Source organism: Macaca fascicularis, chromosome 5, assembly GCF_037993035.2.
Source record: "Macaca fascicularis isolate 582-1 chromosome 5, T2T-MFA8v1.1".
Classification (NCBI taxonomy): Eukaryota; Metazoa; Chordata; class Mammalia; order Primates; family Cercopithecidae; genus Macaca; species Macaca fascicularis.
In genome coordinates this window covers 178,954,260-179,098,438 of record NC_088379.1, presented here as the reverse complement: position 1 = coordinate 179,098,438, position 144,179 = coordinate 178,954,260, and the positions used below count along the sequence as shown (strand labels likewise).

The 144,179-nt window shown below is 35.4% G+C and overlaps 2 protein-coding genes across 22 annotated transcripts; one reads left to right on the top strand and one right to left on the bottom strand.

Annotated features, from left to right (window-relative positions):
- Positions 1-28,955: 28,955 nt before the first annotated feature.
- Positions 28,956-71,869, bottom strand: CEP44 (centrosomal protein 44). 14 transcript variants are annotated; one of them, XM_065545690.2, is made up of 12 exons: positions 71,830-71,869; positions 59,530-59,623; positions 58,715-58,853; positions 55,702-55,849; positions 54,048-54,194; positions 53,529-53,651; positions 49,016-49,186; positions 36,237-36,443; positions 35,426-35,501; positions 30,221-30,345; positions 29,945-29,982; positions 28,956-29,177 (listed from the first exon to the last, which is right to left on the bottom strand). In XM_065545690.2, exons 3-12 carry the CDS (start codon positions 58,801-58,803, stop codon positions 29,129-29,131), a joined length of 1,173 nt encoding a protein of 390 aa, XP_065401762.1. In that variant the 5' UTR covers positions 58,804-58,853; positions 59,530-59,623; positions 71,830-71,869; the 3' UTR covers positions 28,956-29,128. The 14 variants fall into 14 exon arrangements, with proteins under 14 accessions (XP_065401762.1, XP_065401758.1, XP_065401760.1 ...); XM_065545686.2 differs by having other exon boundaries at positions 71,534-71,862; XM_065545688.2 differs by having other exon boundaries at positions 59,530-59,640; positions 71,633-71,862.
- Positions 71,870-72,109: 240 nt separating this feature from the next.
- FBXO8 (F-box protein 8) lies at positions 72,110-127,348 on the top strand. 8 transcript variants are annotated; one of them, XM_074040775.1, is made up of 8 exons: positions 72,110-72,367; positions 87,503-87,616; positions 99,374-99,710; positions 102,650-102,776; positions 106,305-106,423; positions 122,502-122,620; positions 124,564-124,760; positions 126,718-127,348. In XM_074040775.1, exons 5-8 carry the CDS (start codon positions 106,340-106,342, stop codon positions 126,903-126,905), a joined length of 588 nt encoding a protein of 195 aa, XP_073896876.1. In that variant the 5' UTR covers positions 72,110-72,367; positions 87,503-87,616; positions 99,374-99,710; positions 102,650-102,776; positions 106,305-106,339; the 3' UTR covers positions 126,906-127,348. The 8 variants fall into 8 exon arrangements, with proteins under 8 accessions (XP_073896876.1, XP_045249004.1, XP_045249006.1 ...); XM_045393069.2 differs by lacking the exon at positions 106,305-106,423 and adding an exon at positions 86,375-86,427; XM_045393071.2 differs by lacking the exon at positions 106,305-106,423 and adding an exon at positions 81,708-81,751.
- The last annotated feature ends 16,831 nt before the right edge of the window (positions 127,349-144,179 follow it).

Sequence of the window (144,179 nt, the reverse complement as noted above, 5' to 3'; positions counted from 1 at the left end):
TGCCAAGGGGTTTGGGGAAGGAGGGATGAATAAGTGGAGCACAGAGGATTTCTAGGACAGTGAAAATACTCTGTATGATACTATAATAATGGATACATGTTATTTAATACATTTGTCCAAACTCATAGAATGTCAGTACCAAAAACAAAACAAAAAATCACCCCAATGTAAAGTATTGACTCTGAGTGACAATGACGTATCAATGCAGTTCCATCAGTTGTAATAAATGTACTACTTTGGTGGAGGACTTTGATAATGAGGGAGCTATCATGTGTGGGGGCAGGAGGTATATGGGATATCTCTGTACCTTCATCTCAATTTTGCTGTGAAGCTTAAACTGCTCTAAAAATGGTCTATAATTTTAAAAAAATTAAAAAAATAAAAATTTATTCCCTTTGATTCAGCTATTCTATTTCTGAGAATTTAACTGTGATTGTCTTTTGACGTGTTAACCTGGCTAGACTACAGTTCCCACGGACTCACAAACACTTAGGTAGGTGATGCTATGAAGATATTTTTTAGCTGTGATAAAGGTTTATAATCAATCGGCTCTAGTAAGGGAAATTATTGAATATCATAGGTAATATGTGTGAGTCTTATTCAATCAGTTAAAATGGCTTAAATGCAGAGTTAGGCTTCTTTGAAGAAGCATTTCTGCCTTTAGGTACCAGTTTCCTTCCTTCTTTTCCTTCCTTTTCCTTCCTTTCCTTCCCTCCCTCCCTCCCTCCCTCCTTCCCTCCTTCCTTCCCTCCCTCCCTCCCTCCTTCCCTTCCTTCCCTCCTTCCTTCCCTCCCTCCCTCCCTCCCTCCCTCCCTCCCTCCCTCCCTTCCTTCCTTCCTTCCTTCCTTCCTTCCTTCCTTCCTTCCTTCCTTCCTTCCTTCCTTCCTTCTTTTTTCTGTACAGAGTTTGGCTTTGTTGACCAAATTGGCCTGGAACTCCTGGCTTCAAGCAATCCTCCTGACATGGCTCCCAAAGTGCTGGGATTACAGGCATGAGCCACCTCACCTGGCCTTAGCCAGTAGTTTCAGCCTATACATGAGAATTCCAGACTGCCCTTTCTGACATCCTCCCTGTGGATTTCACGCTTGCCCAGCTAGCCTCAACAATCATGTAAGCCAGTTCCTCGCAATAAATCTCCTAATATATATCTCTAGCCACTAAGGTAGTGAACCTAATACTCTAACTAAATGAAATAATCTGAAATTTGGGAAACAGCTTCATGTAGTAAGAGATTTGCTGGAGTAGTTTTATAATAGCAAACTTAAGGTGCAATATTACAGGATTAACTGAAGTAATTATGGCACAGTCACTTGTATTTTTGAATTATATGTATGGAATTTTTATAGTATTATAGGAAAAATATGTTTAATTCTAAGTTTAAAATGCAGGATAGAAACTGTGCAGAGTCACGCCTATGTAAACATGCCTCCTAAAATAAAGGCCTAGAAGAAAATATCTGTTAAGAGTGGTCATCTTTAGGGAATGGAACTATTTATTACATTTTAGAGCAGAAAAAAAAATAGAGCAAATTTTACTCTTTAAAAAAAGCCAGCAGCTTTTCTTAATACAGCACATTTGTTCAGAATTGAGGGTGCTTCCAAATATACATAATTTTAAAACTAATGCTTTTGAATATACTGATAATTTTTTAAAGAAACTTGTGCTTTAAGAGTTTATGCAATCATAATATATTCTTACATAATGCATAAACTTAAGTAACTTTATTGCAAATGTATTGAACTACTCCAGATGCAATGGCATAAATGAGATGAAGTCAGATATTATAAAGGAAAAGATAAGCACTCTGAATTTTCAAATACTTTTTGGTACTAAGGTCTAATAACTTGCCTTTACTCAAGTTACAGTTTGTGAAACATTATATAGAGTGACTGGTAAATGCTTACCATAACTAGCACAATCAGTCAGCAAAATAAATACAAAGAAAGCACCGATTAGATAGTTACTATGATTCTGCTTGGTGAACAATTGCCTGAAATTAGATTTTCAGCAGAATTTTTTTCTATCAAAATGAACCATAATTTTAGTGGTTATAATAGGCATATATTTTAATGCTTGTATATCTAACTTCTATGCAAAACAAATTATCAGTGCTTCTCACTACCCCATTACTCCTTCATCACTCCGCCATTTGTGAGTGTTCTGGTAAGTCTTTGCATATGCATCTGAACATATCTTCCTTCTCTCCTAAGCTATCAGAGAAGTCAGGGAAAAAAAAGGTATAGATGAAATAACAGCTATATACTTATGAGATTATTTAAGTAGTTAAATCAATATGGAGTATGTACAGAGAAAGGTATGAAATGAATTCCCCACTTTCTTCTATGATTTGTTCAATGAAGACAAAAACTTGGTAATACACCTTAGTCCTAGCTGCCACATTCAGTTGCTTAATATCTAACCTATTATTACTTCTTAAAACATATTTTATAATGCCATTTATAGACACATCAAATCTAAAGCAAATAACAGCAGAAACCATTGTTTTATGTTTTGTAAGAATTATACTACCCTTCTTTATTAAAGATTTACTGTGCAAATATGTGTATATGCATAGGAATATTGATATATCTCAATAGGTGAAATCCACAAGTATGTAATTTAAAGGCACAAGAATCTTGATACCAAAGATTCACAACACAACATCAGTGTTTGGTATCCAGATACCAAATTCTGCTTGCCTTGTGTCTCTGGATCATGGAGTGACTACAGATTTTCAGATTTGGAAGGAGTAAAAGTCTGGAAGATTCTGAGATCATAAAGCAGGGTTTAGGCTAACAATGTCATGCAATGCATCTGTATGCCTCCCTCCCCCAGTGCTCCTGGGGGCACCAGCTCCTTTGAAAGGGCATCATCCTGGTGAGGTATGCTCTTTGGTAAGCAATCCTGAACTCTGTGAGATCATAATCATAATTTTATACAAAAATTCTGGAAGAAGTCAATAAACTTTGGCAATGTACTGTGGGCATATGAGCTTATTAGACAGAATGTAGTGATTGTGAAGGGCTGATGACAATTCTGAATCCTCTTCTTTAAGGCCATCTGTTTTCGTTTATATTCAGTTGTTCATCTGTTATTCATTCAAGAAGGTTTATTAGTAGCCTAGACATATTTAAGTAGTTGAGTCATTGAATCTACATAGAAAGTTAATAATATATTCAATGATCAGTGATATGGTTTGGCTATGTCCCCACCTAAATTTCATCTTAAATTGTAGTTTCCATAATTCCCACATGTTGTGGGAGGAATGTGGTGGGAGGTAATTGAATCATGGGGACGGTTACCTCCATATTGTTCTTGTGATAGTGAGTTCTTACAAGAGCTGTTGGTTTTATAATGGGCTTTTCCCCTCCTTCACTTTGCACTTCTCCTTGCTACTACCATGTGAAGAAGGACATGCCTGCTTTCCCTTCTGCCATGATTGTTAAGTTTCCTGAGGCCTTCCTAGCCATGCTGAACTGTGAGCGAATTAACCTCTTTGGTTTATAAATTACTCAGTCTTTATTATGTCTTTATTAGCTGCATGAGACAAGACTAATAGAGTCAGAAAAGATTAAAGCTAAAAGCTAAAAGATTTTATATATATATATATATATATATTATTCTTATTATATATTCTGCATATATATATGTGTGTGTACTAGAACTGGAACATTTTGTTATAGTATCATAAATGGATAAAGACAGCGAGGATATGGAACAATTAGACTCTCACATGCTGCTGATAGGAATTATATGACTACTTTCAGAAACAGCTTGGCAGTTTCTTTGAGAATTGAGTATACACTTACCTCCTGGAAATTTACTCAAGAGACACCAAAACCTATGTCCACACAGAAATTTGCAAACTTCAAACCAAAAATAAAATTCCAAGCCCCCCAACCATTCTGAATGGACCTCTCCTCTCAGCCAAGGGCATTCCAAAGGTAACCTGTAAAATTAGTTCAGGCCATGATGGGAAGGAGAAGTCAGACATGCCTCATTACCATTAACATCAACACAGACCTTAAGACTGATAGAAAAGGCTCTTTAAGTCTGACAAGAAACATTTACAATCTAATCTCTCTGAAGCCTGCTACCTGGAGGCTTCACCTGCATGACAAAACCTTCGTCTCCACAACTGTTTATTGTAACCCAGACATTTCTTTCTACTGATTTCAGGTCTTCATTTTAATTTTACTTTTCTTAAAACTCCCATGACAGATTAGAATCCAGGTCTTTATATAATAACTCAACCAACTGCCAATCAGAAAAATCTTTGAATCTGCCTATGAGCTGGAAACCTCCACATCCTGTTGTCCTACCTTTTGGGACCAAACCAATGCACATCTTACATGTACTGATTGATGTTTTTGTTTCCCAGAAATGTGTAAAATCCAGTTGTAGCCTATCACTTTGGGCACATGTCATCAGGACTTTCTGAGGCTGTGTCATGGGCATGTCCTTAACCTTGGCAAAATAAACTTCTAAATTGATTACGAATTATCTCAGATACTTTTTGGTTTACAATAGCAATGTTCACAGCAGCTTTATTTCTAAAAATCAAAAATTGGAAACAATCCAAATGTCATCAACAAGTGTATGGATAAACAAATTATGGTACATCCATGTGTGATGTACTATTTGGCAATAAAAAGAAAAAGATATTAATGCAATCAACAATGTGGATAAATCTCCACATCATTATGCTGAGTACACATTGTATGATTTCATTTATACAAAACTCAAGAAAATGAAAAGTAATTTATAGTGACAGAAATTAGGTCAGCATTTGCCTCAGGATGCAGCTAGAGAGAGAAATCAATTTAAAAGGAGCTTGAAGATACTTTTGGGATGATAGAATTGATTATCTTGATGGTTGCAATGGTTCTAAAACAGACCAAACTTTATACATTCAATATGTAAAGTTTGATTACATCTCAAATAAGCCATTTTTTAAAAAAGACTCCAAGTTTAAGCCCTGCTGACTGGAAGCACTGTAGTGCTATATGTAGAAATAAGAGGTTAGTATAACAGGAGAAAATGTTGACTTGGTGGTAAATTTGCTTTCCATTTCAAACATTTTGAATTTGAAGTGGCCATCTGCAGCAAGGAGAAATGTAAATCTAGAGAATGGGAAAGAGTTCAAAGCTCAAAGAAAAGATGTACTAGCAATACTCATAGAAGCACACAAGCTTAGGGTTGGCTGGGCACTGTGGCTCACGCCTGTAATCCCAGAACTTTGGGAGCTGAGATGGGCGGATCACGAGGTAAGGAGATGGAGACCATCCTGGGCAATATGGTGAAACCCCGTCTCTACTAAAAATACAAAAATTAGCTGGGCATGGAGGCGTGTGCCTGTAATCCTAGCTACTTGGGAGGCTGAGGCAGGAGAATCGCTTGAACCAGGGAGTTGGAGGTTTTGGTGAGCTGAGATTGCAACACTGCACTCAAGCCTGGTGACAGCTAGATGCCATCTCAAAACAAAACAAAACAAACAAACAAACAAAAAAACTTAGGGTTGGCCGGGCACAGTGGCTCATGCCTGTAATCCCAGCACTTTGGGAGGCCAAGGCGGGCAGATCACAAGGTCAGGAGATCAAGACCATCCTGGCTAACACAGTGAAACCCCGTCTCTACTAAAAATACAAAATATTAGCCAGGCGTGCCAGGCGCCGGTAGTACCAGCTACTCGGAAGGCTAAGGCAGGAGAATCACTTGAACCCAGGAGGCGGAGGTTACAGTGAACCAACATGGTGCTACTGCACTCCAGCCTGGGCAGCAGAGTGAGACTCAGTTTCAAATAAATAAATAAAAATTTTAAAAAAGGCGGCTTAGGGATGAGGGAGATAAGAACTGAAAAAGAGATTGAATTCCAAATATTAGGACCATCAAGTTAGAAAAGTACAAGGAAAAACAAACCTTTAGGAAACTGAGAAAGGTGTTAGGCCAGTGGCAAAATCAGGAAACCACTATTTCACGAAAGCCATGGGAGAAGAGGGATGCAACAAGGAAGACGAGGTGGCCGACATCAGGCAAGCAGTGCAAACAACATGAAGATGAGGACTGACAAACAGCAGTGGGTTTGGTGATTAGAAAGCCACTAACAATTCCCTTGGGAAATATTTTTTTTTAAAACAGACAAAAAGTTATCAAAAAGTATGTTAATCTCACTATTTTTTATAAAATCAAAAATTAAAAACAACTGAAAAGTCTAATAAGAGAGGAAACAAATTATGTCACATTTGTACCAAGAAATATTTTGTAGCAATTAAAATATTTATGAAGAATTTTTTGTGATATGGAATTAATGATAAGGTAAAATTTAGGAATCAAAATTGTGTATGTATGTGTTTGTATATGTGTAGGTGTGCATTTGCACATATAATGATATATGGAAAAGAATGAGGGTAATATGAGAAAATGATAACAGTACTTCATAGTAGTGAGATTATAAATGATTGTTTCACATATATTTTTATTTTTTCTGTATTTTCTGCAAATGTTATAATTATCTTTTTTAATAAACTATTTTATCATTATAATACAAACGTTTGATATATCAAAAAATATCTCTGAATTTGGCTGGGTGCAGTGGCTCAGACCTGTAATCCCAGCACTTTGGGAGGCCGAGGAGGGCAGATCACCTGAGGTCAGAAGTTCAAGACCAGCCTGACCAACGTGGTGAAACCCCCTGTGTACTAAAATACAAAAATTAGCTGGGCATGGTGGTGGTCGACTGTAATCCCAGCTAGTTGGGAGGGTGAAGCAGGAGAATCGCTTGAATCTGGGAGGCAGAGGTTGCAGTGGGCCAAGATTGCACCACTGCACTCCAGCCTGGGCAACAGAGCAAGACTCCATCTCAAACAAACATATATACATATATATATGTATATATGTGTGTATATATATATTTTTGAATTATCTGAAACAAATTCAGTATATAATTTTTGTTCAGTAAAATATTAAAGAAAAGTGGGTTAATTTTAGAAAACAGAAAAATATGTAAATATTTAAAAGAAAAAGAAACTCATATTCTCATGTCCCAGAATAACATGTTGGTATATGTCTGTAGGCTTTTAACATGTTATTCTATATTCTATATAAAGTATTCAAGTCTAGCTTTTGCCTTACTACTGTAGCAATTATCCTTTATACACATGGTTTGAGTGACTGCAGTTCCCTTGTTGCTTAATAGAATGTTTTCTTTATTCCTCTGTTATCAATAGGTCTGCAGTGCATACCTAAGTATATCTAGTTATGTCCTTTATTCAGAATATTTCCTATGCCAGGATATCAGGTTTTAATAATATGAACATTTTTAAGCCAGCAGTGTATATTGCAGCACATTATTATATGAATAAGTTAAATAAATTAAGTATTGAGAAGACACTTAAATGATGCTTGACCTTTAATAAGTGACACATACACATTTGGTAGAAATCTACAAGATATACACAGCCAGACATGGTGACTTAATCCTGTAATTCCAACACTTTGGGTCGCTGAGATGGGAGGATTTCTAGAGATCAGGATCGAGACCAGTCTGGATAACAGAGTGAGACACTGTCTCTAAAAAAAAAATAAAAAATGAGCGGGGCATGGTGGCATTCCTGTAGTCCCAGCTACTCCAGAGGCTGAGACAGGAGGATTGCTGTAGCCCATGAGTTCAAGGCTGCAGAGAGCTATGATCACTCCACTGTGCTACAGCTTGGGTGACAAAGCAAGGCTCTGTCTCAAAAAAAAAAAAAAAAAAAAAAAAATTAAAAAAAGATATACACAACAATAAATAATAAATAAGGTACCTATTTGTGCAAATACAAAGAACCAGGGGTTAAAGAACAGGTTTCTAGACAGATTGACGAATTGAAAAATCCAATCTGCAGTCATTCCCTATTTTTACCAAATGGCTCTGGAAAGACTGAATTTTTTTTTTTTTTTTTGAGACTGTTCTTCCATTCTGACTGCTAACATCAAGAAGTAGGGAATCAAAAGCAAAAGCACGTGGACTCGGAGAAAATAGTTGTTGTGTTGGTAGCTTTTATCATTGCCTAAGATCCAGTGCCGACTCCTGAGGTCCGTAACTCTCCAAAATACACAGTACAGGAACCACTAAAGGGCATGGCAATGAATAAAAGAAGAAAGAAGAATTCTACTTCAGCTCATTTTTTTTTTCTTAATCAAAAAGAAAAGTAGAAGTCCAAGATGAAAAAAAAAAAAAAAAATGCTCACTAGGACCAAGGTATAGGGAAAGGAAATTTGAGGTAAGAAGCAGCTAACCATATTTCCAATTTTAAAAGCCTGGGTCCTAGAAGTATTTCATGTCAATGCCCCAGGCTCACAGATTTAGGGAATGTGGAGATATTAAAAGCTAACTTACTGAGCATGAATAAGACTTGACTTAAATGTGCGGTTAAATAATCGAGGGAAAAACCATAGTCATCTGGGATCCAAACTGAAAACCAATACCTATAAGGCAATCCTGATGATTCCAGAGCCATTGATGTCAGTAAATAAAACTGCACCTGGACTAAACAGACTCAGCGTTGGTTAAAATGATGGGAAGGGAACTGAATGTATGAAAGGGTATTTGATAACTCATTTCGTTTATTTGGTTTCCATTGCCTGGCCCAAATGCTACTCTCAGTCTCCACATTTAGCTTCCAATGCTAGAGACCATTCTGAAGAGATGAGTTAGTAAGTGAGTAAGTCATTAGTTGGAGTCTCAGATCTGACATCCTTCCTTGTCCAAGAGACTTGATGAACTCTTGAGACTCGTGGAGAGTCTACAAGATTCTGGTCTAGACCCATTAGATTTTGCAGAGATTATTTAACAATTTGCAGTTTGCACATTCAAAGTTACTAATACCATTTTAAAGAGAATTTACAATTAGAAATTGGTATGGTTCCTTAGCATTAAGGGGAGGAAGAGGTTGAGGGTTAACATTGACATTTGAAACATGATGCTGAATTATGCAGTGTAATGGCCTCAAACTGCATGGATTTGAATTCAATTCGTTTATTTATTAACTGTGTGATCTTTGGCAAGTCATGACACATCTCCTAGAATCAGAAACAAATGTGAAAATACTCACAATGACACTCCTCTCGAAAAGTGGAGTCTTTTTCCCCATACTTTGAACCTGGTAGGAGTCATGACTTGCTTTGACCAACAGAATGCATCAAAAATGAGGTTATGCTAGTGCCATGCCTGGGCCTCAAGAGGTCTTGTAGTTTCCATTTGAGAGCTTTTGGAACTGTGAGACTACCACATGAACAAGCCAGGGCTAGTGGGCTAGCGAATGAGAAACTGTGTGGGGAGAGGCCCTGCTGGAGTAGGACCTAGCTAAGGTTTTTATAGACCAGTCAGGCCCCAACTGGCTCACCAGCTGATCACAGGTTCATAGAGCTCAGCCAAGATCACCTATTCCTGGCTAACTAAGACCAAGAACAAGCCAGCTAAGCCCCACCCAAGCCATCAACCCACAGAATCTTGAGTTAAATGATGGGTTGATATTTTAAGCCACTAATTTTAGAGGTAGTGCATTAATCACAAGAGAATTGACAGATATCTCATCCATAAAATGAGATAACAAAAGTACCTACCTAATAGGAATGTTGGGAGATTCAAATGAGATAATATATGTAAACCACTTTGTGCCTGGCCAGAGTAATTAAAGTACTCAAACATGTTAGCAATGACTATTATTATTTATTATTGATAAAGATGACCTTGTGAAGGGACTTTTTTCAAAAGTATGACAGGCTACGTAGCTAACATGTTATCTAGTAGGCTATAAAATTTCCACTCTGATAACATATTTACATCATGAGCTACAGTGCTGCTTGCTCTCCTACTACACTGTCTCAAAATCGCTCTTTTTGACAGGGAAGCTGGAGGTGCTCCTCTAGATAACTGCTGTTAAATGTAAACATATTACCCAAGAAGAGAGGAGGAAACCTTATCGTTCTTCTCCGTACTAATCTATCAGCTTTCATTCTTCTATCAAATAAGCTTTTACTCTTGTGTGGCATCAAGTTGGACCAAACAGATGTAAGGAAGGGAGGAAGGAGAGCATGAGAACAGTGTCATTAAAAAGACAGAGGTAACAGGAGGACCACATAGAGCTTGAGGAGAATATTTTGTTCATTTTTGTTTCACCATTAGATAGGACTCTTAGCCACATTCCATTAAGTATTACTATGAACAAAATGCTCATTTACATATAAGATTTAGAATTTTATTCCAGTGAATCTTCTCATTATGCTCCCAAACCCTAAAATTTGAAGGATATATTCCTAAAAATATATTATTAAAAAATACATCCCTAAAACTATAAATGCTGATCAAACACTACCCTTTTTAATCTTCCCTTTATTTTTTGCACAATTTTCTAATTTTTTTACAAGGCTTTTCCAGCAATGCATTAACTTTTACACTAACAAGTATTAATGTAGTTCCTGTCTTTCCCCAAAAGGACTATAAAACTGCAAGGCTTTTAGGATTTAAGGCTGGGACAGAAATATTCAACCCAGGTGTTTCTAGATCACCTTCCACAATCTCAAACGATGCTATACTTGAAGAGCTCTGACAAAATGTCTTAAATTGTATTCTGTGTTTGTACCAAGTTATGTTATATCCAGAATAAATGCATAAAATAAAGCAAAACCTGCTGACATATTTATTTTCAGAATAGTTCTGTCACATGAACTTTATAATCATATTTGAAAATCCAGCTGTGGAAAGGTATGCATACTAGATAAATGACTATTGGGCCTTTGCCAAACCACAAAATTGAATCATATAAAGAAAAATTCTAAACCAATGTTAGAGCAATTCATCCTTTTATGCTCTCTAATTAACCACCTAATTTCTGTCAATATCAATATAACAATCCTTTTTATGCCTATTAAAAATTACAAAAAGTTGACAACATTTTTCTGAAAATGCCCACTAAAAGTGATTTCTGGCTTTTAAAATTCTTCTCTTATCTAAAATGTTTCTATAAATATAAATGTCCTATGTGCCCAATGTAATCAGTTTTCCATTTTCAGTAAATTCCAAAGAACTCTTAAAATGTGGGCTCAACATCCTGGTGGATTGTTTCTATTAGAAAATGTGTTAGTTAGAAAGGAATGTCTCTATGTTTTCTAGCCCTCAAACCCAGGAAGGTTAACAGCCTAAGTTAACCTTCAAGCCTAAGCATCATATCCCCCCAACTAGGAACAAACTTGTGTTTATTACCCCCAAAATATACTGCTTGAGCCAGAGTTTATGGATATGCTTAACTTGAATAATTTTTTCTTTAGCCTAAGGCACACTCTGAGTCTAACCCCATGTACTGAGCAAGTATCTGAACCAGGTCAGTAAGTGGTTGTGGTTAATGTATGCTATGCCTGAGATCTCTGGCAGTTCAGATGTGAAGCCCATAAAACATCTGCCACTTTAAGATATGGACCATTTGGGAAGACATTTTCCACTTTAAATATGTTCATACAAATTGAAGTGAATTTTATGTGATGAAAATTATATGAAAAAAATTATATGTTGTCAATTTAAGGAGTCAATAAATGCAACAAATAAAGCCAAGGCCTATTACATATGGCCTATAGAAATGTGTTTTATAAGATGTAGTTGATACAATTAATAGAATGAGTCTAGAATGCTGTCAGTGTTGCACAGTCAGAGAATGAGCAAATGCTATCCCCATTATTTTCCCTTCTTTCCATTGCCACTGCATATGTAATCAACAGAGAAATAGAGGTCTTAGGTATGAGGGACTTAATTTATTTTTCTTCATATTGCTCTAGCTAATATGGAACACTGTACATTTAGCCTACTGTACCAACTGTACAAAAGATGGCCTTTGCCTTGCCCAGCTCTTTCCCTGTTACTTTCACTGTTGGGCTATATATTAACCTCTACTTCCCTCAGCCACTGTTGGACTCTTTCGCCATTCTGGATTTGTAACAGTTTACCTATGTGTGGTCTTAATAGGCATTGGGAATAAAGGAAGAATGGTCTACCTTAGCACTTCTGTAATCTTTGACTTTCTCTCTACTGATCTCGTACTAACTTTATACATTTTCTAGAGCTGATAAAAATATTTAAGTTAATGAAGGAGAGCTTCTGTTTTAAGAAAGCATGTGTTTTCTCACCTTCCACAGCCCCCATTTGCAATAATAAAGAAATATGAAAACTATAAACCCACATGAAAAATATGAGTGAGGGGCTATCAGCAGACATTTTGAGAAATTTCTGGAAAATAGAAATTAGACGAACAATTAAGTGTTACCCATGTAGCAGGAAGGAAAAAGTCATCGGTTTGGATGTACCCACTAAAAGAGCTGGAGCTGAGGAGGAAGCTGGTTTCCAGGCAGAATTCTGGACTTCGTGGATGAGCTTCACTGAAACATCAGAGTACAGCAGGAAAAGGTAAGCACAGGATCCAAGAAACAGAGATTACATGCAGGAGAGAGGCCAAGCAAAGTGCTGTGATGAAAGGTATGAAGTATGCCCATGGAGCAGCCAGCTGAGACTAGAACAAAAGGATGGAGCACTCCATGCAGGAAAATTCTAGAAAGGAAATACAAAATTATACATTAAAATATGATCTAAATACATTAGCAGAATGGGTAGATAGGAATTAGAGCAGTGTCCGAGTGCTATTAATATTTCCTCCTCTTCCATGATTATTTTCAGGTACTCTGAAAATAATGCCTAAAGAAGACCAAGCAAACAAAGAGAAACGACAATCATATTATTTAGAAATATGTTGTTAGATACCAGAACAAACAGCTAAATGTTCAGAGATTTTTTTTTCCTCAATGGTGAGGAGTGATGGCAATAAGAAATCTATGCAATTGTCTTAGTTTAATTTAAAATTGTAATAAATATAATTATGAGATAACATAATTTATGTACTAATTAAAATTGAAAATACTCCACTGTGATGAGCATACACTTAAACAACAATTCCTATGGAAAAGTATATCTTCTATGGATGTAAAGCCATCAATAGATATCAAGTGCCTTAACCACTGCATATCCTGAAAGCACATCCTAAGAAAATAATAATACATATCATCAAAGATTTACATGTACATATGTTTACCATGGTACTTTTTATATTAAGGAACTTTATAAATCAGCAAAATATGCAATAGGAAAATGATTTAAAAGATTATGGTAAATATTTTTAGTAGATTAATGAAGAGGTTGAGAATGAATACTGAGAATCCCTGACTATTAGATTATTGAGTTGCCTCTAATTCCCTTGATCAAAGAGAAACAGGCTTTCATGTGCATACTTGGCATAATCCCTGGAGAGAAGTATGTTAAGAAAACGTTTTGAAATGTTTCCTTTTAATTTAAAAAACATGTTATAATAAAAAAGATTATGGTGTTATGCCTGGCACATTGAAGATTAAATGTTTGTTGAACTTCTAGGAAAGAATATTTTGTAGTTATTAAAATCCATATTTTGCATTTGAAAATATATTTAATGATATGGAAAATATTCATGATTTCCACGAAAGAATAAAAATTACATGTACCACATAATTTTTTTTTTTGAGATGAAGTCTTGCTCTGTTGCCTAGGCTGGAGTATAGTGGCATGATCTCGACTCACTGCAACCTCCATCTCCCAGGTTCAAGCAATCCTCCTGCCTCAGCCCCGCTAGTAGCTGGGATTACAGGCACGCACCACCATGCCTAGCTAATTTTTGTATTTTTAGTAGAGACAGGGTTTTGCCATGTTGGCCAGGCTGGTCTCGAACTCCTGACCTCAGGTGGTCCACCCACTTTGGCCTCCCAAAGTGCTGGGATTACAGGCCTGAGCCTAGTCAATCGTCATTTTTAATAAACACAAAATCTACATAAATATACATATAGATAGAAAAATAATAAGATACATCAAAATATTAAAGTTTATTTCTGGGTACAACTCAATCTTTCACTTTTAAAGAAAATTTTAATGACAATAAAATGAATGTGTGTTACTTTGAACAATTAAAAAATGAACATGTGTTACAAATTCAGAACATATTCTGACAAAAACATTAAAAATATTGTATTTTCTTATGCAATCGTTTTAATAAGAAGTATGAAAGTTGAAACTGTAATAAGTATTCCTATCTAAAATATTTTGGTTTACATATTCTTTTTGACCTAAGGGTAGAGGATGTTATTTGCAACTCATCCAAACTCATCTTTAAAAATTTGAGAAGACAGTTCAGTAGTCTATTTTTACCATAAATCTATCTTGAGAAAGAATGATGATAGCCTGAAGGTTAACATATATTCATTAATTTTTTTTTTACTAAATTAGAGAACAACATAATCCAAACAGTCTTATCCTTTCTCTAAACCTAAAAAAAAAAGTTATGAAATACCTTTTGAACTTTTCCCCTTTGGTTTCTCAAACCATAACATTTTTAGTTCCCATGAGTAAAGTACATTCTTAAAGCTATAAAGTGTGAGAACATTATCCTGGAAGCAAGATAATGCTAAAGTACCAAATATATTTCAACACTGACAACTTTATAACTTTTATAACTTTGAAGGCATATCAAAACAATTTAAAAACATGTTTCCTTAACATTTACAATGTAAAATCAGCTAAAACTGTACTAAGAGGGTAAGGGCTAACAACTTTTCTAAAAATTCTTATAATTAACTCTTATTAAAATGAGTGTGTATGTGTGTGTGTGTATGTGTCTGTGTGTGTGCCTGTGTTTGAGCAAAGGGCTTTCCCATGATACTTTCCTATTCATCTTGAATAACCTTCCTAATAAAATGGAAAAGCATAGGGCCAGCCTGGTGGCTCATGCCTGTAATCTCAACACTTTCAGAGGATGAGGCAGGAAGACTGCTTGAGGACAGGAGTCTGAGACTAGCCTGGGCAACATAGTGAGATCCCCACTCTGAAAAAAATACCAATAAAAAAAATACAGGTGCAGTGGCACACATCTGTAGTTCTGGCTACTCACGTGGCTGCTATGAGAGGATTGCTTGAGCCAAGGAGTTCTAGGTTGCAATGAACTATGATTGTGTCACTGTACTCCTGCCTGGGTGACAGAGAGAGACTCTGTCTTAAAAGTAAAAAAAAAAAAAAAAAGGAGAAGTATCATTGCCATTACTCTTGTACACACTAATCTTAAATGCTAATGGTTTATCCTAAGTTTTTCTAGGTAACTTCAGAATAGAAACCTATTTTAATTTATATTGTTAAAGGATGATTTAGGCTTGAAAAGTTAAACATAAATTGATACCTTCTATGCAGAATTTAATTAACCTGGGTTGTAAATTAGCAATATCTTTTATGTATGTCAAAGTATTGTGGTTAAAAAATCATATTTATTGAGATTATTTGCCAAGAGGAAAACAAATGAAAGAAATAAGTTTGAGTTGCTCCTAAAACTTACAGACAATTTTCTGGATACACCGTAAGACTGTAATAACAATGCCTCATGCAACTGAAAAGTTCATAGGTAGGCCTGGCTTTGACTGAAGCTTCCTCCAGCATTTCAAACACTGTCTTACAATTATACTGTTCGAAATATTGGCTTCCTCTTGGGTTTCTATGAGGCAGCTTTTCATTCAGGTACAAATCAATGTATCAATTCCAGTCTCTTCTGAGAGTTACTGTGGAAATGGAAAAAAAAAATCTCTTTCTTAGAAAAACTAGCAAAACTTTCTTATCTATATTGAGTTATCTTCTGGACCACTGCCAACATTCTAGGTAACCATCATTTACTCAAAACAAAAATACCCTCTTCCTTTCTTTACCTTATCTAACCAGTCAGCCCTCTGGGATTGGAATGGCCGCATGGCCACAACTTAGCTGTTTTCTCCTTTTCCTACTTCTTGGTGGAATTGTTGGGTTCTGGAATGTCTACAGTTCCCCCTTGGTCATCAGATTAATGAACCAGTCGATCCCCTTTCATGCTTAAGCCAGTTTAAGTTAAGCTTTCTGACACCTATTTGGGACAACTTCTGGGAAAAGGCTATCTTTTAGCTAGTAGTTGAAGTATTCAATTTTAATATGAAATTTATTTTTTCTCTTATGGTTTGTGCATTTTGTGTTTTTTAAAAACTATTTTCCCATCCAAAGTTATAAAGATAAATCTCCTTTACCAGTGTTTTTCCAACTTTAATATTCATATAACCACCTGAAAAGTTTTTAAAATGCAGATGTAGCTTGGTGGGTGGTATTGATATTACTGTTTACAGTCCTCACTTTCATTTTTTTCACATTTTCATCTTTAATCTACCTGAAAATGATTGTGAATGGTATGAAACAAGACTAAATTCATCACACACACACCCCCATATAAATAGCCAGGTATTCCTAGAACTCTTTACTGAATAATCCATAATTTTAAATATAAGACAAATCCCCCACCCTGTTTTTCTTCCTCAAAGTTGTCTTAGCTACCTTTTGTATTTTTCTCTTTTTTAATATGTATAATCTTAGACTCTGGGGGAAAAAAACTGTCAAGACTCTGAGTTTACTTGAATTAAAAGTATAATCTGGGTGAGAATTAATCTGTAATGAGTCTTCCTAACACGAAGATGGTATGTCTATCCATTTATTTAGGTTTCTTTAATGTTTTGTTTTTAATTTATATGTTTCATAATTTTCTACATAAAGTTCATGCACATATTTTATTACATTTGTTTTTAGGTACCATTTAGTATCTATTCTCTCTCTCTCTCTCTATATATATATGTATATATACAAACACAAATTCACACATACTACTTATATATGTAGATATATCTACGTATATATATGTAAATCTCCACTTACGGATCCTATCTAGAAGTAAAATTGGTTTTGATATATTGATCCCATATCTAAAAATGTGCCAAATTCTATTAATTCTAAAAAGCTGTCTGTAGTTTATTTTGTTTTTTCTACATAGCTCTTCTAATTGCTGAAAATCAGTGGTAATGAAAAATCTCAAATGTAGCAAAGCAGACAAAGTAAAAAAAGACAGATTCCATAAAGAAACAAAGATAAAAATAACGTAGATTTCTCAAACAATGCAAACCAAAAGACCATGGAGGGGCATCTTTAAATTACTGAAAATAATGAAAAACAACAAACAAAAAAAACCCAAAAATCCCTATTCACCTAAAATTGTATCCTTCATTTGAAAATGAAGGTAAAATAAAGACTTTTCCAGAAATCATCACCAGCAACTGGCATGACAAGAAAAGTTAAAGGAAACCCTTCAGGCAGAAGGAAAGTTACATCAAGAAGAAATGTGGATCTACATGAAAGAATAAATAGCACTGGAAATGGTAAATTGGGTGGCACATATAAAAGACTTTTTAAAAATTGTTTAAACCTTTTAAAAAGATGATGGGATTGCTCACAGCAAAAGTAATAATAATGTTTTGCAGTTTATAACATATGTAGAAGTCAATGTTTGACAAAAAAGGCTTGGCGGGCGCAGAGAGAAAGAAAAGTATTTTATTGTAAGGCTCTTATACTTAAAATAAGTAGTATAATATTTGGAGGTAGCCTATACTAAGTTAAATATATATACTGAAAAAAGAGTAGTATAATATTTGACAGTAGCTTATAGTAAGTTAAATATATATACTGCAAATCTTGGAGCAAACACACAGACACACACAGACACACACACACACACACACACACACACACAGAGTATACTTCATAAGCCAAGAAAAAAAATAAAGAAATATTTTAAAATACCCAGTGAAAAATAATTCAGGAAAACAGGCAAAAAAGCAGCTAAGAACAAATGATAAAAACAGAAAACAAATATAAGAAGGTGGTAGATCTGAACCCAACCATATCAATAATCAAGTTAAATGTAAATAATCTAAACATTCAAGAGATTTTTAGATTGGATACAAGGGCAGGACAAAATTATGTTATGTTCAGGAAACCCACTTTAAATACACAGACTCAGATACATTAAAAGTAAAAAGACGGGAAATAAATACTGTAGTAACACTTCCTCAAAGAAAGCTGGAATGGCTATGTCAGACAAGATAGATATCAGGAGAGAATATTACCAGAGATAAAGAGGGCCAACTCATAGTAAGAAATAAGTCTCTTTATAATGAAGAAATAGCAGTCCTAAATGTTTATGCATTTAATAACAGGTTTAAAAATACATGACAGAACTGAAAGAAAAAATAAAATTTTGTTTTTTAGTCTTCATCTACAATTCTAGTTGGAGACTTCAACACCTCTCTTTTTCTTTTTTCTTTTTAGAGACAGGGTCTTGCTCTGTCACTCAGACCGGAGTGCAGTGATATATTCATAGCTCACTGAAGCCACAGCCTCCTGGGCTCAAGTTATCTTCCCACCTCAGCTTCTTGAGTAGCTAAGACCACAGGTGCATACCACCACGCTTGGCTAATTACAAAAAAAAAAAAAAAAAAAATTGTAGAGACAGGGTCTTGCTATATTGACCAGGCTGGTCTTGAACTTCTGGTCTCAAATGATTCTCCTACCTCAGCCTCCCAAAGTGCTGGAACTACAGGCATGACTGACTGTACATGGCTATACCCCTCTCTCAGTAATGAATAAATTTATAAAAGGATGTTATAAAAATTTAAAACTTCTGCTCCTTAAAAAACACAGTTAAGGAAATGAATGGGAAACCAGAGAGTGAGGGAAAATCTTCGCAAAACTGTTCAACAGAGGCCCTTTACAACCCGATAGGAAGACAAACAACCTAAATACAATAGGGAATAACTTTGAATAGACTCTTCACCAAAGAATATATACTAATGGCAAATAAATACATTATGCTCAATATTTTAGAGGAATGTAAGCTAAAACTACCATGAGAGACCATTACACACTGTGTTAATCACCCCCTATTCACCATATTGGTGACGGAGGAATTTCCACCTAGGGTTATGGGAAGGCCCAACACAAAACCCAGCACCAGGCAGATGAAACTGAGAACAGCTTATTAGTCACATGTACTCACAGCTTGTAGGAGGGGACACTGCATGCTCAATGGGGGTTGAAATTGGGAACAGAGAACAGCTGAGAGATGTGGGAGGCAGACTTTGTAATATGAAGAGGGTGAGACATCTCCTGGTTCCCATAGGAATATGTGATTGGTTTCTTGGAATAATTTCACAGCTGGCATGGAACTAAAACCCTGCTACTCAGGGGTAAGTGGTCCCTCTGTTAAGGAGTGGTGGTTTGGCTAGGGTACCTTATCCATGGAAGAAGAGTGACGAGGGGATCCTCTGGTTAGGCCATTTGAGACCCTCTCAGTTTTACCAGATGTCAAGACAGTACATAACATTGTACCTTAACTTTTGGCCTTACACCACACACATCCACCAGAAGACTGACAAAATCAAGTGTTGGTAAGGATGCACAGCAACTGAAACTCTCATACATTACTCGCAAGAAAAACAAATGGACCAGTCACTTTGGAAAAGAGTTTGGCAGTTTTTTATAAACTTAAACATAACTTTACTATTTGACCCAGCCATCCCACTCCTAGGTTTTTACCCAAGAGAAGTAAAAACATGTGTCCAGAGACACATGTTCCAGTGTTCATAGCAGCCCTCTCCAAACTGGACATATTACAATGTCCATCAGCTGATGAAATTGTAGTATGTTAGCATACTGAAATATTCATTGGCCATATAAAGGAAAGAACTACTACATACAACAACACGGATGAATCTCAGAAGCATTATGCTACATGGATGAAGCCAGACACAAAAGACTAAATATGGTATGATGATATTAATATAAAACTCTAGCAACAGCAACATTAAAATGATGGAATGCAAATCAGTGGTTGCTGAAGAACGAGGTGAAACCCAGGGCTAACCTAATTAGGCCTGTCAAACTTAGTTTGCCATGTTTGTAGTCACTTGCTTGTAGTTGATTTTAAAATCTACATAGCTAAAAGTCATGCAACTAAGGAATATGTAACTGAACTTCCACTAGTTTCCTTATAGGTAACATCTCTGATGTACAGGTCGCCATAGTAATGGTTGCTTGTTTGTCAGGAAATTAGGATCAGCTCTTGTCCAGTTCAAGCTGACTGACTCCGCTGACCTTCCATTTGACCTGTATCAATGTCCAATGAGTGCCCTTTTGACATCAAAAGGCCAAAAATTCCAACCTCAGATTGTGCCAATGACACCATTTTGCGAACATGCATCCTATGAAAAGCCATGAAGCTTAACTGCACTCGCACAGATCAGCAATTACCTCACTTTTCCTTACCACCAATCACCTTTTTCCATGCCTTGGACTGCCTTGTTCTTTATCCCACAAATATCCCTAATACCCCGACTTCAAGGAGGAGAATTTAAGGGGTGTTCTCCCACCTCCTCACAAGGCTGCCTCATGAATAAAATGTTTTCTCCACTGCAAAACTCATTGTCTCAGTGATTGGCTTACTGCAGGATGGGCAGAACGTGCCTGGTTTGGTATCAGAGGAATGACTGCAAAGAGGCATGTTCTGTATCTTAAATATGGTGGTGGTTACATGAATGTATGACTGAAACTGGTGAATTTTATTGTATGTAAATTATAACACAATAAAGCCTGATGAAAAAACATGAGGGGGGAAACCTCTCAAGGCCTTAGTGTCTAATATCAACAATCTCTCAGGGCAGCTGCTGCTTCAGGCAAGCATAATACTCTGAGTTTCTGCTTCCTCTTCTTTTGGCCTTTAGGGATTTCTTTTAATTTCCTGTGATATCAGTGATAAATATTTATTATATATTTTTTTGATTTGTTGCAGGAGTTTTTTACATTTTTTAATACCTTGTATGCCATATTGCTGCAAACAGAAATCTCATTTTCTCTAAAAACTTGCTGCCTTTTAGTGCTTTAAATGAGACCTGTGTACTTTTTTGAGTAAATTTTCAAAAATATCATAAAATTTCCTCACCTTTTTATTAGAAAAATCTCACATTTAGACTCAAAAATATCACTGCTTAAAGTATGGAGAAACTATTTTAAAAGTTACCAACTTGGGCATTAATGCTACGTACTATATTCTACATTTAAATATATTACCAAATACAGAAATGTAGTATAACAATAAATAGTTGACATTAAATTAAAATGAAATTAATTTCAGATATTGAATTTAGAAATCAGTTAACAGTTGTTTGCAAAATTTGAATTCTATGTAATATGGGGGATGAGAGGACGTCTTGTTTGTCAAGACATCAAATAAAATGAGAATGTCCTATGTACCAAGCATTGTGCTAAGCATGGAGGATACATCAGTAAACAAAATTCAGTATCTCTTTTCACATAACACTCATAGTTTAGCAGGGAGGACAACATTAAGCAACAATTGCATATAGAAGGTTTAATAATGCACAAACTGAAATGAAGAAAAATTACAGGGTGCTTTTCATAGCATAAACAGGGAATGTAATCTATTCCAAGGACCTAGGGGACATTATTTGGAGGGAGTTATGTTTAACCTGAAACCCCTATCATGAGTAGAATTCTACCAGTCAATGTGGTGCAGAGGATAGGAAATGAAGAGTGGAGAACAATGAACATTTTAAGTAATGGAACAGCATTTATAAAGTCATGGAAAGCCCAGCACATTCAGAAAGTGAAAAAGCACAGTATATAAAAAGTGAAGGTGGAAGAGAACAGTGAGTTTTAAAAATGGTGCAAAATTGAGAGGATAATTGGAATACTGAAATGCTTTTAAACTTTAGATTTTTCCACTTTCTCATGGCAGTGTGAAAAAATAAATACATTTTAAACATTTTGATGTTTGTTACCGATGTTCATTTAAAAGTCCTCAGCTGTAGTGTTGTTTTAAATGTCCTAGTTTGAATATCAACAGACAAACAATGATCAGAATTTAAAAACACTCATCAGATTCTTACCCAGTAAATCAAAGCTTAAACAGAAGCTGGCAAATCTGAAGGAAGACACCTATTGATTGGGTAAAGTTTATGAACTCCTAGCGGTTTCTGTTTTCCTCTCCTCTCACTCTCTTTCACCTAATTCATCTATGGAAACTGCTTTCTAAATATTGTATTTTCTTAAACTTAAGATGCATTTTTTACTCCTTTATTTTAACACTACTCAAATGAGGTTTCCTTGACAAATGATTTTCAGAAAAAGTTTGTAAGACCATATATTACTGAATTTTAAATTAAATGTGAAATACGGATCCCTAATAATTTCTTTCCATATATTCAGGAAAGTCACCCTATGACATAATACAGAAAAACAAATATGTATGTAGAATATCGCCTGTTGTACTTTGGTAACATAATTAAAAGTAAAAAACTAGGAAAATTTTCAGCATAAACACATATTTCAAAGATGGAGGCTAATGGTATGAACTGTGCATGCTTAATAAAGAATCATTATTCATGAGGACTAAAAAAGTTATTTGTACAAAGCTTACACCTAATTTTGAAGAGAGGATGTTTTAATTCTTATTTATATATTATTTGACTGAGGAAAAAAGCCATTTAACTAAATGCACTCAAAACCCTAAAACGCTAACCAAAGGTGCTAAGGAGTCCAAGATACTAAATGTGAATTACAAAAAGCTGTATATATTTAGATGAAAGCAATTCCAGAGAATCTGAATTTGAAGGCTTAGATTCAAATGTTATGATAATAAAACAAGAAGTATGTGAATGTAAACTAGTATTTCTTCAACTCAAGGTACCTATGGATTTCTTTGGGTTCTTTGTATAATGCAGAATCTAATGTAGTAAGTAGGTCAAGAGCAGGGATTGAGATTTGGCACTTCTAACAAGATTCCAGACAGAACCAATTAGGCAAGATATCAGATTAAACACTAGTGTAGTATCTTTCTGCTGTCTCTCAGTCCAAATACTAGATTGAAGATAGTCCTTAAACTGGAAGTACTACATTCGCTCCAAATCCCATTATTTCCCTCCATCTCCACTGTCATCATAATTCAGGTCACTCTTACTATGTTTCTTCAATTACCGTAATAGCCTCCCACTGATTTCTCTGGCTCTAGTTTTGCCCCATTACCCATTCTCCATATTAAAGCAGTAAAACAAATCCTTCAAAAACTCAGATCTGGTTATCATATTCTGCTGCTTAAATGGTTCAGTAAATAAGATACAAGCTGCCCCTTGGGCCTGTGTCACCTGACCTCCCCCCGCCCCCACATACACACACACTGCACACTCAGTATGCTAGCCCTAGTGAATTTCTTTCAAATGCTCTTCAAGTCTTTGTTTATGCTAGTCCTTTTGCATAAAGCATCTTCCCTGGCTATATTCTGTTCACTCTTTAGGGCTTAAGATAAACATCACTTCCTTCCATGCTGATCAGTTTGATGCCTAGCCTTATCACAGTACTACACATTGCTATAGCGTATTTAACTGTCTTTGCTGCTTAGCTGTTAGCTCAGGAAGAACAGGGACCATGTCTATGTTGTTAGCTCTGCCTATATCCAGTGCCTGGCACACTAACTGGCACTAGTAGACACTTCAATCAACTTTCATTCTAAATGTATTCATTAATCTATCAATGAGGTATTCATCTTTGGCTGACTCTTTTCTAGAATTCATGATTATATCTTTCTTCAGTCAATACATTTTTTCCATAGAAAGAATACAGTATGATTGACCAGGCCCTGGCTTTACCTTGATAAAACCTTGCTTATCTGGAAACCTTGATTATAGTGAAACAAACATTAGAAAAAAAGACTGAAAGCTGGAAGACTCATGAGAATTAAAGTCATATGAATAAATAACAGCTATAAAAAGTGGGTATAAAAATCAAAAGTATAAAAAGGCACTAAAGCAGCAAAGAGACAGAAGTAGATAATTTGGCCTCTATGGTAGAAAAAAGCTTTTCCAAGAAAGGTATTGGGTCTTTGAGGATAAGCAGAAACTTGCAGATGAAAGGAAAAGTCATTCTAGACAAAAGAAATGTGTTTGAAAACATACTTTAAGAGAGTTCTGTGTATTTATATTCTCTACAGAATTGTAGATGGTGCTGGAAACAAAGACTTCAAGGAAAAAAGCCTTTGCTGTCCAGCATAAAAAGCTGGGCTCTACTCCTTAGTAACAGGAGAAACACAAACATACATTTTTAGCAGCAACATGGCATAATCAATTTAAAAAAATACACTTTCATAGTGGTGTGGATACACTCAAGGAGGCAAGATCAGTGAATAGTGCAAGCAAAGAATGAGAAACCTTGAATACAGTGGTAATGGGAAAGGAGATAGATGTATGGAATACTATAAGTACAGTATAAATAACAGGACTTAGGCAGGGGATGGACTAGTAGTAGTAGTAGCAGTAGTAGTAGTAGTAGCAGTAGTAGTAGTAATAGTAGTAGTAGTAGTAGTAGTAGTAGTAGTAGTAATCTTTGAGTGAGAGTCTATGTACTGTTTTTGATAGTGAAGTGTGGCAGAATATGCCACCACAAAATATGCCATTTTGGCATAAGATTATTTTGAGCTAAAGGCACTTGAAAATCAGCGGATGCAAAAGAGACACTGCCCTCCCTGCACCAGGAAGAAAGTAGTATCACTGAAGGGAGAAGACTTCCACGTGAAAGATGCCCTCCCTGTACAAGCAGAGAAGAAACATTCTTGCTACCAGAGATGAGTGAAGGTGGAGAAAAACCTGTACAAATGGTCCCTGTTAAAATAACTTACCTTCCTTTATTCTCTTCATACATTTTACTTTTCCACAATTGCTACTTTTCGTTCAACCTACTATACAAGCATTTAGGTTTTGCCACATCTTTGGATCTTCATTTTCCTATGGGGGCTCCCATGTACATGGGAAAATCCGTTTGTCTCCTGCTAATTTATCTTATGTCAATTCAATTCTCAGGCCTAGCCAGAGACGTTAAGATGGTAAAGTTTTGCCTCCCATACAATAGCAAAAGGCACGCAGACAAAACGTCCTCCACCTTACGAGGACTTATAGAAGGTAATGCTTTCCCATCAAAGTGGGGAATGGGAAAAATGAAAAAAAAAAAAAAAAAAGCGAGCCAGTCATGAGTCTGAAAATGATCAATCTTTACTATAGTTCAACTTAATAGTTTTACAATTGTAATTACAAATAACTATTCCATAGCTTATTTTTAAACATTTTTTCATAAATATCCTAACAGAGATACAGTCTTCGAAAAGCTCAAAAGTTTCAGAGACAAGAAAACAAACACAGAAATACTGTTGATGGGGAGCCTGGAAAGGAGATCTACCTGGGGCAAACATTACTGGGAAACTGCAAAAGTAAATCTATAGGGATGGCCAAGAGACATACGAAACATGTACAGAATTCTGTTGCATTATCACAAGTGCCTCTCAGGGTTTCAACAAATGAAGAGCTACATCTCATGATTTCTTAAGTTGATTTGCACTCCAAGAACATAACACCTTAAGTGAACTGAAGTTCTAAAACGAAGTAGAACTACTCCAAAATATTCAGCCTTCTCATCACTCAAATTCCCTGACTGTTCAACTTTCCCGTGATTCTCTACTTTTCTTACCACCCATCGCCCCAACATAAAATTAAAATAATTTATACATTTGGGATAGTTACTAATTCCCACGTTTTAAATTTTTTAATGCTGAGTTTAAGATTTTACATTTAAATAATTAAAAAGCAAAATCAAATTAAATTTTTACTAGTGATTTAGTGGACTTCACTGAGGAAAAAAAAACAAACCATATATATACAGTCCTAATTCCCACAAGTATTAGGAATAAATATGTCATAATAAAATTAATATGAATTTTTAGAAATTTCCTCTTCAAAAATACATTTGCATGTTCTGAGTGTGCTACTGCTGTCAGTGCTGTACTGACTTTCCAGCTTTCTTCTCTGAGTGGGATAAGAAACCTGCCATTTTCACTAGGAACATTAAAACTCAAGAGACACAACAATTAAAGCTTTAATTTTGTAGTTTAATGTTTCACACTACCTCTACTTCACTTTCTTTGTCATTCCATTTCAAAGAAAGAAGGCAAACCTGGGGACTGTTAAAAAGTAAAAATCAAAGCTACAATGTTATTTGAGCTCAAAAAGTGCTGTAGTTTATAAAATTGAGAAGGTTTTTTTTTTTAATTAATTTTTATGCTTCCCAAAGTGTGTATCAATTATATAGTTATGAGTAATGAATGGCATGAAACAAGGTCCCAACGTTTTCAAATTTTGTTTTTAAAATATATTACAACATCACATTAAAAACAGTAGAGGAAAACAAGCAACCAGGATAGAACTACTTTTTTCCAACTCAACAGTACTTAGCTTTACCTAGAATTTTCGTATAGTTGATGTTAACTTCTTCTGAACGCTTTCTGACTAGTATTTTACCTTATGTATTCTTTATAGTATTTCCATATAATTTTTACCTAGACCTATTCAGAGCATAGCACAGACAGGGCAGCACAAGCAACTGACACCTTTGTTGGCAGCACAATGTTTTCTCATCCAGTTTATGAGAGAACGAAAAGAATGAAAGTGAAAATTTTACTTAGAGTTAATTACTGTAGCTCCAGGTAATCTCTTCAGAAGTCCCCTGCTTCACCATCTCAAGTTAATCAATAATGGCTGGTTTATGACTGGAAACCACTTACCAAATTGCCTAAACAAGAAAACTTTTTAAAATAACAATTTGCAGATCTGTCCAACAACTTCAATAAAGTCGAATTTGCTTTATTTTTCCAAAAATTATGTTGTCAAGATAGAGACTCTTTGTAAGTGTAAATGTATGATGTATTATGAATTGATTTTTAGTTCCTGTTACAGAGTTGTTAGACAAGTTATTAAAGTTTAAGAAAATTTGAATTCTAAATTTCCACCTGATAACATATATGAAATATTTTATATTTTCAATATATACTTATATTTTGCACACTATATATAAACTAGATTAGAAATGTTTTAAGTCATTTCACTGTGTGTATATCTGCACTATATAAAGAAAAAAAGAAAGGCAGAAAGACACTTTCCTTCTATCTTCCATAAGAAAACTTCAAAAATGTTTCTTTTTAAAATTGAATTTTTCAAAAGGGAAAAAATATCCTCTGATGGGAAATCACTTGTTTTAATAAAAGGTAAAACACTGCCATGTCAACCACAAGGTGGTGCTATAGTTCCATGCTGGCACTGATATTTTAGGAGTTAATCGATACAGTAGTTTTTTCCATTATAACTATAACCTCTTAATTTTTATAAATGTACTTCTCTCACAATCAAAAAAAATTAAAGCTAACATGCTTCATTAATTCTGGAAACATTTACTGAAACTCTGTTAAATTCAAAATTGTATGTTTCTGTAGGCTATCATTTTAAAGTTCTGACAACCAAATATTTATTAGAATATTAAAAATGCGGCCAAGCATGGTGACTCACCCATGTAATCTTAGCACTTTGGGAGTTCCAGGTGGGCAGGTAGCTTTAGCTCACGAGTTCGAGAACAGACTGGGCAACATGGAGAAACCCTGTCTCTACAAAAATAAAAACATTAGCCGGGCATGATGGTACAGGCCTATGGTCTCAGCTACTCAGGAGGCTGAGGCGCGAGAATCCACTTGAACTTGGGAGGCGGTGGGTGCAATGAGCCGAGATCACGCCACTGCACTCCAGCCTGGGCAACAGAGTGAGACCCTGTTTCAAAAAGGAAAAAAAAAAAAAAAAAAAAGGAACACTAAAAATGTTTTCTTAAAAGTGATTTCTTACGCTGTTTCAAATTCACACACACACAAAAAATTTAAGTGATTTCTACTCATATAACAATATTTTATATTTGACAGTGTAATACCAAATTATACATATATACCATAAATAGATGAATAAATAAAATATAATCAGATGGTCCATATAATAATAAAAAAATACACTTTTTCCTTCCAAATAATGAAGTCAATTTTCTTGAGGAATTTCCGGGATTACTGCTACACTTTTATCTCTAAGTTTTAAAAAAGATAATTCATATAGTAATATTAAAAATAAATTTCATTTTTCCATTGATTTAACTTCAGCAAAGATTTCTCTCTCCAAAAAATGTGTAACTTTTCATCATTAAAAAAACAAAACACGACACCTCACTGTATCTTTTAATGTTGGCTAGAATGGCTATATTCTCTGTCTGTTATACTGGTCTTAAAAAGTGCTACACCGCTAGGAGTGGTGGCTCACGCCTGTAATCCCAGCATTTTGGGAGGCCAAGGCGGGTGGATCACCTGAGGTCAGGAGTTCGAGACCTGCCTGACCAACATGGAGGAACTCCGTCTCTACTAAAAATATAAAATATAAAATTAGCTGGGCATGGTGGTGCATGCCTGTAATCCCAGCTACTCGGGAGACTGAGGCACAAGAATCGCTTGAACCTGGGAGGCAGAGGTTGCAGTGAGCCGAGATCACGCCATTGCACTACAGCCTGGGCAACAAGAGCAAAACTGCATCTCAAAAGAAAAAAAAAAAAAATTCATACAATAGAGCACACTAAAATGTTCAACACATTTCTCACGGTGAGCCTTGAGACCACCGTCCTCTTAGTCTAAACTTGAGGACCACAGTCCTCAAGCCCATTTCCCAGTACAAAAGGGGAATCTTAACCTTAATTTCTCAATGTTAACTGGAAAGGTATTGCTGTTTTTGACCAAGCATGAAATAGCTGTCTTTATATTTAATTTTCAATGAGTATTTTTAACTGTTTATTATAATTTATTCATCAGTACAGATGCGAAGATGGCATATATGAAAGCCTCCTGGGTATAATACACAAGTCCCATTTGGAATGTTTCCAACAGGATGTAAACCATAGTCCTCAAGCCTGTGCTTTAAAAAACATTACTTAGCACACTGCCAACAAATGTCAACACAGAAATACAGTGCTGTAATGACTTCACTCTGTAAGAGAAATAGACTGGAACATGAGTTTTTCCTTAAAAAAAAAAAAAGTGACACAAGGTAAAGCAGTATAATCATTGCTCAAAAATATTAAAAGATTTATTCAATAATGAATGCAAAAATTCATATACCAAATGGAATCCAAATTGTCAAAAATTGCAGTATATTAAAATTGTATAAAGAATTCTTAAAATATACAATATGTATAGTAACCGAAGTCCTAGAAAAGTTCATGTAGAAAATCCTACAAGTAGTGATTTGGACATTTCAATAACTCTGCAGTTTCTTCAAACCTGAAATATAATAAATAATATATTAAGTAAATCAATAATTCATAATAAAGCATAGCATTTTAGTTGTTGAAATTATGCTTTTTAGCCTAAAATAAATTTGAATATTTTTCTTATCTATAAGTACAGTTACTATGAATAAACTTAAGTATGCTCAGAGGGAGGAAAAAAAGAGTCAATTATGAGTCTTGTATTCTTGGAGTGTAAGTTAAGTACTTTTTGCATTTCAAAATAATATTATAATTTTCTATAGTAGTAGGTTGCATAATCATCTTATATGCAATTTCATTTTATATTTCCTTTGAACTACTCTTTAGAAAAATCACATCATTTGTACTAGACAAAAACAACATTTTTATATCTTATCAATAACTCGCTGAAAAACACCAGTGATATTTTCACAATACTGAAAATGTCTCCAAACCATCCATCTACATATATTATTTAATATTTTGATAAATCAGTTATCAAAAATAGATAATACTCTTGATTAGTTACCAACCAAAAATATCTTTGTACTCTATCTGCAGTTAATTCCATTAACAATTCCAACAAGTTTTACATCACTTGTTGGAAACTAAAACAGTGACTCATCTCACAAACACATAACTGTAGGTGGATTTATTATCCAATGGAGTCCTGAAGGAAATTCCACACCTGACTGAGAGACCTTTAAGGTTTGAAACACACATGCACATTCTATATATACTGTAATCCAATACAATTCCCTATGGAGAAATGAATTTCTGTTGCCCCTTTCTGTTACTTACATTTTTTTCATCCTTTCCATTTTCTGGATTGTTGTTTCCTTTAATTTAAAAAGCAACAAATTTAGATGACTTCTCAAAGTAAACCATCATCAAAGATGGACCGAGAATGTACAAAATACAGTTTGAAACATTGCATTAAGTACTGTTTACTTATGAAAGAATTTTGAGAGACTAAGATTCAGTTTTGCTATTTTTCTTGCCAGCAATATTTACAACTAAAACTAATGCTTGCTCATTTTCCTAATTTAGAAAGGAAATAATCAAGCATTTTCTTACCTCTGAAATCTCATTCAAACCACAGTAATTAATGGTAGAGGCTCTGGGAGTTGAATCTGATGATGCCGTACTATAGCGAGAGGACAGAGGAATACTTGCTGGCCTCCCTACTTTGTTTTTTCTGTCTGTGAAGAAATTAAGTTTTAGATTACCTTTTCCTTTCACAGTAGAGTCAAATATCTAAAAATGTTATTTATAGATGGAAGAAAAACATACTATTTTAATTAAACATGGCTATTGGTATAGATCAAAGAGTTTTTAGTACTATTTTAAGGTAAAAGCTTTCATATGGAGATCTAGATGTTAAAAATTGCCCAATAAAAATTACAAAAGGCAGTATTATTATCATGGTAGCAATCAGTTTGAAAAACAGGCAAGTTAATTATTTATTTTAAAATATAACCTATTGAATCAATCATGTATATTCTTTTCTTAAAATGGTGACATCTACATTAAATAATTCGTATCCATGAATTTGTCATGATGCTTTTATTCAGCAACATTCAAGCATTTCACAAATTTTTTTACTACTGTTCTGTGGCAAGTGACTATTCCTATAACTGACCATATATATCTTTTAAAAATCAAGAAACATTCTAACTTGATTTAACACATATGAAAGTAAGTAATGCAAAAATTTAAGATCCACAGATTTCTTCTTCTAAAAAACTGAAAAACCTAACATTTCAAATATCCTGATAATATTAATTTGACAAAATGATGGCATCTCCCCTTCAAAAATATCAATTAGAGAAGATTATGGATAATGTAATAAATCCTACAAACCCTGTGTTTTAATCAGAATACATTTGGCTGCAAAAGCAATGCAAAAAAAAAAAAAAAAAAAAAAAAGGACACCCATTTAAACTGGTTCACATAAAGACAGCTTTATTGTAAGTCTACACAGACAACCTTAATTGGGGAACAAACTATTACCATGTGAGAACTGAAACAACTAGAAGACTAATTTTCATCTCTCATAGAATCATAATCTCTTTTGCCTACTTCTGCCATTTGCTCCATTCCTCTGCTCTTCTCTGTAGAATGGCTTTCTCTGCTGACTCATCAGCATAAACTTCCACCACATGGCCAGCCCAGCCCAGGCTCAATATCATTTGACTGACTGACTCGTGGTGTCCTAATTCCAAATTCTAAGAGAGAGAATGAAATTTGACTCAGCACACTTTGAATTCCTATTCTCTGGGTTAAGTGTCTACTCTTAATCCAGTTAGCTAAGCCTGGAGGTCAAGATTACAGGGTACAACTCTGAAGACTACATAAACTCAGATCTTTTAGCAGGATCTGTGGACAAGAGGTTATTTTAAGAAATAATTTGAAATTAGGCAGGAACTATATCTACTACGCACTAAATCTTGGATTACTTTCTGTGGGTACAGATAGTTGTTCTGAATATTTCTTATGTCTTTCCAAAAAGAGGTGGGGGCTAGGAAAAGGAAACAGGTCTGGGAAGACAGATAAAGGGTGAAGGAAGGGCTCTCTTTGTCTTCTACTTTGGGGTGCAGACTTTGAGGTGTCTAAGCTTATTCAAGAGTGTGCCTCATGGTGGGAGAAAGCTGGTATTTGGCAGGCTGGCAAGCTATTCACAGTTATTCCTATAGAGGATTCCAGAGGTTACAGAGTAGACCATTACAGAACACCAGCTCTATTTAATAGCCAGATCAGTTAAGTGCATATTTCTGTAATTTTTATTATTGCTTTCTTGAACCTTTAGTAAAGCCTTACTTGTTTAAACATTAATAGTTTCTTAGCTATGCTATAGGGGATTGAGAAAAGAATTGGTAACTGAGTTCAGGTTGGAAAGGAATGGGCAAAGGCAATGGCCACTGACACAAGGACCCTGACACCAGTTGTTATGTACTTCAGTACTGACTGCTAAGAAGCCTCTGTAAAGAAAGGGATTCTTCTACTTCTAAGGGTATGGGACATGAGATCTTCTAGCCAACTCTTACCACGTAATAATCTTTCATTGCCATCTTTGGAGGCTCATCACCTATTCACTAAGGAAATAGTAGGGTTCTTTACCATTTAATAATTTGTAAGCCAATATTTCTAAATCAAGGACCAATGTATGTATCCAACTTATTTGTAGATATTTTGTCTTAAGGGTTTCATACATAATTTATTATATTCAAAAGTGAACTCATTATTTCTCCCAAACCTTCTCCTCCTCCTGAACTTTTTATTTTATTAAAGAGTAACAATCATCTACCCAATCACATGAGCTAAACACAAGTAGTCAGTCTTAACTTCCTTACTCTCCTTCACTTTTTGTATCTATCAGGAATCAAGGCATATCAATTTTAACATCTAAATTTCTCCCAAATAAATTACCTGCTCTTTATCCTCACTATCATTGCCTTAGTAGAGACCCTCATTATTATTCTGAAATAATGACTACTAAAATACTCTTCAAATTATCCTTGCCTATCTTACTTTCCTAACAAATCACTGTTCTGCTCTGATGATAACCTTTGTGAAACGCAAACCTCAGAATATTAGCCTTGCTGAAAATCTTTCTACGACTCTGGGATAAACCCCATGACTTGATCTTTCTACTCTTCTGCTTCAGCTTCCTTCAGGTGCTCACAGGTACCCTTCCTTCTAGTCACACAGGAACAAACCACACTCTTCTGTGGTGCCACACCTTTCTTAATATCTTTTTCCTCTGGGGAGAAAAAGGCACAAAACAAAGCAAAACAAACAAGCAAAGAAAAAAGGAGCACTAACAGTTGGTGTCCTGTGTGGCAATTAACACCTAAGCTACTGTACCCTCTAGTGAACATAAATAATTTCACAAAAAATAACACCACATGAGGTCACTTCATTGGCGTAATTAAACAACACGCCCAAAACCATTATTCATGTCCAAACATAGACAAAACAAGGGCACCATGTAACCACATAAATGACCGGATATAGCCCCCCCTTGCCTCATAAGAGTACTTATTTTATGCTAAAAATTTCATTCTTACCATCAATCATCAAATTGCTCCTGCTCCCTGACAGCACCCATAGGCTTTGCTACCTCAAACCCTCTCCAAAATTATCCAACACAAGTCCAATCCTTAAAAGCCTCTGCTAATTCACTCTTACGAAGACATTAAGGTGCCTTACAATTCCCCATGGAACACTGTATTCCTGATAAAGTCAAAACAAATCTGGAACCTCACAAAAACTATTCCTGATTTAATACGATTCTAAACCCAGAGTGATAAATTATTGCTCTCTGCATCCAAATGAAATCAAATCCTATTCCCAAGTAGCATGTATAAGGTATAATGTGTAAGTCTTTATAAACTTGGGTCTTTTAATTAATCTAGATCAGATCATAAACTCTATGAGACTAGGTATTTACCCTAATCATAATCTGTAATCCATTTCAGATAGTGGCCTGTTAATTACTTTCAGTCCTGGCACAGTTGCTGAAATTTAGCTATGTGAGCCTGGACATGGTAACTCACACCTGTAATCCCGGTACTTTGAGAAGCAGAGACAGGAGGATTGCTTGAGCCCAGGAGTTCAAGACCAGCCTGAGCAACATAGCAAGACCTCGTTTTACTAAAAACAATAAATAAATAAATAAAAATTATCCAGGTGTAGAGGCACGTGCCTGTAGTCCCAGCCACTCAGGAGGCTGAGGCAGGAGGATCACTTTAGGCCAAAGAGTTAATGTCTAGGAGACTGCAGTAAGCTATGATTGCACCACTGCACTCCAGCCTGAGCAACAGAGTAAGACCACCCTTATCTCAAAAAAAACCTAGCCATGTGTTTTCTAAATAGGTTAAAGGTATATTCTATAATCATGTCATTAAAAAAAAAATAGGCCTGAGCATGCAAAATCAAACTTGCAAAAGGCAATGTTTTGCAAATCACAAGCATTCAATATTTTTTCAGTGAATAAATATTTAAACTCCACTATATGCAAATACTGGTGATAAAAGCACAGATACACTTTCTGTGTGCTAGACAGGCAGACCATAAGATAAACTTTTTGCTCTCAAGGATCTTATACTCAAGTGTTAACATTTGTTGAATAGATATATGAATGGATAAATAAAACAGGCAACATTTTACCAAATCTGAAATCTGCAGTCTATAATAAATTTAGTTGCCTTAAATAGCATCTCAAATAATTATATTTAATAACCTAATCACTGAAATTGTTCTTTGTGCAATGATATTGATATGTGTTCCAAATATGCAGTGGTTAAGAAAAAACTTCAGATCAGTTGCCTGGATTCAAATTTGATCTACCATTCAATAACTGTGTGACCTTTGTCATAGTTACTTAATTTTGCTGTACTTCAGTTTCCTCAACTGTAAAATATAAAAATAGTACTTATCTTGCATGGTTACTTCAGGAATTAAATGAGTTAATATAGTAGTTAGAATAGTGCCAGGCACACTGTTAGTGCTAGAATATATATTGTTATTTTATTGTTACACATATAGTAAAGCTGAAAAATTTTATAATGTTAACGATCCAGATATTAAAAATTTAACTTGATGAATTCTCAATTGGACAAAACATCTCTTCTATGGATATGATTTAATCATAGACACGGCACAAAATTTAGATCTGTCTTTTAAAAAAATATAAGAATCAAAAAAAACAAAGCTGTCACTGCAAAACAGAAATCTTATCCTTGCTGCTCAGTCACACTGAGCAAAATATCATTAGCCTAGTAAAGTTATGTGACCAGGAAAAGACCTGTTCTAATATCAGATCTTTCCCATTTTATCATTATCAGTGAACCATTCACATGGAAGAGGTTTGCAATACTTTATAGGTTACTGACAAATGTGTTTTCTTCTCTTACATATTATTATTTACATATGAGAAAGCTACTACCTACCTAAGCTTAAATTTAAAAACTTGGAGGTCAATTTTAAAATTCTAGAACACTTGATTATTCTAGAATGATTAAAACAGTAAAATATCTCTAAACAGTTTCAATTTTGTACACTGAAATTTATTTACCCACTGTGTTATGTAAAATAAGTAGGCTGGCTTCATAAGCAATTCTTGGCTTTAGTAGTCTATAGGTTCATTATTTTCTTTGTTTTAGGAGCTTTGCAATTTCTAAACAATGAAGCCTAAGAATATTAAAATTACCAAATACCTATAACAATCATTTTTCTGAAAACTCATCATACCAATTCTCATAATGTTTACAAACTTACGAGGATTCAGAAGGTCCATGTTGCTACAAGAAGCGCAGTCTTCATTAATTTCATTAAACTCTACATATTCATCATTCTGGAATAACACAGTTAAATATTCAGAATGAAATAAAAAGAAAAACCCTCTCATTTTATATTCTTACTACTGAGCATAAAATATAAAGGTAGCATGATAAATGTTTAAATATTTTTAATTTTGTATTAAAGCAATGCATATACTGTATATTCCTACATATAAGAAATGTTTTAAATATGGAAGCAGATAGCAAGCTTCTTGAATCTATCAACTTCACTTTTTAGGAAGGAAAGACAGACCAGAAATCGAAATCCTGAGTAAAAGAAACAAATTTCTCAGATTTGATAAGGCAATGATAAATTTGGTAACTATTCTATGAAATTCACAATGATTGAAGTAAATGAGTGAAAAAAAGACAGGAAGAGTTATCAATATCTTCTGTATCTTTTCCACCCTACGAAAATAGGTCATTTGTACTATTAAAAGATACAAAATAATTCTAAGCTTTTCATAATATCTATCATACTCTTACCTCATTTTAAGTTCTTCAAGCATCATTAACATCTGTAAAAGCTCAACTTACAAGTTTTTCAGATCATCTTATTCAATGAAGAGAGAAACAACAGCCACAACACCATTCAGGCTATATTTAAACAGGACTTCATTCTAACTAGACATTTTCTCATTATTCAAATATTCTCATATTTAGCATTTCCAAAAAAATACACATACAACAATCAAAAAATTACTTTGTTATATCTGAGATATTTTATAAATGTTAAAAGAAGAAAATACCTTTTTAGACAAAAGCATTTCTGTTTCAAGAAGAGTGACACGACTGAGCAGATTAGTCCAGGTGTTTTCATCTACCATCACATTTCCTTTCATTTTTTGTTCTAAACAGTCTAACCTTTTCTCTATCAAAGTCAGCTCCTTAAGCTTTTCTTGGCATTCAGCAAGCATAGTCTGTAGTGCAGTAATCTCAGGATTAACATTTATATCCTAAAAAGATTAGAGAGATTAAAAATAAAATTAAACAAACTAAAATTTCTTTAAAATTGATGTTTCCCACTTCCACAGTGTTATCTCAATAGTTAGGAGAGACGGTCCTGCTTGAGAGTTAAAAGGTTTATCTCTGGAGGGAGACTACTTGGCCACTTAAACTAGTTCTGAGACTTATGATCTTGATGCCTCCATTTCCTCATTAAAAAAAAAAAAGAGAGAGAGATAAAAGAAGTATCTACTTCATATGATTCTTCTGATAATGAGTTAATTTGCATGATTCTTTTGATACCAGCTAGTAAAATAAAACTATTATTAACTAGCTTCTTGAAACAACACCTAGCACAAAGCTAAGAGGAAATGACTAAAAACAACACTTAGTGCACTGAGATTATTCGGTTTGCCATGTAACAGGAAGTACGTCCAATGGCCATCTGGTAGTTTTTGTAAGTGCCAACTGTATATTGATATACTGAGATATATAGAAGTCACAAAACATAGAAACATAGAAAAAGAAGTTTTAGCAGAAACAATAGACATCAGACATATTGGTGTCTGTGGCAATTAAGAGTAATAGAAATGTTTATTATTATTATTATTATTATTATTATTACACTTTAAGTTCTAGGGTACCTGTGCACAATGTGAAGGTTTGTTACATATGTATCCATGTGTCATGTTGGTGTGCTGTACTCATTAACTCCTCATTTACATTAAGTATATCTCCTAATGCTATCCCTCCCCGCTACCGCCACCCCATGACAGGCCCCGGTGTGTGATGTTCCCCTTCCTGTGTCCAAGTGTTCTCATTGTTCAATTCCCACCTATGAGTGAGAACATGCGGTGTTCGGTTTTTGTCCTGCTGATAGTTTGCTGAGAATGATGATTTCCAGCTTCATCCATGTCCCTACAAAGAACATGAGCTCATCTTTTTTCTGGCTGTATAGTATTTCATGGTGTATATGTGCCACATTTTCTTAATCCAGTCTGTCACTGATGGACATTTGGGTTGGTTCCAAGTCTTTGCTATTGTGAATAGTGCCAAAATAAACATATGTGAGCATGCGTCTTTATAGTAGCATGATTTATAATCCTTTGGGTATTTACCCAGTAACGGCATGGCTGGGTCAAATGGTATTTCTAGTACTAGATCCTTGAGGAATCGCCACACTGTCTTTCACAATGGTTGAACTAGTTTACAGTCCCACCAACAATGTAAAAGAGTTCCTATTTCTCCACATCCTCTCCAGCACCTGTTGTTTCCTGACTTTTTAATGACTGCCATCCTAACTGGTGTGAGATGGTATCTCATTGTGGTTTTGATTTGCATTTCTCTGATGGCCAGTGATGATGAGCATTTTTTCATGTGTCTGTTAGCTGCATAAATGTGTTCTTTTGAGAAGTGTCTGTTCATATCCTTTGCCCACTTTCTGATGGGGTTGTTTGATGTTTTCTTGTAAATTTAAGTTCTTTGTAGATTATGGATATTAGCCCTTTGTCAGATAGGTAGATTGTAAAACTTTTCTCCCATTCTGTAGGTTGCCTGTTCACTCTGATGGTAGTTTCTTTTGCTATGCAGAAGCTCTTTAGTTTAATTAGATCCCATTTGTCAATTCTGGCTTTTGTTGCCATTGCTTTTGGTGTTTTAGACATGAAGTCCTTGCCCATGCCTATGTCCTAAATGGTATTGCCTAGGTTTTCTTCTAGGGTTTTTATAGTTTTAGATCTAACATGTAAGTCTTTAATCCATCTTGAATTAATTTTTTATAAAGTATAAGGAAGGGATTCAGTTTCAGCTTTCTACATATGGCTAGCCAGTTTTCCCAGCACCATTTATTAAATAGGGAATCCTTTCCCCATTTCTTATTTTTGTCACGTTTCTCAAAGATCAGATGGTTGTGGATGTGTAGTATTATTTCTCAGAGCTCTGTTCTGTTCCATTGGTCTATATCACTGTTTTGGTACCAGTACCATGCTGTTTTGGTTACTGTAGCCTTGTAGTATAGTTTGAAGTTAGCTAGCATGATGCCTCCAGCTTTCTTTTGGCTTAGGATTGTCTTGGCAATGCGGGCTCTTTTTTGGTTCCATATGAACTTTAGTTTTTTCCAGTTCGGTAAAGAAAGTCATTGGTAGCTTGATGGGGATGGCACTGAATCTATAAATTACCTTGGGCAGTGTGGCCATTTTCACAATATTGATTCTTCCTATCCTTGAGCATGGAATGTCATTCCATTTGTTTGTGTCCTCTTTCATTTCGTTGAGCAGTGGTTTGCAGTTCTCCTTGAAGAGGTCCTTCACATCCCTTGTAAGTTGGATTCCTAAGTATTTTATTCTCTTTGAAGCAATTGTGAATGGGAGTTCACTCATGATTTGGCTCTCTGTTTGTCTGTTATTGGTGTATAGGAATGCTTGTGATTTTTGTACATTAATTTTCTATCCAGAGACTTTGCTGAAGTTTCTTATCAGCTTAAGGAGATTTTGGGCTGAGACAATGGGGTTTTCTAAATATACAATCATGTCATCTGCAAACAGGGACAATTTGAATTCCTCTTTTCCTAACTGAATACCCTTTCTTTCTTTCTCCTGTATGACTGCCCTGGCCAGAACTTCCAACAGCATGTTGACTAGGAGTGGTGAGAGAGGGCATCCCTGTCTTGTGCCAGTTTTCAAAGGGAATGGTTCCAGTTTTTGCCCATTCAGTATATTGGCTGTGGGTTTGTCATAAATAGCCCTTATTATTTTGAGATATGTCCCATCAATACCAAATTTATTGAGAGTTTTTAGCATGAAGGTTGTTGAATTTTGTTGAAGGCTTTTTCTGTATCTATTGAGATAATCATGTGGTTTTTGTCTTTGGTTCTGTTTATAGGATGGATTATGCTTATTGATTTGCATATGTGGAACCAGCTTTGCAGCCCAGGGATGAAGCCCACTTGATCATGGTGGATATAAGCTTTTTGATGGGCTGCTGTATTCGGTTTGCCAGTATTTTATTGAGGATTTTTGCATCAATGTTCATCAGGGATATTGGTCTAAAATTCTCTTTTTTTGTTGTGTCTCTGCCAGGCTTTGGTATTAGGATGATGCTGGCCTCATAAAATGAGTTCGGGAGGATTCCCTCTTTTTCTATTGATTGGAATAGTTTCAGAAGGAATGGTACCAGCTCCTCTTGGTACCTCTGGTAGAATTCGGCTGTGAATCCGTCTGGTCCTGGACTTTTTTTAGTTGGTAGGTTATTAATTATTCCCTCAATTTCAGAGCCTGTTATTGGTCAATTCAGGGATCTGAGACGAAGCTTCCAGAGGAACGATCAGGCAGCAACATTTGCTGTTCTGCAATATTCGTTGTTTTGCAGCCTCCGCTGCTGATACCCAGGCAAACAGGGTCTAGAGTGGACTCCGAGCAAACTCCAACAGACCTGCAGCTGAGGGTCCTGACTGTTAGAAGGAAAACTAACTAATAGAAAGGACATCCAGACCAAAACCCCATCTGTATGTCACCATCATCAAAGACCAAAGGTAGATAAAACCACAAAGACAGGGAGAAATCAGAGGAGAAAAGCTGAAAATTCTAAAAATCAGAGCACCTGTTCTCCTCCAAAGGAACGCAGCTCCTCGCCAGCAATGGAACAAAGCTGGATGGAGAATGACTTTGACAAGTTGAGAGAAGAAGGCTTCAGACGATCAGACTTCTCAGAGCTAAAGGCAGATGTTCAAACCCATCGCAAAGAAGCTAAAAACCTTGAAAAAAGATTTGACAAATGGCTAACTAGAATAACCACTGTAGAGAAGTCCTTAAATGACCTGACGGAGCTGAAAACCACGGCACGAGAACTACGTGATGCATGCACAAGATTCGGTAGCTGATTCGATCAAATGGAAGAAAGGGTATCAGTGGTTGAAGAGCAAATGAATGAAATGAAGTGAGAAGAGAAATTTAGAGAAAAAAGAGTAAAAAGAAACGAACAAAGCCTCCAACAAATATGGGACTATGTGAAAAGACGAAATCTAGGTCTGATTGGTGTACCTGAAAAGTGACGGGGAGAATGGAATCAAGTTGGAAAACACTCTTCAGGATATCATCCAGGAGAACTTGCCCAATCTAGCAAGGCATGCCAATATTCAAATTCAGGAAATAGGGGGCAGAGCAAGATGGCCGAATAGGAACAGCTCCAGTCTCCAACTCCCAGCGCGAGCGACACAGAAGACCGGTGATTTCTGCATTTTCAACTGAGGTACTGGGTTCATCTCACTGGGGAGTGCCGGACGATCGGTGCTGGTCAGCTGCTGCAGCCCGACCAGCGAGAGCTGAAGCAGGGCGAGGCATCGCCTCACCTGGGAAGCGCAAGGGGGAAGGGAGTCCCTTTTCCTAGTCAGGGGAACGGAGACACACAACACCTGGAAAATCGGGTAACTCCCACCCCAATACTGCGCTTTAAGCAAACAGGCACACCAGGAGATCATATCCCACACCTGGCCGGGAGGGTCCCACGCCCACGGAGCCTCCCTCATTGCTAGCACAGCAGTCTGTGATCTACCAGCAAGGCAGCAGCGAGGCTGGGGGAGGGGCGCCCGCCATTGCTGAGGCTTAAGTAGGTAAACAAAGCTGCTGGGAAGCTCGAACTGGGTGGAGCTCACAGCAGCTCAAGGAAACCTGCCTGTCTCTGTAGACTCCACCTCTGGGGACAGGGCACAGTAAAAATAACAAAAACAGCAGAAACCTCTGCAGACGCAAACGACTCTGTCTGACAGCTTTGAAGAGAGCAGTGGATATCCCAACACGGAGGTTGAGATCTGAGAAGGGACAGACTCCCTGCTCAAGTGGGTCCCTGACCCCTGAGTAGCCTAACTGGGAGACATCCCCCACTAGGGGCAGTCTGACACCCCACAACTCACAGGGTGGAATACACCCCTGAGAAGAAGCTTCCAAAGCAAGAATCAGACAGGTACACTCGCTGTTCAGAAATATTCTATCTTCTGCAGCCTCTGCTTCTGATACCCAGGCAAACAGGGTCTGGAGTGGACCTCAAGCAATCTCCAACAGACCTACAGCTGAGGGTCCTGACTGTTAGAAGGAAAACTATCAAACAGGAAGGACACCTACACCAAAACCCCATCAGTACATCACCATCATCAAAGACCAGAGGCAGAAAAAACCACAAAGATGGGGAAAAAGCAGGGCAGAAAAGCTGGAAATTCCAAAAATAAGAGCGCATCTCCCCTGGCAAAGGAGCACAGCTCATCGCCAGCAATGGATCAAAGCTTGACAGAGAATGACTTTGACGAGATGAGAGAAGAATGCTTCAGTCCATCAAACTTCTCAGAGCTAAAGGAGGAATTACGTACCCAGCGCAAAGAAACTAAAAATCTTGAAAAAAAAGTGGAAGAATTGATGGCTAGAGTAATTAATGCAGAGAAGGTCATAAACGAAATGAAAGAGATGAAAACCATGACACGAGAAATATGTGACAAATGCACAAGCTTCAGTAACCGACTCGATCAACTGGAAGAAAGAGTATCAGCGATTGAGGATCAAATGAATGAAATGAAGCGAGAAGAGAAACCAAAAGAAAAAAGAAGAAAAAGAAATGAACAAAGCCTGCAAGAAGTATGGGATTATGTAAAAAGACCAAATCTACGTCTGATTGGGGTGCCTGAAAGTGAGGGGGAAAATGGAACCAAGTTGGAAAACACTCTTCAGGATATCATCCAGGAGAACTTCCCCAACCTAGTAGGGCAGGCCAACATTCAAATCCAGGAAATACAGAGAACGCCACAAAGATACTCCTCGAGAAGAGCAACTCCAAGACACATAATTGCCAGATTCACCAAAGTTGAAATGAAGGAAAAAATCTTAAGGGCAGCCAGAGAGAAAGGTCGGGTTACCCACAAAGGGAAGCCCATCAGACTAACAGCAGATCTCTCAGCAGAAACTCTACAAGCCAGAAGAGAGTTGGGGCCAATATTCAACATTCTTAAAGAAAAGAATTTTAAACCCAGAATTTCATATCCAGCCAAACTAAGTTTCATAAGTGAAGGAGAAATAAAATCCTTTACAGACAAGCAAATGCTTAGAGATTTTGTCACCACTAGGCCTGCCTTACAAGAGACCCTGAAGGAAGCACTAAACATGGAAAGGAACAACCGGTACCAGCCATTGCAAAAACATGCCAAAATGTAAAGACCATCGAGGCTAGGAAGAAACTGCATCAACTAACGAGCAAAATAACCAGTTAATATCATAATGGCAGGATCAAGTTCACACACAACAATATTAACTTTAAATGTAAATGGACTAAATGCTCCAATTAAAAGACATAGACTGGCAAACTGAATAAAGAGTCAAGACCCATCAGTCTGCTGTATTCAGGAGACCCATCTCTCACGCAGAGACATACATGGGCTCAAAATAAAGGGATGGAGGAAGATTTACCAAGCAAATGGAGAACAAAAAAAAGCGGGGGTTGCAATACTAGTCTCTGATAAAACAGACTTTAAACCATCAAAGATCAAAAGAGACAAAGAAGGCCATTACATAATGGTAAAGGGATCAATTCAACAGGAAGAGCTAACTATCCTAAATATATATGCACCAAACACAGGAGCACCCAGATTCATAAAGCAAGTCTTTAGAGACTTACAAAGAGACTTAGACTCCCATACAATAATAATGGGAGACTTCAACACTCCACTGTCAACATTAGACAGATGAACGAGACAGAAAGTTAACAAGGATATCCAGGAATTGAACTCATCTCTGCAGCAAGCAGACCTAATAGACATCTATAGAAATCTCCACACCAAATCAACAGAATATACATTCTTCTCAGCACCACATCGTACTTACTCCAAAATTGACCACGTAATTGGAAGTAAAGCACTCCTCAGCAAATGTACAAGAACAGAAATTATGACAAACTGTCTCTCAGACCACAGTGCAATCAAACTAGAACTCAGGACTATGAAACTCAATCAAAACCGCTCAACTACATGGAAACTGAACAACCTGCTCCTGAATGACTACTGGGTACATAACGAAATGAAGGCAGAAATAAAGATGTTCTTTGAAACCAATGAGAACAAAGATACAACATACCAGAATCTCTGGGACACATTTAAAGCAGTGTGTAGAGGGAAATTTATAGCACTAAATGCCCACAAGAGAAAGCAGGAAAGATCTAAAATTCACACTCTAACATCGCAATTAAAAGAACTAGAGAAGCAAGAGCAAACACATTCGAAAGCTAGCAGAAGGCAAGAAATAACTAAGATCAGAGCAGAACTGAAGGAGATAGAGACACAAAAAACCCTCCAAAAAATCAATGAATCCAGGAGTTGGTTTTTTGAAAAGATCAACAAAATTGACAGACCACTAGCAAGACTAATAAAGAAGAAAAGAGAGAAGAATCAAATCGACGCAATTAAAAATGATAAAGGGGATATCACCACCGACCCCACAGAAATACAACTACCATCAGAGAATACTATAAACACCTCTACGCAAATAAACTGGAAAATCTAGAAGAAATGGATAATTTCCTGGACACGTACACTCTTCCAAGACTAAACCAGGAAGAAGTTGAATCCCTGAATAGACCAATAGCAGGCTCTGAAATTGAGGCAATAATTAATAGCCTACCAACCAAAAAAAGTCCAGGACCAGAAGGATTCACAGCTGAATTCTACCAGAGGTACAAGGAGGAGTTGGTACCATTCCTTCTGAAACTATTCCAATCAATAGAAAAAGAGGGAATCCTACCTAACTCATTTTATGAGGCCAACATCATCCTGATACCAAAGCCTGGCAGAGACACAACAAAAAAAGAGAATTTTAGACCAATATCCCTGATGAACATCGATGCAAAAATCCTCAATAAAATACTGGCAAACCGGATTCAGCAACACATCAAAAAGCTTATCCACCATGATCAAGTGGGCTTCATCCCTGGGATGCAAGGCTGGTTCAACATTCGCAAATCAATAAACATAATCCAGCATATAAACAGAACCAAAGACAAGAACCACATGATTATCTCAATTGATGCAGAAAAGGCTTTTGACAAAATTCAACAGCCCTTCATGCTAAAAATGCTCAATAAATTCGGTATTGATGGAACGTACCTCAAAATAATAACAGCTATTTATGACAAACTCACAGCCAATATCATACTGAATGGGCAAAAACTGGAAAAATTCCCTTTGAAAACTGGCACAAGACAGGGATGCCCTCTCTCACCACTCCTATTCAACATAGTGTTGGAAGTTCTGACTAGGGCAATTAGGCAAGAGAAAGAAATCAAGGGTATTCAGTTAGGAAAAGAAGAAGTCAAATTGTCCCTCTTTGCAGATGACATGATTGTATATTTAGAAAACCCCATTGTCTCAGCCCAAAATCTCCTTAAGCTGATAAGCAACTTCAGCAAAGTCTCAGGATACAAAATTAATGTGCAAAAATCACAAGCATTCTTATACACCAGTAACAGACAAACAGAGAGCCAAATCATGAATGAACTTCCATTCACAATTGCTTCAAAGAGAATAAAATACCTAGGAATCCAACTTACAAGGGATGTAAAGGACCTCTTCAAGGAGAACTACAAACCACTGCTCAGTGAAATAAAAGAGGACACAAACAAATGGAAGAACATACCATGCTCATGGATAGGAAGAATCAATATCGTGAAAATGGCCATACTACCCAAGGTTATTTATAGATTCAATGCCATCCCCATCAAGCTACCAATGAGTTTCTTCACAGAATTGGAAAAAACTGCTTTAAAGTTCATATGGAACCAAAAAGGAGCCCGCATTGCCAAGACAATCCTAAGCCAAAAGAACAAAGCTGGAGGCATCACGCTACCTGACTTCAAACTATACTACAAGGCTACAGTAACCAAAACAGCATGGTACTGGTACCAAAACAGAGATATAGACCAATGGAACAGAACAGAGTCCTCAGAAATAATACCACACATCTACAGCCATCTGATCTTTGACAAACCTGAGAGAAACAAGAAATGGGGAAAGGATTCCCTATTTAATAAATGGTGCTGGGAAAATTGGCTAGCCATAAGTAGAAAGCTGAAACTGGATCCTTTCCTTACTCCTTATACGAAAATTAATTCAAGATGGATTAGAGACTTAAATGTTAGACCTAATACCATAAAAATCCTAGAGGAAAACCTAGGTAGTACCATTCAGGACATAGGCATGGGAAAAGACTTCATGTCTAAAACACCAAAAGCAATGGCAGCAAAAGCCAAAATTGACAAATGGGATCTCATTAAACTAAAGAGCTTCTGCACAGCAAAAGAAACTACCATCAGAGTGAACAGGCAACCTACGGAATGGGAGAAAATTTTTGCAATCTACTCATCTGACAAAGGGCTAATATCCAGAACCTACAAAGAACTCAAACAAATTTACAAGAAAAAAACAAACAACCCCATCAAAAAGTGGGCAAAGGATATGAACAGACATTTCTCAAAAGAAGACATTCATACAGCCAACAGACACATGAAAAAATGCTCATCATCACTGGCCATCAGAGAAATGCAAATCAAAACCACAATGAGATACCATCTCACACCAGTTAGAATGGCCATCATTAAAAAGTCAGGAAACAACAGGTGCTGGAGAGGATGTGGAGAAATAGGAACACTTTTACACTGTTGGTGGGATTGTAAACTAGTTCAACCATTATGGAAAACAGTATGGCGATTCCTCAAGGATCTAGAACTAGATGTACCATATGACCCAGCCATCCCATTACTGGGTATATACCCAAAGGATTATAAATTATGCTGCTATAAAGACACATGCACACGTATGTTTATTGCGGCACTATTCACAATAGCAAAGACTTGGAATCAACCCAAATGTCCATCAGTGACAGACTGGATTAAGAAAATGTGGCACATATACACCATGGAATACTATGCAGCCATCAAAAAGGATGAGTTTGTGTCCTTTGTAGGGACATGGATGCAGCTGGAAACCATCATTCTTAGCAAACTATCACAAGAACAGAAAACCAAACACCGCATGTTCTCACTCATAGGTGGGAACTGAACAATGAGATCACTTGGACTCGGGAAGGGGAACATCACACACCGGGGCCTATCATGGGGAGGGGGGAGGGGGGAGGGATTGCATTGGGAGTTATACCTGATGTAAATGACGAGTTGATGGGTGCTGACGAGTTGATGGGTGCAGCACACCAACATGGCACAAGTATACATATGTAACAAACCTGCACGTTATGCACATGTACCCTAGAACTTAAAGTATAATAATAATAAATAAATTAAAAAAAAAAAAAAAAACAAATTCAGGAAATACAGAGAAAGCCACAAAGATACTCCTTGAGAAGAGCAACTCCAAGACACGTAATTGCCAGATTCACCAAAGTTGAAATGAAGGAAAAAATGTTAAGGGCAGCCAGAGAGAAAGGTCAGTTAACCCACAAAGGGAAACCCATCAGAGTAACAGCGGATATCTCGGCAGAAACTCTACAAGCCAGAAGAGAGTGGAGGCTAATATTCAACATTCTTAAAGAAAAGAATTTTCAACCCAGAATTTCATATCCAGCTAAACTAAGCTTCATACGTGAAGAAGAAATAAAATCCTTTACAGACAAGCAAATGCTGAGAGATTTTGTCACCACCCGGCCTGCCTTAAAAGAGCTCCTGAAGGAAGCACTAAACATGGAAAGGAACAACTGGTAGCAGCCACTGCAAAAACATGCCAAATTGTAAAGACCCTCGATGCTAGGAAGAAACTGCATCAACTAATGAGCAAAATAACCAGCTAACATCATAATGACAGGATCAAATTCACACACAACAATATTAACCTTAAATGTAAACAGGCTAAATGCTCCAATTAAAAGACACAGACTGGCAAACTGGATAAAGAGTCAAGACCCATCAGTTTGCTGTATTCAGGAGACCCATCTCACATGCAGAGACACACATAGGTTCAAAATAAAGGATAGAGGAAGATCTACAAAGCAACTGGAAAACAAAAAGCAGGGGTTGCAATCCTAGTCTCTGATAAAACAGACCTTAAACCAACAAAGATTAAAAGAGACAAAAAAGGCCATTACATAATGGTAAAGGGATCAATTCAACAAGAAGAGCTAACTATCCTAAATATATATGCACCAAATACAGGAGCACCCAGATTCATAAAGCAAGTCCTTAGAGACCTACAAAGAGACTCAGACTCCTACACAATAATAATGGGAGACTTTAACAACCCACTGTCAACATTAGACAGATCAATGAGACAGAAAGTTAACAAGGATATCCAGGAATTGAACTCAACTCTGCACCAAGCGGAACTGATAGAAACCTACAGAACTCTCCACACCAAATCAACAGAATATACATTCTTCTCAGCACCACATCGCACTTATTCCAAAATTGACCACACAGTTGGAAGTAAAGCACTCCTCAGCAAATGTACAAGAACAGAAATTATAACAAACTGTCTCTCAGACCACAGTGCAATCAAACTAGAACTCAGGATTAAGAAACTCACTCAAAACCACTCAACTACATGGAAACTGAACAACCTGCTCCTGAATGACTACTGGGTACATAACGAAATGAAGGCAGAAATAAAGATGTTCTTTGAAACCAATGAGAACAAAGACACACCATACCAGAATCTCTGGGACACATTTAAAGCAGTGTGTAGAGGGAAATTTATAGCACTAAATGCCCACAAGAGAAAGCGGGAAAGATCTAAAATTGACACCTTAACATCACAATTAAAAGAACTAGAGAAGCAAGAGCAAACACATTCAAAGCTAGCAGAAGGCAAGAAATAATTAAGATCAGAGCAGAACTGAAGGAGATAGAGACACAAAAAAGCCTTCAAAAAATCAATGAATCCAGGAGCTGGTTTTTTGAAAAGATCAACAAAATTGATACTAGTCTTGCTAGTGAGCAAGACTAATAAAGAAGAAAAGAGAGAAGAATCAAATAGATGCAATAAAAAATGATAAAGGGAGTACCACCACTGATCCCACAGAAATACAAACTACCATGAGAGAATACTATAAACACCTCTATGCAAATAAAGTAGAAAATCTAGAAGAAATGGATAAATTCCTGGACACATACACCCTCCGAAGACTAAATCTAGAAATGGTTTTTTAAGAGAGACAGAAAATAACAGCAAGGAGCCAGAAAGGAAAATGAATACATGATAAAGTGCCAATCTTTTTCATTCAACAATAAAGAAAATAGGTGGTAGAGAACCTCCACTATGCAAAGTAGTGTATCTCTAAGTCTCACTAAACTGTAGGTTCTTAAAGCCAAGTACCATATCTCATTCTACTTTGCATTATCCCAATACTTAGCCCAGCACCCTACACATACGCAGCAAATATTTGTTGAATTATTTTAGTAAGACTTATTGATACTTAAGTAATCGTAACATAGGTGAAATGTCATGATTAATAATTCAAAAGGCTAGAAATATTCCAAAGTTTAGAGGCTGAAATAATTACATATATTTAAGTAAAAAATACTGGCATCTATTTAAAAAGTCCAAAATTGTTACCTGTTGCTCAGCCTTGATTTCAGGAACCTTTACTTCAGGCATCTTTATTTCAGTAGCATTTAAGTCAGATACATCAACTGCTTCATTAACACCTGTTATTGGACTTAATGTATCCTCAGAAATTTCAACATTATCTTCATTATACAAGTGACGAATCACCACAGCTTTCTTCTGCATAGAGAAAAATATGTAAGAAACACTTCAATGTTTTCCTCCCACAATTATTCGTTTTTAAGTTCAGGGGTACATGTGCAGGTTTGTTACACAAGTAAATGTGTCATGGGAGTTTGATGTGCAGATTATTTCATCACCCAGGTATTAAGCCTAGTACCCACTGGTTATTTTTCCTGAACCTCCTCCTACCCTCCACCCTCTGAAAGGCTCCAATGTGTGTTGTTTCCCTCTATGTGTCCATGGGTTCTCATCATTTAGCTCCCACTTACAAGTGAGAGCAAGTGGTATTTGGTTTTCTGTTTCTGCATTAGTATGCTAAGGATAAGGGCCTCCAGCTCCATCCATGCAAAGGACATGATCCCATTATTTTTTATGGCTACAGAGTATTCCATAGTGTATATGTATCACATCTTCTTTATCTGCTCTATGATTGGTGGGCATTTAGGTTGATTCCATGTCTTTCCTATTGTGAATAGTGCTGCAATGAACATATGTATGCATGTGTCTTTACAACAGAACAATACATATTCCCTTAAGTATATACCAAGTAATGGTACTGTTGGGTCAAAAGGTATTTCTGTCTTTAGGTCTTTGAGGAATTGCACATTGTCTTCCACAGTGGTTGAACTAACTTACACTCCCACCAACAGTGTATAAGCATTCCCTTTTTTTCCACAACCTCATCAGCATCTGTTATTTTTTGACTTTTTAATAATAGTCATTCTGAGAAGCATGAGATGGTATCTCATTGTGGTTATGATTTGCATTTTTCTAATAATCAATGATGTTGTGTTTTTTTCATATGATCATTGGCTGCATGTATGCCTTCTTTTGAAAAGTAGATGTTCATATCCTTTGTCCACTTTTTAATTAGATTGTTTTTTCTTGTAAATTTAAGTTCTTTATATATGCCAGATATTAGGCCTTTGTCAGATATAAGTTTGCAAAAATTTTCTCCCACTCTGGAGGGTGTCTGTTTACTTTGCTGATAGTTTCTTTTGCAGTGTAGAAGCTCTTTAGTTCAATTAGATCCCATTTGGCAATTTTTGCTTTTGTTGGAATTGCCTTTGGCGTCTTTGTCATGAAATCATTGCCCACGCCTATGTCCTGAATGGTATTGCCTGGGTTGTCTTCCAGGGTTTATAGTTTTGGGTTTTACATTTAAGTCTTTAATTCATCTTGAGTTGATTTTTGTATATGGTGTAAGGAAAGGGTCTAGTTTCAATCTTCTGCATATGGCCACCCAGTTATCACAGCACCATTTACTGACTAGGGAATCCTTTCACCATTGCTTCATCAGGTTTGTTGAAGATCAGATAGTTGCAGATGTGTGGTCTTATTTCTGTGTTCTCTATTCTCTTCCATTTGTCTGTGTATCTGTTCTGGTACTAGTACCATGAGGTTTTGGTTACTGTAGCCCTGTAATACAGTTTGAAGTTGGGTAGCATGATCCCTCCACCTTTGTTCTTTCTCCTTAGGACTGCCTTTGCTATTTGGGTCTTTTTTGGTTTCATATAAATTTTAAAGTAGTTTTCTGTAGTTCTCTGAAGAATGTCAACGGTAGTTTAAGGGGAGCAGCATTGAATCTATAAATTGCTTTGGGCAGTACGGTCATTTTAACAATATTGATTCTTCCCATCCGTGAGCATGGAATGTTTTTCCATTTGTTTGTGTCTCTGATTTCTCTGAGCAATAGTTTTCTCTGATTTCCATTTGTTTGTGTCTCTGAAATCTCTGATTTCTCTGAGCAATAGTTTGTAGTTTTTCTTGTAGTGATCTTTCGCCTCCCTTGTTAGCTAGATTCCTAGGTATTTTATTCTTTTTGTGGCAATTTTGAATGGGAGTTTGCTTGTGATTTGGTTCTCAGCTTGACTGTTGTTGGTGTATAAGAATGCTAGCAATTTCTGCACATTGATTTTGTATCTCGAGACTTTGCTGAAGTTGCTTATCAGCTTAAGAAGCTTTTGGGCTGAGAAGATCCTCCTACAATTATTTTAAACATACACACAGTAATTTTCCAAAAGGAACACCAACAGTTAAAGAATAAAAAAAAGTTTAAATTATCACATATAATGTATATATCAAAATATTACCATTACTAGTATTACCAATAATTTATGTGTGATGATAAAATTGGGGTTATGACTATGACTTTTAAAACAATTCTTACATTTTAGGACAAGCACTGAAATATTTATTAAATTATGTCTGAGATTTGTTTTAAAATAAAGACAAAACAAGATGAGCAAAGAGTTGATAAACTGTTGAAACTGGATGATGGGTACGTTTGTAAATGTTTGAAATGTTCCATAATACAAAGTTATTTTTAAAAAAGATTGCCGAATAATTCACTTCAAATAATCAAAATAGAGCCTGGCTCTATGAGTAGGGCTCATTACAATTTTTCTATTAAACAAACTGCAATTTATCAGACCTTTAGCTAACAATTCAAACCTAATAATGACAACGAAAAAGTCCTGACAAAAAAAGCATTAGGTCACGCTATGCATTTACCTAGAAATCCTCTACCTGCTTCCTATTCTACAGTTTGCATACACACTACAAAAACATATGTGATTTCAGAAGCACAAACAGCATACTATATAAGGCACCGGGAGAGGAGACAATTTGCTTTAATATTGACTCAACTTTTGCTTGTAAACAAAGAAATGTACTTGTAGACTCTTTTCTAAATCTGAGAACTTTTAATACTTATTCGAATTTCTGATAAAGATCTGATACAAATTTTAATAGATAAAGAAAACTGTGCTTTAAGAAAATTAAAAATAAGTCTAATGTTTTGAAGTTTACATTTTTCTTGGCTAGGACAATTTAGACTGTCCCCTCAACTCTCATACTGAAATAGAAGATTGAAAAGTACATTATATCAACTAATATTTAATAAGTGCTCACAGTGTACCTAATCCTGTGCTAAGCAAAATGAAGGCACAAAAAATCAGTATTAAAAAAATCCCTGTTTATATATGTTCCTTCTAGTTGGGGAAGAATACAAGATATATCACTTAACAGTTAGAAAATAATAAATAAAACTAACAAGAGTTAGACGAGTTGGAGATGCAAGTGTACAAAAACTATATGCATTTATTCAAAAATCTCAGCTCTGTATCATTCTTTATATTGTCCTCATTACCTAGAGCAAAACAGGCACATTAAAAAGAAGTGGCATAAGAACCTTTTCTTATAATAAAGTTTCAGTTTTTTAAGGTACAAAGGAATAAATATATATATTTTTTGAGATGGAGTCTCGCTCTGTCACCCAGGCTGGACTGCTGTAGTACGATCTTGGCCCACTGGAACCTCCGCCTCCAGGGTTCAAGTGATTCTCCTGCCTCAGCCTCTTGCGTAGCTGGGGTTACAGGCACCTGTCACCACGCCCAGCTAATTTTTGTAATTTTAGTAGAAACGAGGTTTTGCCATGTTGGCCAGGCTGGTCTCGAACTCCTGACCTTAGGTGATCCACCCGCCTTGGCCTCCCAAAGTGCTGGGATTACAGGAGTGAGCTACTGCACCAGGCCCATGTATAAATTTTTAAAATAGATTCTGTTTACATAACTCATCTGTTTTGGATTAGGGCAGAAATAATACTCTAAATTACACTTCAGTCAGAAAGTATTCACATCCTTTACTTAATTACACCATTGATAATTCATCTGATATTCTATCATTCAATCAGAAAGAGTTTTCTCCAGATGGAAAACAGCTGAAAATATAATATAAAACAATATTTTAGCTTAAATCTCCCTTTGTGATAGATACACTGGAGCTCTAAATGCGTTAGATTCAATTTGCCACAGCTGCTCAAAGCAGATAACGGCAGAAAAATTATCTTTCAAGAAAAAGAACATATTCAAAACATTAACTGAAAACCAGTTAATACGTGTAGGGACTACCAATCATTGGATAATGCATACTTGGTTACAGAAATATAATGTACATAAATGAATCATTATAAGCTATCACTACTGCTAATGTAGGCTCTTCATATGTTCCCATGTTTTAGGAAGACCAGAACAAAATTAAGAGCAAATGTAGACAACTGCATAAGATATCTTCCTAAATCACTACTCTTCTGTTTAGGAAATCAGGCAGAATTAGAAATTAGAAATACAAAGAGAACACCTATTTAATTTTATATTTCTATCCTACTGTTATAACTTCAGGAATACTGCCCAAAAACATTTGGCATCCACTGTTAAAAATCCCTACACTCCAATATCTAACTAGAATGTTTCATCAGGTGCCAATCAGAAAAGTGAAAACTGTATATTGGATTAATTAGATAACTCTTAAACAATATATTTTCTTTGTGGTTGCATACCTTTCCTGAAGTCACAAATCTGCCACTGGTATCAACGCCAACAGCCTCTGCAGATATTTTCTCATTGCTCAGAGAAGGTTCTGACTTGCCAGAACTGATTTTCTTTCTTTGTTGTGATGGAATCTAAAAAAAAAGGTGTCAGTCAAAATAACAAATTTTGTGTGAAAGCATAATTATATATTAAAATTCCATTAACATTTAAATTTTCATATATGAAATATAACTGACAAATAATGAGACTATAATGAGACTACATGACTTTTAAAAACTAAGAAATAATGAAAATGCATTATGTTTGAACTATTAGTTTAACACTAGGAGTTTCCAGTCACAGGTGTATAAAACAAGAGAGTACTATTTAAAATAAACATCAAGCTTTATAAGGTTACTCAAATCTTTGAATAATACGGTAATTACACTATGAAATAATCTGCTGTCTAGGGTACTGATTTTATGTGTTAAAATACTGAGCCATCTATTAATATCATACATCAGCATTAAAATCTATTCAAAAGTTACCTTCTGAAGACTACTTAATTCCTTGTGCTTTTTCATCACACAATTCAAAATATCACAAACAATTTGGATTTTCCATTCTGCAAACCCACATTGGATAAACTGCTTTTTTGTCAAAATTGGTTTATAATTAAATTGATCACGAAGGAGCTGCAGAGGAAACAGACTCTTGTAGTAATTGGGAGCAATTTATTTCTAAAATTCCAAATGATAATGCCCACCTGGTCAGGGGAATAATGGCCACCTTTGAGAGGACAAGGAAAACCAAGCCATTAACTAAAGAGTACTAAAGTAATTTATAGGGCTGGTGTAAGTCACGATCCAGTAAGACAGGTATCAGGTGGAAAACAGGTAGCAAAGGATATGCTGGAGAACAGATGGCTGTCCAGAGAGATGGAAAAATATAGTCAATCATCAAAAAGTTTAAATATCTTCATAGACATTAGAAAAACTCCCTAGTTCACCAGAAGACCACACCAGAATCAGAAACTATAGTTCTATTTGTTTATAACTCTTCCACTATGTGATTTCTGGATAAGTCAGTGGGCCTTTTGGTCTCAAGTTTTCATTTGTAAAATGAAAAAAAAAAAAACCCACTAGATCAGTAGTTTCCTAAATCTACTCTGTGGAGCTCTAGAATTTCTTAAAAGTGCCTCTTAGCTTCCATGGATGTTTTCTGGGATGAAAAGCAAGAAAGAGAAAGATTAAACAGAGACTACATATAAAAACTCCCATTTCACTGACTGCAACTCTGCTTTTTTTAAAAGACTATTTGAGGTTGGGTGTGGTGGCTCGCGCCTGTAATCCCAGCACTTTGGGAGGCCACGGTGGGCAGAGCACAAGGTCAGGAGATTGAGACCATCCTGGCCAACATGGTGAAACCCAGTCTTTACTAAAGTACAAAAAATTAGCCAGGTGTGGCAGTGCACACCTGTAGTCCCAGCTACTCAGGAGGCTGAGGCAGGGGAATTGCTTGAACCCAGGAGGCGGAGCTTGCAGTGAGCCTAGATCGTGACACTGTACTCCAGCTTGGCAACAGAGCAAGACTCCATCTCAAAAAGAAAAAAAGACTACATTTGATAAGTGGGTTTTATCATTAAAAACTAACTTTAATACAAACCACAGTACTTAAGCAAAAATTAATGATAAAAGCAGGGTTTTAAAAAAAATCAAATACAAGATGAAATTCAATATACACATAGTACAAGTATAAATACTAGGGTAGATACAATATAAGACATGCTCTCAGACCTCAAAGAATATATTGGTTAAAAAAAAAAGAATATGTCAGTAATAGTTCCCTCTTACAAACAACTAAATTAACATATAATTATAAAAAACTATACACTTTATTGAATATAATTACATTATTCCCTAATTTCTGCCAGTATACCAAATTTTACTAAAATTTGATTAAAAAGGGCAAACAATAGCCAACAACAAATAACTACCAGTTGCTGTATTTATTAGAATAGATAACATTCAAAAAGCAAACATGAATTGCATTTTGATTTCAATAGGGACTACATTTAAATGAGATAAATACAAATGAAAATATCCTGTCAACTGTATATGCTGCACATATTTAAGAAGTTATGACTAAAACATTAATTTTTAAAAATCATTCAGTAATTATTGTTTCATAAACTCAAAATACCTTATAGACAGCATCTATAAAGCGCAAGTCATTTTTTGCTATGAGCTCTACATTGGATTCCATTATAAGTTCTGTTACATAAGGTGAGTATGAGGTAAAAGAATAGCTGATGATGGGTAAAGATGCTGCCGGGTCTCCCTTTATCAAACTGTTAGGAAAAAAGAAAAATATTCTTAATAAGCATTTAATAAGCATAATTTCATAAAGCTGAATAATCAAGAAAATACTAGAAATGTTTATAATAATTTAAAACTTAACACTACAGCTATAATAATTAGGTGATACATGAGACCTTCTAGATTCCATTCCCCATTCTAAACCAGTCTAACCAGACTACTATGAAATACCACTGTTCATCTGCTCAAAAAACTTACTCTAGGTCTCTAGTACCAACTATTTACCATTGATTTTCCATAGCTTAGTCTTATGTGATCTACTCCATTTTCTACTACTAATAAAAGCAATGTACCATCTTACAATATTGAAGTACACTTTATGGTTTTGCAAACACTTGTTCTATTACCTCCTTTGCTCTCTACCACAAACTTCCAAAGGTAAAGATTACGAATTCTAAGTTACAGATGAGGAAGATGGGGTGGGAAAAAGCATGAACTGTGGCTTGGCTGAGCAGTCTATTACTTTTCACTTACTGCTCGTTCTAAATCTTACATTATTACCTATGCTAATTCCTCCAGTCTAGAAAGGTATCCCACTCTTCTTTGCTTATCCAATTGTTATTTATTTTTTATGCATCATTCATCAAATCTCAAGCTTCCCATGAAGCTTTCAACTTTCTGATCTATACTGATCTCTCCGAGAAAGACTCCCAGGCTACTCAGTATTTGCTGTGTCACTATCTGTCTGGTAGTGTTTCCTGTCTTCTTATTTTCTCAATGTGAAGTACCTTCACCGATTTTCCCACAACAAAGCACAGGAGATATTTGTTCAATTTGCCAGTTACATTTCTTCAATTGTAGTATTTTGTACTTATATAAAACATAAATGTTTTCCAAATAATTCAAGATGTTCACATAAATATCCCCATCTCCACCCAAATTTTTAGTAACACAGAGAACAAATACATGATGATAACACTGCATTTTGTGTTTCTGGACAAATATGAGTTGTTTCTTTTATGTTTCTTTAAAATACTATAATATTTCACCTAATCAGAAAACTGCTCTGGCAACCTTGTCTATCTGAAACACAGTCCAAAAACAGGAAGTGAAAAAAAAATACCTTTGAACAGCAAAATCTGTCCATTTTATGCAAACTATACATAGATGACAGCCAGGCCCATAGTTAACACTTCTTATGTTAAACAATTTCAAAAACCTTGGTTGTCTAGTTCCTAAGGACTTAGCATATTAGAAACAGTAAGAAAAACAGATATTAGAAACTGGCATACCAACACAAAAAACAGCAAGTGGCCAGAAAACATTACAAATGTGAAAAAGTAGAAAAAAGAATCAAAATGAGGGGCGTGTTGTGTGTGTACTTACATGTGTGTGGCAGGGAGACTAGCAATCTGAGTGTCTCCGTGGAAGAAGCAAGTAGCATTCCAAATCTCAATAGACCCTGCAGATTTCAGTATGTTATACAATAATCTAAAAATTATTGCTCTTAAGGATGCTTTTGGGTAATAAGAAAATTAAATGTTTAAAACTGTATTTAGAAAACAAGATAATATTGGTATATTTTAGAATTATTCCTGTTTAAAATGTCTTTTAAAATGTTGACGCTTAAAGTGGCAAGGGGAAAACTTGGCTACTCAAACTGGTTAAACCCCTGCAAGTTCTGGATGGTCAGGATTTTTATGTTTTGAGGAATGAAGATGATTCTTACATACGTGGATTACATCTGTTTCATATCTTCTGCCACTCACATATAATGCCTATAGTAACAGCAATTAGATCTAACTTTCTCCTTACTCTCCTCTCTATCCTTTCACTTTCAGTCTTCTCTTGACAGCCCCTACCTCTCCCTAGTGTAACCTCAAGAGTTATTAGAATATCCATTCTTATATGGATATCCATTCTTATATGTAAAGCCCATTACTGAAGGATTCTACTTAGTAGTTGGTTTAACCATGTTTCACTCTACTCTTGAACATCTAACTTGGACTTGTCCCTGGACACTCATTCATTCAATAAATGTCTAATCAACTCCTAATATGTGCCACGCATAATTCTAGATGGGAGGATTCAACAGTGAAAACAAAAACCAAAGTCCAAGACTTCAGCTTACATTCTAGTAAGCTGAAGGGAAACATTTAACCAATCCATCAATTAATCAATGATAAAAGGTTAAGGGTAAGTGTTATGAAGAAACAAAAGTGTGAAGGGATACAGAATGACTGCAGTACCATATTAGATAGGCATGAATATAGGAAAATGTATGTTGCCATATTCTAAAAACGTTAAGTCATAGTTGCAAAATGGGAGCTAAAGTGAAAGGTTCAAAGTGGGGTCTGTTAAATAGGAGAGCTTAAGAGCAATCTTCAGGTTGCCATACAGAAAAAAATCTACTAACTAGAATATTCCGTATGAAAGGAACACTTGCCTTAAATGTATAAAATTTTTCCTCCATAAAAGAATAAACAAATAAATGACAAGAAAAGATTGACAAGAAATGGCAACAATCTCTTCTTATTCTGGATATATTTAACTGTAAGAAATATCATCCAACTGAATGTGAGAGAGTGGTAGATTATACAATTAATGAAACCTATCATACTTCTATGAGTTTAAAAGTTGTACAGAGATTATACCTTACACAGATAAACACTGTGCTTCTAAACAGTTTTAAATCTTTTAAGTTGGAATTCTTCATTTGTTCATACTCAGAAATAAACTCCTATAATTCCCTGTTTTATGAAATATTTTAATCATTTCAAGGTAGATTTAAATAGGATCCAGGTAATATCTGATTTTTCTTAGGTAGTCCCCCATGTTAAATATTATCTCAAATCACTAGCAAGAAAAATACAATTAAGTTTGATATTATAGCTTACCCTACACAGTCCACCTCTTCAGGATAATTTAGCAAGCGGAGCACCTGTTCTAGGTTCCGTAAGCTTCTTTTTAAGTCACCTGTTGCCATTATGTAACATCGGATTCAGCTCTAACTCTTGAAATAGTCTAATTTTTCACCTAAAAACAGAAATCCATTAAATATTGGTTAAGTCTCTGTATTTTTGAAGCTTCTTGATTCTATTTTGTTCATATCTTACCCTACCTCTTTTTCCCCTATCTTCTTCTCTACTATTCAAGGTCTACTTTGTAACTACTGTAAGTTCCTGAAAATAGGGTGTCTCCCCTACCCTCCTACATGTTTTCCTTCCAAAAAAATAAGTGCCTTATATTCCTCTTATTATAAGTATCTTATAAGACACTTGCCCAAATAGCTTTTTTTTTTTAAGCATAAAGCACTGTTTAAGACACATCAACTTGGAATAACATCCATCAGTGACTCTTTTGGATGCTTATAGAGGCTACTTAACACAATCAATAAAAAATGGAGACAAATACATTCAGCACAGATTTAATCAGAGTCACAGAGCTCTGATCTCACACAGTTGCCAAAAAGATACCTTTCCTAAAAACTAAAAATACATTTTAAAAAGGCAGGGTTCACTTGGATAAATATGACAGATTAAATGCATGTTACCTTCCTTTCCATTTTCTAAAGACCACTAAAATGAAAGTAAATAATTTAAATTCACATATACCCACCAGGACAAAAAGAACTTCAGGAGATTTCACATGACAAAACAGGTATCAACAAAATTTTGGAAAATGAAAAGCAAATGAGTAAGAGACAACCAACCTAGCAGAGCAGAGACAGGCCAATCCCATCTGCCTATTTAGGAGGAAACCAACTGAAGCAAGATAGGTTCACAAATCAGGTGCACTTGATGCTTCTGAAAGACAAAGGGGGCTGAAATAAGAATGATTATTTGAAAGTCTACATAAGAAGCAGCCTACCCTAGAATTTATTTTTCCTCCTGTCTCCTATCCCTACACACATAACTTGCTCAGCAAGGCAACTATCTCTCACCTTCCCTGGAAAGAGAAAAGAGCTTTACATTCTAAAGAAATTGAATCAAAGAGGCACCAAATTTGGAAACATCAGGCAAGGCAAACAATATGGAATGAAATGTTCGAAGGGAGAAAGAACTATTAATGAACACACACACACACACACAGTAATAAAGTTTCTTCCTATATCTCGGCCACAAGAAGCTGTGAGACTTATATCCTCCGTGACAACAGACTATCAGGTTCTATGCTAGAGAAGGTGGATGGACCTAGAGAAAAAGTATCATCACATTTCTGACATTTGAAGAAAACCCCCATTGAAAAGGGCAGGGTCTTGCCCAATAAACCTTAGCAAACTCACTCATTGATAAGTCCTAGCCAGGCACCTTTTTTTCTTAGATTCTCACGTTTAAAACTGAATATATGCTCAAAGGTCAATAACTATTAGAGGGAAGCTTTCAGTATGAAAAGTATATATAAATACCTTTAACAAAATAAGCAGAGAAGAAAAATTGGTGGAAATAGAGATAATACCGAGAAAAAAATTCAAAATGAAGCTTTCCATTCTCAATGATGAGATTAGAAAAAAAAATTAAAACCTAAAACAAGAATAGAAGGATATAAAAAATATTAAGCTTGTGAGAATGCAAAATGAGCCAGAGATTGTTAAAGTGGACCAAAAATAAGATCTAACTACATGTTGTCTATAAGAAATCCATTTTGTTTATAAGATTAAAAGTAAATAGATAGGGAAAAATATATCATGTTAATATTAATTAAAAGAAAGCAGGAACAGTTATATTAATCTCAGACAGCAGACTTTATAATAAGGAAAGTTATTAGGGATAAAGGGGCATTACATAAAGATAAACGACTTAATTCTCCCAAAAAATATAACAATCTTTAATATATATGGACCTGACAACACAATGTCAAGATATATGAAACAAAAACTGACAGAACCACAAGGAGAAATATACAAACCCCTATTTTAGTTGGAGACTTCAACACTCCTCTATCAGAGATAGATCCAGCAGGCAAAAAATAAAATAAAATAATAATAATAATAATAAAGTCAGTAAGGACAAACAATATCATCTATCAACTGGATATAACGAATATTTATAGACTACTTCATCAAACAACAATAGAATACATATTCTTCTCAATTTCACATGGAACATCCAAGATAGACTACCTTTGTGGTCATAAGGCATATCTTAACACATTTTTAAAAAGTAGAAGTCATACAATGTCTGCTTTTAGAACACAACGAATTTAAATAGAAATCAACAATAGAATTTAAAATGATGGCAAAAATAAAAATTTAAATAAGACAAGTTTGAGGAGATAATCATAGTTACACATTGGACGAAAAGATACAAAAGTGGAATAGAAATTATAAGAAAAGTAGAGGACCAAACCAAAAGGTTCAACATCTCATGAACAAGAGAAAATGCGGGAGGAAATTGTGAAATAATACAAAAACACCTCTCAAGACAGAATGTCATGATTTTCTAGGTTGAAAGAACACAATGAGTGATCAACACAAGAAGTGAAACAAAACTCACAGCAAGATATGTCACTGTGACATTTCATAACGTAAAAGAAAAGCTTTGTAAAACATCCAACAAGGCAAGAAAAGATGACATACGAAGAATATCAAAATAGCATCAAAATTTCAATAGCAATGTTAGAAGCTAAAGGATAAAGCAACATTATCTTCAAAATCCTGAGAGGAATTACTTATAATCTTGAATTCTACACTCAATCAAGGTATCAAATATCACACCCAGCAATGTACTCTAGGTATGCAGGGCCTTAGGACAACATTCTAAAAATCAATGTAAGCCATATGAGCAGGTCAAAGAAGGCAAATCATGTATTATCAATGGATGTAGAAAAAGTACTTGAAAAAAATCTAACACCCACCCATAATAAAAACTCTCAGCAAACTAGGAATAGAGGGAAACTTTCTCAACTTAATTTGGGAAAATACCTAGAATTCTGAAACAAACAATACAATTAAAAAATAGGCAAAAGATGTTAACAGATATTTCAGTAAAGAGGACATATGGATTGTAAATAATATGAAAAGTGGCTCAAAATCATTTATCATTAGAGATTTGCAAATTAAACCAAAATACCACTACACGCCTATTAGAATGGCCATAAAGTCTACAAAAAAACCAACAGCTAACACCACACTTAAGGCTGAGAAACTGTATACTTCGCCCAAAGACTGCGAATAACACAAAGATGTCCTATCTCACCACTCCTATTCAACAGTGTTCCAGAAGTCCTAGCTAGTGAAATGAGGCAAGCAAAGGAAATCAAATACCTTAGGAAGAAAGGAATAAAGTGGTCTTCATTTGCAAAAGACATGATTGTTTATGTAGGAAACGCTACAGAATCAACAAAATCCCCTAGAACTAAAAAGTGAGTATAGCAAAGTCATATAAGGTTAATACACAAAAGTCAAATGTTTCCCTATATACTGGCAATAAATAATTAGAATGAAATACAAAACTAAAAACACCATTATCATAGCACAAAAAACACTTTTAAGTCTAAAAAAATATGTACATGATCTGTATGTCACAAACTACAATACTATGAAAGAAATCAAAGCAGGTTTTAGCTAGCAGAGGATAGTGGAACAGGACCTCCCCAGCCCCTGTCCTTCACAGAAGCACCAATTTAGCAACCATCTGTGTATAAAAGTGCCCTGAAGGGTCCAAGTAGGAGGGTGTGACATCCTTCTGGAGCCCAAGACTGATAGAAGCCATTTTGAGAAGGCAGAATCGTGCCCCGGTAGCTGGCATGTGACTACAGATCTGGCTCCAGACCCAGCAGCAGCCTTATCAGCATGTGGGCTTCAACCCACCTGTCCAAGGTCTCAAAGGAAGACTTGTTTGTCTGGGAACCCAGAAGGAACCACACCCACCCAAGCCCCAGTAATAGGCCCACAATCTGCAGACCTGATTTTGAACGTGTAAGCAGACCCACAACCTGGCTCCACCTAAGTGACTGTGGTTTAGAAGTCAGTCTCATCAAGGGAGCCAGCAGGAGAAGATCTTTATCTACTGAAATCACTCTGTGAAGTACAGAAGTGGTAACTGCTCCTTCAAATATACAGATACCAGTGAAAGACTCAAAGGATTATGAGTAAATATAACATGCCAAAGGAAACCAATAAGGTTACAGAAACTGACTATAGCAAGATGAAGATCCATGAACTGCTTGACGAAGAATTCAAAATAATCATCTTAAAGCTCAGTGAGCTACAAAAACAAACAAACAAACAAACAAACCCAGATAGAAAATGAAATAAAATCAGGAAAACAATACATGAACAAAATTTTGTTCAATAAAGGAGAAGCATAAAAAAGCACCAAACAGAAATCCTAGAGCTGAATGATACAATGACTGAACTAAAAAATTCAATAGAAGGCTTCAACAACAGACTCAATCAACCAAAAGAAAGAATCAGCAAACTGGAACACCAGTCATATGAAATTATGCAATTAGAGGAAGAAATAAAAAAAGAATAAAAAGTGAAATGAAGTAATACTACAGGACTTATGGTACACCACTAAGTAACTTAATAAAGACATTATAAAAGTTCCAGAAGGCAAAGAGAGAGAGAGAGAGAAAGGGGCAGAAAGCACATTTAGATTATGGCTGAAAACTTCCCAAATCTAGGGATGAAAATGAACATCCAGACTCACGAATCCCAAAAGTTCCCAAATAGGTTGAAGCCAAAGAGGTCTGCACCAATACACACTATAATGAATTTGTCAAAATTCAAAGACAGAAAAAAAATTTTGATAGCAACGACAGAAAAGTAACTTATTTCATATAATGGAGCCCCCATACAGGTATTGGTGAATTTCTCAGCAGAACACTTACAGGCCAGGAGAGAGTGGAATGACATATTCAACATACTGAAAGTAAAAAAAGAAACCTGACAACCAAAAATAAATACCTGAAAAAACTGTCCTTCAGGAATGAAGGAAATAGCCATGAGTGGTGGCTCACACCTGTAATTGCAGCACTTGAGGAGGCTGAGGCAGGCAGATTGCTTGAGCTCAGGAGTTTGAGACCACCCTGGGAAACATGGTGAAATCCTTTCTCTACAAAAAATACAAAAATTAGCCAGTCATGGTGGTGTATGCCTCTAGTCCCAGCTACTTGGGAGGCTGTGGTAGGAGGTTGGCTTGAGCCCAGCAGGTTGAGGTTGCAATGAGCTAAGATTATGTTACTGCACTCCAGCCTGTGCAACAGAGCCAGACCTGAAAAAAAAAAAAAAAAAAAAGGAAAAGGAAAGAAAAAGAAAAAAGAATAAAGAAAACATAAAAACTTTCTCAGATTAAAAAACTCAGGGAGTTTGTCACTTTCAGACATGCTCTAACAAGAAATGCTAACAGGAGTTCTTCAAGTAAACCAAAGATACTAAACCAACAGTATGAAAGCAGATGAAAGTATACATCTCACTGCTAAAAGTAAACATGAAAACAAACACAGAACATTGCAGTACTGAAATGTGTGGCACATAAATCTCATTGAACACTAGTATATAAATTAAAAGACACAAATAGTATGAATAACTATAACAACCACAGAAATTTGTTAATTGAAACAATACAGAAAGAAGTAAAATCTGAAATCAATTACATATATTGGTGAGGAAGAGTGGAGAGGAATGTAGAGATTCTGAATGTGAATGAAGTTAAGTTGTTACTAGTTTTAAAAAGCCTGCTATAACTACATAATATTTGATGCAAACCCCATGGTAACCAAAATAAAAAGTAGTAAATCAACAAAAAAGAGAAAAAAGAAATCAAAGCATTTTACTACAATCATCAAATCACAAAGACAACCAACAAGAGAAGACAAGAGAAACAGAAAGCAAATAGAAAACTGAATAAAATGGAAACAACTAAGTACTTAATTATTAAAAATTATTACTTTAAATTTTTAATAATTAAGGGCTCTCAAAAGACATGGAATGGCTGAAATGGATAATAAAAACAACACGCAACTATACGCTATCTACAAGAGACTCTAACATTTAAGGACACACATAGGCTAAAAGTGAAGGGATTGAGAAAGATACTCCATGCAAACTAAAACCGAAAGAAAGCAGGGTTGCTATCTATATCTATATTAGACAAAATAGACTTTAAGTCGACAACTGTCAAAAGAGACAAAGAAGGCATTATATAATAATAAAAGGGTCAATTCAAAAGAAAGATATAACAACTAAAAATACATATGCACCCAACATCAAAGCACCTTAAAATATACAGCGAACACTGATAAATTTGAAGGAAGAAATAGATATCAATACAGCATAGAAGGAGAATTGGATACATCACTCTCTGTAATGTACAGGTCATCCAGACAGAACACCAACAGCAAACATTGATAGAGTTGAAGGAAGAAATAGATATCAATACAATATAGAAGGAGACTTTGATACGTCACTGTCTATAACATACTGGTCATCCGGACAGAATACCAACAAGTAAATCGCAAACTATACAGCATTTTAGACCAAACAGACCTAACATGCATATACAGAATATGAGACCCAACGAAAGCAAAATAATCATTCTTCTCAAGAGCATATGAAACATTTTCTATAACTGATCACAGCCTAGTCACAAAACAAGTCCTAACAAATTTAAGAAGACTAAAAACATTCTAAGGACTTTGATCACGATGGAATGAAACTAGAAATCAATAATAGAAAGAAAATGGGAAAATTCACAAATACAGGGAAATTAAATAACATACTATTAAATAATACTGGGTCAAAGAAGAAGTCAAAACAGAAATTATAAAATATCTCAAGACAAACAATAATAAAAACACAGTATACCCAAATATATAGGATGCAGTAAAAGTAGAGTAAGAGAAGTGTTTATAGCAATAAATGGATTAAGAAGAAGAAAGAGGGAGGACATGGCGGCTCACGCCTATAATCCTAGCACTTTGGGGGGCTGAGGCAGGCGGATCATGAGTTCAAGAGATAGGGACCATCCTGGCCAACATGGTGAAACCCCGTCTCTACTAAACATACAAAACTTAGCTGAGCATGGTGGTGCACACCTGTAGTTCCATGTACTCGAGAGGCTAAGGCATGAGAATCACTTGAACCTAGAAGGCAGAGGTTGCAGTGAGCCAAGATCATTGTGCCACTGCACTCCAGCCTGGTGACAGAGCCAGACTCTGTCAAAAAAAAAAAGAGAAAGATTTCAATAAACAACCTAACTTTACACCTCAAGGAACTAGAAAAAGAACAAACTAAATTCAAAATTGGCAGAAGGAAGAAAATAATAAACATTAGATCAGAAATAAATGAAATAGAAAATTGAAAAACAATTTTAAAAATTGACAAAACTAAAAGTTCCTCTTTTGAAAAGACAAACTAAATCAGCAAATCTTTGGCTAGACTTTAAAAATAGAAGACTCAAATAAAAGCAGAAATCAAAGAGGAGACAACTAATCCCACAGATACAAAAAGTATCATAAGGGACTATTATGAACAATTACATGCCATCAAACTGGACAATCTAAAAAAAAAAAAAAAAAAAAGGATAAATTCCTAGAAAACTATAACTTACCAAGACTGAATCAAGAAGAAATAGAATGCCTGAATAGACAATAACAAAAAAGGAGATTGAAGGAATAATCAAAAATTCCCACAAAGAAATGCCAAGAGCCAGACACATTCTAGCAAACATTTAAAGAAAAATTAATACAAAACCTTCTTAAATATATCTTTAAAAAAAAAGAAGAGGGAACACTTCCAAGACCTTCTGAGGCTTGCATCACCCTGACACCAAAGCCAGATAAAGAAACTACAAGAAAACTACAGTCTAATATATTTGATGAAGATAGATGCAAAAATCCTCAACAAAATGTTAGCAAACCAAACACAACAGCACACTAAAAGAATCATAGACCATGACCAAGTAGGATTTTTCTTTGTGATACAAGGATGGTTCAACACATGACAACCAACCAATGTGATATACTGCATTAATAGAATGAAGGATAAAACTCACATGGGCATCTCCACAGATGCAGAAAAAGCACTTGACAAAATTAGATACTCTCTCATGATAAAAACTTTCAATAAATTCGGTATGGAAGAACCTTATAGCAAATTAGGTAAAGAAAGAACAAAATAAAGTCCATTTATGAGAGGCCCACAGCTAACATACTTAAAGGTAAAAAACTGAAAGCTTTCCCCATAAGATCAGGAACAAGGCAAGGAGAGGCTACTTTAGCCTCTCCTATTCAGTGTAGTATTTTAAGTCCTAGCCAGAATAACTAGGTAACAAAAAGAAATTAAAAACATCCAAATCAAAAGAGAAGAAGTAAAATGATTTACATGTTTGCAGATGACATGATCTTGTATGTAGAAAACCTTAGGGACCCCAACAAAAATGTGAGAATAAACAAATTTGGCTTTAAAAAAGAAGGAAATCCTTCCATTTGCAACAACATGGATGAACGTGAAGGACATTGTGCTAAGTGAAATAAGCTAAACACAAAAAGACAAATATTGTATTATCTCAATATATGTGAAATCTAAAATAGTCAAATACAAGCAGAGAATAGAATGGTGTTTGTAAGGGAATTTGGGGAGAACAAAATGGGGAGAACAAAATGGGGAGCTGTTGTTCAAAGGGTACAAAGCTTCAGTTATGCAAAATAAATAAGATCTGGAGGTACAACCCAGTGTCTGCGATTAGCAATATTGCATTCTTAAAATTTTGCTAAGAAGTTAGATCTAATGTTAAGTGCTCTTATCACAAAAGGTGAAAAAAAGATGGGTAGAAGGAAACTTTTCAAGGTGTTGGCATTGATTTCTTGTACTAATAATGGTTGGATGGTTTCACCATATCTACTTATCTCCAAACAGAAATTGTATACAATAAATGTCTATAGCTTTCTGTATGTCAATCAGATCTCAATAAACAGGTTAAAAAATGAAGCAGCGCCAGATCCCTGCACACACACCTCTAATAATAGTCCCTTTGTATATAAAGCACCCCAAATTTTCCCCTTCTGAGTGTGTTATCTACTTAAGGGCCTGGACTACAAAATTCAAGTTTTCACTTTTCACCCAAAGTTTTCCCTTCTCACACAGAATTTTGTCCTTCAGTTAGCAGATTTAAGAAGAGAATTTCAGAAATTACCTTTAAATACTACATTCTTATCTATACCTGGTGTTACCAGCTCTACCTAATTCATTTCATCTTCTTCCTTACCATGAAATTATAGAAACAAAAAGGTTAAATTACTGTAAAACACCTGATGAAAACATATTGTCAGCATGAAATAATTATCATTTAATAAACTGCATCTTTCGAACAATTTTCATCACTTTTTGATCTTCGTGTATTAATAAGTTAATACATGTAAATCATAACCAGAAGGGAAAATCAAAACATTCCATTTACCAAGTAATGATGAAAAATAGAATGTGTGTGATTTAGTTAACTTAAAATATTATGGAAAGCAACAAATAACAGAAATGGTATCTGGGATAAATTTCCTGGACCTAGACAAGGATGTTTGGTGATATCTCAGGCTCTTCAAAACCTTTGCACATGCCATTTCTTCAAGCTTGAAGAGATACAGAGCAACTCCTTCCCTCTCCCATTCTCCATCTGGCTAATACCCCTCGGCATCCTGCTTAAATGTCACAACCTCAAATAAGTCTTAGATCCCAAACTAATTAATCCCCCCCATTAATTTTCTCTAATAGACCCAGTTCTTTTCCTTCTTCGTACTTATCATAATAAAGAACCAAAATCTGTGCCTAGGGACCAAAATAGCACTCTACCTGAAAAGCAACACTCACCCTTGTCATTTCTCAGCTTTATTTCAGAATGAGCTGGGTTACTACCTGGGGTCCCAAAACGACCTATATCCCAATGGCCTAGAAACAGAAGGAATACACTCATTCCCACTCTTGATGCTGATTCTTCACTTTAATAAGCAACCACCATTGTCACTCAAGATGTTTTGCAGTCATCGGTCCCAAACTGCTGGCTGGCCAAGTAGAAAAGGTGAACAGGGGAAAAAAAGGCAAGAAATTCAAAATATCTACGCCTTTCACAGAAAGAGTAAATTGGTACAATTATTTTGGAAAACTTATTGACGATACCTAGTAAAAGCTGACATACATAGGGCCTATGAAACAGGAACATGACTCTGAAGAATGTACACAACAGAAAAACATATACGTGAACCAAAAGATTTGAACGAACTGAGACTTTAAACAAAATGATTCATTTTTTTAAAAAAACTACCCCAAAAGTAATAGCATGGAATTTATTTCTAAATGACTAAATTTCTTGCATGGAGTGGGGCTTTCATTAGATTTTCAAAGGAGATTTTTCCCAAAGAAGAGTCATAAGTAGGTATATAAAGGATTAAGAAGCTTTGCTAGAAGGAGATAGGCTTCTGAACTATAAAAGTCTAGTCAGCCAGTAAGGTGAAACTCAATAAGTTACATAAAAACATCTACCACAACTGTCCATGGACACTTCATAGAAGAAAAGTAATACATAACAATACCTTGAGTAATGAACCCTTTGAAAATGAAGCTCCTTTAAAATGAAGTAATTACATAAAATGAAAACAGAACAATTCATAAATCAAGTGAAGCTGGGTGTTTTCCTTCAATTCGCATTCCCCAGCTGTCCAGGATACAAATCATCCCTTTACATACCTTTTCTCTATCTTTAAATAAGGACAGGTAAAAAGGCTAGCAATTTACAAAATCCTAAATTTAGTAAGCTTCCTACTTTAAGCCCCTCGCCACTCATTTCCATAGCTATTTCCCCAGGGTAGAGCAACTGCTCCCTCTCTTTATGAACCTTTCTGTTTCTAGTCAGTTCTCCTTTATCAACATGGTAGGGAAGAGCTTATTGAATATACTTTTATAGACTTGTGCATGCACATTTTAGTCACCTTTTTTCAGCCAATCAATTACTTCAACTAAACATTTACATTTTTAGTCAGAGATAATTTTAGGTACTGTCAAATGGGAGATAACTAGAAAAAGAGAGTCATCCTGAAATCACATTATACAAAACACTGGCCAAGAAGGTAAATCCTCTTTAGTATCCTTTAGGATGACTGAGGGTGGATGGACACATGGAAGTCTAAAAGAGATTTCCCAAGATCAGCCTTGACCTTCCTGAAAAACACGAAGTGAGGACTACCCTTAACTGCAAAAAATGTATTCTTGGATTTTGCCACTGGCCAATATAGTAGGTCTGAGCTGCTTTCAGGTTCCAGACCCATCTATTTTAACACAATTCTTCTAGGGATACCTTCTTCTCATTACGACATCGTGTAACTTTAACGCAAATTCTATGTCTTTCCAGACTTCCTTTAGTCCTTCCAGATGAATATTCCATTTTCCCAGTGCAAGTAATTTTGTTTTATGCAACACCTTATGATATTTTCTCACCTTTCCTTTTTCTGACATCTTGGAAAACATTTCAGTGTCTCTTACATGATTTTTACCTCTGGTAATGAAATTTCTGACAACAAAGTATGTCTCTCTTCAGTACCAGCAGAATAAATATTTTGAAGAGTAATACAAGTAGAGCTTGTGAAGGACGTAAGTGATAGGAGACAGAAAAATAAAGGGATTTAAAATTGGGATTATTACAGAATAAAATTACAGCTACTGCTCTACATTCTCTTAAAGGATTTTACTAAGTCTATTATAAAATTCAAACGCCCTAAAAACAAGACATTAAAAGAAGACGATCTATTACTTATGTACATTTTAACACCTTACTTTCATTAATGAAAAATACTTTTAAAAATTTAACATTTTCAACTTACAGCACTGATCAAAGGAAGGAAAAAAGGAGATACCACTCAGCTTGCAGCATAGATTCAATAATAAAGCTCTTTTCTTTCTACGAGTCAGATCTGCGCAACTGAACTTGTGGGAGAGGTTGTGAAAATGGTGTACTCTAGCAGTTTAAGATTTTCAACATCTCTCAATCTCAATGCTGTTAGAGGTCATTAAAACAGTGCCTCCCAATAGAATGTCACTGGACCAGAGTGATTTTTGTTTAGAATGTAGCAACTACACTGACTTAGTTAATAGTCAATGGCTAAGAGTTTGTGACATAGCACATAACGCTCGATTATTATCTAAAAACACGTATCAAAAACAGAAAAGATGAGAAAAAAAAGTTTATGAAACTGCAAAAGATACTAGGGAAATAATTCTCTAAGAGATAGGAGAGAGGTCTCAGAAAGACAAAGCACTGAGAACGCTGGGTGGGAGTGGGGAGGAGTAAGAGACAAGAGTTCAATGGGACTGCCGTGTTCACATACAAAATTAAAAGGTTTGCAGATAATTTGGGGGGGAAAAAGCGCCATAATTCCAGAGTAAAAGAGAGCAACAATTTCAAGACTAACTTATTATAGTGAGGGAAAAATCTGTAGCCTTCAATAAAGGTAGAGAAATATTTGAAAAGCTAGGAAAATGCAAACAAGGAAAACACGAACTGCTGTCTTGTCCTCCTTATAGTCAGGAGCCGGATGTATCCTCACCCCAGAGGATCCAATAGGAATCAGTAACCCTGTAACTTTCCAACTCTAAGTCACAACCTAATTCTGATAGGATGAGCTGCCAGGATACTTCCCACTTCGTTGTGACTAAAAGCTCACAGTAGTTGGGTATATAAGCAAGGCTCCCCTCCCGCCACTTGATTTAAAAGAATGAAAAGGCGGACCCAGTCATTCGTCCCCGCCCAGGGTCTCTATAAGGGCGGCGGAGAGAGGCGACCTCTGCCCAATACAGGGCGCAGCCTTGCCGTCTCCTCGGGGCTCACCCAGCAGCCACCAGCAAAGAAGCCGGTTTCAAAGGCCCAGCACGACAGGGACAGGAGGAGGGAGCGTATGCAACCATTGACAGTCACCAGAGTCCAGCCTCCCGCAACGAGTTGCTACAGCCAGGCGCCTGCGCCCAGACACGCTTCTCGCGCAGACCGTTTGTATCTGGAATTGTGGGTTCCTGCCCGCCACGCACCGCGGCAAGACCTTCAAAGCTGCGGGCTTCTCTGCGCTTCAGGATTCCTCGCTGCAGATTCCACACCGCGTTCGTCAAGACTCCTGTGAAAAAGCGACTCTGCTGAGAGCCTTCTCAATGGCCAGTCCAATTCTAACTTGCAGCTGAGAAGTTTTTCTGATCTTGATGGTCAGAGGGGCTCGTGCTGCGAAGTGAGGAACAAGGAATCTATAGCGAATTGTAAACAACGGAAATAAAAATGCGTCTCCGTTAAGAGTTGGAGCCTAACGTCACTTCCGGCAACAATAGGAAACGTCAAAACTAGGGCAGTCGGCAGTTCTGGCTCCTGCAGCTGGAGGTGCCCTGAGTTCTGAGGGTCGTAGTGCTGTTTCTGGTATTCTCATTGCGGTCACCTCCACCGGTGTGGACAAGTAAAGTTTGAACCGGCTTCTCCATGGCCTGGGCACCAGTTCCCGGCTGAGCCATTTTCTTTTTGGCTAAAAGCCCCCGCCCAGAGGCCGATTCGTCGCGGCGGCGGTGGAGATCGCAGGTCGCTCAGGTACCGGAGTCAACCTAGATATTTCAGATCTCTTGCCCTTTCCCTGTTCACCTTCACTTTTCTCGAAAATAAAGACAACCAGTGCTTGCCAGTTGGCCGAAACTGGCCGACCAGCAAGAGTTTGGGACCAATGACAGTGCAAAGCATCTTGAGTGACAGCGGTGGTGGCTCATTAAAGTGAGGAATCAGTGTCAAGAGGCGGGACTGGGTGTGTTCCTTCTGTTTCTAGGCCATTGGGGTGTAGTTCGGTTTAGGACTCCAAGTAGTAACCCAGTGTCGTTGTGAAATAAACCTGAGAAATGACAAGGGTTACTTTCTTCAGGTCAAAGTGTTGGTTTTCGGGTCGAGTGTTATTTTGGCTCCTAGACACAGTTTTTGGTTCTTTACTACTTTCCAGTAATAATGAATGCAAATACAAGTATAGTTAGGATCACGATGGATTGCTAGCTGCTGCAGTAGTCAAACGTTGGTTATATAAAACTTGACAAGCTTTTGTTTGAGTCTCAGCAATTGTGTTCTAATCTCTTAGTAGGTTCTCAACGAATAATATTTATTTGGCAAAATTACATAAATTGATCCCATTCCTCGGTCATTTAATTTTTTTACTTTTATTTTTAGGTTCTGTATGAATTTACAAATAGAATAATTGATTCTACTTGTTTTACAAGTAAAATATTCATTTTCAAGGGTCCTAGGTGTATATCCCCAAATGACTATATCATGATTTTTATTACTGCAAAGTGAAGACAATTTATGTTTTCTATTTCAGCTTTCCTTTTCCTTCTTTTAATGTTTGAAGTAATATATTTCTGAGGTAGGAGCTCTACACACTCTTCAACTCTACCCTTCACGAAAATGATATACGAAATAGAGTAGGTTTCAGAAAAAAGAATAGATAAGTTTTATTATTTTTTTTCATATTTTGTCAGAAATTCATCTTTAGCCAGTTAACCTGACAATATGTCTGATGAGGTACTTCATTAGTTGTCTTGCTGGATAACAAATTACCCTCAAATTTACCCCAGCTTAAAACAACAAATATTATCCGTTTCTGTACGTCAGGAATCAGGGTGCATTTGTAACTTCATTTAATAATAAGTTAGAGCAAATTAACTAATATTACTTGGGGCCCTTGGATCAATTGAAATACTTCCATCCACAAAATATTATAACTTCTAGATAATACAAAATGATTATAATTTATTACATATGACCACTTTAATGGGGAATGTGTGTTTACTGTTGCTGGGTTAAAAGATATTTTCCTCATTTTACAATATAAAAACATTGAATTACCAAATCTTTAATCACAGAGTGTTGAAATTAGTCATTCAAATTTGTAACTTTGTGGTTTATTGTTTAACCAACTGCTCTTGTGCCACTAATTTTTTCCTCATTTTGATTCAAATTTGGAAACTGACACTATTCCATTGACTGACCCATGATAATGCATCAAAATCATTAATACTAAAGTCTAAGAATTATGCATTTAAATTGTGTTTCTTTTTCTTGAATTATTTTACTTAAATAATTTTTTAAGCAATTTAAATGAAATACATCTATTTCTGGACATTTATGTTCACTATTTCTTTTTCGTTTTGCTCTCATTGTTTTGTTTTTCTGACAAATTTCTTGACATAGCTCTCTAATAAACTGAAACATTTTTGGCTGACTTGAATAAATTTATATCGTATTTGGGGCAAGTACTTTTTTTGAGACAGATTTTTATTCTGTTGCCTAGGATGGAGTGCAGTGGTGTGAACAAGACTCACTGCAGCCTTGACCTTCCAGGTTCAAGCAATTCTCCCTCCCACATCAGCCTTCAGAGTACCTGGGACCACAGGCACACGCCATCACGTGTGGTTAATTTTTTAAAATTTTTGTCTGACTGTGCTGCCCAGGCTGGTCTTGAAGTCCTGATCTCAAGCGATCCTCCTTTCACAGCCTCCCAAGGTTCTGGAATCAGGTGTGAGCCACTGCTGAGTCTGGGGCAAGTACTTTACAGCAATATAGAGATAAAAATATTTGTGGTTTGGAGTTTAGGCAATAGCTTTAGGGAGTTTAACTCTGTAGTCAGCAGTTAGTGTATTTTTCAAGAATAGATTGCATAAGATTCATAAGCTATTTGAATTAAGGAACCAGATTTTAGCAAGTAAGCCATGCATGGAGAGACCTTATGTGGAGTAGCAATTTGTGGAAGTCATGAATATAGGGAAAAAAGAGATGGAAAGGACAGATGTTAAATACACACACATACACACAATCATCTCTTCTTTTATTTATTTATTTTCAGAGTTTTTCCCCCTCACTTTATTTTACAGGGTCACAGAATTGTTTTTTCCAATTTTTAAATGGTAGTAAAATATACGTAACATGAAATTTACCATCTTAACCAGTCTAAGTGTGCAGTTTAATGGTGTTAATTACGTTGATAATGTTGTGCCACCATCATTTTATTTTCACAGGATCACATAATTGTTTTTTCCAATTTTTAAATTATAGTAATATATACATAACGTAAAATTTACCATCTTAACCAGCGGAAGTATATAGTTCAATGGTATTAATTACGTTGATAATGTTGTGCCACCATACTCTTTTTGTAAAACTGAAACTCTATACCTATTAAACAATAATTCCCCTCCCCCATTCCCAGGCCCTAGCAATCATCATTCTACCTTTGATTTCTGGTTTTGGAAAACGGAAATGTTTGTATTCATATTACTGGAAAGTGGTAAAGAACCAAAACCTTATATATATGGGAATATCCAGTATTTGACTTTTTTTGACTGGCTTATTTAACTTGGCATAATGTCCTCAAGGTTCATCTCTGTTGTAGGGTATGCCAGAATTTCTTTTCTTTTTAAGGTTACATAACATTCCCTTATATGTGTCGGCCACATTTTGCTTATCCATTCATCTATTAATGGACATCTGGGTTGCTTCCATGTTTTAGCTGTTGTGAATAATGCTGCTATGAATATGGGTGTACAAATATCTTTTCCAGACCCTGCTTTCGATTCTTTTGGATATATACCTGAAAGTGGAATTGCTAGATCACATGGTAATTCTGTTTTTAATTTTTTTTTTTTTAGAAAGCTCCATATTGTTTCCGCAGAGGCTGTAGCATACGTATTACATTCACATTAACAATACATAAGGGTTCCCATTTCTCCACATCCTTGCCAACACTTATTTTTTTTTTTATAGTAACTATCTTAATGGATATAAGGTAGTATCTTATTGTACTTTTGATTTGTATTTCGCTAATGATTAGTGATTTTGAGTGTATTTTCCTGTGCTTATTGGACGTTTGTATATTTTCTTTGGAAAAATGTCTTTTCAAGTCCTTTATCCATTTTTGAATCATGTTTTTGTTATTGTTGAGTTATGAGTTATCTGTAAATTATAGATATTAGATTTTATCAGATACATGATTTTAAAATATTTTCTCTCATTCGGTGAGTTGCCTTTTTACTCTATTAATACTGTCTTTTGATGCACAATTTTTAGTTTTCATGATGTTCAGTTGGTCTATTTCCAACTTGTGCATTTCAAAATCATTGCCAAATTCAGTGCTGTAAGCCTTTTGCCCTGTTTTTATTTCCAAGAGTGTTATATCTTTATGTCTTACATTTAAGTCTTTGATCCATTTTGAGTTTATTTTCATAGATAGTGTTGGGTAAGGTTCCAACCTCATTCTTTCAAATGTGGATATGTTTCTCAGCACCATTTGTTGAAAAGATTGTCCTTTCCCCCATTAAATCATCTTGACACCCTAGTCAAAAATCTTTTGACCGTATATGTGATGGTTTATTTCTGGATTCTGTGTTCTATTTCATTGGTCTGTATGTCTGTTTTTATGCCAATACCATACTGTTTTGGTTACTGTAGCTTTGTAATAAGTTTTGAAATCGGAAAGTGTGTCTTCCAGCTTTGTTTTTCTTTTTCAAGTTTGGTTTGACTATTAGAAGTCCCTTGAGATTCCATGTGGATTTTAAATTTATTTTTCTATTAATGCAAAAAACATCATTAGAATTTTGGCAGGAACTACATTGAATCTATAGATAACTTTGGGTGGTATTACCATCTTAATAATAATAAATCTTCCAATCTGTAATCACAGGATGTGCTTCCGTTTATTTGTCTTCTTTCACTTCTTTCACTAGTGTTTTGTAGCTTTCATTCCAGAAGACTTTTACCTACTTGGTTAATTCCTAAGTATTTTATTCTTTTTGTTGCTATTGTAATTGGTATTATTTTCTTAATTTGCTTTTCAGATTGTTCATTGTAAGTGTAAAGAAGTACAACTTATTTCTGCATTTTGACTTTGTATCTTTCTACTTTGCTGAACATATTTATTAGTTCTAAGTTTTTGGTAGAATCCTTAGGGTAACTATAAAAGATTTTACTGCTTTCTTTCCAATTTGGATGTCTTTTACTTTTTTTCTTGTCTAATTACTCTCAGAACCATGGAATTTTATAGCTAAAAAAGATCTTAGGGAACACCAGTTTCAAAACCCTTATTTTACAGGAGAGGAAACTGAGACTTCAAAATTTTAGTGACTTGCCTGATGCTCACTACTAGCTAAGGAAGGAGACTGAGTCAAATTCATGTTTTCTTTCCATATGTCTCTTTTCACTATTAAATGTTTTCTCATCTCATTTATCACCTTCCCCCTATTTCTGGCTGCCTTCAATATTCATTTAATTTAATACCTTGTTTTATTTGTATAAAAGCAACTCAGTGAGAATTATGACTTTTATTTTGTTTTTTAATTCCATAGCACTCATAGCAATGGCCTTTGTGGTTAGTGGGCAGGCGAGTGTGTGTATACTGAGAAGGTGGGTTAGGATATGCTATGCTACCATGACTACAGCTGATTATAGGCACGTGGAGTAAATAGTAATGCAATTAAGTAAGAACCATATAATTAAAAATAATGCTAGTGAGAAGTATGATACATTTATTTTATTTAAAATTTCAAATAATTGGACAATGGAACACTTCTTGAAAAACAAACCAAAGAAATTGAATAAGCCTAAAATTCTTAGATTTTTGGTTGCATTTAAATAACACATCTTAATATTTACATTTGTTTAGTTGCCATTTTCGTAACACTTATTATAGAATAAAATTAAAGAACAGGAAAAAAACCTTCAGGAAACAAAGTAATATTGTAAATCTTTTTGAATTAAAAAAACCCTGCAAATGGTATGCCTTTTAGTAACAAAAACTGCTCTTGCAGGACCAGATCTTTAAATTTAATGAGTGGGGGCTTTTTATGTGTTTAATGTACCTTGTGACCTCTTAGTACTTAGCTATTTCCCTTTTCTCCTTAGAAAGACCTCCTTGTGGACTTACCCTTCCTTCATTTCTCTACATTTGTTGCCTTTAAATTTTAGGGATGTGATTGGTTATCAGGTTTTTTTTCTTTTTTAAAAAATTTCTCTACCCACTCTGTTCTAAACTTCTTTGGTGGTCTATTCTTTTGGAAGTGAAGAAATAAATGCTAGTCTCCTGATTTGATTCAAAATGTCTCAGAACATATTTTCTCATAGACTCTCCCATGTTCCTATGCCATTGAATAATATTACATGATATCGGTTAAAGGTTTTTAAAACCTAAAGTAACCAAAAATAGAGTTGCTACTTTTTACTTGAAAAGCATTGAACATTTTTAAAAACATATAGGTGGATTTCCTTATCTTTAGAATTTGTGTTTTAGAGATAACTATTTTAGTACACACTTTAAACCTTCATCTGAGACAGGACATTTATTTATAAATTCCAGTATTTAGATAACTAAGAAATACTGAAGAAAAATGACCATTTATAATGTGTATTTAAATGAGGCTTTCATATGTCAGTCGTTACATACCAATGATTTAACACCGTTTCCTCAGTAAAAGCTTTATGGAATTGGTTTGCTTCAAACAAAAGATCTTAAAGCAGAATGCTTTTTTGAGACCTCCGGACTCCTTTCTATTCTTGCCATCTTTTCCTGTGTAGATTTTATATGCTCAAATAGTATATAAACCATTCTTCATTATTTATCGTCTACACAGCATGTGCCATTTGAGTGCTTAGTGCCATGAAATTATTAAAAGCAGTAGTTACCTTTTTCTTAATAAATACTACCTTATTTGGTGTTTAACTTGTTATATAGAGATAGTTTGATTAAAGCTACTTAATATTTTACAGATAGACTTTATATTAGGTACAACAGCTATTAATAAAATTTGTATTTTAGTCTTTTTAGAAATAGGCTACTATTTTAAAAAGGAAACAAAACATGATAGTCAGAAATACCATGTCTTTTAGAAAGGTCGCGATCTTCTAGAAGTTAAAAAGTATAGAAAACTATTATTCTTATAAATTTTAATAAATGTGTAATCTGTATAATTATTTGTAGTTAATCCATAGTTTGTACTGCTTTTAAGTGGAAGCTCTTTTTTGCTGTTGTAAGACTCGTTTAGACTAAAACTACTTCTTAAAAACAAAAATCCAAAATTATGTCAGAACAATATAGCTGTTTCAGAAACTACGTACTGCTTTACCAATTAAAAGATGCTTTTATATACATTTTCTTAGTTAAGGCTCACAGTCACCCTGTAAAATAGATAGGAATGATTTCTCCCATTTCACAGGAAACAAAAGGTCGGAATCTTGTTTGAAATACCTAAGGTCATACAGCAAGTTACAGCGTAATTGGAGCTCCACCTTTAAATTCATCCTCCCCAGTAGTGGTGTCAAAAAACTTCTACATTACTGTAAAGCAGACATTATAGTATATAGCCCACTTTAGAGATTTCAGTTTTATTTATTTATGCTGAAATTAGCATAATAAAACTGAAAGTAGACAAATTAATTTTTAAAAAACCAAAAGATTTACACGCCACTACACTCCAGCCTGTTGACAGAGGGAGACTCCGTCTCAAAAAAACAAAACAAAACAAAAATCCGAAAGATCTAAATACATTTAGATTTTTAAAAAATTGGCTTCGTCAGCCAGGCACGGTGGCTCATGCCTGTAATCCCAGCACTTTGGGAGGCCGAGCTGGATGGATCACATGGTCAGGAGTTCAAGACCAGCCTGGCCAACATAGTGAAACTCCGTCTCTACTAAAAATACAAAAATTAGCTAGGCATGGTGGTGCGTGCCTGTAGTCCCAGCTACTCGAGAGACTGAGGCAGGAGAATCGCTTGAACCCCGGAGGCGGAGGTTGCAGTGACCTGAGATTGTGCCACTGCATTCCAGCCTGGGCAACAGAACAAGACTCCAATTCAAAAAAAAAAAAAAATGGCTGTCAAATAAGTATTTGGTCAATGCGTAAGTATTACTGTTAATATTGATGTTGTTATTTTAATGGAAACAAGGGCATACACGAATTTAGGAGATTCTAAATAAAATGATTTTACTGATTTTAATGTATTTTAATAAGTAGAAGCATTTTTCTACAGATACTAGAAATATAATATTTGTAGCAATCCAAATTAATTCATATAGCTTATTACTTTGTTTTCAAATAAGCAATTATACCAATTTTCTAACTAATATATTTTATATTTACATTGTCTTTTTTTATCAGACTAAGAGTTACACAAGTATCGATCCTTTTTGCATTGTACCTTGCTCTGTTGTTGATATATCCTATGTAAGTGGTCAAAACATCATTTAGGATTTGTATCATTAAGGATTTGTATCCCTTAATTCCATCTTCTTTTGATCTATATGTATTTGAATTTACCTGAAGTGAGAGATGATTCACAGGTTGTAAATTTTTCACAATTAGTTGGATTCTTAAAATATAAAATAGTTATTATTTGTGAAATGATGCTAGACTTCCCATGTCCTTGGTCACCCTCTTTAAAGCATTCATTAGAGTTTCTAATTGCTTTTTAAAAAACATCTTTATTAAGGCATCATATACATACCATAAAATTCATTTATTTTAAATGTACAGTTTCCTGTCCTTTTTTAAACTTTTTTTGGTTTTTTTTCCATCCTTCTATGATTTTTTAAAGATAATTGTAGATGCACATGAAGTCTCAAGAAATATAGAGTGATCCCTTGTACACTTTACCTAATTTCTCTGATTGGTAATAGTTTTGGACTATAATAATACACTATCAAAACCAGGTTTTGCCATTGATACAATCCTTCTTATTCATATTCCCCTAGTTTTATTTTTACTCAGTATACATATGTGTATGTGTATGAAGTTCTGTGCAAGTTCACATATCCAGCATCATAGTCAAGATAGTACATAGTTGTAACACCACAGGGATCTCTCACACTGTGCTTTTATAACCACACCCACCTCTCTGATGTTGACCATCTTATCATGTGCTTGTTTGCCATTTGTTTATCCTCTTCATTGAAATGTGTGTTCATATCTTTTGCCCATTTTTGTATTGGATTGTTTGGTTTTTGTTTACTGTTGTTTTGAGACTTGTTTATATATTCTAGATACCAGTCCATCAGATATGTGGTTTACAAATATTTTCTCTCTGTCTATAGGCTTTCATCTTCCAAATATAGACTTTCAAAGAGCAAAAATTTTTTATTTTGATGAGTTCCATTTGATAATTTTTACTTTCATAATCATGCTTTTGATATAAGTCTGATAATTCTTTGCCTAGCCTTAGACCCCAAAGATTTCCTCCATGTATTTTTCTTTCTTTTTTTTTTTTTTTTTTTTTTTTTTTTTGAGACAGTCTCGCTCTGTCACCCAGGCTGGAGTGCAGTGGTGCAATCTTGGCTCACTGCAAGCTCCGCCTCCCAGATTCACGCCATTCTCCTGCCTCAGCCTCCCGAGTAGCTGGGACTACAGGCACGCGCCACCACACCCTAATTTTTTGTATTTTTCGTAGAGATGGGGTTTCACCATGTTAGCCAGGATGATCTCGATCTCCTGACCTCGTGATCCACCCACCTTGGCCTCCCAAAGTGGTGGGATTACAGGCGTGAGCCACCATGCCTGACCCCTTCTATGTATTCTAAAATTTTTATAGTTTTATGTTTTATGTTTAAGTCTATGGTCCATTTTGAGTTAACTTTTGTAAAAGGTGTAAGGTTTAGGTCAAGGTTCATCTAGTTCACTTTTTTAAAAAATCAGTGTTTACCAATTGTTTATTCAACAAATATTTTCTGAGCACTTTATATGCCAAGCCACTGTGTTTGATACTGGGTTTATTCATGTAACCTATTGTGTGGAGTCAGTTCCTTATTTTAGTACTTACAGTCATCATTTTGCGTGGTACCATGTTAACTGAAACTAGTGCATGCTGGAACTGTGGCCTTGCTATGTAAATGGCGTCTCTCCAAATTTCACAGATACTAAATTAATGAAATTCAGGACCAGGATTATGACTACTCAGGTAATTAAATCCACAATTATCAGACGTACTTTGAAATGAAGGAACCAAAATAATAGTTATCATTTAAAGAGGGTGAGAGGGATGAGTACAAAACTACCTTTTATTGTGAACTACCAACTATGGGTTAAGTTGCGTAAATGTTATCCTCACCTCCCATGAAATAAGAATTAGTATCCATTATTTTACTAATGAGAAAAATGAGGATCAGAGATTATAGGCTAATCAGATTCCGTGTTGTGATTTGATCCTGATCTTTTTTCACATCAAAGCCTGTGTGCTTTCCACAAGAACAGCAGCAGCCTGAAAGAGCAGCTGCAGCTGGGAGCAGCGATGGAGGTAATAAACAGTGACAGGGGTAAAAAGAGATGAGAACCAGTGATGAAGAAACAGATGGTAAATTGCCTTTGTCATCCATGGGCTCCAGCAGTTCTGGGAATATGCTTTGTGGGTTAAGAATAAAAGCTTTAGACTTAGATAGACCTGAGTTTGAATCCTAAATCTTCCATTTTTCCGGCTTTGACTTCTCAGGCAAATTTACTTAACCTCTCTGGAGCACTGTTTCCTTAGCTGTAAAATTAGGATGATAACACCTACCTATTGGTTGTTGTGAGGACTAAAATGAGATAATATATAACAGACTTAAGAGTGCTTTGCACAGAGTACATATTAATGGGTTATAGCACAAAATAGTATTGTTTAATGTTTATATTATTAAACATTATATAAATAAATGTATATGCATAATATTATGTACAAAAGGAGGGGACAGAGCCAAGAATTCATTCTAAGGCTTAAATCTCCACACACAAGAAATAATTAAAGGGATTTTTTATTCTACTTTGTTAGAATAAAAATTAAAAAAGAATGTCTCTGCCCTTTAAAATAGAAAATTCTTATCAAAAATGGCAAAAATAATTCCTACTAAATATTTTGATGTTTTCTTTGATAGTAGGTTTCCTACTACTCTTAAACTGTGATGCTGAGTATTTATCTCTTTAGTAATGGTATTCAGCCTGTATTACACTGAGCCCTAAGGTAATAATTCTTAAACTGAGTACATAAACTCAAACACACATCTTTTTCAAATTTACATACCTGGATTCCACAACTAGGAGATTTGTAGTTACAAAAAAGGTTGTTAGAGGAATAAAAATAACCCTTGAATACTTTTTAGCCAGGTTTACAAATGTTTAACATTTTGCCACATTACCTTATTGTTCCATCTGTATAGACATAGACGTTACTGTTTTGCTGAACCATTTTGGAGTAGGTTGCATATGTCACACCGTCACACTTCAGTGTGTGTTACAAAGAACGAGAATATACTTCTGAATAGCCATTTCACAGTTATCAAGTTTAGAAAATTTAACATTGATACTATGATACCATATTTTTATCCAATCTTCAGCCCATATATCTGATTTCTTATTTATCTCAATAATGTGCTACATAGCAATTTTTTTCCAATCCTGTTGACATACTGCATTTCGGTGGTATTTTTTGTAGCCTCCTTTAATCCAAAACTGTTCTTCCACCTTTTTTCTTTTTTCTTTTTTTTTTTTTAACTTTTATGACATTGGCATTATTGATTTATTTTTTAGGAACAGAGTTTTACTCCATCACTCAGGCTGGAGTGCAGTAGTGTAATCTTAGTTCACTGGAACCTCCAATTCCTGGCCTCAAATGATCCTCTTGCCTCAGCCGCCTAAGTAGGTAGGACTACAGGCATGTGCCACCACACTCATCTAATCTTTTAATTTTTTATAGAGATGGTCTTGCTATGTTGCCTGGGCTGGCCTCAAGCAATTCTCTCGGCCTTGCTCTCCCAAAGCACTGAGATCAGAGGCATGAACCACCGTTCCCAGCCCGGCATTGGCATTTTTGAAGGAAAAGATTCTGTTATTTTACAGACTGCCTTTTGAGTATATTCCCTATTAAATTCAGATTATGGATTTTTGGCTGGAATGCTATATAATGATGTTGTGTCCTCAGGGCATCACATCTAGAGGCACATGATGTGCATTTGCCTCTTATTTGTAAATGTTAATTTTCATCATTTGGTTAAGGTTTTGTCTTATTTCTTAATTTTTTCTTGTAATTAATGACTGATATGTGGGAAGATACTTTGGGATTCTGTAAGTATTCCATTCTTTGTCAAACTCCAGATTCAGCAGCATCCATTGACAATTCTTGACTAAATTATTTTTTCTCTGATGGTACAATGATAATTTTTCTAACTACATTATTCTATCTTCTTTAATTAGAATTCTACTCTAAAAAAGAGCTTTCCTTCTCCTTTATGTTTCTATTGATCATCATCAGTGTAGACTCACAGATTCTTTTTTTATGTAATGGATTATACAGTTTTTCCTCAGTATTTGTGGATCTGCATCCACAGTGTCATTCGACCACAATTGAAAATATTTGGAAAAAATAGAGAGTAACAATACAACAATAAATAATAATACAAATTGTAGAATATAGTATAACAACTATTTACGTAGCATTTACATCTTACTGGATGTTATAAGTCACCTAGAGATGATTTAAAGTGTACAGGAGATGATTTAAAGTATACTATGCCATTTTATACAAGGGACTTGAGCATCCGTGGATTTTGGTATCTGGGGGAGGTGACATGAGGGGGTGATCCTGGAACCAGTCTACTGCAAATGTTAAGGGACAATTAATTCATTACTGTCATTTTTATTTTGATGTTCCAGGTTTGGCCAATAGGAGCCGCCTTCAAATTAGCTCCTAATGTCCTTTTGACATTATCCCATTGCTTTTGTTTTTCTTTTTTTTCTTTTTTTTGATTTGCTATTAGTTCACTGAACACTCGTAATCCAAGTTTAAGAAACACTGCCTTAGGAGTTTCTTGGTAGCCCCTAAGGGAGTCCCAAGTAAACTGGAAAGGTACAAGTTGAGAAGAAGATGCACCTTTTCACCATATTCATGGATAGCAGAACTTTGATGAGTCCCTCCTATAGGTAAATCCCGCAAACATGTAATATAGAGAGTATAATATTTTATAATTATATCTACTTAAATTAAGGTTAAAATTAACTTTTATTGACGAGTTACCAGATGAAATCAGGAAAAATAAATCAAGTAATTGCTATGCAAGTGCTTCAGCCATATTTTAATGCTTAAACATTGGATCTTTGAGGCAATAAAAAGTGACTTAGAGATTTCTGCGCCATGTTCCTTGCTTTGAGGTGATTGGTTTGACAGCCATTATGCTGGGCCAATTGTAAATGTAAGGAGGGTGGCAGCAGGGAGTTTTTCTCTAATGTCATTCAATTTCTGTAGCAAAAATGCTTCTTCTTTTTGCCTGGGTGAGGGAAAGGGGTTGGGATACAAACCCAATCTTTCTAGCTGTGTGATATATGTGTGTTGAGGGGAGAGGTTGTGGTCCATTTTTACCTATATATATGCACATTATTTTATTTAATTCTCATAAAAATCATACAAGGGGTATATTTTTATTGGTATTGTGTAGGGAAGGAAACAATGACCCAGAGATGTTAATATCCTGATTCTTTTGCTCATTTCACTCTGAATTTCTCTCTTCTGTATCCTATGTTTTGGAGTGCCAAGCCTCTCAAGGTTTCTGCAAGGTACATAAGCTTCTGCTTCCCTCTCCATATGATTCCAGACTGTCCTCCATCTTTGTCTACATGGCTTCATTAGTAGCCACTCCTCCTTCTACTTTTCGTGTTGCAGAAATATGTTGAAATCTCATGTTCATGACTGTCCTGTTTTTGTTTTCTGTTAGTTGTAGTTTCTACCATTTTTTTTTCCTCTGTCATTTTATGGGAGAGAGAGGTGATAAATATATGTGCTCCATCTTACAAGAATCCAACCAAGGTTGAGGTTTTTTCCGAAAAAGTTCCTTAAAAGAGTATTTCAAAAGTGAGTCCAAAAATTGTTTCTTCTGTCTCCTGTCCAAATGGTACCTTACAAATTGCAAAGCATGTTAATGAGGTGATACCCTACCATTTGTACTTATCCCAATATTAGTTTAAAACCTATTCCTCGGAGGCCAAGGCGGGCGGATCACCTGAGGTCAGGAGTTCGTAGACCAGCCTGGCCAACATGGTGAAACCCCATCTCTACTAAAAATACAAAAATTAGCCGGGCGTGGTGGCAGGCACCTGTAATCCCAGCTACTCAGGAGGCTGAGACAGGATAATTGCTTGAACCCAGGAGGCAGAGGTTGCAGTGAGCCGAGATTGCACCATTGCACTCCAGCCTGGGGGACGAGAGCGAGACTTCATCTCAAAAAAAAAAAAAAAAAAAAAAAAAACCACTATTCCTAAGACATGAGCATGAATAAAAATGATTTTGAAGTTTAGCATATTAAATGTAAGCTATGTAATACCAAAAGAGCTTTCGTAGAAAGAAAAACACCATATATGTTTAGTAATCCTAGATATAACTTTACTGAAATGTTATCAGGTGGGAGTACAACAGATCATATAGGGGTGACAGTGGCTGCTTGCTCTATAAAAGTAGGAAACTTTATGCAGTCTTCTAGATAAATACCTCTCAAAGGCATTATTTTTTAATAATGCTGGACTCTTCCTAAAATCATGTTACTTTCCATTTATGTCTTCCCAGCTACTGTGCCATAGCAGCATAGGACTTTAGGAACAGAAGATTAAGTTTGAAATGTAAGCTATGATAATAAACCAAAGTATGAAATTCTTATACACGAGATTAATTTAATAAAATAGCTCTGTCTTCGCTCATGTGACACGTTTATACACAGTACCACTGAGTGTTCAAGGTCGCACAGTTTGGTTGCCAGTCTACATTCAGTAGTCATTCAGTACCCATTTGTGTCAGGCTTCTAAGTTTCCTGTTCACTACCATGTTCCCTGAGTGTATTTGCAGGCAGTACAGAATTGGACATGAATATTTTATCCTTAAACCGAAACAGTATATAATAGCTCTGAGACACAAGGAGCGTTAATTGACTGCTGTATTAAAATGATTATAATTAATTGATAGTCATATTTGCATAATTTCAGGGAGTAGAAATTCTGGGATCATGTTCGTTTGCCTATTTGGCCGTTGCTTCATTTGATGCTTCATCCAATTTATAAAGGAGTTCTGATTTATTTTATTTTGTGCTAATCATTCGCTGGAAATTATCAATTTACGTTTACTAAATAGTATCTAAATTTTCAGTAGTAAGTATTCATTTTATTACTATTCTTTTTTTTTCTGAGACAAGAGTCTCACTCTGTTGCCCAGGCTGGAGTGCCACATTCTCAGCTCACTGCAACCTCTGCCTCCCGGGTTCAAGTGATTCTCCTGCCTCAGTCTTCCCAGTAGCTGGGATTACAGGCATGCGCCACAATGCCAGGCTTATTTGTGTATTTTTAGTGGAGATGGGGTTTGCCATGTTGGACAGGCCAGTCTGGAACTCCTGACCTCAAGTGATCTGCCCGCCTCGGCCTCCCGAAGTGCTGAGATTACAGACGTGAGCCACCACTCCTGGCCGCGTTTTATTAGCATTCTGAAAAATAATGAGAAAATGTAGAGTTGGGATTGCGTTGGGGTTTTTCCCCCATTTTTTTTTTTGTTTGTTTTTGTCTCCTCGGAAAGGAAGAGTTTCAACTGTGAAATCTTATGGAGAATTTTTTTTGTTGCATGATTTCTCTTCTGTGATTAAGTAATTATGAAATTTTTGGTTACTTCTGTCAGATGATAAATAATGAAGTCATGTTTCTTTGTTTGTAGACCAAGAAAAAATATGTTTGGTTTTATTTTGAAGCTCCTTAGAAAGATTTTTATAGATCCTCTCAACATGATAAAGAAGCTTTGAACAAAATAAATTCAAATTTGGAAGAAAAGGTATGGGACACCTTGAATTGTATTAATTACAGTTGATCTTCATTATTTATAATTTTGTATTGGTGAATTTACCTATTCACTAAAATTTATTCGTATCTCTCAAAGGAGTACTCCTGTTGCTTCTGCAGCCTTTAGCAAACATGCACAAGAGCTGAAAAAAATGTGTTGTTCAAGGTGCACTTTCGCAGCTGAAGTTGAAGGCAAGGCTCTGCCGCCTTATCTTAGCTCTCATTATAAACTTAAGTGTCCTTTTTGTGGCTTATTTAATGCCACATTTCCCACATGCTTTTTCTTAGTGGTTTTAGTGTTTAAAATGGCCCCTGGCCGGGCGAGGTGGCTCACACCTGTAATCCCAGCACTTTGGGAGGCCAGGGCGGGCGTATCATGAGGTCAGGAGATCGAGACTATCCTGGCTAACATGGTGAAACATCGTCTCTACTAAAAATACAAAAAAAAAAAATTAGCCGGGCATGGTAGCTGGCGCCTGTAGTCCCAGCTACTCTGGAGGCTGAGGCAGGAGAATGGCGTGAACCTGGGAGGCGGAGCTTGCAGTACGCCACTGCACTCCAGCCTGGGCCACAGAGTGAGACTCCATCTCCAAAAACAAAAAACAAAAAACAAACAAACAAAAAAAAACGGCCCCCAAGCCTAGTGCAGAAGTGTTGTCTAGTTTTCCTAAGTGTTGTGCCTTATGGAGAAAATACATGTTAGATAAGCCTCATTCAAGCCTGAGTTATAGTGCTATTGGCCATGAGTTCACAATTAATGAATTAGCAATATATATTAAATGTCTTTCAGCAGAAACACACATAAAATAAGGCTATGTATTGATCAGTTAATGAAGATATTGTGAACAGAGGCTTACAGTAACCTAACCCTATAATTCCCTAGAAACAATGGTTCAGTATTGCTAATTCAGTGTTTGCAGAAACTTTAAAGAATGTAATTGCCATGAATAACAAGAAGCATCATATTTCTTTTATTTCTATATGAGATAGACTAACATAGATTAATTATGTTCTTAGAAGAGTAAATATTTTTTCTAAGAAATAAATATGTATTTTCTCCACCTATTTTGAGTGAACAAATAAAGCTGTAGTTTCATCACAGAATCCATATTTACACCAAAACTAGTGATTTCAAATACAAAAACTTCTTTTGTATTGAATTTTTTTTCAATTTGAAACTTTTTGCGTATTCAGTGATTCCACATTGCAGCTGTCTTTTTTACCTAACAATTTCTGCAAGCGACAGGACAGTACTATATCTTTTATAATATTATGTTTCAGTTTTAAAATCGTTATAACAAGATATTATTAAAACTTTTAAGACAAATCTGAAGACTTTATACTTTGAAATTAAGTTTTAATTGGTTCAGTCTAAACACTATTTTCAAGAGTTTGAAATCATAGAAGAACCCAGCATGAAACTGCGTCATATTCTACATCTCTTTTAGAGCCAGTGTTGACAGCTTATTTTCTTTTAATTTTTAATTTTAATTTTTTTTTAGAGACAATTTCTCACTCTGTCACTCAGGTTGTAGTGCAGTGGTGTGATCATAGCTCACTATAACCTCAAACTCCTGAGCTCAAGTGATCTTCCTGCCTCAGACTCCTGAGTGGATAGGACTACAGGTATACACCATCACACCTAGCTAACTTTTTTTGTATTTTGTGAAAACGGGGTCTATGTTGCCCTGTCTGGTCTTGAACTCTTGGTCTCAAGCAGTCCTCCTGCCTCAGCTTCTCAAAGTGCTGGGATTGCAGGCATGAGTCACCACACCTAGCCACATCTTGACCGATTATTAACAATAACACAAAGACCTATTTCATGATACTGCTATTGACACCATCCTCAGGCATGCTGAGTTTTACAATTTTTTGTGAAAGACAACACAGCCTTTTTTGTTTTCTAGAGTTTTTTGTTGTTGTTGCTGGGTCATTGATATAAAAGAATTACATTTACAAGAAGATAAAAATTAAAACATGGTCAAAATATGAAATAACTAAAGGAGGCGAATTGCATGTAGAGGCCCTACAAAGCTGTACAAGTAGCAACATGAACAAATAAGCTTATTCAACAGGCAGGACATCAGAACAGTTGAAGTATCATTAAGTAAGCTTTATGAAAGTGCTTACTTTCACTTGATGAAAATATGCTTGTCAAAGTAATATCTAACATATTGACTGTTAGTTGACTGTTAGCCATGAAATGAACTTTATGTACATTATCTTATTTAACACAATAGCTTTTTGAGCTATAGATATTTTTATCATTATTATTTTTTTGCATTGTACATGAAGAAACCAAAGCTCAGAGTAGTCAAGTAACTTTCCCAAGGTCCTGTAAGTAATAACTAATAAAGTCAGGATTTAAACTCAGTTCCTTCTGACTTCAAAATCCATACCACTGTACTCCCTCCATGACTTGCTTTACAACTTACACAATGGATGTCATGTCATTTTGAGAGTTTTAAAGCTTTTCTGACAGTTACACCCATGTTTCGCATCCCTATTACGCTAAGGAAGATAGGGAATGGGGGCAGAACACTATAGACTCCCTTTTCTTTCTCCAAGTGCTAAACTCATGATATTACTTTTTCTCAGAGTGCTTTATCATTACTGTGTTTTTACCTAGGATCAAGAACTGCTTTAAAGGGAAATGAAAGTCCCAAGGGGACAATTTTCAGTATTGTTTAGCAGTAGAAATACAGAAAATAAGGTATAATCTTGCAGTTTTCTTTGTCTGAACTATGTATACATGAGCCTCAACCCTCCAACCTCCCCATTATTAATTATTAGTTTTTTAAAGAACCAGCTGCTGGCTTTACCTCTTTCTACCTGCTGGATGTTTTCTGAATCACATTATCCAGTGTGATTAATTTAAGTGATCTCCATTAAAGTCCAGAGCCTAGGAAAATCACCCTGATTCTTTGTTCCCTAGCAACAGGCCTAAGAGTAGCAACAGCTGCTTCACCATATGCCACTAGAAAGATTCTGTAGGAAAATACTGAAATTGTTAATAAATGCTTTAAATATTGAGGCTTCAGATACTGCAGTTACCATGTTTGATAATTTACCTTTAGTGGTACAAAAACAAAAGAGAAAAATAAATTTAATTATTTAAAATAACAGCTCTGCGAGGTGAGCTCAGCAATTAACGTAAGTTCTAGATATTTTCTTGCTGAGTTAAACAGAGGAATAACCATGGTGAAAATAAAATACTTTTCTTTATGATTAGTAGACTTAAAATGTTCAATTTGTGTCAAAATTAAGTTGTACTTATGTTGTAATGTGACATGGCACATTTAAACATTAAACAAATATAAAACTTGTAATTGTTTGTTGACATTCTCTATTTTTTGTACGTTAATCTTTCCTACTGTCTCCATGGTTTTGTGTTTTCCAGAATATCTTGTAATTAGAATCATACAGTAAGGAACTTTTTTAGATTTGCTTTTTTTAGTTAACATTAGTATTAGGCACTTAAGGTTCCTCCATGTCTTTTCATTGCTTGATAACTCTTCTCTTTTTACTGCTAAATAATTTTCAATTGTATAGATATATTGTACCACAGCTTATTTATACATTCTTATAATGAAGTACATCATAGTTGCTTACAGATTTTGAAAATTAATTACCAAAACTGCTTTAAACATTCACGTGTAGGTTTTTGTGTGGACATAAACTTTTATTTAGATAAATACCAAGGAATGCTAATACTGAATCCTACAAAGTATGTTTAATTTTTAAAGAAACTACCTGTCTTCCAAAGTGGTTGTATCATTTTGCATTCCTACATCCTTGCCAGCATTTGGTATTGTCACTCTTTTGGGTATACTCTTTTAATGGGTGTGTAGTAGTTGTAGTAATATCTCATTGTTACTTTATTTTCAATTCCCTCATGACATACGATGTTGAGCATCTTTTCATATGCTTATTTGCCATTGTATATTTTCTTTGATGAGGTGTCTATTCAGATCTTTCACTCATTTTTTAAAGTGGATTATTTCCTTATTGCTGAGGTTTAAGAGTTCTTTACCGAATAGGAACAGCTCCAGCCTCCAGCTCCCAGCGTGAGCAACACAGAAGACGGGTGATTTCTGCATTTTCAACTGAGGTACCTGGTTCATCTCACTGGGGCATGTCGGACAGTTGGCACTGGTCCATGGGTGCAGCCTGACCAGACCAGCGAGAGCTGAAGCAGGGCGAGGCATCGCCTCACCTGGGAAGTGCAAGGGGGTAGGGAATTTCTTTTCCTAGCCAAAGGAAATTGAGACACACAACACCTGGAAAATCAGGTAACTCCCACCCTAATGCTGCGCTTTACCAAGGGTCTTAGCACACAGCACACCAGGAGATTATATCCTACACCTGATCCAGAGTGTCCCATGCCCACGGAGCCTCCCTCATTGCTAGCACAGCAGTCTGAGATCTAACTGCAAGGTGGCAGTGAGGTTGGGGGAGGGGCGCCCACCATTGCCGGGGCTTAAGTAGATGAACAAAGCCACTGGGAAGCTCAAACTGGGTGGAGCCCACCACAGCTCAAGGAGGCTGGCCTGCCTCTGTAGACTCCTCCTCTGGGGACAGGGCATAGCTAAACAAAAAGCAGCAGAAACCTCGGCAGAGGTAAATGCCCCTGTCTGACAGCTTTGAAGAGAGAAGTGGATCTCCCAGCACGGAGGTTGAGATCTGAGAACGGACAGACTGCCTGCTCAAGTGGGTCCCTGACCCCTGAGTAGCCTAACTGGGAGACATCACCCACTAGGTGCAGACCAACACCTCACACCTCACACGGCAGGGTACACCCCTGAGACGAAGCTTCCAGAGCAAGAATCAGACAGCAACACTCGCTGTTCAGCAATATTCTATCTTCTGCAGCCTCCGCTGCTGATACCAGGCAAACAGGGTCTGGAGTGGACCTCAAGCAAACTCCAACAGACCTACAGCTGAGGGTCCTGACTGTTAGAAGGAAAACTAACAAACAGAAAGGACACTCACACCAAAGCCCCATCAGTATGTCACCATCATCAAAGATCAAAGCAGATAAAACCACAAAGATGGGGAAAAAGGAGTGCAGAAAAGCTGGAAATTCAAAAAATCAGAGCACATCTCCCCCTCCAAAGGAACACAGCTCATCGCCAGCAACAGAACAAAGCTGGACGGAGAATGACTTTGACAAGTTGAGAGAAGGCTTCAGTCAATCAAACTTCTCAGAGCTAAAGGAGGAACTACGTAACCAGCACAAAGAAACTAAAAACCTTGAAAAAAGAATGGATGAATGAATAACTAGAATAATCAATGCAGAGAAGACCTTAAAAGAACTGACAGAGATGAAAACCATAACACGAGAACTACATGACAAATGCACAAGCTTCAGTAACCGACTGGACCAACTGGAAGAAAGAATATCAGCGATTGAAGATCAAATGAATGAAATGAAGTGAGAAGAGAAGTGTAGAGAAAAAAGAGTAAAAAGAAATGAACAAAGCCTCCAAGAAATATGGAATTATGTGAAAAGACCAAATCTACGTCTGATTGGTGTGCCTGAAAGTGACGGGGAAAATGGAACCAACTTGGAAAACACTCTGCAGGATATCATCCAGGAGAACCCCCAACCTAGTAAGGCAGGCCAACATTCAAATTCAGGAAATACAGAGAAAGCCACAAAGATACTCCTCGAGAAGCGCAACTCCAAGACACATAATTGTCAGATTCACCAAAGTTGAAGGAAAAAATGTTAAGGGCAGCCAGAGAGAAAGGTCGGGTTACCCACAAAGGGAAGCCCATCAGACTAACAGCAGATCTCTTGGCAGAAACTCTCCAAGTCAGAAGAGAGAAGGGGCCAATATTCAACATTCTTAAAGAAAAGAATTTTCAACCCAGAATTTCATATCCAGCCAAACTAAATTTCATAACTGAAGGAGAAATAAAATCCTTTACAGACAAGTAAATGTTAGAGATTTTGTCACCACCAGGCCTGCCCTACAGGGGATCCTGAAGGAAGCACTAAACATGGAAAGGAACAGCAGGTACCAGCCATTGCAAAAACATGTCAAAATGTAAAGTCCATCAATGCTAGGAATAAACTGCATCAACTAGCAAGCAAAATAACCAGCTAATATCATAATGACAGGATCAAATTCACACATAACAATATTAACCTTAAATGTAAATGGACTAAACGGTTCAATTAAAAGACGCAGACTGGCAAATCCGATAAAGAACCAAGACCCATCAGTTTGCTGTATTCAGGAGACCCATCTCACATGCAGAGACACACATAGGCTCAAAATAAAGGGATGCAGGAAGATCTACCAAGCAAATGGAAAACAAAAAAAACCAGGGGTTGCAATCCTAGTCTCTGATAAAACAGACTTTAAACCATAAAAAATCAAAAGAGACAAAGAAAGCCATTACATAATGGTAAAGGGATCAATTCATCAGGAAGAGCTAATTATCCTAAATATATATGCATCCAATACAGGAGCACCCAGATTCATAAAGCAAGTCTTTAGAGACTTACAAAGAGACTTAGACTCCCATACAACAATAATGGGAGACTTTAACACCCCACTGTCTACCTTAGACAGATCAATGAGACAGAAAGTTAAAAAGGATATCCAGGAATTGAACTCAACTCTGCACCAAGCGGACCTAATAGACATCTACAGAACTCTCCACCCCAAATCAACAGAATATACATTCTTCTCAGCACCACATTGCACTTATTTCAAAATTGACCACATAGTTGGAAGTAAAGCACTCCTCAGCAAACGTAAAAGAACAGAAATTATAACAAACTGTCTCTCAGACCACAGTGCAATCAAACTAGAACTCAGGATTAAGAAACTCACTCAAAACCACTCAACTACATGGAAACTGAACAACCTGCTCCTGAATGACTACTGGGTATATAACGAAATGAAGGCAGAAATAAAGATGTTCTTTGAAACCAATGAGAACAAAGATACAACATACCAGAATCTCTGGGACACATTTAAAGCAGTGTGTAGAGGGAAATTTATAGCACTAAATGCCCACAAGAGAAAATAGGAAAGATCTAAACTTGACACCCTAACATCAAAATTTAAAGAGCTAGAGAAGCAAGAGCAAACACATTCAAAAGCTAACAGAAGGCTAGAAATAACTAAGATCAGAGCAGAACTGAAGGAGATAGAGACACAAAAAACCCTCCAAAAAATCAATGAATCCAGGAGCTGGTTTTTTGAAAACCATCAGAGAATACTATAAACACCTCTACGCAAATAAACTAGAAAACGTAGAAGAAATGGATAATTTCCTGAACACTTACACTCTCCCAAGACTAAACCAGGAAGAATTTGAATCCCTGAATAGACCAATAGCAGGCTCTGAAATTGAGGCAATAATTAATAGCCTACTAACCAAAAAAAGTCCAGGATCAGACGGATTCACAACCGTATTCTACCAGAGGTACAAGGAGGAGTTGGTACTATTCCTTCTGAAACTATTCCAATCAATAGAAAAAGAAGGAATCCTCCCGAACTCATTTTACGAGGCCAACATCATCCTGATACCAAAGCCTGACAGAGATACAACAAAAATAGAGAATTTTAGACCAATATCCCTGATGAACATCGATGCAAAAATCCTTAATAAAATACTGGCAAACCAAATCCAGCAGCACATCAAAAAGCTTATCCACCGTGGTCAAGTGGGCTTCATCCCTGGGATGCAAGGCTGGTTCAACATACACAAATCAATAAACATAATCCAGCATATAAACAGAACCAAAGACAAAAACCACGTGGTTATCTCAATAGATGCAGAAAAGGCCTTTGACAAAATTCAACAGCCCTTCATGCTAAAAACTCTCAATAAATTCGGTATTGATGGAACGTACCTCAAAATAATAACAGCTATTTATGACAAACCCACAGCCAATATCATACTGTATGGGCAAAAACTGGAAGCATTCCCTTTGAAAACTGTCACAAGACAGGGATGCCCTCTCTCACCACTCCTATTCAACATAGTGTTGGAAGTTTTGGCTAGGGCAATCAGGCAGGAGAAAGAAATCAAGAGTATTCAGTTAGGAAAAGAAGAAGTCAAATTGTCCCTGTTTGCAGATGACATGATTGTATATTTAGAAAACCGCATTGTCTCAACCCAAAATCTCCTTAAGCTGATAAGCAACTTCAGCAAAGTCTCAGGACACAAAATTAATGTGCAAAAATCACAAGCATTTTTATACACCAGTAACAGACAAACAGAGAGCCAAATCATGAATGAACTCCCGTTCACAATAGCTTCAAAGAGAATAAAATACCTAGGAATCCAACTTACAAGGGATGTAAAGGACCTCTTCAAGGAGAACTACAAACCACTGCTCAACGAAATAAAAGAGGATACAAACAAATGGAAGAACATACCATGCTCGTGGATAGGAAGAATCAATATCGTGAAAATGGCCATACTGCCCAAGGTAATTTATAGATTCAATGCCATCCCCATTAAGCTACCAATGACTTTCTTCACAGAATTGGAAAAAACTGCTTTAAAGTTCATATGGAACCAAAAAAGAGCCCGCATCGCCAAGACAATCCTAAGCCAAAAGAACAAAGCTGGAGGCATCACGCTACCTGACTTCAAACTATACTACAAGGCTACAGTAACCAAAACAGCATGGTACTGGTACCAAAACAGAGATATGGACCAATGGAACAGAACAGAGCCCTCAGAAATAATACCACACATCTACAGCCATCTGATCTTTGACAAACCTGACAAAAACAAGAAAGGGAAAAGGTTCCCTGTTTAATAAATGGTGCTGGGAAAATTGGCTAGTCATAAGTAGAAAGCTGAAACTGGATCCTTTCCTTACTCCTTATATGAAAATTAATTCAAGATGGATTAGAGACTCAAATTTTAGACCTAAAACCATAAAAACCCTAGAGGAAAACCTAGGTAATACCATTCAGGACATAGGCATGGGCAAGGACTTCATGTCTAAAACACCAAAAGCAACAGCAACAAAAGCCAAAATTGACAAACAGGATCCAATTAAACTAAAGAGCTTCTGCATAGCAAAAGAAACTACCATCAGAGTGAACAGGCAACCTACAGAATGGGAGAAAATTTTTGCAATCTACTCATCTGACAAAGGGCTAATATCCAGAACCTATAAAGAACTCAATTTTACGAGAAAAAAACAACCCCATCAAAAAGTGGGCAAAGGATATGAACAGACACTTCTCAAAAGAAGACATTCATACAGCCAACAGACACATGAAAAACTGCTCATCATCACTCGCCATCAGAGAAATGCAAATCAAAACCACAATGAGATACCATCTCACACCAGTTAGAATGGCAATCATTAAAAAATCAGGAAGCAACAGGTGCTGGGGAGGCTGTGGAGAAATAGGAACACTTTTACACTGTTGGTGGGACTGTAAACTGGTTCAATCATTGTGGGAAACAGTATGGCGATTCCTCAAAGATCTAGAACTAGAAATACCATTTGACCCAGCCATCCCATTACTGGGGATATACACAAAGGATTATAAGTCATGCTGCTATAAAGACACATGCACACGTATGTTTATTGCGGTATTATTCACAATAGCAAAGACTTGGAATCAACCCAAATGTCCATTAGTGACAGACTGGATTAAGAAAACGTGGCACATATACACCATGGAATACTATGCAGCCATAAAAAAGGATGAGTTTGTGTCCTTTGTAGAGACATGGATGCAGCTGGAAACCATCATTCTCAGCAAACTGTCGCAAGAACTGAAAACCAAATACCGCATGTTCTCCCTCGTAGGTGGGAATTGAGCAATGAGATCACTTGGACACAGGGAGGGGATCATCACTCACTGGGTCCTATTGTGGGGCAGGGGGAGGAGGGATAGCAGTAGGAGATATACCTAATGTAAATGACGAGTTAATGGGTGCAGCACACCAACATGGCACATGTATACATATGTAACCTGCACGTTGTGCACATTTACCCTAGAAGTTGAAGTATAATTTTTTTAAAAATGAACTTAAAAAAAAAAAAAAAAGAGTTCTTTACCTTTTTTGGATACACAGTCTTTTTATCATATATGTGTTTTGCAAAGATTTTCTACTGGTCTGTGGCTTTTTATTTTCTTGATATTGTGTATTTTCTAAAACATTTTATTTGTATAGCTTCACCACTTATTTAGGAAGAAATACCATGGTGTTGTGTGTGTGGTAGGGAGAGAAGGGTTATCTTTTGTGCCTTCTTTTCAAAAACAAATATGCCTACATTTTAAAATTATTCGTTTCTTCTCGTTATACCTCCCCGCCATACCTTTATAGCTTAAGCTGCTGGGATTCCAAGCAGGACAATATAAGGTGGGGGAAGAGTTAAAAATTATCTTGGACTATTTTTTCTGCTTTAATCAACAAATGACTGAATTTAGTGGCCATTATCGAAACAGTAGCCAAAGGTTTAGTAAATAAATGCGTGGATCATACCTTTTTAAATACTACAATAATAGTATCTTTGACATTCTTTGAAGTTCTGCTCAATTTTCAAATTATTTGTAATTAAAAGATACCTAGTCACTGTTGGTTTGTTTTTTTGTCATTTGGGATTTTTGCTTTTGTTTTTGTTAGTCCTTATTGTAAACAATTAATTAAAACAACGTTATATTTTAAGTTCAGGTCATGCTATAAAAATTATTTGACTATTTTAATGATCTTATGGGAAAGTCAGTATTCCAAGTTTTTGAAACACACAGGTATTAGCTGTCAACTTGAGTTGATAAAAGTATTTTGTTTGAAAAAGAGATCATGAAAGTAATTATTCATATGCATTAAGAACTCTGATTTAGTTGTTCTGAATGACTTTATTTGCCCTAGAAAAGCTATTAAAAGGCAATGCCAAATCTAGATCTAGGAATTTTGTAATACATTTGTACATGAGGAAGTCAATATACGTGACAGACAAATGTAGAATGCCTTGGTGGGAGGTCAGATGGTAGTGGGGAGACTGGAGCACGCCTTCTTCTGGTGACTTTTCCCAGGTACTTCTGAAGAATCCATAGGGATTTGTGGAGAAGAATTAGAAAATTTATCTAAATTACAGTTTTTAATTTACGGCAACAACAAAACTAAATAGTACACTGTTACTGAGCATTTATCTTGGAGTTCTAGGTGTCTAATTTATAAGGTTTCTGAATTAGACTTCAGGGCCTATGTTACATTTTATTACAGTCTACAACATAAGTGTAGACTGGCAAGAATTAAACTAAAAGCCTGTTTCCCAGCTGTTAACACATCTGGGAGTTTGGTTAAAAGGAGCTAGCTTAGCTTAGACTGAATTGTGATGAAAAGCAGGGTCTGGAGGCCTTTTAACTAGAGTCTTTGCTCTGATCAGAGCTGTATTTGATACTGGCCCATAAGTCCACATAATTATAATTTGTAAGAGTATTAAGGACATCAGTAACTTTTAAATCTTACCACGTGAAAAATGATTATGTCACCTATGGACTTTAAAAGTAGTTAGCAAACCGGGATAAAGGTGATGATCAAACCAAGTAATTCCGAAACTTTGTCTATCAAAATTTACACTTACAATGTTTCAGCAATTCTTAATAATATACTTCTGGTTTTAATAGGTTTTAATGAGAAGTTTTAATTCTGGTAAATGAATGCTTCATGTCAGATTTGTTATACCACTGGGGAAAATGGGTTACTTTTTAAATGTCACCCTTATTACATTCTGGCTTTTTCCCAGGCTTGCAGATGGGTCAGGGGTTGTGGAGAGTTGTCAGAAACCAGCAGCTACAACAAGAAGGCTACAGTGAGCAAGGCTACCTCACTAGAGAGCAGAGCAGGAGAATGGCTGCGAACAACATTTCTAACAGCAATCATCGTAAACAAGTCCAAGGAGGCATTGACATATATCATCTTTTGAAGGCAAGGAAATCAAAAGAACAGGAAGGATTCATTAATTTGGAAATGCTGCCTCCTGAGCTAAGCTTCACCATCTTGTCCTACCTGAATGCAACTGACCTTTGCTTGGCTTCGTGTGTTTGGCAGGACCTCGCAAATGATGAACTTCTCTGGCAAGGGTAAGTTAAACCCACCAATGTTGAATTCAAGTATCTCTAAACATAACCATGTTTAAATGTTCTTTTAATAATATATATTACAAAATATTTTCTTTAAACTTGGTCTTGTACTTTGAGATACTCTTTATTAAAACCTGGAAAAATATACAGTTAGCATCACAGTCAAATTTGATCTTGTGAAAAGGAGGACAATAGAAAATAGAATAACAACTTTACAATTAGAAGAGAGGTTACCAATCAGGCTCTGTCAGTTCATTATAAATCAGAAACTCTCACTTTATTCTAAAAATACCGCAAAGTTGTGGAGTGAGAATTTCTAATTTAAAAGTTGGAGTGTTCACATGCTGTGTAGTTTGTGCTTCCCATAGGTATCCCATCTGAAGAATAGGCAGACTTCAAAATCAATGAATAGTCCTCAAATGTTACTGTTTTTAATTTTCTTCATATAGAGCCTTACATTTTTACTCAATTCTATATTTCTTCAAAGGTGCTTGTTAGAATAAAATTTAACTGGTGAAAATTGTATCTACTTTTTTTTCCTAACCAGCATTTTAATGAAGTAGGCAAATATTAGAAAGCAAGGGGACAAACCGTTGTTTTTATTTACTTGCTGAACTTAAAGTAGATTATATAAATTTTCACGTTGTACTAGTTTGAATTAAAACCACAAATCTAAGAACATTTGCTGGAATAGAATCTGTTTTATTGAACCTAAGTTACTCCTTCAATAGCATCATATACTTTAACAAAAAGTATAGGTACATGACTTTTTGGCCTAAGAATATTACCAAACATGGAATAATTGGATCTCAGACCTTTTAGCATCCCTTACCAAAGTTTGTCTTACTATCTTGAAGTGGATCTTTATAAAAATATAGAATGTAGCTAGAAACAAACATCTTTTTAAGACTTCATGTAATTTCAAACTAGAAATCTAATTGAGACTTAATAAATTGCAAACTTTAGTCTAAATATATTTTCAGTAATGACATTCCTGTTAGGTCTTCTAATGTCACACAGTTATAGTACAAGTTATATAGGTCCTTTCTCAACCTCTAAATAGATAAAAGTCGTCAATATCATATCTTGTTATTCTTTTATTCATTTGTTTGACATAGTGAAAGTACTATGTGAGGAAATTCTATTAAAGAGGAGTCTTTCAAATAAATAAGTTATTAATTTTTTTAATCATTTGAATAGAAGAGGAAATGAAAGTACTTTTAAACTGGATCATTCTTTATAATCTCTTTTCTACATTTTAGTATTCCTCACTAACTTAATTTCTGTTTCTTTATTTGAACTTCTTTAAAAAGTTTAATTTCTAGTCTTCCCAAAGTCAATCAGAATATATTCTTCATTTGAGGTTTAAATCTGAATTTTTCATTTGTGAAAGAAATGTTTGCCATAATTATGCCTATTTTAATAATACTTGGATTTTCTCCTTAATAATAAATTGCTTCTATTTGAAATTAAAGACTGGCTTAGTTTTAATTTCAACTTTGGATGTATTGAATACTCATTGATGTTGGGAAGTTCTCTGGTTTTCACATAGCTTAGTAATAAAACTCTAGTTTTGAGTTTTATTGGGACTAGATTAATAAAACTGAAAAAATATTGATAATATTCTAAACAATTTTTTATACTTACAGTTTTCAGTCAGTGATTTCATTTGGTGGGTAAAAATAATACAGCAGTATAAATCAACTACTAAGAGGATAGTCTCATGCTAAATTGGATATTTTACCCCCTTGTCCTCACAATTGTTGATGTTATGTGCTCAGACAGTAACTTTTTCTTGTTGCCCTGCACTTTGTGTGTTTATTAAAAGAAGGAAATTTGAGGCAGAAACTAATAATGAATATAAGAAAGTAAACAGTTTCATTTGTCTCAACAAGTAGCAGGTGCTTTTGAATACACAACAGATGAGATAATTTTGAGACAAAGACTCATTACAATTGTATCAGAATATAATTTAAGTATTCTCTGTGTCTCTAGAATAATGCATTTATATTTAAGGCTCTTTGGTAGATATCCAGAATTTCCAGGCATTATAAGATAAAACTTTAGCTTTCAAATAACCAGTAGCTATTGCCTCTGTAAAGAGTTAGAAACAACTATCCCAATCTGCAGTGTGTTTTGAGATATGAACTGTTAGTATTTTAGGTTTTATAGAATTTCTAAACAATCATGTATCGCTCTGATAGTAAAGAACCAGTATTTTTGAAGCAGTATCTTAAAAACAGCTATGTTTAACATCACAGCTTGATGAATGTATTCAAGTTGTGGCATTACAAACAATTTCTATGTTTAATTTGTCTGTTGTAACATTTATTATTTGAAAAACAAAAGTTGTTTCCCTGCCCAGCAATCTTTTCCTCCCATTTAGTTTTATTTCACAATAGAGCACATAGAATTAGTTAATAAACCCTATTTAGATTCTTGGTTAATAATTGCATGCTGTGGATTACTCATTGTTTGAAATCCTGCATCTATACATGTTAGCCATATGATCTTGGGTAACTGTTTTGTCTCTGTGTTTCTTATCTGTATCACCAACGTCATAGGATTGTTGTGAAGATCAGGCAAGCTAATCCAATAAAAATACTTAAAATAGGGTCTGACATCTAGTAAGTACTCAGTAAATGTTAGCTATTATTACTACTATTATGATAGTTTATGTTTAACTTCAGATAGTACTCATGAATATTATTGATCTTTATAACTCATATTTATTAGATGCTGTCAAAATTGCTAAATTTAAAGCATCTGTCATACTCTAGTAAACAAATAGAAAACAAGTACAAACTTAAAAATTTTAAACTTTATAACTATAAAATTCAGTCTTATTTCATGTTACTATTTTTTCATGTATATGCATATTTAACTTAGGAAATTAAATGTAGTAATGTTTTCTTGTCTTATTTTCTCTGATTTTACAGGTTGTGCAAATCCACTTGGGGTCACTGTTCCATATACAATAAGAACCCACCTTTAGGATTTTCTTTTAGAAAATTGTATATGCAGCTGGATGAAGGCAGCCTCACCTTTAATGCCAACCCAGATGAGGTTAGTGAAGAACTTGAATATTTGTATCCAGTGAGCTGTATTACTGTCTTGCTGTAGCTTTCCAATATGATGAACTGCAGGGAAAATAAAAAGTCATTGAACATGCTTTTTTAATCACTGAGAAAGCCAGTATTTTAAACTATTGCTATGTGACATAGTCATTTTTCTTCGCCTTACCATGTCACATTCTAATCTTTCTACCTGCTTACTTTGTGTAGCAGCATCCATGATGTATATTCAGTCCTCTACTGACCTGATTACAATATTAGTACATTATAAGTAGAGAGCACAAAAATTTGATAATAAGAACGCAGAGTGTGTTCATCAGATTTTATCTGTAGCAGTTTTTTTCTGTTTATTGTTTTTCCTTAGTAGTGGTTACTTTTATCAAAGATAATCATTGAGGACTTTGTTCTATTTTCTGACAAATCAAAACATTGTCTTCAAATAATGCCTTTAACAATGTAATTCCATGTTGACATAGGAACTATTTGTAGATTGTTATAAAATTGAAGAATTTTGTATTAATTATTTAATTCTTTCTTAACATAACATGTAAGCATGATCAAAATGTGAAAACAACTTTTTCACTGATTTTTTTTTCCCTATTCTTATTTTACTGTGTCCTGGAAAAGTTCAGATTTTCAGAAATGTTTAAATACTTACAGATTTATTCTTAGAAATCTAAGTGAAAATTATACAGCACTCAGAACTACTACTTTTGGATGCATTATTTTTTGTGGAAAAATTTAATCTGCAGCATTATTTTAATTTACCTAATTTTTGAAACCAACTTTTTTTTATTTGTTGTTGGGGTATTAACGACAGTTCAAATCATGCAGCCAAGTATTTTCTAAAGTTACCTTAACTTTTGTTATAATTAGGGAAATGTTTCTCCTATGTAAAATATTTGAGTCTTAAACAAAAATACCAATTTTATATGTATGCATATGGTAATACCAATAATATATTTTTTAACCAATTGATTTTTACTTACATATGGTTTATTTTTTGTTAAATTTTTATGGTACATAAATTTAAAATAAAATGCCATTGCAAAGGATTACTGATATACTTCTTATCAGTTAAGTCTTATCTCCAGAAATATAACAAAGTATATATATTGTAAAGCCAGGTATAATACTTAAATTCAGATGTTTCTTTTCTTTCATCACTATTTAAAGAGGTATTACTGTCAATGAATAACAAACTGATACCTTAATGAAATTAGAATGATTTATAAGAAGTTCAAATTACACATTTACCAATACAACACTGCTTTTTAGAATCGAATGATCATTCTTCAGAAAGGCAAATAAATGGATAAACTATTTATCATAAACTTAAATATTATTGTCCTTTTATTGCACATTTTTTTCTAATGCCTTTTATTATAAAATATACTTGTTTTCACCTTGTTTTTAGTCAAATCCCAGTTATCTTCCATGTAAACATATGGCAACATAAGAATGTCCCTTTTTTTATCCTGCACTGTGGCATACCTGCTCTTATAAGAGATTCTCCTGCACTTATATGTTCAAATAATGGCACAGTTGTAGACACTTTGTTATTCTTAACTTAAACTTTATTTGTTGCTAATTAAAACAGTTCATATGATGCACTTTATGATAAAATATATATTTTGCAGGCCAGGCATAGTGGCTCACGCCTGTAATCCCAGCACTCCAGGAGTCTGAGGCAGGCGGATCACTTGAGCCCAAGAGTTTGAGACCAGCCTGGACAACATAGGGAGATCCTGTCTCCACAAAAAATTTTTTAAAAATTAGCTAGGCATTGTGGTACATGCCTGTGGTCCCAGCTACTTGGGAGGCTGAGGTAGGAGCATCACTTGAGCCCCAGAGGTCAAGGGTGCAGTAAGCTGTGAGAGTGATACCCTGTCTCAATGATAATAATCATAATCATAATAAAGATATGTAGCCCCAGAGGTCAAGAGTGCAATAAGCTGTGAGAGTGAGACCCTGTCTCAATGATCATAATAATAGTCATAATAAAGATATGTATTTTGCATCAGTCTGTTGAGGTAATTGAATGATGATTGCTGGAGGAAAACTGAGGCAGAATGCTACAATGTTGTACTGTACAGTACATAAGAATCAGGAGAGGCAGCTGTTTTAAGCCCCAGCCTTATGTCCATTTAGTCAAGGCATGCTGGCTCCTCTCATGAATTATTCTGATGTTGAGTAAAACTGTCATCTTCAATTCATATCACTTTCAAATGTTACATTCTAAGGGAAATGTAACCTGGTAAGTACTAAGTTGTAGATTGTTACAAAGTCAGAAAAGTTGGATGTAACTGCTGATATTGATTATGGTAAGTAGTCATTCTTTGCTAAAGGAATGCCAATTTTTAAGCAAATTATAAAGCAATCATTTTTACACAAAGATGAAAATACGCATGGGTCCTCATATACTAAAATATTATATGTATAGGTTTAAATATCTAATTTGGAAAAGCTAGACATATAAATAGGTTTTCATCTTTGCAGCTACCAATATCAGACTATACAGTTCTTATTAGTACCTCCTCTAGGGTGTTTGGAGAGGGGGCAGAGAAAAGAGCTCAAATTCAAGTTCTTTTTATATCTGACATAATTTTTTAAAATTATAAGTCAAATGTTAAGAGAGGAGATTCAAGTTATTAATTAAAATAAAATTTTTAGATCTTCAGATTTTACTTATCTATCCTACCTTCCATTGTTATTGAGAGTTGGCTGTATTTTCTTTTTTTTTCACTCCCTGGCCTGATTTAAAGGTACTCTGGAATATTCCAGAAGCACTGAATTTATCATTCTAAAAGGGCCATGTAGTACTCCCAAGAGGAATAGAGCTGAGCCACTCAATGTGTCTCAAGGTTCCAAAATTCTGATTCTATGATTCTGATTTTATGAACATGTAATTTAGCAAGTGTTACCTAATAGCAAAAGAAAATGCTGTCTTTACCAGAATGCACTTAGGAAATATAAAGAAAAACAAGGACATTGCAATACACTTAATAAGTTCAGAGAAAGGAGGGGAAGTAGTTCAGTGACTATATTCTATACTTTCTTTCATTGACTAACATAAATAATGTTAACTTGGCTAATTGTTTACCAAGTCAAGTATTCAAAATTGAAATCATGTAAGTGAAAGATCTATCCTAATAAATGTTCTTATATAGCACATATCTGTATGAGTCATACTTTAGCCAGACTTTAGAATGACTCTTGCCAAGTTTTTTGAGTGCTCAAAATTAGGCAGTACTTTTTGGAGATTGTATTTTGTTTTCTTTTTCCCCACTCACTGGAGCACTGTCATCAGATATATTATTTTGGGTTCATTTAACTCTGAGCACTAAATTAGTTTTGATGATATGTTTATATATGTGATGCTTATTGCAGGTACCTGAGATAAGATGTATATAATTGCTTAGTATTGTAAAAAATCTACTTTTTCATAATTTCCAGTATTGTACTTAACATTTTGATAGCAAGCATCATTAAAATATTATAAAAATAAGAATACTTACAGCCACAGGGAACAAGATTCTCCAAAGGACACCGTTCATGTCACGGATATGGGTAACCAAGCTCCACAGCAGCTGCTGGCAGTGGCTCATGGGGTGGGGGAGAACATCCGCACAGTTTGTGGTACGATAATCTGGCACGCTGTTGTACTATGCATGACATTGTGATCTCAGCTGTATGTAACGTCTTGATCTTGTGCATGAGCTTGTGTACTTTGTGGCAGGTGGCCACATTCTAGTAAAGGAATGTGCTGAAAACCATCTATTTACATTAAGTTGTATTTTCCCTGCATGTACAAGTTGTGTGTGTCAATTTTATTCCACTAGCAGTAGTATAATGAAGTAATTTTATTTAACAACCAGTAAACTATATTACTTGTGCTCCAATGTATATTAAAACACTTTCTTGACATAGTTATTTTTAAATTTAGGATTTGAAAAATTGGTAGTGAACATGGTTTAACTTTAATATAGGTTTATTTTTGTTTGTGTAATTGTGTTTCTAAAGAGTTTTTTGTTTTAAATGTCCTCATTGGGGTCAGATAACAAAATTTTTTTTTTAATGACTATATAAGCACATTTTTCTGGTATTTATACAGAAATATCCACATGCATATAATTTTATGCATTTTACTAAATTGATCTTGGATATAATCTATTATAAAACATACTTTAAATTTGACGTATCCACACGTTTTAGGTAGAAATGAATATGCAACTTACTTTCAAGATAACGTGTTCTTTTTGTTGCTGGACCAGCTAAAGTATAAACAGGAAATTTGTAGTTCTCCATTATGGAAAGCATTTCAGGAATTTATGTTCAGTTCTTATGAATAGTATCTCAGATATATGTTAATGACTTTTTGCTCCAATATTCAACAACTAAATCGTCATTACCATTACTTCATAGCATAGCAACGGTGGTGAAAAATAACTTTTAACTTTTATTCCTAGGGAATGAAAACCGTCATGGGCATTATTAGAATGTACTGATAAACATTTCCCAAATGCATTCCTTGGGAATACACAGTTAAAAATGAATTCTTAAGTCTAATTTGAACATGATAGATTATGATTAGTTGGCTTATTTACAGCCTAACTTTTCAAAGCCTTTAATACCTTGATGCACATTGTGACTATCTAACAAGGGAGATGTTATATGCGATATGTATCTAATTTTGTTTGACGTGGGGTTCTTTCTTTTTTGGGGAGAGGAAGGTAAAAACATTCCAGGGAATACACTTTGAGATAACCTAGTACAGATTATCTGTAATCTTACTGTGTGTAAATAAATGTTTTAGAATGATTGAAATATCCTGTTGTTCACTTGCAGTTATCAGATGTAATCTTCTCTCTTATCAAAGTCTGTGGGTCTCTAATTGTTTTCTTTCCTTTGGTCTGATAGTACGTATTACAAAACAAACAAACAAACAAACCCTGAGAGTTGAATTGAGTCTTGACAGACTGAGAGATTTTTTTCCATTTTTTTATTTTGATTACCATCTGGTTTGGAAAGGAAAGTTTTACTTTGGACAATAAGGGTAAGGCAATAAACCTGAAAGCAATATTGAATTCAAATAACTGCCTGTACACATTGATAAATGTATCTGTCAAATAATTTGTAACTAATAGACCATTCATCATTATTTCTTTGGTATCTCATTCTCTGTACTAACTCTTTTAAATCTTAGTACTTCTTACAGCACAGAAGTATTCCTAAGGCCACAAAGATACTTTTTACTTTGGAAAATGTACTACCTGTTGAGGTTTTATCCTTAGTTCTATATGTCTAGAAATTTGGCTTTATCTTTCTACTGAAAGTGAATCTCTTAGGAATAAACTTATAGGTAGTAGAATGTGAACCAAGTTGACAATAAGACATACATACTTCAAACAATGCCAGATAGCATAAAGAAAGAGAAAAATAAACTCAAAATTCTAATTCTTGGCTGTAGTATAAACTAAGATCTGGCTAGAAAGAACTGAATTCGCAACACCCTTCGTTGTGCTGCTTGACTCAGCATGTTCCACATTTTATGATTGGCTTCTTACAGTACCTACTTCTCCCTGTATGTATCAGCTAAGATGCTTTTGGCTGCAAGGAACTGAGAACCTAAACTGTGACTTAAACCCTTTACATTTGTTTACTTCAAAAGAGTCCTGGATGCAGGTATCCCAGTTATTTTAGTGAGATAATGATCTCCTGATGGACCTGAGTGTGTTGACTTTCACCCTCTCTTGATAGCAAGGTGGCTACCACAACTCAAAATATCACTTCCCCCATAATAGTGTCCCAGTGCAAAGAAAGAGAGGCAGAAAAAGAAGCTTTCTCCTCATATTCCTTATACTTATTAGGGAGAAAAATCTTTTTCAGAAGCCTTTGGTGTACTTCTACTCATTTCTTATAGAACATAATTAAATCACGCGAGCACCCCTGGAGCACTAGAGAATAGAATAGAAAGATTACATGATTGGCTTAGACTTATGATTCTACAACTGCAGCTAGGATGCTAGAAGAAATGAAAAACAGGGAAATGACCTTTGTTAAGACATCCAAGCATCTGTAATGCCATTTTAACTAGTGACGCACTTAAAACGTGTAATTCAGCCTTCCTTTTATTTCTGGTCTCTGCTGGGTTAGAGGCCGTAGTATCCAAAGGAGGAACATTGGCACCTGTGTTAAAACAATTTGAATTGGTAGCTGACCCTACCTTCTTGCCAATGTAGGTCTTCCTGCTACTAAGCAAACTTATCAAAATTTTAAAAGGGAGGAGGAGGGGATAGGAGGGGAGGTAGCTATGCTGTGATTGAAGTGGTTAAGCCTGATAACCAGAGGGAAATAGTACTACACGATGTGGCAAAAGAAAAGGATATAGGTGGAACTCAAGAGATGTCTTGGGGTTCCTTCTAGTGGTACTATATCCTATGATAAAAGTAATTTTTTAAAAAATCACACTGGGCTTACTCCTTATACAAAAATTAATTCAAGATGGATTAGAGACTTAAATGTTAGACCTAATACCATAAAAATCCTAGAGGAAAACCTAGGCAATACCATTCAGGACATAGGCATGGGCAAAGACTTCATGTCTAAAACACCAAAAGCAACGGCAGCAAAAGCCAAACTTGACAAATGGGATCTCATTAAACTAAAGAGCTTCTGCACAGCAAAAGAAACTACCATCAGAGTGAACAGGCAACCTACAGAATGGGAGAAAATTTTTGCAATCTACTCATCTGACAAAGGGCTAATATCCAGAACCTACAAAGAACTCAAAAATTTACAAGAAAAAAACAAACAACCCCATCAAAAAGTGGGCAAAGGATATGAACAGACATTTCTCAAAAGAAGACATTCATACAGCCAACAGACACATGAAAAAATGCTCATCATCACTGGCCATCAGAGAAATGCAAAGCAAAACCACAATGAGATACCATCTCACACCAGTTAGAATGGCAATCATTAAAAAGTCAGGAAACAACAGGTGCTGGAGAGGATGTGGAGAAATAGGAACACTTTTACACTGTTGGTGGGATTGTAAAGTAGTTCAACCATTATGGAAAACAGTATGGCGATTCCTCAAGGATCTAGAACTAGATGTACCATATGACCCAGCCATCCCATTACTGGGTATATACCCAAAGGATTATAAATTATGCTGCTATTAAGACACATGCACACGTATGTTTATTGCGGCACTATTCACAATAGCAAAGACTTGGAATCAACCCAAATGTCCATCAGTGACAGATTGGATTAAGAAAATGTGGCACATATACACCATGGAATACTATGCAGCCATAAAAAAGGATGAGTTTGAGTCCTTTGTAGGGACTTGGATGCAGCTGGAATCCATCATTCTTAGCAAACTATCACAAGAACAGAAAACCAAACACTGCATGTTCTCACTCATAGGTGGGAACTGAACAATGAGATCACTCGGACTCAGGAAGGGGAACATCACACACCGGGACCTATCATGGGGAGGGGGGAGGGGGGAGGGATTGCATTGGGAGTTATACCTGATGTAAATGACGAGTTGATGGGTGCAGCACAGCAACATGGCACGAGTATACATATGTAACAAACCTGCACGTTATGCACATGTACCCTACAACTTAAAGTATAATAATAATAAATAAATTAAAAAAAAAAATCACACTGGGCCTACATGACCAAGGCTTATAACTCACCATTTAGACTCCTCACTAGGGAAAGCACCTCAACCAGTTGTGTGGCTGGCTCATTCCTAGGGTCCAGAGTTGAATATGGATTCTTTATACCAAGCTCCATTCCCTTTGGAGGATGCTTTTATGGCATCCATGTAATCTACCTTTGACTCATGAAGTTGGAAAAGGTGTATGTAGAGAAAGATTTTTTAGATTTTTTAGTTTTCTTGAGACAGGGTCTCACTTTGTTGCCCAGGCTAGAGTGCAGTGGTGTAATCTTGGCTCACTGCAGTCTCCACTTCCCGGGCTCAGGTGATTCTTTGCCTCAGCCTCCGGAGTAGCTGGGATTACAGGTGCATGCTGACATACCTGGCGAATATTTTCTTTAGTAGAGACAGGTTTGCCTCAAGTGACCCACCTGCATCGGCCTCCCAAAGTGCTGGAACTACAGGAATGAGTCATCATACCTAGCCTATTTTTTAGGTTTTAAAAAGAGACACAAAGAAGTAGTATTGTCTCTGTGTGTGTGTGTGTGTGTGTGTGTGTGTGTGTGTGCGCGCGCGCGCGCGTACGTGCGTGTGCATGCATGCGCTCACACACACGAATACATGTGTCATGTACACCTCTAGGCATTAGTATGTGAGAGTATAATGATATGACCATGTGCAGGCATCTGGTAGCCATGAGGGATATTAGTAACCCTACCAAGAATAGCACACTGGAAAGAAAAATTGGGTCTGTGATGCTATCTGTGAGCCTAACAACCTGGAGCCGTATTAGTTTGGAACTTCTTGTTATGCAAGGTCATTTTATTTTTGAAGTAAATGTATCCCTTTATTTTGAACTGGGTCTCTTGTTGTTTATAACCAAAATCATCTTGATGTATTATTGCTGTTATTATTATCCAAACTCTTAGGAGTTTGAGATGTAATCCTCAATGCAAATTTTTAAAAATAAACATTGCTAACTGGGTACAGTGGCTCATACCTGTAATCCTAGCAATTTGGGAGACCAAGGCAGGTGGATCACTTGAGCTCAGGAGTTTGAGACCAGCCCGGGCAACATGGTAAAACCCTGTCTCTACAAAAAATACAGAAATTAACCGGGCATGATAGCATGTGTCTGGAGTCGCAGCTACTTAGGAGGCTGAGGTGGGAGGATCACTTGAGTCAAGGAAGTTGAGGCTTCACTGAGCCATGATCATGCCACTGCACTCCAGCCTGGGTGACAAAGCAAGACCCTGTTTCGTAAACAAACAAACATTGCTAATTCTCAGTAGCAGATCAATTTATCTCCAAATTTGCTGGGGGAAATTTAATCAGGGCAGAAGAAACTAGGTGACAGTGAGAGGAGTCCCTCACCAAATATGGCTTAACTAGCTTCCTCCTCTATAAGAATTGTTTACCCATAGGAGCTAAAATGCTGGGATTTATGTCAGGCCCCTTCCCCTTGATCAACATTAGAGTCAAAGTGAAAAATTATGCCTCTCAGACACTAAATACCCTCTTCCTCTGCCTAGACAAGTTAATACCTTCAAGCGACCAGCTACAATTAGTCAAATGGTGGTAAACTGGAGGTCATTTTCTTTTTATGAGAGTAATGTGACGTATGTATGGATATGCATGTGTGTATATATGTGTCTATCTCTTTTGAATCTGATCCGTGATGATTTTGCGGTTAAGAAGGCAGCTTTACCCTTTGCCTTTTAGGACAACTTTAGTTTACACCTTACCCTAACCATACTCTATCCCATCCACCCTCCTTTTCCCTTTTCTCCCAGAGTCACTCCAACACGCAGTGTAGAATCAGTTCCCAGAGGAGGTTTGTAGATTCAGAATAAACCTTTTAGAAACTTGAAAGAAAGACAAATTTCCCAGGCCCTCTTCTAATCATTGTCTAGTTGAAAAACAGATTCAGGCCCTAGAATATTCCATAGTTTATTCATCAGTCAAATCACCTGATGTATTTTACTCTTGTTTTATTCAGTGTTCTATGGGAGCTACTAATTTGCTGTATCATTGAGTGTGAATTGTCTAGGATAAAAGCTGAAATTAGTGGAAAATGTCTTCATCCTAGGACACATTTTAAAATTTTTAATATTAAAATATGAATTGCTATGATGAACAATTTTTTATTTGAATTTTACTTTTGTTAGCAATTTAAATAATTGTAACTAGAGACGTTGCAGTGGTACATTGAGTATTTTAAGTACATTTTAATGAAAAATCTGCTTGCTTTTTATTTTCTTACCATACACTACCTGACTCCCTTGAAACCTCCCAAATATTTTTCCTTATCCATTGTGATCACAGTTTCAGTGCAACTTGGTATTACTTTCTAGATTTAAGTTCTCAGCTTTAATGTCCAAGGTGTTTGCCTCTTCTACATGTCTTTCATGAATTTAGCAATTGTTGTTACCAGTGTCACAGTAGATGTCACTTCAAAATATGAGTATTGTAACAGAAATCCAAAGGAATATATTTCCTCAATTATTGGGTGTCATCAATTGTAAGACATCCGTCAACTTACTTACAACTTTTCAAATATGGGAGGATGAAGGAAACACTACCTTAAGTGCATTTTTTAAACCACGTAACTGTAGTGTACATTTATCCATAAAACTATGTAACATTTTCTTCTTTTATATCATAAAGTTTTTAGAGAGATGCCTTCTTTATAACAAAATTCCTAAGATTTCTGTAAATCTCTTTAGGTCATTAGCAGTTAAATATAGCATCAAAGTGATATGCTACTTTTGATTATTTGGATTGGTGACTCTGACCTTTGAGAATTTATAACTTGAGGTATTTCAAAGTGTGCTGGGGTTTTGTCTGCCCTTAATGTTTGATCCAACTTACACATTTTTTTGGAAGGGAGTTGTTTTTGTATTTTTCCCCAGATTGAATTATGTAATCCTCAGAAGTTTACAGCATCTCTTGAAAGACAGCTGGAAGCTTTGTACATGTAGATTCAAACATTCATTCGACAAATATTTATTAAGTATCTCTACCACTTACAATTGATATAATGTTGACTCTGAGCAGGTTATTTAACCTCTGTGCTTCAGTTTCCGCATCTGTAAAATGGGGACAGTAATAATACTTATAACAGTGTTCTTGTGAAGATTAAATGAAATAAGACATGATAAACATGCGTCTAAGTGTTCACCAAACTGTAACTATATGTTTATACTAAAGGTACAACTACAACAACTTAAAATACCAAGAACCAGGCACTGTTCTAGGCCTTGAGGTTCTTCCTTTTCTGGAACTTTTGGATTCTAGTAGATAACTATGTGACACCTGACTAATGGTCCTTCATGAAGTATGTTTTGGTCACATCACTATCTCCTAGCTTTAAATGATACCCTTTGTCTTTAATTGTATTTTCTGACATGTATATGCAATCGTTTGCATATACAGTAACATTTTGTTTGGGTAGTGCTGCTGAGTTTAATCTTTTTGACATTTAAGCAATAATTAGGGGTCCAGAGTTACATTAAAATTGAAATATGTGTCTTGGCTATAATGTTGGCAGGATGAATAGATACTTACATTACATGATTAAGTATATACTTGTGCTGGCAGTAAAAGTACCATGTATATCCCAACTTCCTTCTCTGCTTGTCTGCTAGTAAGACTTTTTTTAAAAAAATGTTGTTTACTTTAAAACTGTTTCAGAGCTGTTAAAATATATTTATAAATGTACATATTAAGATCTAGGTAATATGATAAAACTAGTATTTGTGGGTTAGTCATTTAAACAGTTGTATATATGCACATTACAAATCCAGTATTTGTATGTGATTCTTATAAAACAAGAATTCTAAACTAGCATCATTGTTAAATGTGTCACTTTCTCATTACTTTCCGTTATTAATCATAACCTAATAGAGATTTATCTCCATATTTTGATTAGAATGCTTTATTTTTCTAATATAGAAACAGGTTAGAGATAAAGGGGGCTTTTCCAAGAAGCTTGACTCAGCTAGCAGCAGCTTTTTTGATAATAATTACAGTAATGATTGTTACATTTAATTGATAGTAGTAATTTACTATTTAAGAAGTACTTTCTTATCTATAATATTGATCCATCCCAGTCACTAATGTGGTTCTTTTCGGCAATACTAGAATTCACAGATGTGGTTCTTTTTCTGTTTGAAGCTATTAGAACTAATTAAAAGGGGCTTTTAATTATTTAAAACTTCAGAAAATTAGGTTCATGTTATTTTGTTTGCCATTGCTTTTTCTTTCTTGAAAAATAAGCAGAAAGACCTGTCCTATATGTCCTTTGTGTTTTCTCTGGACTCCATTGGAGGGAATATTTATTTTTATTTAGATTTTCCTTAAACCATCATTCTTTTATGTGAGATTTTCTGTTGACATCTTTTAACTGCAAACAATTTCAGGTGTATATATCTCTGTCCTTAGCAGTTCCTCAGCATTCTGCTCTTTAATATGTTGAAAAGTCTTCCATAAATCATTCTAGCTGAAATCCTTGCCAATTCAAACAATGTTTATACATAAACTGGTTTCATATTATATGAAATTGTAAAATCAAAACTGAATAATATGACTCTTCATTATCCTCCAGACAAAATATGGTATTATGTTTCATAACTAACTGAGAGAACTGGCTATAGGATACTGGCACTCTCTCTTCACAACTGTTAATTCTCCCACTTCAGTGTGGACAGTGTGTGCTCTCTGTTCCTGCTCTGGAAGAAAGAAGACTGAAATCTGCTATTCAGACTTAAAATTGACATCAAAATTATCTTTACATTTCTTTCCCAATTTCCATTGCCCCCTTTCCTCTTAGTTCTATGTAACGCAGAGCCTTCCAGTGAATAGCCTAGTTACGGGTTTCTCAGTGAGAGGAAAACTTAGTACTCTTATAATCTTTCTATCTAGGACAACTTTTAAAATCTGGGCATAGTTTTTACTTTAGTCTTTGAATCTAGTGATTGTATTAGGAATAACTGTTGTAATATTTATAGGCAGCTTGATAAAAGCAATGCATGACATTTCTGTTATGTATGTGCTCAAGGTTGCCGTTAAACATTGAAGGTCATGGAAAATTACAGAAAGTAGAAAACATTACAAAATTTAGTGGCTAGAATGAAATGAAATGACAGGATAAAAACATAGACATCTAGTCTTAAACATACTAGTTAAGAAATCTGCACTTATTTTACTGCAGCCAAAAAGCAAGGTGTTGATTTTTTATTTGCATAATAAATATCCTCAGATAAATTATTCTCAATTATCCACATTCTCTGGGGCCCGCCCTCCCTTGACTGTAGAGCACATGTTCTCTGATTAAATAGGGAGAGGGAGAACTTCTGTACTGATACAAATTAACAGATTTTACATTTACCTTAGCAATTCTTAAAACACTGTAGAAAAGAAGAAATAGTATCAGAGCAGTGATCTTAACCACTGCTGCTGCTATTTTCAAACAAAACAATGTGGATGTTCCCATTTGACCTACAGAAGTGCCAATTAATTTTTACTGTTAATAACATATATCACTTAATTTTTACATTATCTTCAGTTTGAAAATGTTACATTTCAGTTTAAATTTCATTGTGGTCAACTGTATACTTGAAAAATAATATATTCAGTTAATTTCACTGGTTAAAATGTATACTTGAAAAACAATATATTGGTTATGTTGAAAGAAAAGTTAGAAATCTAGATTGAGCTATATTGTTTCAGGATTTTTATTTTTTTTAAGTCTTCAAAATGTTTTTTTTTTAAAGAAAATTAAATGCAGTGTGCATCTGGCTTTCTATTATATAATGGTCTAAGGACAGTTTGATTACCTGAAAAGTAGTAGCCATTGTACTAGATTTTACATTGTATACTAGGACAAAATTAAACGCAACTTAGCAAATCAAATTTTTTTCTACATTTCTTTACTAAGTTGTTCTTTAGGAAAAAAATTAAGGGTACTCCCTAGTATGTGACAGTTTTGTTTTATTAGTGACACCAATAAAACAAAACAAAACATCGTATAACTTTTATTGACACCAACTGTTACACAATATATGTGCCAGGTGTCTGTGCCAGTAGACAGTACTTTCAGTACCAATAGTCAGTACTTTTTCATTTGGCTTTGCACGTCTAATTTTCTAGACAGAATTCACTGTGTTCCCAAATATATATTTACGGATTCTGAACATATGTATGGTAGATTTTGCTTAACCTTAACAAGAGATGGGTTGAATTCACATTAACTTCACCTAGATTCTCACTGCTACTTGGCTCTCCTTTAGTTTATTCCCAATGAATTCCCAGTCATATCCTGCATCGTTGTTGATAGAAATCTTCACCACTTTGCCCAGGAATCCAAATCCGCCCTCTCTTTTCAGTGCTCCCCAGATAGTGAGTGCTCTCTAAGAAGGAAACCAACATGTCCTTTGTTTTCTGCTTTTCATTTTCTTACTGTAGCTGTCTCCGAACCAGTGTTACTGTGCTGTCCCCCAGGCTCATCATTATTAACTCCAGCAGTATTTTCAAACCCTCCCCTGCTCTCTTGGTCAGCTTTGCTGCCCCTGCAGCACAATCTCCTGCACATCAGTCTTTTCCTGTCTCCATTGACCTCTCTTTTTGTCTTCTGACATGATTACGTCGAAATTATCTTGAAAAAAAAAAATACTTTCTCTTTTTTCCCTTTAATTTTGCCAGTTTTTCTTCCTTTGTACTAATATATTTTTCACGTGAGTGGACAGTACTCAGTTTCCTTACCTTGAGCTCGTTCTTTCGTTTTCTTCTTGGATTTCAGCCTCTGCTACAGTGTGGAAAGAGGCCTCTTGAAAGTCACTTCTTTCCTCCCAGTCACCAAACTCCGTGCCCTCTTCCTATTCTAGTATCCTCGAGCTATTTGAAAGAAAAAGAAAACTAGCTGTGTTCCTTTTGCTATGCACTTAGCCCACTAAGATTTTTACTGATTAGGAAACTAAGACTCGGGAAGATTGAGTAGCTTGTTTATATTCATATCATCGTTAAGTTGCAGAACCATGGCTTGGTCCCTGTCCTAAAAATGATGCTCTTTCCATCATACTGCATAATTGCACTAGACACCCTGTTCTTTAACTCAAAGGCTCTTGGCCTCTGGAACATTATTCTATCCTTTTCTTCATTACTCCCTTACTGATATTTCTTATCCAGGATCCTGAATCTGTATCTTCAACCCTCACTTTTAAAATATATCCTATTACATTACCAACTACCTACTCTGCCTTTCTAGTTATATCTGTCATCACCTAAAATTCAACATTTCTAAAAGCTAACTCATCACTGTTTTCTTCAAATCAATGCGCTCTATGACTTTTTTTACCTATTATTTTCTGTCAGTCATTTCCCTCTTCATCTAAGCCAGAGCCATCAGCTGTCTTTCACTTTTCACTGTCACATGGCTTGATAGCCAGCATATTTATCAAGTTATTTTCATATATGTAGCATATTTCTAGTGCTTTTTCATATGTTCAAACCTGGACAGTGGTACAGCCTACTATCTATTTATTGAGTGCTCTGCTGAATGGCCCACTGTCTAATTTTTCTTTCGTTATTTCTCTTTATATTGCTGCCAAATTCACATTGTAGCCCATTGCTTCATCAGGTTTAAAAGCCTTCAGAGGCTTCCAGTTAGATTTAGGATAGAGAATAAACTTCTTACCCTAAAATACAGCGCTATTTCTGTCACTGTCATAGTCTGGTTGTAGACTTACTCTCCAACCCAAAATATTTCCCCCTCCTTCCTAAAAATAGTCTTTAAAAATTTTATATTACTTTTGCTCATATAGTATTAACTGGAGCATTCTTCTCCCGTGTTCTCCTCATTCAGAGCTGTCTAAACCCCTTACGTTCCTTGTCTAAACCCCTTACATTACTTCAGTCTAATCTCTAGCAGGAAACCTTATCCAAATGTCCTATCCCACAGTGACTTTTTTTCCTTTCAGTGAACTACTGAAACACTTTTCATAAGCATTCATTTAGATTTTCTTCTACTGCCATGTACTATTGATGTACCTTGGCACAAGTGTGTATTCTAGGTGTTTATGTACGTGTCTTATTGCCACATATAAACTTAAATTTTCTTAGGGCAAAACTGTGTTACACTACTCAGTGTCTATCACTGAATACCTTGCCTATCACACCTTGTGTTTAATATATTTCAAAAATAAAATGTAGACAATGTTAATGTATTAGTTCATGTTTTAAAAAACATTTTAAAGCAGATATATATATGTAAATATGCATAGATATACATATATCTATTTTACAAGCTAGTCTTTAGGCATTCATGTTTCTATCTAAATGTAAAGTGAACTGGATACTTTTTTTAAAAAAAATCAAATGACTATGAAATTTATAATTAGTAGCATGAACATTATTTACCAGTTTATTTTCCCAAGAAATATGAGGCCTAATATCTATTTTAATAAGAGGAATTTTATTTACCCCACTGTAACTATCCTTTAAAACTTTTTTTTTTTAATATATTTTGGCTAATAGTTTCCTTTCCCCTGACAAGAGCTGATCTCTGTGCTTGGAGATAACTGAGATCAATCATGATAGTTTCAGCCCATTATAGTACTGACACCATCATGATTCATCTCAGAGTTATCTGACAAAACTGTCTCAGAATTCTCCCCACATGCAAAAAAAGGAACTACATTATGACTGCAACAATTTAGATAATTCTAAAAGTTGAACAGAGTTGCAAATGGGAGTTAAAATGTGTATAGATTAAACAGTCAAATTTAAGTAGTTCTGAGTTTGAAGCTTAATCTTATTTTGAAAATGTAAAAACAACAACAACAAAAATTGAATCAAGCAAAGACAAATGATTGGTCTTTGAACAGCTCAACTGAAATTACAAGGATTCCCTTCCTTATGTGGTACTAACCTGTCTGCCTATAAGTGACATTTCCTGACTTGACTTCTATACTCATCTAGGATAGGGATTTGTAACCTGCGCTCCTTAGATGGAATTCAATTTCTGTTTTAAAAAATGTGTACTTGCATTATTCTGGGAAGAAGTTCTGTGACTTTCCTAGTACTCAAAAGGGTCCATAACCCCCCAAAATAGCTTAACATCTTCACTACCACTACACACATCTTTTCTCTTGTCCTTGTGACACAGCCTTTTAGATATCCTAAAGTCTTAATCTTTTCTTCTTTCCTAAGTATGTCTTCTTCTCTGACCTAATACTCCTGCATCCCTCAGCTCTTTCTTACATAACATGAATTCTACACCCTTCAACAATCTCACTGGGTCTTGATTTCCTTTATCCAGATAAGTCCTAATTTGTCAGTATGCCTCATAAAAGGTGACACACAAAACTGGAAACTTTTATAGTCAATTATGTAGACTATACTGAGCTACAACCTTCCTTCTTTAGAATACTATATATATATTAATCTAGACTCATGATTTCCTTTGCATGTGAGACACTGCACAGATGCCCATGCACATACACACTGCTCTGAGTTCTAGTCCTGACTAATCACTGATATGCTATGTGGTCTAGGAGTTTCCCTACCATTCTTCTAAAATTTTACTTTTAAAAATGCTTATACCACTTACTAAACAAATGTATAGTTATTCAACAGACCTCATGCTGTGGTATTTTTTTATATTTAATTGTAGGTTGGTGTGAAAGTGATTGCGGTTTTTTGACATTACTTTTAATGGCAAAAACCCGCAATCACTTTCACACCAACCTAAAATATAAGAAGATGAGAATTTGGATGACTTCCAACTTGCTTATTAGAGACAGTTATAATCTGGTCTCTTGTCTTTTTGTATTTGTTATTCCTTTACCATTCACTTTGGTAGCCCTTCTAAAGTAACCTTCCTCTCCAAAGGAATCCCAAGCTTGAAGCTGATGCCTCTTTTCCTCATAAAACCAATAGAGTTGGCTTATTTCAAACTGTGTTCCCAGTTTCCAGGATTGAATTTAACAATTCTTTGTGCTCATGCCTGCTCCTATGTATTTGATTGATTTGGGAGAACTCAGGTTAGATTAGATGTAAAATTCTCAAAATGTGTTTTTTATAAAACAGAATATGGCTAACAGTGTATTTTTATGATGTTTACATGAGGCAAATACCAATGTTCATTTATAACTAAGTATCACCAAATGATATTAAAGTGGCATAGATTACATAACTAGAGAATTAGATATCATTAATGTATAGTATTAGTAGGTTTGTTTATTTTGCACAATTTTTAAAAAGTAGCTTAGCATTAGTTCTACATCTCAGATGCTGATTTAGGTATGAATAAAGAATCTATTAAATAATACTTAATTGACATTGTTTTTAATCATTTCAATTAAAGTTAAATACTGGAAATAATTCTAAAATATTGTTACCCTTCTACACTGAGGAATTTTGGAAGCAATTAAACCTGACTTTTGCTAAGCAGATTGAGTATACAGTCAACTCTCGATTATTCAAACTAATGAAGGAAAGGATAGAACAAACATTAATGGTTTTCTAGTTGCTGCCCCCTCGGACAGTTGATGAAAGCCTCATTCCAAAGAAGTATTTTGGCTTTCCATCTTATCATATTACATTTTCTAGTCCTTGTATTCAGGATTTAGTCTGAAATACAGGTTACAACAGAGTTGACAAGAAAGTTTCACGTTACCACATTTTGCTTTTCTTCATGTACGTTTTTAAAATCAGTGCCTTAGCATTGCTTTTGTATTATTAAAATTCACATGAAAATTTGATCAAATTGCTAGTAGGCTATTATGTTGATGGCTCATAAAGTTAGTTTTATATAAAAAGCCTTATCTTTGAATTACAACTTACAGATAATTATAACCTTTCAAAAGCATTACCTCGTGGTACCTAACTACTTAAAAAAAAGTTTGCCGTAAAAGTTTTATGAGAACGTTTTTATCTTGAAAAGGTTTTTATAGATATTCTTCCAACTTTTAAAATTCTTAATGTGTGTAATATTTCTGAGTACTATGTAAGTGTTTGTAAAGTGAAGAAATGCCAAAGGAATTTATGTGTGAAAACATTATGTTGTGTGTATATAATACGTCATTTTCTCTACCAATTAGCGGCACATAGTGTGCTAGTATCCAGACATAAGTATTCATGGGAATGCATGTATCTGGATAACTGCAAGTTGAAATAAACCCACCTGCCTTTTATTTCAATAACTGCACATTCAAATCCAGCTAAGACATTTATTTGAATGTGACCTCTGTATATGTGAGAGAATACTGTTTTCAGCATTTGATTTTTTTTGTTGTTGGTGGTGTTTTGTTGTTGGTGGTTTAAATCTAAAGTAGGTAAAAACTTATGGGTAATGCTTCTCTGGAAAACTTTGCATGCAGAGAAAAGGAAATTCAAAGATAAATTCTATGAAAAACACTGAATTGTTTTGTCTTAATATGTTTTCCCTCAGTGTGTATTGTAGCTAGGTTCTTGTAGAATATAGCAATGTTTAAAGCCAAAGTAGTACAACCTATAAATTGGCCTGGAGTTGGGCCTCCTTTAAGTTAAATAATTTAATATTTTTCTTCCAGAATAAAATCACTAGTTTTTCATTTGGAGTATTTTTTTAATAAAAAAACTATTTCCTTGAAAGGCATACTACAATATATATGTGAACTTTTAAGAAATCATGTGTTCTATTAGACATCAGAAGTGTTTGTTACAAAGCTTGTTTTATGTCTGTATTGTGGTTTCATCTGCAGCCCCCTTCCCCAAATTAGGCCATATTTCTGTATAGTTAGTTTTACCTGACATGAGCCAGAAAATTAAATAAGATTTCTTTAACAGTCTTAACTTTGAATTTCCTGCTTTTCATTGCATGTAAACTATCAACCACAAACAATAATTTCAGTCCAAGTTCTAGCTTGTATTTTGCATGATAAAGCTACAAAAAGTCTATTAATACTGGAAACAATTTATAGCTACTCTTCTGCTATTGCTTAATTGTTAAAATATATAAATAAAGAGCAATTTTATTTATGTGGACTTGTCTTTCTGCTTTAGGGAGTGAACTACTTTATGTCCAAGGGTATCCTAGATGATTCGCCAAAGGAAATAGCAAAGTTTATCTTCTGTACAAGAACACTAAATTGGAAAAAACTGAGAATCTATCTTGATGAAAGGTAAAGACAAAAATTAACTTTTCATCCAAAATGAGTTGAGTAATGTTTTTGATGAGTTAAGTTTTACTTTAATACTGCATAATAATCATCTGGTTGCAAAATTGAGTAAAGACAGGGAAAAGATTCCTATATCTCATACATCATTTCTTTTGTGAGCTTTAACTTGTTGATGACGAAGTTACCATTTTAAAAGTAAAAGTCCACACAAAACGGAAGCCCAACGTCTTTGTAGTAGCAAACCAAAACAAAATATTTTTCAGGAATCTGCAACCCTGATTTTTTAAAAGTAGCCATAATCTAAGTGTTTATATTGGTAAAAATTCTGAATTACGAAATTATCCATATAAAAAAGCTAGTACAAAGACAGATTATGGTCATAAACCCCAAATCCTAGGGATAGAAGGTATATATATTTGCATGTAGACACTATACAGAAATGTCATGTTCAAGTGAGAAAATTATGAAAATGTAACATTTAGCAGTGTTTTACACAGAGATGATGGTTAGTATGCTGTTCTGATTTGATAGTTATTCATTTGTACACTTTACTTTTGGTTATTAATGAACTTAAATTTTGGGACAACGTTTTGATGCCACATAACTGAACCACCATTTTTAAAATTATAGCTCTCATGCGAATCTAATGTATGGCTTCAAAATATGTTTACCTTCATTGTAATTCTCAAACTTTTGAGTATCTCAATATTTTTAAAGAACAATCTGTAAATGTTCATAATATTCCAGAAACTTTGCTAGAGTAGTAGTACATGGATGATTAAGATATAATCCCTGTCATCAAGAAGTTCATAGTCCAGCATACTGGTCATTGAAACATGTAAAGATGACATCATTAAGTTTTTTTTAAATCTTTAAGTACTAAGTACCTAAGGATAGGCAGGGGTTTTTTTCTTTCTTTTCCCTTTCTTTCTTTCTTGTTTCTTCTTCTTCTTTTTTTTTTTTTTTTTTTTTTTTTTTTTTGTGAAGAACCAGATCTTTTTGTAAATATTTTAGGTTTTGTGGGTCGTATGATCTTTGTCACAGCTACTTAAAACTCTGCCATTCTGTGGTGAAAGCAGATATAGACAATACATAAACTAGTGTGAATGTGTTCTAATAAGCTGTATTTACAAAAGCAGGCAGCAGGCCAGATTTGGCCCAGTTGCTGTAGTTCGCCTATTCCTGTTATATGCAATTGGTAGAAGTTGAAGATAATGATCATATAATCATGACTGAGTTCAATAAGAATTGAAGGCCATTGTAACAAAGTTTCACTCTATATTGGAATGCTAGTGATTTTTTTTAAAAATTACATATACACACACAAATATTTATATTATAGCAAATAAGCTAAATGTATATCAATGGGATTGTTGCGTCCATTAAATAGGATACTGTGAAGCCACTAAAAATAACATAGGTGGATCTAGGTATAAAGATATACAAAGCTGTCCACAATATACTATGTGAAAAAAGCAAAAAAAATTCTAAAACAATATATAGCGTATGTAGGCATTCTTAAAAGTCTGTGTAAATAGTTTTTACCTCTGAAGATGTGAATTGGTGTAGGTGGAGACTTTCATTACTTTCATAATTTGAAAAATAAACAATTCTATTGCTATTTGGATTTAGCCAAGAAGACACTTAAAAATAAGTTGTTCGTTTTAATACTAGAGAATTCCTTTTTTTTCATTATAGAGGTAAAATTAGGTTTTACCTTGTTTGATTTTGTTATAAACTACTCATGAGGGATTTCAAAGTTAACGTCTTAAATAATCATACTTAGATTTTTTTAATATTGGGAATTATGCATACTTCTGTAGGACTAACTGATCTAGTAATCAATAATAAGGTATTTTTATCCAAAAAATGGAAATTTGTTATTTTTTTCTCACCGTTTTTTTAATGAAGAAAAGTTAAAGCTGTGCCTTTTTTTCTTTCTATAGGAGAGATGTCTTGGATGACCTTGTAACATTGCATAATTTTAGAAATCAGTTCTTGCCAAATGCACTGAGAGAATTTTTTCGTCATATCCATGCCCCTGAAGAGCGTGGAGAGTATCTTGAAACTCTTATAACAAAGTTCTCACATAGATTCTGTGCTTGTAACCCTGATTTAATGCGAGAACTTGGCCTTAGTCCTGGTAAGAATATATATATTAATAGTACATCACCCCATGCCCACTTTTAGGTAAAAACAGAGACATACGAGACATTTGTCTCACTGTGGGGAAAAATATTCTCAGTAATTACAAATACTTGTTTTACTGTTTGTAGCAGTGACTACTTCATCATTTATGTGAGCTTAGAAAAAACAGTTTGTCATAGCTATGGTGTGCGTGTGTTTGTGTGTATATAAATACACATAACTATGTATACATAGTCATTTATATTTTTTATGTATTACATAAAAATTTATATATTACAAATTTGTATATATTCAAATGTCTATTGGACATGCATATAGACACATATATATAGACATATAGGCATTTGTATATATACATTTGTTACATATGTCTGTATGTCTGTGTATGTATATATAGATATTTGTATATATAAATTTGTAATATATATTTGTACATATGTATATATAGACATTTGTACATATTTAAATTTGTAAATACATATATATACATTTGTATATATGTTTATACATATATGCATAGACATAGCTATCATGCATGTATGTGTATGTGTATATATGTATATATACATATAATTTCTTAGAATACATATAATACACATATTACATAGAATGCATATACATAAAATATGTATGCAATATAAGCAGTCTTTTTCCTTCCAGATGCTATCTACTGTGATACTCTTTGATTCTACTTTCCATTAAAACAGTATATGTGTGTGTATATATGTGTGTGTGTATATATGCACACAACTATACACATATATACATACATGTACATATATATTCACACACACACATACTGTTTTAAGAAGAAAGTTAGACTTAGCTACATAAGTTCTTTAAGAAACTATTCTTGTTTGGGTGTTAGGTATTTCTACTAGTCTAATTGAAAACTTGAGAAATTATTTTTAAAGCTTTTAATAATCTGCATATCATAGGTAGCACCACTTTTCACTAAAATTTGTTTTTAATACAACTGGTTTTCATTATTTGTGTGTACTTCTATCTATATGTGTATGTTTGTGTGCATATGATATAGCCTGAATCTCCTACATATTTTTTCAATTGGTATAGCTTATCTTTTCATATCAAAAATTTTATTGTGCTTATCTTATTAAACAGATATTACAAAACTGTCATGTGAAATTTGTTGAGCATGCTTTACATGACATAATGTTCAACTTGGCTTTCTTAAGACTGCAGGATTCCAAAATATCAGCTCCATAGTAGTAGAACTATCATGATATTTGTTACTATTTTAATATTAAACATCAAATATTACCCTAAGCATATATAAAATCTTGTTGCATGGTGCTCAGGTGTAGCAGTCTTTTCCCTAAAGATTTACTTTAAAAATTAACATGTAAATTCCACAGACCTTTATAACATGTATCTTAAATGAGAATATTAATAATCTTTTGAGTTATTTACATTTTATTTTCTAGTACCAGATTAATACGTTTTCTTGTCATTAAAGATGCTTTCCAATTAAATTGGGTTTTTGTAAAAGCATTCTATATAAATTTTTTTTAGAAAGAGGAGCTAAATACTGACAGTACAAATGTATTTTATGGATGTTTGAATAGAAATATCACATTTGAAAGCAAAGACAAAATAAAGGCAATTCTAAATTTTTTAAATCTAGAATGAATTTTTACTGTACACTCCTAAACTGTTCTAAAGTTATTTTGAAATGAAGGAAATACATGCTTAATTAGTATTAAGATAGGATGATAACCATCCTGGTTTGCTCAGGACTGAGTTTCCCAGGATGACACGACTTCCAATGCAAAACTGGGAAGAGCCTAGACAAACTGCATGGACTAGTCACTCTGTATTTATGAGCTAATCTTGATCTCTTGAAATTATCAACATTTTTGCCTTACGTTATGTCCTTGGAATCATATTTTGTAAACCAACTAATAATTTGAACTGTTTCTTTTTCCTTCCAGATGCTGTCTATGTACTGTGCTACTCTTTGATTCTACTTTCCATTGACCTCACTAGCCCTCATGTGAAGAATAAAATGTCAAAAAGAGAATTTATTCGAAATACCCGTCGCGCTGCTCAAAATATTAGTGAAGATTTTGTAGGGCATCTTTATGACAATATCTACCTTATTGGCCATGTGGCTGCGTAAAAGCACAGTTGCTAGGACTTCAAGTTTTTACTTCAGACTAAAGCTACCCAAGGACTTAGCAGATATGGGGGTTACATCAGTGCTGGTCATTGTAGCCTGAGTATACAATCAAGCTTCAGTGTGCAACCTTTTTTTCTTTTGCCATTTTCTATTTTAGTAATTTCCTTGGGGAACTAAATAATTTTACAGAATTTTTCCTAATTTTGTTTATCATGTTTTGCACAAAGCAGAGCCATTGTCTAACACAGCTGTTAAAGAATGATAAACTGACATTATACTCTAAAAGATGGTGTATTTGTGCATTAGATTTGCCTGAAAAACTTTATCCATTTCCATTCTTTATACAAATACCATGTAATGTGTACATATTTAACTAAAGAGATTTATAGTCATAATTATTTTATTGTAAAGATTTTAACTAAAGTTTTTCCTTTTCTCTCAAACTGAGTTCTGAAATTTATTTGATTCTGATCTGAGACTATTCTCTTCTTAAAAGTTAGATCTGACTTCAGATAGAAACCAATACCAGCTTCCTTTTCCTTTAAACTTTGAAGAGTGTTGATTTGTTACTATATTACTATGCAAAACTGGCAGTTATTTTTATAATATAAATTTATAATTTGTTTTTTTATTTTAAAAACTGGGTTAATCAAGTCTCAGTCAGTCCTTTAAACCATTTAGGATTTTTTAAAAGATCAAAATTTATGATTTATATTCATAGGAATAAAGTAAAATATTATTAGAACTCTGGTAAATGTTTGCTTGTTTATATGTGGTGTGATTATGCAAACTTTACTATTTTTCTAATCTTGATGATCCCTGTTCAGAGTCCATTGAAGAGATATTGTGAAGAACAGTAAACACTCTTTACTCATTGGTTCAGTGAGTATCTATCCAGGGCTTTACATGTGTTAACACTGTGTGAGGTACTAGACATGGGCCCTGCTCTCACAGATAATACATAACTGGGTACTGAGAAGAAAAAAATCTGCTTAGTGGAGAGCAACTATATGAAGTAAATAGTTAAAATATGCAGCATTAGAATGATAGAGAACAGTGTATTTATATGGTGAGTTAAAAGTGACCTCCAAGTAAAACGCATAACCTTAGGCATGAAATAGTATGTGATGGGATGAGCTGCTAGTTTAGAGGAGGGAGTTGAGGGAGTTAGAAACTCCTTACTAGAGATATTGAATCCTGGCTTCCTTCCAAATCTGACCCTTAGTCAAAAGTGGTTGTCAGTATTACAACTGGAATGTTGTACTACAGATTTTTCAAGGACAAGACATACGATAATCAAATTTTGAATGTCTGAGGGACTTTTAGACTGATAGTAAATGATTTCTAAGATTCTGAAGCAAATATCCAAATCATTTTACATGTGCATAATTTTGAATTCCATGACAATTCTAATTTTTAACTTCAAAACTGCTTTATTACATTTCAAAAGACAAAGGGTGGTGATAACTATTATTTAATATCGTGCCTAGTTTCCGCTGATTAACACTTTGTCCTCTCCCTTCGTCTACCTCCTTCTATTTTTCCTTCTTTGTTTTTCTTCGTACCTGTCTCTTACCATCCAGTTCTCTCTGCTTCTGGTTTAGCTTTTATCTCTTCCATTTTTTGTATCCTCCATTTCCTAACTTTTTTTCTTTTAACCACTTTATTTTTCTACCCTGACCTGATTATAAATGTGGATTGGCAATATTTGCTTTTCCAACATTTTCTTAGGAAAATTCCAAATACATAGAAAAGTGGGGCCAGGCACAGTGGCTCATGCCTGTAATCCCAGCACTTTGGGAAGCCAAGGTGGGAGGATTGCTTGAGCCCAGGAGTTTCAGACCAGCCTGGGTGACATAGCAAGACCACATTTCTACCACAAATTAAAAAATTAGCCGGGCGTGGTTATACACACCTGTCTGTAGTCCTAGCTACTCAGAAGGCTGAGGCAGGAGGATGGCCTGAACCCAAGAGTTTGAGGTTGCAGTGAACGGTGATTGCCACTGCACTCCAGCCTAGGCAACAGAGTGAGACTCTGTGTCAATAAAACTTAAAATAAGTTTTAAAATTTTTAAATGGAAAAGTGGAAATATTTTACAAAGAATGCCTATATATTCACCACCTAGATTCTACAATTAAAATTTTACTGTATTCACTCAATCATGTTTATCCATTCCTCTCATTCCTCTATCCATCAATCATTTTGATACAGCTAAAAATAAGTTTCAGATATAACTTCCTTCCTAAAGACTTTAACTTGCATATCATTTGCTAGAGATCTTTTTTTTAGCTTTTCTTTCTTTTTTTTTTTTTTGAAACAGTCTCCCTTTGCTGCCCAGGCTGGAGTCCAGTGGCGCGATCTTAGCTCACTGCAACCTCCGCCTCCCAGGTTCAAGTGATTCTCCTGCCTCAGTCTCCCAAGTAGCTGGGACTACAGGCACGCGCAGGACTACAGGACTACACCACGCCCAGCTAATTTTTTGTATTATTAGTAGAGATGGGGTTTCACCGTTAACCATGCCAGGCACAGTGATGCATGCCTGTAATCCCAGCACTTTGGGAGGCCAAGGTGGGAAGATTGCTTGAGCCCGGGAGTTTCAGACCAGCCTGGGCAACATAGCAAGACCACATTTCTTGCTTAACCAGGACGGTCTCGATCTCCTGACCTCGTGTTCCACCCACCTCAGCCTCCCAAAGTGCTGGGATTACAGGCGTGAGCCACTGTGCCGGGTCAGCTTTTTTGTTTGCGGTAAAATTTATGTGTACTAGTCAATGAGTCTCCACAAATGCATGTATACCTGGGCATACCCAACCCTGTTCAAAATACACGACTTTACAGCCTATTTACAGATAATATTGTACTATATGACATGAAATATAAAAAACTTACAACCACATAAGCCTCTTTACCCTATCACCTCATCCAGTATCTTATTAAATGTATTACATATAGTACATGTTATAAACTCCACAATATGTTATAATTTTCTTTGAACAGATACATATTTTAAATTTTTAAAAAATGCTTTTTTATATTTACCTAAATTATCATTTCTGATGCTCTTATTTCTTCCTGAAAAATCCAAGTTTCCTTGTACCATCGTTCCTTTCAAACTGAAAAACTTTAACATCTATAGTTCATATCTGCTGGAAATTAAGTATGACAAATTTTAAAATCTGAAAATGTCTTTATTTTGTTTTCCTTCCTGAGGAATATTTTTGCTGAATACATAATTCTAGATTAACTTCCCCCGACCCCACGTTTGCCATTTTAAGGATGTTGTTCCAGTTTCCTGACCTCCATTGTTTCCAATGAGAAGAGGAATGTTCAAATAGTTTTTCCCCTGTGAAGAAATGTAATTTTCCTCTGAGTGCTTTATTTCATCAGATATTTTTTTTCGACCTCATTTTCTCTTCTCCTCCTGGGACTGCATTTACGAATATGCTAGACCTTTTGATATTGTCTCACAGGTTTTGAAGCTCTTGTTTTTTCTTCCCTTTTTTTCTCTTTTTTCTTCAATTGGATTTTTTCACTTGATCTATATAGTCCAACTTACTGACTCTTCTGTGCTCATTTTCTTTTAAACCCGTTCAATGAACTTTTATGTAATTATTGTGTGTTTTAGTTCTAGAAATTCTACTTAGTTTTTATAATTTATATTTCTGTGCTGAGATTATCTTTTCATTCACTGCAAGTGTATTTTTCCTTACACCCTTTTAGCATAGTTATAGTAGCTACTTTAAGATACTTGATGGCTCATTTCAGTATTCTATTTCAATATTAAATACTTGTCTATTTTAACATTTAATATTTTAATATTAAATATTTCAGTATTGAGTATTTCTATGTTCAATTTTCAAAATTCTTGTTTTAATATATTGAATTAATATATTCAATATTCATTTCAATATTCTGGATCATTTCATTGTCAGTCCTCTCTAATTTTCTTTTCTTTCAAGAATGGGTTACATTTTCCTGTTTCTTCATATGTTGAATAATTTAGATTGTGGCTGGGACATGGTAAGTAAAATGTTGCAGAAACCCTGGATTTTTATTTGTTTCTCCAAAACCTTCTTTTTTTTTAAAAAAAAAAAAAAAAAAAAAAAGCAGCTAGTTAGCTTGGCCAAACTCCCAGCCGCAAACTCTGGTTCCCCTAGAGTTCGTGGCAACTCAAATTTTAGTTCAGCTTTTTAACCTGGCTGTTGTAGTTGAAATCTCTTCTGTACTTGCATGCTTGGGAAACCAGCCAGTTTTGGCAGTCATACACAGAATTTAGGGCTCTCTGTGGTCCTTTTCTTATCAGGACTTCTCTCTGCATTTTCCAGCAGCTGCCATTACCCCAAGCTCTGTCCTAGGGTTCTTCAAGTCAGTACAACTATAGTCTCCACATGATGCAGAGTGAGGAGTACCCTCAGGCTAAGAGCTAGAAAAATAGGAAACTCACCCAATGCTATTTCTTCTAACTATTCACTCCTCTGTAGGATCAGCCTGCTTTTGGTTGTTTTCTATTACTTTCGACTAGTTCATTTTTAAAAATTTTGTCCAAGGTTTGTAATTTCATATGTTGGCAGGTGGTGTGAAAGAACTTCTTGACCATCACTTGAAGTGGAACCCTCTCCAATTGGGTAGTAGTCTTTTTACTGCTTCCTGTGATTTCTGAGTAGGGATTTGTTCCTGGTTATTTTTAAAACTAGGTGAGTAGAAATTTTTAACATGTTCCATCTATGAAAATATTTAGTAAATGTTTACCAAATTAGCAATTCAGTGTTTCCTAGTCAGTGTCCTACTGCCTTTGGGGAAAGGATATTCTTTCATGAGAGACTATTCCATGCAGTATATGACATAAACATGCCTAGATTTTGCCTACTAAATACCAGTAGCATGCCCTAGTCATTATGACATGCAGATAATATTCCCACTTTTCCAAGTGCCTACTGGGGAGACAAATCACCTGAAGTTGAGAATGATTGCATTTTCTTTCAGATGTGTCAATGTTACTGTTCTTAAACACAAATCTCCTGGTGACACTTACCTATTTAAAGTCTTTCAGTGTCTTCCTCAATCCTGCAAAATAAGTGTAGCCTCCTTGGCATGGAATATAAAACCTTTCACAATCTTGCCTCACCTTACCTTTAAAGCTTCATGTTCAACCACATTCCTCAACTGTGGTCTGGTCTTTCTTTGCCTTTTATAGGCTTGCTTTCTTTCTCTGATACCCTTTTTTTGCCATCTGTAGCTAAAGTTCCCCTGCTAATCATCCAAGATCCATGTCAAATGTAATTTATCAAAGCATTCAAAGACTGTCTATCAGACATACCAGTCATGTTAATTGTTTCTTTCTCTGCAAAGCATAGCACTTTGTGCATATCTTTATTATAATAATTATACTGTAATTTTCTACATATCCAGCTTCTTCATCAAATGTGATCTTCTTAGGGTCAACAATTGCTCCCAGCCTGCTATGTTCTTACTGTGAGAACTGAACTAGGGAAATGGCAGATGGCTTAGAAAGGAGGAATGGGTTTTTTAAACCCTAGAAATTGATAGGATTTGGTGATTTTTGAGAAAGGTTTCTAATACAAGGGTCTGGTTTTCCTATTATCAAAGGTAGCTACTAGGAGAAGCACCCAGTGGAGTAAAATGGAAAAGGTAATGATCCCAATTTTGGTAACTTGTAAGTGTTAAAAGAACATTAATTGACTACAGCTAGGAAATAGAATTTTTTTTTTAATGAGAGCTGGATATGTAAATTGGGGCTGGCTTATATTAGTATTTAACATATGTTATACAAGTGAGGCATAGGAAAAGATAAATTCTCAAGGCAGTATCGAGTGAAAAACAATTGAGAAACACAGCATTTTAGCTTTGGGTAGAGAAGAGTCAGAAAAACAAGATTCATCAAAACTGTACAAGGACCAGAGACTAATGGTATTCCAAGAGCTAAGGAAGAAGAGTTTCAAGAAGGATGCTGAGCTTTACATTGCTGCAGACCAAGGAAGTGGTTTTTTTCCATATACACTCACCTTCTTGAGTCCGCCTTTTCCACCTGGGGCTGAGTTCTGTGAGGCTAGAAAATCACAGTATTGCTAATAGCCTTTACCCTCTCAGTAGACAAATACTCCTTTACCCAATGGTAATTTGAGCTCTGCTGAAACTCACAAAAGTGCTATGATCCATTGCAACTTAGGCCTTTCTATACTTTTCTTCCCCAGTAAGCACTGTTGTTTCAAACCCATAACATACCATAGCAACTGAGTGCTGCTGGTGAATCCTTCCTATACACAGTCACTCATTATGTTGTCTAAGATGCAGGTTGTAATTTGAAGGAGAAAGAAAGAGGAAGGAAGGAAGAAGAAAGAAGGAAGGAAAAAGAAAATGAAAAGGAAGAAGAGAGGAAAGAACAAAAACGCTTAACTTTTAGAATTCCCTCCAAATTTGTCATCAATAGGGTTTTTACTGAATACATTCTTTTAAAATTAGAACTCTCTAATCTTGATGAATTTGTATTTTCATAAAAATCTCTATTTTCATACTTCCATTCATTTGCACTGTGTTTCTCTTCTGGAAAGCTATTAACCTTTCTTCATATTTACTTTTTGAATGTTATTTGTCCTTCCAAGTCCTGCTAGATTTTTTTCCATTCAGGACAACTTTCTTCATTCTTGCAGGTGGAAATTTTGTTCTTGTATCTCACTCAGTACCTGACACGGATGTTAGCCCAGAGTAGTTTCTCGATAAATCCAGTTGAATCATTTTTGCTCTGGTTTAGTTTCTATATAATCACATAGAAGGATGGCTTTACTATTTCCATTTTAAAAAAATACATCCAGACCTTTCACAATTTACGAATCAAAGTATATTAGCTAACTTTTTAAAAATATTAAGATTCAACTGTGTAGTATTCTAGACATAAATTCACCTCTCCAGAAGTAATTTGAACTATCTGAATGAATTACTGCTACTTTAAGATTGCCTGCCTCCTTTTTTTCATGCAGATTTTGTGTTGGTGACCTTTAAAAAAAAAAAAGAAAGAAAAACATTGAGTTTGTCATTGATCTTGTTATTTCTTTTAATTGGTCTAAGTTTTTGACAATATTATGAGTATTGTGCTCAATTAGAGTAAGCTTATTCATAGGCTTGAATATTTAAAATAACAACTTGTTTATTCAAATTAAAACCTGCTTTCCTGTGTCAAAAGTGAACTTTTTCCTAAATATTGCTATTAATGACACTATTGCCTACAGTTTCTTGTCAAGTATTCATGAATGAATGTGTCTTCTTCTAGGAAGTCATCTTAAGGAAATAATTCCAAATTGGGAAAAGGCAATATGCACAACTTTAATTACATCATTGTTTTTAAAAGAAAAAAGAGATGAAAACACTGAAATTCTAACAAATACCCAGCAAATATTTGAGTACATTCTATGTACCAGACACTGCGCTAAGCACTGGTTGAGAAGATCAAAATACATCCTCATGATGTATTACTATGATGCAATGATATTTATGAATAATATGGGGAAATACTTATAGATATTATAAAGTATATAAAATTGTACATGTGTGTATATTGTACATATATATACACACAAATTACAATTACTATATAAAAGCAAAAATCTGTGAATAGAAAGAAGAGACTGGCATAAAATATACCAAAATATTATAGATAGTGGATTTTTTGTCTATTTCCTCTTTAAAATCTTATTAAGGGTCATATATTTTAGATAGAAGAAAATAAATTCATCAAACTATTCAGAACATAAACAATGTTCCTAATTTACCTTGTAGGGTTTCCCTTCAGAATGTTTCCATGTATTTTTATTCAAAATTTATTTTAAAAAGACACTTAGTTGACCTGTTAAATCATTATCTGGACAAATGTTTTGTTTTCAAGCTTAAAAAAAATACATTGTTTTATTTTATTTTTGTCTTATTGAATTAAAGACCAACAAGAGAAAGATACCAAATCTTTACTGAGGAAATTTTTATTTGTTAAAAAAAAATTTAAAGGCTTTCTTCCTGGCATGGTTGGACAGGAAGGTTGGATTTAATTTAAAATGATTAATGAGATTTTGTCAGACTCCTTGACTTTGCCACCACTGCAGTTTGTCAGTGCAACAACCTGGGAAGCCGGACGCCACTCTGTCGCCCAAAACCATTCTCCAAGGAAAAAATTAACTGGAAAGACTAGTGCCAGGTCCCCATCAATGGCGTTGTCTCTCTGGTATTGACAGTTTAAAAGTCTAAATCAGAAATATGTATGTTTGGGGACCCACATACTTAAGATATTGTTTTTAGTCTCTTTGCAAGTAGTTAATCACTTTTTAAATATTTAAGTTGTTGGCATTTTCTAAAGGAAACTTTGAAGACAAAATCTGTACTAATGTCCCCTCTCCTTAATTTGTTTTAAAAATTAAAATAAACAAACAAGGAATTTTAGGATCTCAGGTTACATTCTGTTTTTTTAACTTAAAGAATTAAAGTGAAGCATTTTTTAAAAAGTAAAATCATTTTTCATTTTTGAAAACACTTTTAAAAAACATAAGCATGACTAATTTTATAATCAAGTTTTTAAATTAAGGTATAAGGTTGCAATATGACTTAATACACCCTTATTTATGTATGTATGGTTTAAAAATGATGACATTAGCTAAACTCAAATTGCTGAATATAACTAGTTACTAGGTGGCAAATGAAATATATATTTTTGGTTCAATACTGATATTGTATTTAGTATTGTACAAATTACTGTATTTGACATTTGTGTTTAACTGAAAGTTAAGTAAATGTTAATACCAATTAAACACCAAATGCCAATTACTAATTCCAAAAACAATACCAATACCAAATTACAATAACAATTGTACAAATTGTTATTGGTGTTTGTAGCAATTACCAATACCAGTGTTTATCATTTTATTTCAAAACTTGTCCAAAAGAATTCAAGCTAGAGAAAATTCTTCCAAAAAAATCCTCATAGAAAAGGTCTGGATATAACAGACATCCAAGGGCTCCTTTCACAGAAACTTAATGTATGTTTGCCAATTTTTATCTAAACAAAAAATGAACAAAGAGCGCCCTCATCTTGAACAATTTCAGGGTAGTTGTCTCCTCTGAGCTGCATGAATGTATGTTCCCAAAGGGAAATTACCTTTTGCCAGCGACAGAGTTCCAGTGAATATCTGCCTGCGCTTCTGTAGTAGGCAGTCTGAGAAAAGTAGGGCGGCCCAGAAAAGTTTATCAAAGCTGCTGCCCTTTTAGAGAGGACAAAGAAAGGAGCTAAGTAAAGTGGTTCTGTGTGTATACCAGCATAGTGACACCCATCACATTGCCCTCCAGTGAGTTTCTTCCAAAGCCCATGCCATTGAATAGTTTATTGTATCTCTATAATTCTCAACAATTATATATTTTATTTTCTCAATGTTTGTGAAATTAAGGGAAGGAGAGAAATACATATTTTTCCCTAAAAAAGGATTGCAAAGTCTAATTCAGGCAACTGTGTTTGCAAAGGAGTTGATAGTTATTCATTTTCTTTCCCTTTGGAGATTTTTGTTCTTACAGCGTAAATTTTAAAATATGTATTTCTTTCCTTCCCTTAATTAATCTTGGTATTATAATATATGGTATTTTCCTGGATGCCATCCAAAAAAGATTATGACTATTGTCAATAATAAGCCAGAGAAGTGAAAAACTTGAATGAGACCAAGCGTGTATTGGATTAGGTGAAATTCAATGCCTTGTAACAGCTCTTCCAGAGTGGCATTTATTACCATGATGGATTTGTATTGGTTCTGGGTCTGGTTCTTAGCCTCAGAAATCTGGTTTTGTCAGCACCCCTCAAGCATGTGTGTTTTTCATGACATGATTTTAAATCCAGAACTAAAGGAAATGTTACAGTGATAACCTACTAAACGTGATCAGCACCTTCTCTCTCTCTGTTTACCAGCCTACTGTAAGTTGATTGACGGGCATGGAGTCCAGTCAAGGGGAGTTACCTGAATCAAATGCTTTATGTTTTGCATCAGACTTAAATAGCCAAATGCACTCCTCAATAGAGATCATTTTGCACATTTAAAATTTGATAGCTGAAATCACTTTCTACTAGAAACTGCCAACAATTGCTCCCGTATTGCTTTTAATTTTATACTAAGTAGCATGGTGTTTTGACCTTTCTTTCGTCAGTTTCCCATTTCTTTGACTCAGAATGTTTCTAATACTTCCACTTATTATTACATCAATTTATTAAAGCCTTAATGTAGCCAATCACATTACAGGCAAGGCCTGCTGTTCCAACATCATTCTGATGTACTTTGTGCTTTTCTCACTGTTTAAGGGAACTATCATTTCTCACATATTCAAGTTCAAATTTACCATAACCCCTAAGTACCTACGATACAACGATAAATTAAGAGCATTATTTTATATTACAATGACATTTTAATTTTTATTATTTAAATAAGCATTTAAATATGGCTCATTTTGTGCAAGAAAGGAACTTAATAGGTGCTGTGAAAGAGACAAAAATGAAGAAAACTACCCCTCATTATTAAGGACTTCAGTGTGAGGAAGGCAACCATAATGAATCACATACAGTTCTATAATACTTCATATATATCACCACAATTTTTCAGAGGTCTGGAGGAGTTATGTGACTTTTGGAGGATCACATGATCATTTATAGGGACCAAGACAAACTGACTCCCAAGTACCTTTTGTTTATTACTAACCTTAATGAAAAGCAGAAGAAGCAATGTTATTTATTTTTTTTTTTTTTTTGAGATGGTGTCTCGCTCTGTCCCCCTGGCTGGAGGGCAGTGGCTGGATCTCGGCTCACCGCAAGCTCCGCCTCCTGGCTTCACGCCATTCTCCTGCCTCAGCCTCCCGAGTATCTGGGACTACAGGCGCCCGCAACCGCGCCCGGCTAATTTTTTGTATTTTTAGTAGAGACGGGGTTTCACCGTGGTCTCGATCTCCTGACCTTGTGATCCGCCGGCCTCGGCCTCCCAAAGTGCTGGGATTACAGGCGTGAGCCACCGCACCCGGCCAAAAGATTTTTTTAGAAAAACCGAATAGTGTTTTAGAAAGAGAAGAGTAAGCAATTAATACTCTGTGAAAGAATGAATGCTATTTCAGTAGGTGTATTACCGGCTGAGTTAATAACATGATCAAAGACATGGAACCAAAAGCATATAAGGGTCATGAAATAGTGAATAATCTGCTGGAGTTGGAGGGCAAAGTGGGAACGATGTGGAAGAAAAGCCTGGAAATTACAGTTTGAACAGACAGTAAACTAAAATAGAGAGTCAGTACTTTATTTTGTAGGCAATTGGATATTTTTCAAGAAGAAAGGTATCATTTCTGATCTGTGTTTTAGAAAGATCTCTCTAATGCCAATCTAAAATATGAAGTAAAAATGCAACAGACTGTAGTGTAAGGAAATTATTGAAGAGGCTACTATAATTATTATGCAAGTTAAATATGATGGAAATCTGAACTTTAGCACTGTCATTGGGAGTGGAAGTAATGGAAGCAAGATTTGAGAGAAACTTTTGAAGTAAATCATCTTGGTGAACTACTGGCTGTTGGACATGAAGCTGAAGAAGTTAAAAACTACTCCAAATACTCTGAAGAAGGAGTTACTATTCTAGATGGAGGGAATGTAAGTGAAGGACACGTCTTCTTGGATTAGGAGGAAAGTGGTAATGACGGGAAGGATATAAGCAGTCAAGAATGAGTTCATTGTGGTCAATTTGAAGTATGTATAAGACAATTATGTGAAAGTATTCAGCTATTAGTTGTATAGTGTTAAGACGGGAGATAAAGGCTAAGATAATATTTTGGGAGAGTTCTCAGCATAGACATAGCAGAAGAAACTAGAGGAGTTGATATGCATTGTGACATTCTTGTGAGCACTTAGCATAGTGCATGGCAAGCTGTGGGATCTAAATAAGTGTTGTATGAACAAATTGATTTTGACAAGTGCTCTCAAATCAAGCATCCAAAAATCTCAAAGTACCTTAATAACATTCCTTGTATATAAAAAGTCACCATCCCGTCTCAATTTAAACAATCTTCCAGAAAAAAATTTTAAACTAAATAACCAAGGTGCACTCTGTTCAGAAAGGTTTCCTCCTGCCAGGATATGAAGTATTCCACTTAAATATTCTTTTTTAGTTGATAGACTGTATTTGACCCTTTAATTGGAAGTACTGAAAACTAAAACTTTAGCATGAAACCAAACCAAATGAAATCTTACACCGGTGATTAAGATGCATGCAAACCCAATCCTCACCCAGCCCCAAATGTTTCTTCGAGTCCTCAGAAACCCAGGTTTAGTTGTTTTCATACTTCACTGAGGTTTAGGATTGCAAGGCATCTTCTGAGTTTTGTCTCATTGCCCTTGATTCCTTGCTGTCTTGTAATACAACTACAAGCCTCAAAAGAACCAAAGCAAAGCTGTTCTCTTCCATCCTCACTTCCTTAGAATGTGTTGTGTTCTTAGCAGAAATGAGAAAAGGAGCTCTCTCCTTACAGAGTTTCAATGTAGCCTTGGAGTCCCTCCTTACTCTCCTCCACTAATTCTGCCTTTGGCCCTTTGTGCCTAAGTTTCTCCTCAAGGCCCTTCTCTGTATGCAAAGCAGCCAGACATCTCTGGGTCACCAGCATCACCAGTTTCTCAAACAGGCCCACACTTAGCTTAGGACCACCCCAGTGCTCCTCAGCCTCTGCAGCCAGGCACCTGCCTCATAATTGGGGGACTATAGAGTTTATTGTCTAAACCAGGACACTTTTGAGAGTGCTAAAATGCTAAACCAGATGGTACTTCAGGACAAAAGGCATAAACTTAGGATGTGTGGTTACCTTACCCATGACTATAATACAATGTGATAAATGCAATAATAAAAGTTTAAACACTTTGCAATGGAGACATTTTGAATGTAACGCAGCACGGGGTCAAAATTTGTTTCCAATCAAAAACATCACTAAATTATGTTCTAATCAGCATCCATGATAAAAACCATGGTGCTAAGTTCGGGATATTTGTGTCATGCTGCACAGCAGAGCCCTGGCTCTGGGAGAAAATACTTGGGAATGTATTTTGTAGCTCAAAATTCCTGCATGGGAGCTCATTTTGCAGTTTGGTCAATGCCATAAGGAAGCATGTCTTAGAAATCTCTGAAAAAGTTGTAGAAATATTTCTTGACAAAAATGATAATAAACATCCAAATTATAGATCACATTTATCTTACATTTATTGTGCTAAGGGCTTTGTATTATTTAATTCATTTAGCCTTCACAAGTATGCTCTGAGGAGATAAACATGACCATTTATAGAGGTCACAGGCTAGCGAGTCCTGGATCTACTGATTAATCACACTCTCTCTTTGCAACCCTGGGAGGATAAGGGCTTTCCAAAGCAGAAGAGTAGTAAAGGCCGAGGCCAGGACGCAGAAACAACATTGGTCCATGCACCATAAAATGTAAGCGCCGTGAAAGAAGACACTGTTACATACACTTCTCCATTCCCAGCACCTAAAAAAGCCACGTTAAAACATGATAAAGGTCAGGAAATATGTGAGGAAGGAAAGAACTCATAGAGGGAGATGGGTTTGGAAAAAAAAAAAGACAGAAGCCGTATCTGACAGGGCCTGGTAGGTAGTAGCAAAGAATCTGAATTCTATTTCAAGGGCAATAAAACAGTACAGAAAGATTTTAAAAGAGGAGTCATGCGATGTGATGTATGTTTTTAAAAATAATCACTCCTTACTGCTATGTGAAGAGAGGGTAATAGGCTGGAGCAAGAGGGAAAGCCCGGAGTCCAGTTAGTAGGCATCTGAGGCTGTTCAGATGGAAGGTCACGGAGGCTTAGAACTGGGTGGTGGCAGTGGAGATACAGAGAACTGAGATGGTGCCTTGGCTCATGCCTGTAATCCCAGGCTTTTGGGAGGCTGAGGTGGGAGAATTGCTTGAGCCCAGGAGTTCAAGACCAGCCTGGGCAACATAGTGAGATCCCCATCTCTACAAAAAATAAAAATATAAAAATGAACTAGTTGTGGTAGTGCACACCCACAGTCCCAGCTACTTGGGAGGTTGAGACGGGAGGATCACTTGAGCACGGGAGATTAAGAGTGCAGTGAGCTCCAGCCTGGGCAATGAAGGGAGATTCTGTCTCAAAAAAAAGAAACAGAGAGAGAAAAAAAAGGAAAGAAGAGGAGAAGAGAGGGGAGGGACTGAGAGCTCCTGGACTTTTGGCTTTAAAAACTGGACAGCTGCTAGTGTCCTTTACTGAAATGAGGAACATTGGGAGGAGAATGTTTAGAAAGAAATGCGAGGGAGTTTAGCCATTAATCTAGATAAATATAAAAACTAGTTAAGGATAAGATAACTGTTTATAACAACATATGAAGTAAAAACCCTAAATAAAATGTATATAATAATTATAATTAATGAAGAAAATGTATATTGAAAATTTTGAGTAGAATATATGGTTACTTGAAAACTTTGATGTATTGAGGAGTTATTGAGAAATCTATGGTTTTAAAAAATTTTATTGAGTTCTGCTCTGCTTTTTATACTATTGTGAACTAAAAAGTAAAATTCTCGGAAAAGACAGTAAGTCTATGAGAAAAGCCTAAAACGATAGTAATCCAGAATAGAATTTCATCATAATAAAGTCTTTAAAAAGTTGACATATTTTGTAATGGGAATTAAAAATAAAAACACTAAAAGCTCTATTTCCAGGTCCTGAAACCCAAAGCAGAATTAATGCAGTGAGGGATGAGGGGAGGAAGGATGAGATTTATTATTTTGTTTAGACTAACTGAAGGTAAAATCCCTTTACATTTCAAATTATATTAAGAATGGGTATTTCTTTTACTAGTAATACCTTGGCTTGATTACATTATGATCTATAAATACATTTTATACAAATAACTTCTCCATGAAACAAATCACAGTTATCGATCAGTAAATTTGTTAATTGAACTATGTAGAGGCCCCTGAGCTAAGCAGAACAGATATAAATTGGTGCTTGATTGCATATTGAGAGGAATTGAGCCTGACATAAACGTTTTTCCCTAACTTCAAAAAATAGCTTCCCTACAACTCCGATAAATGGAAAACAACCACATCTATCAGAAACAACCCACATTTCCAATTTATGTATAAAATAATCTTTCCTTTGCTTATTCACAACCGTTATCAAAACTCATGGCCAAATTTATAAATTCTGCTGTGAGGCACACGTTTTGAATGTGTTGAGAATTATCACAGCCAAAGTGAATATGTAAGGAGAAAAATTTCATCTATATACATTAAAATGTTAATGTTTTACTAATAATTATGTCCTTAGACACACAGTCTTGTTGGGGAGAACATTTTCACATAGAAAAATATTTATCTCTAAAATCTCACTTTATTTATGTATTTTTAGAGATTGGGGTCTTGCTTTGCTTGCTTCCCAGGCTGCTCTTGACCTCCAGGGCTCAAGCAATCCTCCTACCTTGGCCTCTCAAGTAGCTGGGACTACTGGTTGAGTGCCACCATGCCTAGCTAACATCTCACTTTTGGATTTAGAGGCTACTCATCTGAAAACAAAGATACAGATTTCACATGGTAGATAAGCATAGAAAAATCTCAAACTCTATATTTAAACAACTCTACAAGTGTTCTACATCCTGTATAAACCATTTTTCAAAGAAGGAAAGATTTTTTTTCTTTAATCTCTTTGGGAGATCTAAAGATGCATAAAGATTCAACTTCATTGAGAAAAATATCACAATTCTTTACCAAAGAAGAGGTCTGATTAAATGAAGTAATTTTATTTCTTTGCTATAAATGTGAGATCTCACTTAAATGGTCTCTGAAAACAAAATATGTGCATAAAGGCCCGATTTCACTGAGAAAAATATCACACTTCTTTTCCAAAGAAGAGGCCTGATTAAATGAAATAATTTCATTTCTTTGCTATAAATGTGAGATCTCACTTAAGTGGTCTCTGAAAACAAAATACATTCATGATTGCATGTATGTACGTATGAGCATATGTGTTTGACTACTTATCAGCATGGATGTTATTGTAAGACATTAGTGTTTTGGACACTAACCCCCCCAAATCACCAAATCAAAATGTGATGCCTAAATTGATCTAGTTAAATTTGAATAAAATTGAACCAACACTTTGTGGTCCTTCTGCAAAGCCAGATGTTCAGACTCTTAGGCAGATTTCATAATCCACACATCTGGGGGCAGAGAGAAATATAAGAAGGCAAAGAGAAAAATTTCTTAAGGTAAGCTTGGGGATCTTGTAGATGGGCCTCTAGGGAACACAGCTGGCTCTCTTCTTGAAGAGATGAGCCCCTAGCAAAGAATGCTTTGTAAAACTGAACACAAATGGTATCCTGACCGTTAGATATTAACAGTAGAGCGTGAAAAGAGATTTTACAAATATCATTACAAACAAAATATGGTGGAAATTTTCATAGAAAGTCACTATTCTTTGCACCAAATTTTGCTCTACAATAAGCAGTCAGTTTGCATACCTTGCCACCTAGTGGATAACCTGAAACCTACAGGATTTTTGCCCTTAATTTCTATACTCTGCAGAGAAGTTCCCCAACTCTATCAAGGGTAGGTTATTTTGTTTGTTTTAGTCATTGGTGCTCCAAGAATTGTAGCAAACAGTCAACAAATAGTTGTTAAATTAGTAATAAACATTAAGTTGAGGCATACTTCATTTAAAAACTATTGTTATGGGGAATGTAATGGAAATAATAGACAATATGATGTTGGCAAAATGTGTTTCCTAACTGAAATGGAAGTTTTGAATTATTTCAAAAGCAAATGCTGAGGGATCTTTAGTTTCCTGTTAGAGATGTATCTATGTAGCACATTAGGAAGAGGAGCCAGGTGCAGTGGCTCAGGCCTCTAATCCCAGCATTTTGGGAGGCCGAGGCAAGCGGATCACTTGAAGTCAGGAGTTCAAGACCAGCCTGGCCAAAATGGTGAAACCTCTGTCTCTACTAAAAACACAAAAATTAGCTGGCATGGTGGTGAGGCAGCTTTAATCCTAGCTACTCGGAAGGCTGAGGCAGGAGAATCTCTTGAACCCAAGAGGCGGAGGCTGCAGTGAGCTGAGATCACGCCACTGCACTCCAGCCTGGGCAACTCCAGTCTGGTCGAGAGAGTGAGACTCTGTCTCCAAACAAACAAACAAACAAAAACCAAAACAAAATGAAACAACAGCAAAAAGAGATGTCATTATTGCTCTA

What these genes read in the sequence shown, in the direction of transcription:
- CEP44 (XM_065545690.2), bottom strand. Translation starts at nt 58,803, where the DNA reads ATGGCAACAGGTGACTTAAAAAGAAGCTTACGGAACCTAGAACAGGTG. An exon ending in AATTAAGTAGTCTTCAGAAG is followed by an intron (nt 53,652 to 54,047) that starts GTAACTTTTGAA and finishes CTTTTTTTTTAG; the next exon opens with ATTCCATCACAACAAAGAAA. An exon ending in ATGGAAAGGATGAAAAAAAT is followed by an intron (nt 29,178 to 29,944) that starts GTAAGTAACAGA and finishes ATTATATTTCAG; the next exon opens with GTTTGAAGAAACTGCAGAGT.
- FBXO8 (XM_005556324.4), top strand. Translation starts at nt 99,382, where the DNA reads ATGGGTCAGGGGTTGTGGAGAGTTGTCAGAAACCAGCAGCTACAACAA. An exon ending in GATGAACTTCTCTGGCAAGG is followed by an intron (nt 99,711 to 102,649) that starts GTAAGTTAAACC and finishes CTGATTTTACAG; the next exon opens with GTTGTGCAAATCCACTTGGG. An exon ending in AGAATCTATCTTGATGAAAG is followed by an intron (nt 122,621 to 124,563) that starts GTAAAGACAAAA and finishes TTCTTTCTATAG; the next exon opens with GAGAGATGTCTTGGATGACC.